This window comes from Papilio machaon, chromosome 11, assembly GCF_912999745.1.
Source record: "Papilio machaon chromosome 11, ilPapMach1.1, whole genome shotgun sequence".
NCBI lineage: Eukaryota > Metazoa > Arthropoda > Insecta > Lepidoptera > Papilionidae > Papilio > Papilio machaon.
In genome coordinates, this window is record NC_059996.1 from 1,726,942 (window position 1) to 1,871,120 (window position 144,179).

The 144,179-nt window shown below is 33.4% G+C and overlaps 5 protein-coding genes across 10 annotated transcripts; 3 read left to right on the forward strand and 2 right to left on the reverse strand.

Annotated features, from left to right (window-relative positions):
* Nucleotides 1–2,521: 2,521 nt before the first annotated feature.
* LOC106708658 lies at nucleotides 2,522–6,841 on the forward strand. 2 transcript variants are annotated; one of them, XM_014500194.2, is made up of 4 exons: nucleotides 2,522–2,655; nucleotides 3,074–3,434; nucleotides 3,999–4,093; nucleotides 4,961–6,841. In XM_014500194.2, the coding sequence occupies exons 3-4, from the start codon at nucleotides 4,004–4,006 to the stop codon at nucleotides 6,839–6,841; spliced, it is 1,971 nt and encodes a 656-aa protein (XP_014355680.2). In that variant the 5' UTR covers nucleotides 2,522–2,655; nucleotides 3,074–3,434; nucleotides 3,999–4,003. The 2 variants fall into 2 exon arrangements, with proteins under 2 accessions (XP_014355680.2, XP_045535879.1); XM_045679923.1 differs by lacking the exon at nucleotides 2,522–2,655 and adding an exon at nucleotides 2,841–2,970.
* Nucleotides 6,842–11,509: 4,668 nt separating this feature from the next.
* LOC106708926 (leucine zipper putative tumor suppressor 2 homolog) lies at nucleotides 11,510–100,371 on the forward strand. 3 transcript variants are annotated; one of them, XM_014500534.2, is made up of 7 exons: nucleotides 11,510–11,706; nucleotides 24,209–24,340; nucleotides 87,622–87,748; nucleotides 88,161–88,278; nucleotides 98,593–98,700; nucleotides 98,914–99,151; nucleotides 99,564–100,371. In XM_014500534.2, the coding sequence occupies exons 2-7, from the start codon at nucleotides 24,224–24,226 to the stop codon at nucleotides 100,257–100,259; spliced, it is 1,404 nt and encodes a 467-aa protein (XP_014356020.1). In that variant the 5' UTR covers nucleotides 11,510–11,706; nucleotides 24,209–24,223; the 3' UTR covers nucleotides 100,260–100,371. The 3 variants fall into 3 exon arrangements, with proteins under 3 accessions (XP_014356020.1, XP_014356022.1, XP_014356024.1); XM_014500536.2 differs by lacking the exon at nucleotides 11,510–11,706 and adding an exon at nucleotides 22,312–22,319; XM_014500538.2 differs by lacking the exons at nucleotides 11,510–11,706; nucleotides 24,209–24,340 and adding an exon at nucleotides 50,669–50,895.
* Nucleotides 100,372–100,777: 406 nt separating this feature from the next.
* Nucleotides 100,778–111,759, reverse strand: LOC106707561 (ionotropic receptor 25a). Of its 2 annotated transcripts, none has more exons than XM_045680044.1 (13): nucleotides 111,591–111,759; nucleotides 111,371–111,520; nucleotides 111,001–111,303; nucleotides 110,474–110,888; nucleotides 110,237–110,351; nucleotides 109,277–109,516; nucleotides 108,283–108,671; nucleotides 105,298–105,501; nucleotides 104,707–104,892; nucleotides 102,900–103,084; nucleotides 102,618–102,765; nucleotides 101,222–101,462; nucleotides 100,778–100,916 (listed from the first exon to the last, which is right to left on the reverse strand). In XM_045680044.1, exons 1-13 carry the CDS (start codon nucleotides 111,670–111,672, stop codon nucleotides 100,803–100,805), a joined length of 2,772 nt encoding a protein of 923 aa, XP_045536000.1. In that variant the 5' UTR covers nucleotides 111,673–111,759; the 3' UTR covers nucleotides 100,778–100,802. The 2 variants fall into 2 exon arrangements, with proteins under 2 accessions (XP_045536000.1, XP_045535999.1); XM_045680043.1 differs by having other exon boundaries at nucleotides 110,474–110,900.
* A 1,662-nt stretch (nucleotides 111,760–113,421) lies between these two features.
* LOC106708665 (nucleolin) lies at nucleotides 113,422–115,668 on the reverse strand. Of its 2 annotated transcripts, none has more exons than XM_045679938.1 (3): nucleotides 115,509–115,668; nucleotides 114,121–114,344; nucleotides 113,422–114,029 (listed from the first exon to the last, which is right to left on the reverse strand). In XM_045679938.1, exons 1-3 carry the CDS (start codon nucleotides 115,532–115,534, stop codon nucleotides 113,899–113,901), a joined length of 381 nt encoding a protein of 126 aa, XP_045535894.1. In that variant the 5' UTR covers nucleotides 115,535–115,668; the 3' UTR covers nucleotides 113,422–113,898. The 2 variants fall into 2 exon arrangements, with proteins under 2 accessions (XP_045535894.1, XP_014355688.2); XM_014500202.2 differs by having other exon boundaries at nucleotides 113,422–114,032; nucleotides 115,509–115,667.
* A 6,244-nt stretch (nucleotides 115,669–121,912) lies between these two features.
* LOC106708672 (cAMP-dependent protein kinase catalytic subunit 1) lies at nucleotides 121,913–123,743 on the forward strand. The gene has a single exon (XM_014500207.2). It carries the CDS (start codon nucleotides 122,220–122,222, stop codon nucleotides 123,279–123,281), a length of 1,062 nt encoding a protein of 353 aa, XP_014355693.1. The 5' UTR covers nucleotides 121,913–122,219; the 3' UTR covers nucleotides 123,282–123,743.
* The last annotated feature ends 20,436 nt before the right edge of the window (nucleotides 123,744–144,179 follow it).

Sequence of the window (144,179 nt, forward strand, 5' to 3'; positions counted from 1 at the left end):
TACATGTGAGATCACTTGGTTCTGTTTACGCTTTCCAGCTAATTTGTATTGCAAATTTAATGCACGGAAATCGATATTTATTAATACCAACTCCACATTTACGAGCAAATATAATTTCTTCTTTGGATAATATTTACTTCTAACTCTTTAAAAACTTTAAAACTTCTATTAAAAATTGAACATAAAATTATTTAATCTGCATTTTTAATTACTATTTTTTTTCTTTGGCATATTTAATTTTTTTTTTCATACTTTCTTTTTACAAGTTCAAATAAAGTTTAAACAATAACATATTTTAATAAAATAAATAAAAAATACATGAAACTATGTGTGATTTTAAATAAAATTACAGTTTTTTTTCTACTCCGTAGTGTGGAGATGGTATTTAATTATTTTTATGGTTATTAGTGCAATTTGTTTATATTCTTGACCGATTAAAGTGAATTTCCACTGCCGAAACACTTACAATTGTTTAGACAGTGGAAACGCACTGTTAATTAGACATATTTATTTGAAAACATCAATGTTTATGAATTACCTTATGACAATAAGCCTTTTGTAAACATATAACTTAAATCATTTAATAAATATGTAAATAACAATTTTCCATTCTCGTACAAATTTTGTATTATTTTATGTTATTTACCTAAGAATGATTAACGTAGAATTTCATAAATTAATAATAGTTCCATAATGCATATTATATAGTTGATATAATACGTAACTAAAGCATTTATCTTAATAAATTCAGAAATAATGTACTAAATGACGTAAAAATTTTTTATTGTATAAATAAAATAATTTTACGTAAATAATTGTTTTTTTTTTAAATTTTGAATTCAAGTCCAATTGCTATTGCTATTAAAAAAGATTTACTGTTTTTTTATTATGAATTTTTGTCCAAAAAGTACGAATGACATATTTTTCCGTTTTATAATTTCCACCTACATTATATAAACAAACAAGATTTTTTCTTCTAATTTCATTGAAACTACTATATTTACGTTAATCAGTCTTGAGGTATTGTTTGGTGTATTGTAAATGTTTTTTTTTTTGTTTATTCGGAGGTTTATATTTGTTTTTTTTTCTTGCATTTCTGTGATCACGTCAGCCGTAAGATTTATGAGTTAATCCGAAATTAAAGTATTAGTTCATTTGAAACGATTGTTTCAGTTTTTTTTAACTGGTTTATACTATGTGTAATAAGTTGATTTTTTATTGTAATTTTAAAGTTAACAGGCGATTCTTAATATTTAAAAATACTATATGTATAAGTATTTTTACATATAGCCTATGTTATGTTTAGGGTCTGTGGTGTATGCAAATAAAATTAATTTAATCAACATATAAAAGAAAAATTTTGTATTTATTTACGTCTTCGTCGTGCTTAAAGTTCACTGACCTCTATCCATGGACAGGTTTTATACCGTCGTATTTTGTGCCTATTTCAATTTTGCCATTTTGGTGCTGATAACGTCGGTTGGTAGCGGTGGTGAGGATTCGAACTAATATTAGAGATAGAAGAAACTGTCAGGAACTTTAACTGGCGCGTTTAAGTCGGAACGAAGCAAAAGCTGTCATTACCAAGCAATGACCTATCCATCTGTAGAAATCAGTGATAGTTTTTCTGGTTATATTTTAAATTTGCCAGTATATTTGAGTGATGTTCATACATTTGAGAAGCATTGTCTTAAAAGGTTTGTATGTAGTTAAATAATAATACCAATAATGGCATATAATGCTAATTATAATTTTGAATTAAATCACATGTGTTATATTTTTCTTTGGTTTATTATGAATTTTATCCACCCCAAAGTTATAGGACAGTTATCTTGTAAAAATGAAATGAATTCGATATAAAACATTTTAATGCTTCTAGATGTGCTGAGGTGTTGAAAAGTTTAAGCAAATAAAGATGTCATAAAATAGACAATTATTTTGAGTTTCATTTCTTCTTCATAAAGGACGATTGACGGAGGTTGGTGTTACAGGATTAGAAATAATGGCTGCAGTTATCTGTATAAAATACATAGCATAAAAATAGCTAAATTTTGGGATTATCTTTTCAGTAATGATTTATACTTCATTACGTCTTACTTATTAAAGTCGTTTAAAAAAGTCGACCATTCACTCTCTTTTACTATGGCACTGCTTGGGTTTAAACTGCAAATTCATATTCTCGATATCTGTATTTAAAGAGTTCATTGCAATTCGATACAAAATTATTTTGTTCATAAAACACAATTTTCGTAAGACAAACAATCATGAACGCTTAACATGTAGTGAAAATACTAATTTTGAATTTACGCGGCATTATTTGGCGCGAAATTTAGGTAAGATCCGGTTTCATAGAAGATTATGATTGGTCATATCTCTTCTATTGTAACCAATAAATGCAAAGACATACATATTGAACGAATCGCGAACAGTAAAAACCCTAATCGTGAAATCACGGCCTTCCTAACGGCCATCTTTGATAATTTTAAAATCGAAGGCGTGTGATTGGTCAATAAACAGACGTCATTTCAGTCTTTTGACGGCGTTGCGCAAATAATAATTTTTAACTCTCACTCATTGCGGCTGCCATGTTTTTTTTCATGTGGGGTGTGTGTGTATAGATTTATCATGATATTTTCCACACATAAACTATTGCGGGTGAGTTTTACTATTTTCTGTTTGTTTTTGGAAAAGCCAACACGGAAGTGCATTGAGTGCCCTTAGTGAAAGTGAATCATGTAATAGTGTCTCATTCTTGTGAAATTGCATCGTTTAGTTTTGTGTACTTAAATATATATAATATATATCAATATAACGCAATAAATGACTAATGTCTTAGATGGAATTTTCTTTGTTTATATTTTCAACAAGATCGCGAATGGTAGTTATTCGGAGGCTGTATTAATTTTTGTTTCTCCCTTGCTTGAGTGACGTTTATTTGGCGCCATCGACCCATTTAGCTTGGTGGGGCGGGTATGGATTTTCATGATTTTCTTTGTGCCCTTGCAAGTCATAGTGTATTGCGAAACAAAACAACACGTGATAACATTATAGATAAATAAACTTTTCTTTGCAGAAATAAAGGGGTGCACGAAGTGCGTCATTCGTCGTAAGCTAGTGACAATGCAATTGCATACAATCAACTAAACTTGAAGAACGCCGCCTTTTACACGACTGGAAATTAGCAAAGAATAGGCCAAAGAAATTGAGAATGTATTATTAGGAAAGACGCATCCCGAAGGATCGATAAAACACACGGCCCACGGCAAATGAAAATGGATACACGATTTACGAATAAGATGTTTGATAACGTTAGAGACTATAGCAGGCAGGATGCGTAAACATAAAAGAGGGAGCCAGGCGTACGCCTGCTGGCCTGCCACCTCAAGAGAGCCGCACCAAACTCCGCATTTCATCATCTGATACAAAAACGATAGGTAAGTTTCTATTTTATATACATCTTGCAATCTAAATGTGTGCTTTAAAGGCTAGTTCAACATATTTATCACAAGATTTTGTTTAGTTACATTTCAATTTATTCATTGTTTCCCTCTTAAAGCTAAAATTAAAATTAGTTTAGGTACCCTCACAAATAATGCTAAAACAAATCTGTTGACATTAAATAAACATTCAAGAGTGTGTGAAATTATTATGATTGTTTAAAATGTGAAATGTACCATGATTATCATTGTGACAAAACAATTCTAGGTAATGTTAATATAGATTTTTGTTTAGCCATATTATTTAATCATATTGCACTATATTGTTTCTAAACAGATACAAAAAGCATATCAACTATATTTTAACCAATTTACTAGATAAGTAATTGATATAGATAAACATCATATTTAACTTGAAGAAATTAATCACCAAACTTGTTTGTTTACTAAACAAATGATGATAAAGTCCAGTTTGTAATTAAGGAACATTAATTAATTACGAAAAATAATTAGAAAAAATTAAGTAATAGTCAGTATTAATTGAATATTTTCCCTATCAAGTGGATATGCAGTGCTCAGTTATTCTGGAAAGTGACCACAACAGTGGGAAAGTTAAAATGAAGAATATAGACAATCTTAAGAACCCTTATGTAAAGGTCTGTTTTACATTGCTTTTAAATGCACTGTGAAGTGATATTCATATGCAACATTGCAACAAAATTACAGTGCTCGTGCAAAAATTGCATTAAATAAAACGATTACAATTAAAATTAAAAATTATGAAAGAAAAAGACGAAATAATAGCATCTAAATTTGGTTTTATCTGTACATTTGAAACAAACATCGGACCTTTGTGATCATCATTAAATTAATTTGCATATTTAAATGTTGCCTGTGAAATAAAACACTTTGTTTGCTTGACACTCAGTATTTTTGTCTGTGGTTAACACCAGTATCTCTTTATTTGAGCCTGCATATGTTTTATTTTTTTATTTTTATGTATGTAGTTATTTTTTTCAATGTTACAATGGACATAGTCTAGAACAGGGGTCTGCAATCATTTTAAAGCGCTAATAATTAAGGGTATGGATATTCGGTGACATGGTCTTGGGTTCAAATCCTGAATATGACTATTGTATCATCCTTGCACAAGCCTTAAACTAAGTTAGGATACTTGTAAGAAATTAGTAAATTAAAAAAACTGCTAATATTTAAATATATTATAAAAAAAACATTTTAATTTATTTTTTATTTCTTAAGTCAAAAGACAAGTCTCAAAACAGACTAGAATGGTTTTTGTAGACCCCTGATTTAGAAGTTATTTTAAAGTTCTCATGTAGTGCTTCATTAAATAAAATAATTTTTAGTTATGTACTATGAATTCCACTGAACTTTTTATTTACATGTGTTTTAAACCTTCATTAAAATTGTATCCTTCTTGGTTGTTTGTTTTACATATTCATCTAGTTAATTTTATTTTTATTTTATGCAATGAAGCTATAATTGTTGTTAATCTTTTCCAGGAGACTAATCTAGACAACATTGTTGATCAGCTGTGCACACGACTTCAAGACATCAAGGATAAAGAGGATACGGCACTAGTCGGAATGCCCACGTGTTCTCCAGAACAAAGTGAAGCAGTACGTCGATATTACGCTGCTTTTCCAGCCCTGAAAAAAGGGCAGGAGTCCCCACTGCAATACTATTTGCCTCCCCCAGCGTGGTGTCGAAAACCTACTGCTGATACGAAAGTCAAAATGCAAAGTGAAGTCTCAATGTCTAAAGATTGGAATACAAGAAAAAAAGAACGGCGCAACTCCTACCACGGTCAGAAGAAAAATAAAAAACGTTGGAACAGCTACAGCAAGTCATTTGAGAGCAAGGAAAGTCTTCCGGAATGGGTGACACATGAAGGGGTATGGGACATGGAAACTCAGGATCCTGTTAAAGAATTTATAAGAGCTATCGCTTTGGATGAGGGCTATGGTACCTGTGAAAACACCGTCACCGACGAATTGAAAGACGTTTCAGCGATCAAACTGCGAATGAAAGAAAACATGGTGCCAGACTGGGATGACACCTTCGACTTGGAAACCGGGTGGGTTCTATCAGAAGATTTGAACCCCAGAGTCCGTTCACCAATGGATGCAGAGTTGTATGCAAAGTTTGAGGCGAAATTTGATCGGAGTATTGAAGCGCTGTGGTCAAAAGACCAGAATACACCGGACGATGAATACCAAGATCTGCCAATCGATTTCCAGGATTTACTCTCATCTCCCTCCGATCATCTCTTCGCCGACCCTTCAGCCGAGAAGTGTAGTCTGATCTCTCTGACGGAGAGTATCTGGTCGACGGATGCTACCGAAAACCCATTCGACCGCGCCAACTCGCCCACCAAGATCGCCGACGCGCTCCACGATCGCTTCAAGCCGCTGAACCTGAGCGACCCCATCGAGCCGGCGGCGCCGCCCGAGCTGGACTCCTTCACTCTGTACGAGAGCGAGGAGTTGTACGACGCGCTATCGACCGTCGCTCAAACGATGCGCTCGTTCACTGCGATCAACCATAGCCGGGAGCACAGCGGGTTCGTGGAAATACCGCCGCGGAGGCGCAGCCGAGATGCGAGAGTTCCCATTGCACCGCCGCAAGTCGAAGAGCGACCTCGATCGCCGTTCCCGGATTGCGAGGACCTCCTGACGTCGTCTCGCACGCACTTCCGGCCGATCAGGCGCGAGGCCGAGTCCGACGTGACGCGCTACGCCGACGGGGACACGTTCGACATCCGCGGCGACCTCGATACCGTCGAGGTGCGGCGCAGCGACTCCGGCGGACTCTACATCGGCGGCTCCTACGACCGCTATCTCGAGTACCGCTCCAGGAGCATCGACTACGGCCGGCTGAACCTGACGGCGGCGCAGCGGTGCCCCGACTTCGACGACGCCGGCTTCAGGTTGCGGTTTCCGATGCGGCAGAACGACGCGGCCGTGCAGACGGAGCGGCCCGACTGGGCGTGCGAGGAGTGCGGCCGCGCCGCCAAGAAGATGCGCGGCGCCATGCACAGCATCTGGAGCGAGGGCAGCGCCTGCGAGTGCGAGTACACCGTGCGCACCGCGCCCTCGGCCGCGCCCTCCGCCGCGCCGCGTCGCGACGACCTCAGCCGCGAGTGGGAGGAGCTGCTGGCCGACATCAGCGCGGCGCACGCGCAGTACGCGAGCGGCGCGGAGGCCGGGGCGGGCGGCGGGGGCGGGGGCGGCGAGCCGGGGGAGGAGGCGCTGGTGAGCGCGGACCGCAAGCGACGGCACAGTGCGGCGCTGCGCGGCCCCGGTCTCGCGGCCTGCACGCACCCGCACGCGCGCTTCCTGCACTGCTGCGCCGCCGCGCTCGACCGCCCGCTCACACGCTGACCGCACGCAGCCTTGTCTCCACCCCCCGCCCCCCGTACGCGCCCCCCACCCCCACCCGCACACGCTACAACTACACTGACATGACGCTCTCGCTTCAGTAGAATATGCCGCACTGAATTACACATATAAACATAACACATATTATGAATAGTGTATATTACATTGCAGCGAGAACGTGTCGCGCGCGAGTTCTATGTTTGAGCTTAAGTTGAAATATGAAATTCATAGTTGTAACATGTATTCTCTTCGTTACTGTAGTGTAGAGTTGATGAGCCCACCGTAGTATTAGTTTGTTGCGAAATATTTGACGTATTGCTACGTAACGTATATTTGTTATTTAATTTTCAACATAAAAACCTTTTATATATGTATCTTAAAAAGGGTTTGGCGCGTATGGGCTCGAGAACATTCGATTTAGATGCTACTAACAAAGGATCTTAATGAATTTTAAATCATTTAGCAAGAAGCCGGTGACATTACACATTTTGTGACAAATTTCGATTAGAAATGCGTGCGATTACGTATTTATTCAAAATTATATTTGTTAGTAGCATTTTAAATCAAATATAATGTAAGGTCTAATCAGAAATTGCATATATTTTGTAGCATTGGTGGTTTAAATTGTTATCCTATTTCAATAGTTGGCCGTTTTAATATTACATTCAGGAAAGTAACAGAATTATGACTGGACATTATTAAGTCTGAGCAATCTTAACTTGCTTCAATCTCCGAATATAATATCAAAATAGTTGCTTTAATACATTTCCTTAACAATCTCATACATCCTGTGTAAATAGCTCTTTATCCATCAAGACATGTGCAGTTAAAAATAAAAATCCCTCGGATTTTGTAACGCTTTCGCTAAAACAAAACCGAGGTCGCTATAAAAAAACGAAACGACAGACCTTTTATCACACCTGTAGTCATACCCTTAAACTGGGTTAGTTAGCATTGGATCTGTTTCTCAAAACTCTACCTCTATGGTATCTAAGGAAACAGTTGTCTATGGATTGTAAGTTGGGTACAAATGACCATCGACTATAGGTCTGTGTGGTTTGAATCCCTCGTAATTCAGGAGGCATTAAAGTTAGCAATAATGTTAGGATAAATTAGTAAACCTCTTTCCTCCGATTGCAAAGGTCAGGTGAATTGAAGTTAGGAATGTGCTAACATATCTTACGTCAAGTAGATATATTGGGAAGCTGTAAAAAATATGTAATTTAGTTCAATTTTCCATTTCGTAGTATATATTTAATGTTTGATGAAATGCCCTCGTTTAACGCTCTTTGTTTATTTAAAAGTTATATTTTTTTATGACAAAATATGTATTCAATGTTAATTTTGAATCAATATTATGTTTTTTTTTTTTTAATATATATAAAACATGAAAAATTTATCTATTTTATATATGATCGAGAGCATTTCAAAGCAAACACGTTGGACGATTCTAATATAATTCTTACAATGAAATCGTCCAGAGTTGTTTAATTCGTAGATGTGCAGGTAAATTTGTTTTTTTTTCTAATCTTTTATCTTCTGCTTTTGATTTTGATTCAAAATTTTTTTTTTAGTTGAAAATTGTAGTTTTTTTTTTGTTTGATATTTTTGAAATGTTGTAACGCTGTGGCTGAAGGCGTTGGTTTAAATTAAGACCCTGTAGTTTCGTAGGTTGATAGAAATTTTCCACTATTTATTATGACATTTTATGTAAACAAAATTATCAAGTTGGTGCTATTTGGTTGCAACTCGAATTATCTATGAATGTATTTTTTTTTTAATTCCCTCGCAAAAATGAACTTTTATTGATATTTCAAAATGTTCATGTAAATGTAAATGTATCATAAATATATTTGTGATATTCATAAATTAAAATGCTTTTATATTTAAAAATTACAATTTATAATGTCCCAATTGTTGTTACTGTTATTGTATTAAGTTTTGTTATTTTATAGTTATTCTGTTATGTTTTTTTTACAAGAAATTAACATGAATTTTTATTACTTAGACCAAGTAGCTTGGAGGTGCTAATTTGTTGTAAAAAAATACCACAAGAAATCTTACATAAAATGTCATAATATAGTGGATGACGCTTAAATGCGTTACTTGGTTAATTAGACCATATATGGTTAAATATATAACATATAAAAAAAATGTGGTTGAAGAGATAACGCTTCCCATGCCCGATATATGTCTAGAAGAGAGGAAGAATAGAGAACATATAAATAGAAGGCATTGAAGGGTTTGTCTTAAGTTTTATTCGCGACTATATTCTTGATTGGTCGTATAAAGGTAAAAGTAAGACCGAGGAGTGAGTAGTGATAAAGTGTAAAGTTTTTTTGTACGAAAGACAATATGGCGAGGCGATGTCTAGTGGTAACGAACGGTCATTATATATCAGCTGGCATTGTTTGAAATTTTTAATCTAATAAAACATTTTGTATGAGAATGTATGAACATTGTATTTGAGTAACGCTATTGGATTTCAAACGGTGTCAGTTTTAAATTGTAATATAATTTACAGCTCCGAATATGGACGGTTACAGTTCATATAGGTGTAACTGTTATTTGTAAATGGTAAGAAGTGTATATTTTTAATTTTTTTTTTCTTATAGGAGCTCCCCCGTTTGTTATCTCCAAACGGGTCACCATACAAAGTTGCAATGCTACGTAATTTTTTGATAGCATTGTCAATTTTGTATGGAAGCTCCGTACAATATTTATGTATTTCATTTAAAGCATTATCTTATTAAATTATCACAATTTGCAATATTTGCTATTGTAACGTATCGTCGTGTTTTATACGTATATATTTTTCCTGTAGTGTCACTTCTGTTTGTCATTTAAAATAATTAAAAAAGTAAAAAAAAAGTCATTAAATATTCATCGGAGACGCCAATATATAATTGATATATATTTAATATAATGTAAAATTAATGTGTAGGTATTTCTATATTTTTTTTAATTTATTATATTGTTATGTAATTTTCATCTTTACATGTCTGAAATACTATTGCGACCATACTGTAATTTTAATTAATAATTCAGACATTATAATTATATATATCATTTTTTTGTCGAATATGTGTAAAAGTTGCATTATATCATTTGTACGGTTGGGTATTTTTAAAATTCATTCAACTAATTACGTCATCTCATTACTTTCGTTATCTTGTAATCTATTGATTCTTATCACAGTTTTAACGTTTTTTGTGCTCTCATATAAGTTCATAATTGTACTTATACCATTAACGATATTCGCTAAAGAATACCTCGAAAAAAAAATAAAAAATCTAAAAAAAAAGTTAGTGTGTCAAGTTTGCATATAATATTATGTTCGATTAGAAAATAATCTAATGTAATGTGCCTATGCTCTTGATCGTTAGGTCCGGAACATCTGAGGACACGAGTTGTTTCTAAGACTTAATGTTAAGGAGACGAGAGGGCTCGTAATGGCATATGTAGGGGACTGTAACGATGCCATTACCGCCTTAGTTTCAAACGTTACTATATTAATAACATTCTTGATACTTTAAACTATTATTTAATGTTATTAATATAATAATTATATGCGTTATACGCTAGTTACTTGCGTGACTTCTAAATTAGTGGAATGTCGAACGATCGTAAGCAGAAGTCTATGCAAGTGATTTGCAAAGCGCGTAGTTTGTCCCCGCAAACTGAATACATTATAAGCCACGTGTACACGCGAGCGGCTGATTAGCTTTTTCATCTATAATGTATTTGTATTAAAAAGTTTTCCAACATCACATTATCCGTAGATATGTCAACGTTTAACATTGAGATGAGAGCAGTTTTCCCATTCGGATACACGTCGCTATCTAGCACATTTAGAAAAATGAAAAAAATACAAAAAAAAAGCAAGTAGTCATTTGAAAAATCTTGTAATCTTGTAATAAATGCTCTCTGCTCAAGCAACAAGTGAGCTTGTAACCGATAGCTATTGAATGGCCTTGGTTACATGCATATTTGTTACGGGTCATATCAAGTTAATATCATTTCTTTTCCTTTCTTGAAAATCCTTAAATTCATTAGGAATAAAAATTATCTTATAAGCCGGGGTAGGAGCAGAATAAAGGGATTACAAATTTGATTTCATTTTGGTGCCAAATGTATTATTTTTTTTCCTATAATTGTTGATTGAAATACGTACTATTCTAAATTTTTTACTTAAATTGCACTCCCATCCATTATTATTTTTCCGGACGTGGCACTGATATTTTCGTTATCCTAGTAACCTAGCATGTTGTAGATTTTTAAAAATACTATTACTAATTTGTAATAATTAAATAGATTTGTGTAATGTTATCCCTAAAAATAGTTACCATTTTCGTTATGTTAGGTTGTGCTCACTACTCTGGTTCTTGCCTTGTGGGAAGAAAAATAAAAAAAATTATAAACACACACCAGAATCGAGTTTTATTTTTTTATAAACACCTCCTTTATATTGATACGGTTTTCTTTAATATTATTGAAGATGACATCTAGACTTTATTAGATTAGAATAACAATAAAATAGTGGGCGAAGTGGTCGCCAGCTGTAAACTTGTGGCGCGGCCCGCCATCTTTTTCTTACCAACGAGAAGAAGCGAGAAGGCGTTATACAAAAACCTCAGTTTATACTTTCATCCGTCGAAATGCACGCGGTGCTTCGTCGGGAGCGAGACACGCCGGTTAGTTGATTTGAACGGCAGTGATTCGCCTTCTGATACAAGTTATAAATCGAAATATTATTCATTTAATTTTTTTTAATCAAATCGAAGTGTAATTGTGACAATTGAGGTACTTTGTGGAATTATTTGGTACTGTTTGTGTAGCTTTTAAAGTTTCTGTACTTTTTTGTGGAGGTAAGCTTTTGTGTATTTACTTTTCTTAGACTGTATACTTATAACATAGTACTCAAGAGAAGGTACATTCGATATTTTCAATATTTTAAGATAACGTACTTTATAATTTTGACTAATCTAAGTCAATGTTTAAGTTTATTCCTTTTTGGACTGTGTTGTGTTTTATTAGCTGGGAATAATAAATCAAAAAGTACTGAATAAAATAAAAAAATAAATAATTTGTGTGTGATATGTACAGAATGCACTATGATTTATGTCAATTATCTAATAACTGTTTTCTTCGACCGTGGGACGTAAGGGTAAACACCAACTTCCGGCACGATACGTATGTAGAAAAAAATTGTGCATTCTATAATCATGTTGCCGATGTATACGAATGAGGTTTTTTCGCGTAAAGTTTTTACAAGTTTTTTTTAAGGATAAACAATGGAATTTTAGCTGTAAAATTTTGTTAATTTTTTGTTGTCAACTATTTTGTAACAAATATTTTTTTTTACTTCCTTATCATGTACGTTCGAACATAGATAAAAAATAATGACCGCTTAAAAATAAATGAAGGTAGTTAATAATATTGGCGTTAGAAAATAGCGGTTTGTCCAATGACCAGGAAAATAACTGTACATTAAGAAATCTGTAGTGTTATTGTTAGGCTCAGAGTTCGCATGTGTTTCCTCAAATAGAGATGAAGTCGTCATATCCAGGTCAAAGATTTCACGCCTATTGACAACTTTACACTCGTTTTTATCCATACATAAAGCAAACAGTTAGTTTTAGAGGTGTCGTTCATAGTTATATTTCGTATTTCCTAATACGATTCATAATAGTCAGTTGGGGTTATTGATTTTATGATAGGTTAATTGCGTCATAATTATACAAATTTGTCAAATTTGACGCAATGCAGGACATTTGTAACTAGCTGTCGCCCGCAACTCCGTCCACGCGGAATTAAAAAAAAAACTTTATTAGTTGTCTATGAGTTCTTCCAGACTATGTTCCACATCTGTGCCTTTCGTCAAGATCCGTTGAGCCGTTCCGCAGTTACTTTCGAACAAATTTCCATTTGTCCATCTAAATTCTAAACATTTGCCTGTATAAGTTTAGTACGATAAGAAATCGGAAGGTTTAATTCGTCACTTAAATTAAGAAGGTATTTCGTGATAGAAAAAGAGGAAGAAATTTATGAACAAACTAATTTAAAATTTGTATTGTATAATTTTTTTTACTCTGTTCCTTGTACTTTCTCGTATGGTATTGCACGTGCAAATTTATTTAAGTAAATTTCATTACATTAATTGCAAAAATAATAATTGTTAAAATTATCTATGAAAATTAAATCATACATTAATCAACCGACAAAAGATCACCGATAGGTTAAAATTTTATTTTATTAACTGCCATTTTATTAATAGTCGCGTAAAACCTGTCATTTTGTAGCTTTTAAGCAAATCGTCTCAACCACCTACGCAAATGTCAACGTTATTATTTTAGCCTATAATTATATAAAAAAATCTAAAGAGGAAAAATAACTCACAATCGTAAACGCAACATTTAAGTTAATTTTAAACAAAAGTCGGTAAGGTAAAGTAATAATTAAATTTTGCAATTTTAGCAGAAATATATATAATTAGCATTTATTCTAGCAGCACCATCGACCAATACGAGGGACCAATCTCACAGAACGTCACACGTGTTAGTCAAGGCCGAACCTAGTTCGTAGCCTCGACAGGGGCGCACAACCTTTCACTTACTTTACCCATTTAAAAAAAAATTCTATAAAACATTTCATAAGCAGGCACTTGGGATATTGCTCTTGAGTTCTTATATTAAATATATCTTGTAATTTTTTTTTAATGTTAATTGTTATATTTTTATAAGATTCCATTACTAGGCAAAGTATTCCTTGGTGTAAAATTACTACTTTTCAGTTTATGTGGTCATTTGTCCTACTATACATTGAAAATCTAATTAGTTAATTTACTGTGAAATAAAAATAATCAGAAGGATTATTTTATATTATATTGATATGTATTTTTATATGTATCTTAATTTTTATGATTCAAAATCGATCGACGGTTTAATACCCCTGGTCTTTTGAAACAAGTTCTCGGCACCGTTTTGTTGAAACACAACGATCTGGGAGTCTATTATTTATAGCCCATTTCTAGCATTCGAAACCTAGTTCTCGTGCAAGATCTATTAACGATGAGTGATTCATCACTAAACGGATTGTCCAAGTCGGCTGTTAATTTGTTACTTGAAAACTCAATAGCAAGTTAAGCGAATATGCCTTTAGCTTCTAATATCACATAAACAAGATATATCTTAATGTTATCATTAACACCTTTTCGACAACGAAAACTGTACCAATGCCTTATTGCAAAAAAAAATTAAATTTGATAAACCAAAGTCAAACCTCAAGTTTTCCGATTTAATGCAAGATATTTAAAATGTTTGTAAAAAGCAACACGTCGCAAAACCTTATTAGCTGATATCGATTCATATAAATATTACAGATTATTTTTATATTTATGTATTTTATACATTATTTAAACATCACACAAACTAACATATTGCGAGACATTTCTTTGTTTACAAAACTTCAACATTTTGAAACTACGAGAACGTACGAGTAATAAATTGATCGTGAAGCTCAAATCGTCGGGTTCTTATTAGCGTGCTTAGATAGGAGATAGTGGACGCCCAGCGCCCACGCCCACGCAACATCGGCGCTGTAATTATCTCAGCCATTGTCCACGCCGGACAATAAACACAATACTGCGCCTATCCCGCCAATTTCTCGATCCTAGATAGAATAGTCCTATGATAGCGCACCACCATCCTTCGAAGTTTTATGTTTTGTTTGCCATTGCCTGGATTTTCATCACATAAATTTATAAACCAAGACCATTAAGTCTGCATCCATAGATGCAAGCTATACAATACTAATTTATCTAAAATACATACAAACTTTTAAGAAAACTATGCGTAAATCGAATTATAACACACGTTGTGTTAAAAATGACATTGTCTTGCTTTTCTCTTATTCTATTTTCAAAATAATCTGATTAAAAATTAGAAATAGAAAGGTGTACCAGAAGGTGAAACTGTCACGTGACGACTAGTATCTAAAGCTGTGTAAAACTCATCTATTGACATAGATAATAGAATTTGTTCATGCTATGGTAGAACAACCGCGTGCCACTTAAGTCGTTCTTTACGGGACAGTACTAATAAGTACATGAGCGGTTAAGCTATAACTCAACTGGGTCTGGCGCGTATTAAACTGTACTGCACCTCCTGCGGTGACTACGACCTGATTGTCAATACGTCTACTTCACACGTAAGTATTTCAGTAGTAAAGTTATAAAGTTAAAGTCTCAAGGGATCTAGGTCTTTGTATTACATAGATGTAGTTTGTGTAATTATAAAAAGTGGTAGCCGTTCTTAACAGTCAAAAAGTTGTGGATAGTCTACAAACGGACTTTCTTTAGATCATATCACTTCGGTATCTATGTATGTCGGACTGAGATTATTTACCATATCGTCCCTTAGTTAACAAGACCGCATAACTCATTTTTATCAACTTTACAGGAGACGAAAAAAACTGTTTAAAAAAACGGTAGATTTTTTCCGTTATTTCCTAGTACATACGCTATTTAGCGGTTAAGAAATTATTATTTAATTATTTTAACTTTTTAAGTATATTTATTACCTTAAAATTATAATGTGACCAATATATAGATGCGTAATGAGTAGCTCCATGTAATGGCATTAAAATGTAAAAACCGCTAATAATAGACTTGAGTGGTGTTGTTAGCTAAGAGACGATACGTGTTGTTTATTTCTACGTTCATTTATTTACACACTCAAGTAACATTATGTATACTTATACACCGGATACAAAGAACAAAAAGCTTCTTTTGTAACACGGTTCGTGTTTTAAGCATTAGTATATTTAACACCCAGGTGTTTTCGCAAGCACGGCGCTAGTGTGCTACGGAAATCCGACGTAATTTATGACATACGATTGCAGTGAAATCGCTCTAGATGTTACGGCAAAACGAACACTACTGCTCTGATGTTTATCAATGACGAAATTCGTTATTACATCATTCAGACATAATGACAGCGAAACTCAGTTTTTATGTAAGAATTATTGCAGTAAAGCAGAAATTTTAATTTGCCTTTATTCTTGTGCTTATATTAATTGTCATCTTGATATTTGAATTAGATTTCGTAACGGAATTTTTGTATTCATCTATCTATATATATAAAAGAAAGTCGTGTTAGTTACACTATTTATAACTCAAGATCGGTCGAACTGATTTACCTGAAAATTGATGGGTAGGTAGCTTAGAACTAGGAGGACATAAGGACTTTTTAATCTTGTGTGCATTTTTTTTATTCCGCGCGGACGAAGTCGAGGGTAAAAGCTAGTTTAAAATAAACATTTAATATGGTCCAATGGTTATGTAAAATATTGAGTCCTTAGATAAAATGACAGGTATCCAAGAAAACAAAATATTAATAGGATATACGAGTAGTCGTAAAATTAAAAAAAAAACATGAATATTAACCATAGACTAAATAAATATAAAATAAAAATATATTCGTCTCTTATTATTGTCGTTGAAGGACATGAGATATTCATTGTTTCCTGCGATTGTTTTTAATTGTATAAGTTGTTGAAATAAACATGTTGTTAGAATCAACGTGACTTTGTTCTGGAGGTCGCGAGATTTACGATTTATTCACCTCCGGTTTCATTACGAAACAGTTTCCCGTAAAAAGTAATGAATTCATAAATGTACGATAGAAATCTGTATCCTGAAGATTGTCTGATGGATGTTAAATATCACTGACGGAAACTTGGTATTATTTTTGATCGTTTTATTTATTATTTAGCCTTTTCATAAAGGAAATACCGTAGATAAAATTCAGTTGAGTTTGAAGTTTGCATAAAAAAGTTTTATAATCTTACTAATATTATAGATGCGAATATGTGGATGGATGGATGAATGGATGGATAAATTTTTGATTGTAGGTATCCCCAAGAAAGGCTCAACGAATCTCGATAAAATTTGGTATAGATGTAGACCATAGTCTGGAAAAACACATAGGCTACTTACCATGTCTTTTTTTTCCCGCACGGACGGAGTCGCGGGCGACAGCTAGTATTACATATTTACAATAATTGTATCCTCGAACACTATTCATATTTCGTTGTAAACACTTCGAGTTCCCGCGTGATTCTAATTTTTGTCCGCTATATTTTTCCTTAACTAAAAAGGCAAAAGTGTTAGTAGCCAGTATGCCACCTTTTTGGCAGAATGCTTAATTCTGCACTCAACAGTGCCGACAATCCGTAGAGAGCGCAACGTAGAGATCCGAGCCAGCGTAGAGATCCGCAATGACATTGATATATGTCATTTAAATGGGAGAAGAAACTGAAGAGTTTATACCTTCTGGTCTAAAAAGTAGCCATCTTAGTAGAGTGGGGTATACGAAATTCAACAGCATCTACGCACTTAGGTATTCTTTACAAACTGTGTTAAGGTACGAATAGACTACGACAGAAATTGAAACATTAATGTCTGTACTATTTACAATTGCTGATGAATCAAAACACTTCGATGTATGCGGAGTTCTACAGTTACAGTTGGCGGAGAATATTTTGAATCACGTAATTTTTTACTTTGATCGAAGCCGCCAGTTTCTGAGAATCGTCTTTTAAAGTCTCATTTCCTAAAATTATATTTATAGTATTTGCATGGGGAACTGATGAAACGTTTTTCCAAATTCAACTTTGGTCCGCGCTTTATCTCGCAAACGCTTTGTTGTTTTATTGGCGTTACTAATTGATTAATTAAATGTAATTATAAGTGTTGTATTAAGACTACAATTTTACACTTTAAAATTATTTATCAAAGTCTTTGTATACGAAGATATGTTATTTTCAGAGCTGGGCATTAACTCGTTAATCCGTTAATCGTTAATTAACGAAGTTAACATTTTGCTTAACGGATTAACTTTTAAGTTAACTTCAAAAAGTGTTAACGCTTTTGTTAACTTCCGTTAAACTCAACTTCCGTTAATATAAGTCCGTTAATCGTTAAATTAGAAACTTGGAGACGTGCTGTCATTTTGTTTAAATTACGCGCCACGCCACCCTCGTAAGTTCAGGTATGTTGGGCGACTGTCGGCGACTCGAATGGTGAACGAACGAGTTGATAATTGATATATGTGAAGTTCAAGCAAATAAGTCAGAGCGTTCGGGAAAGACGTGACCAACAGGACAAAATCAAAAGAAGGTTCGAAATAGTATATTTCATTACGAGTATATAAAAGCACGAGTATGTCGAGTATGCCCACATTCCGAACGCTCTTCGTTCCTGCAATACGCCACTTTTTAGCAACTGTATTAAAACACTTTTTTACTCATGTTTATTCTTTAGCTTTTCCAAACTCGTGCGTTCTCTTTCCCAACTGTCAAATTATTGTCTGTTAAAAAGAAAAACCAAACACGAAGTTTTTAAAAAAAAATAATTATTGAAGTTTTTATGATTCATGCAAATATTTTTAAAAAGAAGCTACTAATTTGTTACAATATGAGATTAAGTGATTTGATTCAATGAATTAGGTTAGGTTTCATTTTATTTCATCTCATTAAATTTCATTTTCATTTCATATCAATAAAAATACTTACTACTTATCTACTGAAGGCTTGGCTGTTTGGGCATAGTTTCCTTTGCCTACCCAGAATGGGTGAAGAAAACAAAAAAAAATCTCTGTTTGTATTCTTTTACGGTTGGCGCCATTTTCCAAACATTTTAGTTAGATGAGTTTATTGGGTTTTTAATTATTCTATTAAATTGTTTCATTTTTTCGCAACTGTATCAAAAACAGTTATTTAGTACACGTGTAAAACTGTCATTACAACTTGTTCCAACTGTCAACCCTCACCTTCGGCTCGGGTTGACTTTTGTCGGAACATTTGCAAAGGCAGGCTTTCCGTACTCGTAATGAATATACTATAATGCATGTATACTTGTCTCTGATACTAATGTGTTATAGAATGTATAGTCAAATTATTATTTTAAACAACTATTTCACACTTATGCGACGACATAAGTGTGAAATTAGTATGTATAATTTTGGTATGGTTAACTGTTAACGATTAACTTTAACTTGCGTTAAATCTTCGAGAATTTAACGCTTTAACGATTAACGAAGTTAATTTTTTAATTAACGAATTAACGATTAACGAAGTTAACTTTTCGATTAACTGTGCCCACCTGTGGTTATTTTTTCAAATTTATTGTTAAGGACCGTGTGATTGTTGGCTGTAACCTTTATTTCTATACGGGAAAAATTTCAAAGTATAATTTTTTATGGACTCCATGGAGTAGTGGTAAGTTAAGCGGGTATATTCAAATTTAGAATTACAGAATTAATAAACTTAAAATACAACGAAATGTATTGAGGTCTTATAGGTACTTAAATGTAATACAGTAATCAAATTGTAACAACAGAGTGACGCAACAAAGAACTCTCTCGACTTGCGATCGCATCAATGTACCTCGATTTTAAAACTCGAATAAGCCGTGTCTTATAGATAGAAATTCGAGATAATTTTACCCCATTTTAGTTTCCATTCCGATATCGTTCGACGGTTAAATAGAACGCTTTGTAGCTCACGAGTTCGTCCGCCATATTGCTTCGAGATAATCACCATGGACGGATGAGTCACGGCGAAGGTAGATACGCTAAAATTGACTCCCTTTGTCAAACCCGACGCTGTATTATTATAGTTTCACACGAGGGTAGAACATTGAGGCAGAGCAGTAAACAGTTCAGTACTGCCATTATTTAAAACACATACTGTAAAAACAGTATTGTTCTGAAGCGTCTGTCAAACGATAGCAGTACTGCTCTTTCCTACTGTCCTTACTTTGCTTTCCTCGTGACAAAAAAGTTTTACGATATAAAACCAAACTTTGAAAAACCTACAACAAAAGATTTTCAACCTTAAGTACTAAGAAGACAGTATATACAGATCGTAAAATTTGTGTTTGGTCCATATATAGCTTTTGGTCATAGATATCATCTCCTTTGTAGGCCAGCTATGCGCCGTATGCGGGGGTTGCAATTTTGGCGTAGACCGGTTTTGGCACGCAACTCTTCGAAAACCTTTATCGAAAAGGTGTTCAACAATTGACACTTTATTAGCTCCGGATATTAAATGTAATAATTAATTAATTTTATTTTACTGTTTTAATTATCATAAAATTCTTTATTTTTTTATTTAACCAGCGAGATAATTAAACTAATTAACTCCTGGAATAATTAGAGGATTCCTTTTTATTAACACATTTACTGAGAAAGTCCGTCACTGAGATGTCTGTGAAATATAAGTCGATTTAATTCCGTAGGTAACAGATACGTGTTTCATGGGAGGTGTAATCTGCCTAGGCGAACTGATACCCTCATCTGATGCGTGCGATGGTATTTATAAGAAATATTCAATAAAGAAGCATTAAATCCAAATATTTTTGATGAATTGGAGAAGAATTTTTATTTTACTATTCTTTCAATTGTCTTCCTAAGTGCAACAAAAATCAGATTAACCACGATAATGCTAAACTAACATTTCGCTTTAAATAAAACGAACTCAAATTCTATCAGCATTTAGACATCGTTATAGCTAAGCCGAAAGCAAAAGAGTTCAACGACATCCTGAACTTAACAATGCAGTATCATTTAGTAAATGTAAAAAATCTAGTAAATTTGTTTTATATATGTAATATATGTAATAACTATCAATGCTAGTTTACTATGCATTACAGTCTTGCAACAAAATTACTAGTTTTTCGTCGCCTTTCAACTTATAAACAGTTGTATTATAATGGTTACGAAATGACTTAGATAGGACATCAAGATGGCGCCAGAGCTTGCTAAACGAATGCATACTGGATTACCTTATCGAATGAGGGACAAACATTATATCCTTACGTTATAATATAACATAAGTAGATACAGAAACACCAGTTCAGACCATGTCAGCCTTTACCTAGATCTAGGTATTATTATTAAATTTAAGATTTTGTGCAAACAAGATTTAAATTTATTTACCATATAATCTTAAAATCCTAGTTCAATTGAGAATAGACTTTATCTAGAAATAGTTAAAGTGGAATTTAGATATTACGATTGGTTAACCATTGGCAAATTTCTTATTGCTTTGGGCTGTGATTTAGTGACCAACAAAAACAACTGACTCTGTAACAAATTTCTTTGATATTTCTTTAAAAAAAAATTATGGTCACGTTTTTAGTCTACAATCCTTCTAAAATTTCCGATTGAGTCGTGTCGTTAACGAATACTTCAAGACAAATTTGGCTTTATGCGACATGATTGTATTCGACCAATAGTATGTTTTTCCTCCAAAAAAAAACAAATGACAACATGGAGGAAAAAATTATATGCTTTATGATTTCCCACAGTCAATCTTTTAAGTACCCAAAAATGCGTCATAAGCCTGGTATCAAGAGTTACAATCAGCTATCCTTTTACGGTCTACTGAAGTTATCTGTCCGAACTATGTATGTCAAAACGTGCCGAAACATAGGTCAAGCAAGACGACTGCGATACTGTCACAAAGATTCTACGTCATTGTAAACTACGTGAGATGACTTCTGGTGTTACACATACTTTTATTTTACATTTTATGTTGAAGAAGATAGCCTATGTTGATATAGCTAATGTAATCTTTCAAAGGTACAAGACTAATGAGATTTTTTCTTTTGCATATGTAAAAACCGGAACTGAATTTGAATACATAAACTCCTCAATTAATTTGAGATCGACTAATTTTCTTAATTTTGATGTTATCAATTTAAACTGAGGTTCCCGCCAAAAAGGACTTTTTTTTCCTTGAAATCTGTCAATGACATGTATTTTATACGGTATAATTATGTATTAAACTGTTTTAACTATCTGTAATATTAATCGTACAAGTTGACGCAATATAATTTGACATTGACAGTTGGGTACAGAGCAATAATTGCCCTTCATGCACATGTTTTAACAGTGCAAAATGTTAAGATTTATTCACATTTAGTTCACGCTGTGTTGCCCACGTCTGCAGAATACGGCTGTCAACGCGTAGCTGGAAGCCTGGAAGATAACATGCATTTAAACTGATCGTCGAATGACTTTGCAACTATTACTGGTGGTCTGTAAAACCATTTAAAAAATGCAGTTGATAGTTTTATTATCTTTAGATTGTTACTGGCCATTAGGACATAAAATGTTCCCCTATTTTTCAATTACAAAAAAAAACCCTTGTACACTCTTTCTAATCTTGCGGAACTTTACAGTTTGAGAAGTGCTTATAAATATTTTTATTATAGACATTGTTTTTGTGCTAATATCGGTCGTAAAATACTAATAATGTAAAACCATAACCAATGTTTTATTTATTTATACAGCTATCGAATTACAATTGTAATAAAAATATCTAATACGTTTATGGTAAATAGATTGATTTATTATCTGTGCCTATCATTATCATTTTATTACCCTTAAAATATTGTCATTCATCTTTGACAGACGTTAGTAATTTAAATTTGGAAGACGTAATTGAATTTCTATAACAAAATCTTCACTTAAAAAATCTCGGTTCGCATTTCAAAATTGAAGCAGTCATTAAAAATATAACAATTTGGTTCGCTCTTGTGCTTATTATTACTATTAAACTACTATAAAAACAGAGATAATGTTTTTGTACAATACTGTGCACAAAAAGTTTTGACCAAGAAACACTTAGGCGCATTCGTGTTTCATTCCACGCGAGTTTAACGTTATTTTGGATGTGGAGTACGTTTTTTAGTGATATTTTAACAATTTTGTGAAAATTTAAACTCAAATGAAGGTTCGACTTTCAAGTGAGAACGTATCGAGTTGGTACCAATAGTAATACGTTTGACATTTTGAGGTGAACAAACGACCTCGGACACCAAACCGTTTATTCCTAATAACCATACAGCACAAAACACATCCGCAATCCAATTGATTCGTGTTTTTCTCGTTTCTACATCAAATGGAGTATTGTTAGCCTACATAAGAAAGTCGTTTAATTCAGTCTTAACCTTATCAGACGTCTAGACGAACCTCGGTATTTAGGATTTTAAAATTTAGTTTAATTAATGTTTTCTTTATGTAAATTGTTTTTAATTATTATTCCTTAAGCGTTATATAACGTTGCTTTTTGTTTTAATATTAATAAAAAGCCATATTATAAGTATTCAATTGTTAGCTTCATGTTTTTTAAATCAAATAAATACAGTATCCCTCAGTTTTGAAATTATGTACGTTGTTGTTGATGATCTAATTTTTTTTTTATATAAGATAAGAAGGCAAACGAGCAGCGGGAACACCAAGGTGTTCATCGACGCCCATGGACATCTGCAATACCAGAGGTAACGCAGATGCGTTGCCGGCCTTTGAGATGGTGATACGCTTGCTTCTTGAAGGACCCTAAGTCGTAGCGGTTATTGCAAGCGTATTTGGAGAAAATGTTATGCTTGGTTAATTTATCCCCTTACTTTAGTGAAGCATTGTTTTGAGTAAATCTCACTAGAGGTTGCTTACAATTTACGATGTCTAAGTACTACATAAAACACTACAATTATTGAATAAATAATATCGGCGATGTTTTATCGAGTCATTGTTCTCGATAAGATATTTTTATATTATATAATTTTTAATAACAAAATTAAAGATTACGTTTTATTTTTTAAATACATCTACATAAATGAGGAAGCAATTTAGTATAGCGACTATAAAACTTTATTGTAATTATTGTTTTATGTTAAAATTATGCTCAACGGGTCACGAAAAGTGCATAGGTGCAATTAGGAAGCGGATGATTTAGACTAAAGTCCATTATGTACCAAATTGAATACATAAACCTGTCGACGTGATTTACTCAGAAAACATGTTATAACCTTGATCTGGTATTGTTAATGAAGTGAATATTCATTATAATTACTATTTTTGCATCTTCAAAGTCGCTTATAGGTCGTTACTAATATCAACGTTATGTTTTCCGAATGACTATGCGATGTTTAGTGTACGTGTTCAGGTGAAATGTGGATTATAATCAACAAACAACTGTATCCTATTGTTTTGATATTGTATTTTGACATTTCCATATAGCTTTTTATGGTCTATTTTACTTCTTTTAATGTTAACTAGTTGGCGCCCGCAACTCCGTATGCGCGGAATAAAGAAAAAAACTTAAGTGACCTATGTGTTCCTTCAGATTACTGTTCTACATGTGTGCCAAATTTCATGAAGATACCTTGAGCAGTTACGGAGACACCTTCTAAAAACGTCCTTCAATCCATCTAAATCTTTCTCATTTATAATATTAGTAAGATTACCGTCTTTAGTCGAAAAGTTTTCAGTTTAGTTTTTAACTTTTTTGTGTGGTTCGCAGATATGCAGGTGTGAGATGGGGCTGACGGAGGAGCAGCGGCCGAGCCCGCGGCGCTCACCCGCGCTTCCCGCGCCTCCGGCGCTGCCCGCGTTACCCCCGCCCATACAGCCCTACAGCGGCTTTCTCGGCAATGTAAGTACTCTACTCATCTATATAAAACTTTCTGAAGAGTTTATTTTCAATAGGGTGTCCATGATTTTATTAAGAAAGATAAGATTCAAAAAAGACTTTAAAATATCATACGATGTTTTGTATTTATATACCTAAAAACTTTAAGGAATAAGTCAATATGGGCAACATTGTTTGTTATAAAAGATATTTCATCACATTTTTTTCAATTTCCTTCTTCTAGACCATACCGTCGTTAATAATTTAAAAACGACGCTATTCTGAAATTTTTCCACTTACTTTTCAACGAATGACACTCCTTGAACTGACGCTCAATTTAAACAATTCTTTTGTAAATTTATATCCAAAGATAAAATATCTTATCCCCGCAACAGTAAAAGCTTCCGTCTGTCATCACAATTACCATATAGTGGCCAAATCCGATAATGTCTGGTGTTCCATTTCACACGCGCTGTGTCGCCATTATCATAAAATGACCGGGCGCCCGGCGGTCGGCCATCTGTCTTGCTCTGTCGACTTTCCTCGACTTATCGCTGGCCAGTTCGAAACTAACGGTGTCGAGATGAAAGTGACTACTTAAAACTAGAGATTCGCTCTCAACCTGAACTAAAGCTTCCCTTGAGCTCGTTTCCTGACGTTTATTCACCTAACCGACGATGGGTCAAAATTTGAATTAAGTATGTTAAGCTTTAAGAGGTACTTGGTACAGTTTTAAATTTTTAACAGCGATAGACGCCAGTAACAACATAAGTTGCACGAAGGGCTGACTCGTCCGGTGCAATACCAAGACCACACAGAATACAGGCGTGAAGTGGAAGAAATAAAAAAAACATTAATTTATAAAGTAGATTAAACATACATTATCATAAAATAGTGAAACTATTATTATAATTTAATGTCAATAATATCTTGTCTGATGTTTTTAGTAACAAATTAAGAAATGAACAATTTGACTTTGTTTTCACAATTAGCTCTGACATTTCAAAAATTTATAATTTATTCAGACAAAAAAATAACATTATAGCATAAATTATTACTTAAGAGATAAAATATTTTTTTTAACTTACTAATATTTAATAAATTTAAGTTTTTAAATGAGGTACCTACTTTCTTTTATCTTTTTCCGGACGCTCAGTCTATTTTAAACATCTTCTATCTATATCTCGTTGGAAACCGCCTTTGCCATGTCTGAGTAAAACAGTAGGTTTAAAAAAGTAAGTTAGTTTCTTGGTTGTTTTGTTAAGATGTTTAGTTACGACATCGTTTAGGAGTAAGTAGTTATTGTTAGTAGGATCTGATTGTGTAAGGAGACGGTAAAATGCGAGCGGCGCGGTTGGCTAGGGTTGCCACATCTTCGGATATCACAACCGGAATCCAGAAATACTTGGTATATATTCGAGCTACATATTTCACATTGTGGTTTGAAAACCTATCTATCTATCGCTAAGAAGTCAAGGCTCGACAAGTGCCTTCGAGTGTCTTCGGGTTTACATTTTTATAGTTTAGCAGCCCTATGTGTGGCTAGTGAGCTAGGGTATCGCAAATCAGAGCAATTTATGCGGCTAGCGTAGCGCCGCGCCGCGGGCGGGAACTGGCTAGGGCGACCAAAAAGATAAAAGTCTCTGGATATGTTATCAACTTTATAATATATAAAAAATAGTAACTTAACGTTAATTTATCTGTACGATTTTTAAATTAACTGAAAGTCAACACTTTTATTTTTGAATAAATTAATAATGTTTAATGTCTACGACTGATTTATACGACTATCTATAGTACATAGTTATCCTGTGATAATTTTGTTACAGCTGGAATTTTTCTGCAGTCACATAAGTAAAAGAAAATCCATTTAAATTTATGCAAAAATAATAAACACTAGACTTATTTTGTTGCATAATACCAACACATTTTCAATCACATTGAAAACTAATAAATTAGTCCCAACAATTCCATTGTTTATGGTCTATTTAATAAGAGCAGATTACTGGTCGCACACACAATCTTCTTATGCTCATAAATTGCTCGATTTGTTAACTCCGACGCTGCTAAGCCACCATTAGAGACGGATCTCACCGGAGCATAAACAAAGACAACTAGACGCCTTTACCTCATAAGGTATTGTGTTGAGTTACCCTTTTGTAATTCACGCATTCAATTATTATCTACACCTATCTCTTGCTATTTATCAGCTTTTTAAGGCAGTGCGAACTATGTTTTATTGCATAATATGTAAGATGACATTATCTTACTAATATTATAAATGCGAATGTTTAGATGGATGGATGAATGAATGGATGGATGTTTGTTAGAAGGTATCTCCGAAACGGCTCAACGGATCTTGATGAAATTTGGCACAGATGTAGAACATAGTCGGGAAGAACACATAGGCTTCTTATTACGTTTTTTTATAATTCTTCAGCTCTTAACTTATAAATTCAACTTATGACAACGAAATTAAAATTGAATTGCAATAGATTGAGTGACTAGAAAAGTTATCCTTATGACTATTGTTAATATAATATATAAGCTTATATCCGCTTTTTAACCCGAGAATTGGATACATATAAATAGGTGTGCTATGTCTAAACCCCAATATGGTTCTACGGATCTAATTAAATCACAACAATGCTGAATTCATTATGTAAAATTCAAATAACCCTTCAAAGATAGCGACAGGCGCCACGAACCCGGATATTTACTATTGTCTCGCCGACTTTAATATTAAACTTGATACATTATTCAAGGCCCCAGTCAATACGAGCCAATCGACGATTTCTGCTGGGGCTGATGCTAATACGGGATCAAAGCTAACGGTCTCCATGCAGTAGTGACCGATATTCGTCAACTACCAGTTTTCCTTAAAAACTTGTTGCATTACCTTTTTTTTTTCAACATACTTACAGATTTTGACCTTTTACGCTCCACTGATTTACCTGATATTTATCGTTATAAACTTTTGTTACACCGATTTTTCAAGTGACAGGTTTTTCGCGCGGTTGTCACATTTGACATTACTTTTGGCGCGTAACGGTTCTCAGCAATTTAATATAGATTAAAATAAGTTGTTATAAAGATAATTAAACGTCCAGTTTTTTCTTTATTCTACTATCATAATTTGTTCCACGATATTAAACCACATTAATTTTGTACATAAATCTTTGGAAACTTTTTCTTCATAAATCTTGCGTACATTTTTGTACGTTATGCAAAATAAAAGTAAATCGGTTGTGGTAAAATTTTTACATAAACATCCGCAATAAAAATCAACTACATGTAACAACGAAAGTCATAAAAAAGTGTTGCCATATAAAGCTTTTTCCAACACTAAGCGACAATTTTAGTTCATAGACATTGTCTATGGGCAATTTAAAAACGGCAAAGGCTCAAGATGATGGGGCAAAGTCGCGAGTTACGACAGAAAACAATACAGGGCAGCGCACGCTTGACCTCCCTCTAAGCAAGATTATGCTTATTTGCCTTTTATATTATAATATTATAAAAGGAACAAGTCAGCCGAGCCACAGGATGTTTACGAGCAACAAGAAACACGCTGTATCTAGTCGCTTTGAACTTTTTCTGTAATAATAGCGGATGTATTAATATTCCACTCCTTATACAAGCATTTTATAACTAGCCTTACAAAAATATACAACTTGTTTGATAATAATTATATTATCAATGTTTATAGTTTTTTTTGGTAAATCATGTCAGAAAACGTAGGTTTTCACTGCCGAAACTCCTATAGGAAAGTATATTGTTATCTCTATATATTTTAATTTAATCAGAGTAATGATAAAATTGTTGAAACTTTCGTGAGACATTATAATAAATTAATTAAGGCTTAACACACGTATGATCGTCAGATAACGGCACCGACTAGTTTCGGACCCGTCGGTGGTCCATCTTCAGGGCGAATGTTTATTTTGAAAACTGCGCGGTCGTGTCGCGTCTCGCACTGAATACTCGCCCTGAAGATGTACTCCCGACGGGTCCGAAACTAGTCAGTGCCGTCACCGGATACGTGAATTAAGCCGTTCTTAATTAATTTATCAAAATAATGATGTTTTTTATATTTGTTCCAAGTGTAAACGCTCTATAGTGTCGTGTCAAATTAGTGGTCGGTTTAAGCCGGTTGTGCCACTTGAGAATAGTCTACTACGGGCCTGGTGTTGCGTGGGCTACGCCACTCCTATAACATCTTTTATGACAGATCTTCCGCCCATCAATGATACACTTATTATAAAACTATCGGCCTAAATTCCATTATTTATATTGTGGCCTACTAATTTCGCCTACGCGATGTTCAAATTAAGGGGATAATGCCGTAATTTGACGGCGTGTCTAATTAATTATCCATAAAAGAACTTAGGAAGTTTTAATTTCGGTATTGATTTAATTAATTAATTTGAACGGAATACTAATAAAAAAAAATTGCTAAGAATATATACATCTCATTTTATAAAGGTTGCCAACAAATCAGTTAGATTTATAAACAAGAGAATAAAGTTAAAATTAAGAAACTTATGAATTCGGAATTTAATTTCTGAACCGTTCATATAACAATCAAAAAGCGATATAATTGTTGAAGGCAAAGGTATCGTAAGTATAGAGCCAATTAACAATATCATAAAGTTTTTATTTTAATTTCTCACCTCACGCATTGTAAAATCCAGATCATAAATATCTATTTGATAAACACAAAACTCATCATCTATGCAAGCATTAAATTAACGCGTCACTAACGCCCACAGGTCTCGATGTTGCCCGCTATCCGCCATTTAATATCGCGCGGGAGCCGAGCTGTCATTAGGCGAGTTTATACGTCTCGCTGGAGCGTGTTATCTATGGTATCCCGCCTATCTGCTTGTCCACTCAATGAACGCCGTTAGAATGTTTACAAAGATGTTACTCTACGTATAACGTATTTGAAATTATACTTATGAAAGTGCACTATGACTTTGCTTTATAGTAAAAATGTGTCAGTTTTGTAAGTATATATTTCTTTAGTCTACCAACATTGTGTTAATTGACAATGTCCTTGATAAATATATTTGCAAGATTATATCTGACATCTAACGTTATGTGGGAACTGCGACGAATTAATCTAAAGTAAAATAAGGGTCAGGGTGGACGTCAAACATACCGGTCCCTAAGTAGTTGAACGCTAAGGTGAGGTGGATAAATTTACAGATAAATATCTAGTGGTGGTATGCCGTAAAGTTACCGGCTGTTAGTGTACTCGACCACACACGTCATGGCCCCAAGGAACGGTTACGTTTAACACAGGGTAACAAATATCAAACATAAAGATGGGAACTTTTACTAATATCCCACAACATATTATTTTCATTGTATTGTACATGCAGAAGTAACCATTAACTGGCTTCCATTGAAAAAAAAAATTACAAAAATTCTCTGTTGGCAGGTGTTTTCGTTAACCTACAGTAATAAGGGCTAAATGATTGACCATCTTTATGAATTGTTAATAGTCAGTAGTTAAATTACTTTAACTGAAATTGTTATATCTATTCAATTGCTTTTAACTTAATACAATTGTTTCTGTAAAGTTGGTAGCCCTGGTAGATATTTATGGTTCTCAGATGAGATGGCACGATATTAATTATGTTGATATGTTATAGCTAGTAGGCTTTACTAAATGACAATTAAAAGAGGAAATGCCAACCACTGTCCGTCCTCAACCTATGTTTTACCGTGTAATACAAAATTAACACACGCGTTAAACCATCTGTTAATTAATATTTAAGTTAAATATTTAATTATAATCGCATCATTAAATACAACATTAAATTACTAACCGTAGGTTTCTCAGACTAAAATCTCCGTTGCAAACATATTGTCGTCGCTGTCAAAGTTAATAACAGGGATGAAGCCCATGGTAAATACGGTATGTACGTACATAATATGTGATTTTGTCTGCCAAAAGTGTTTCTTTTTAGTGCCTAGATTTATTATTTTAATTTTGAATTTATGCTTGTCAAATTACGAACCAAAATATATAAAAATCTATTATCGTTAAATTACTTTTAACCTCTTAATTTATAATGAACAGTTATGTAAAAATAAATATTTAAACTGTATTTATTATACAAAACAGTTGGATCAATTACAAACGAGTTGTAAAACTTAAGAGGGCAGAGTGACCTACATTTTTTTTTTAATTTTGTATTAATTGTATCGAATCCATTGAGGGCGTTATGACGCGACGTAAAAATTTTAAAGCTTAATTAAACGCAAAGATTGGATTTAACTTTTTTAATCGTTTTATATTTTTATTGGGTATCAATTACGGCAGTTTTATTTTTAATTGGCCTGACACATGAGTTCAGTGACACTGATGTAAAGGGATTTAAGTAACTTACAAATTTACATTTAATTTTTAAATAATATTTTGTTGATAAAATTTAATGTGACATCTTACTAATGCGAAATGCGAAAATTTAGATAGATGGATGTTTCTTAGAAGCTACCTCCGGAATGGCTCAATGGATCTCGAAGAAATTAGGTACAGTTGAAGAACATAATCTGGAAGAACACATAGGCTATTTTTTTTAATATCGCACAGACGGAGTCGGGGTGGCAGCTAGTCTTTGATAAGCATGTTTATTATAAAAAATAAAATAAATAAATAAAATAAATAAAAAATAAAGAAAGAAACTGTCCAAAGAAGAGATATATTGTTAAATGATGTAAGAAAATTAACTATAGTAACTTTGTTACTCTTCCTTTTGCATAAGCGACATTACTTTATTATATTCATTACCTCTTATGAACACAATTATGTAACACACTATTATTACACGAGATAAAGAATGTAAAAAGTAAAGACGAGAAGTAAAACGCTAGTGAAGTACTAACTAAACACCTTCAGTTTTGATTATACAATTGGGCTATTTAGATTAATCCTACCAGTATAGGCAAGATTTGATATATGTGTTGGATTTAAAAGAAATTATTCTGCATTAACATCTTTTAATGATTAACATATAAATATATGTTTCTTTAGTTTCATACTGTCTATGTTATATGTCTATTGGATATTGATTTTCAAAGAGAGTATTTATGTACAAACGGTACGTCAATGGAAATTCATGGTTATATAAACATATATAACATAGATAATAATATAAGTAAACATAAAAGGTCACTAAAAAGGCAAAAAATATAAACATAATTTAAGTTTGTTAAGTTTGTAAATGTCGCGGAAATTTTGTGAGCGGTGTTCTCTTTATCTGATATAAAATAATCATTTACCTCATAGTAAACAAGTACATAAATTTAGTAATTAAACAGGGTGGTCCAAACTATATAAATACACCTTTCACCAAGGTTAATTTGGGTCATACATTGAATAGGGCTGTCACCTTTACAGGTATGAAATCAATTTTTCAAGTTTAATCACTGGATGTTAACTTTTTAGACATGTAAGGATCGAGCAAGCATTGTGAATGTCATTTTTCGTCGTCTTCAGATCAACATCCTTAACTTACCTTTGAATGTAAGGAAACCAAATGAATTTGTTAAGGCAAGTAGTAAACAGTTTGAAAGGCTGCGTAATTTTCGACGCTCAATTCCATGCATCGGCTAACTGTATATTTTGTATTAATATCTTAGATTAACTAACGGTATTGTATATAATACTTTTGTCAATATTCCCATGGTGCGAGGAGACTTTCTAGATTTGACGACGGACACCAGCAAATACCAATTACCGTCAATAACCGTTACTTCATACTGTGATGTACTGTCATATATAAATATTGGATTGATTAGTAATATTATCCAGCTATCTTATAAATGCGAATGTTTAGATGGATGGCTGTATGTTTGTTTGAAGGTATCTTTGAAACGTCTCAACGGATCTTAATGAAATTTGTCACATATATAGAACATCATCTGGAAGAAGACATAGACTACTTATAACGTTTGTTTTTAATTCTACGAGGACGGAATCGGACGACAGCTAGTCATATTATAATTATAATCCAATCGAGTGAATAACATCAGATTATTAAATCCAACAGTTTTTTATTTCTCTTCAATCGAATCTGGGCATTTAATTCTGACGACTTTGATTGTCATTATTATCCTTTACTTATTTTTCTCCTAAACCTGATCGTCATTGTTCTTAATACTCTTCTTTGAATACATTTAATCTGTTCCTTCTAAGCGTGGTTAAGAATGTTTAGTGATATAAAATTAAATTTAATTGAAAATTAGAAACTTAGGCTAAGGCGTTAGGGCTTTAATCTAAGGCCTAAGTCAAAGTAAGTTCATAATGTAATTATAAAATTAAATAAAATCTAATAACATACATGAAATATATATTAAAATATTTAATAACTTTACCTGAAACTACTCTATAATAACACTTAATAATAATTACATTAATAAATTGTAAATTAACATAAAATTATTTGTATCCTACATTATAGCTACTATTTACTTTGACTAAGTTAAGTATTTTATGATTTTCCTTTTTACATAAATGTAACGGAGAATGAGAGAGATGTAACGGATCCATAAAGAAAGTATGGATTATGACAGAGAGGATATGTGTAAGAAGGGAGTGTGTAACAAGGAGGTGATGAAAGTGATGATGAGAGAAATAGTAATTTGATAGTAAAAAGGACAACAGGTAAAGAAAGTAATAAGATGAAAGAAAGAATCCGTGACATAAAAGTCAGTGGACGAGTAGATAAAGAACGTTCTGATAAAATTCAAATAGATTGCACTCCAGGGTATAGAATATAGACAACGCAAAAATATAATAGTACCTAATCCATACTAGGGACCTATCTTTGCTACCAACCATTTGATATCTTTATCAGTATTGATGTAAAACACGTTTTGCACAATAGATGTGTGGGGTTGTGGGATTGTGAGACCGTTACAAGCGGACTGCTGTCAACTGGAATAACAACGTCACCCCCATTACGACGACAGCTGAGAACCAGTAGTCTACTATGCAAATGTACACGTATAGAATTCAGGAAGAATATATCGCGCACGACTTTCTTGCTGTGCGACTGGGACATGAATAAAATGTTAAACGATACACTCAAAGCTTATGGTGACCATGATATTATATATAAACGGTTTTTATGATCGTTGAATAAATTTCTATGCAATCAAAATAATAAACACTGTGTTTTATGTATGGGTATTGTACTCCTACGACTAGTTACTAAACCTCTACGTTGAATAACTATTAGTCAGAAATGAGATTTTAAGTATTTTTACGGAGAATGCACCTTAAGAAAACATCTTACTGGCAAGACAATGTTTTTAATTAGTTATTCCAATCTTGTTGTTTTAAAGAGACAGTCCTGAGTTATAATAAGTATCGAAGTTGTACTATAAAAGCTGCAGACGCGTGGCGGCGAAGCCGAAGTGTGCCAGACAGACGCACGAACCTGCTGGCATACATCGGCTCACACTTAACACACAAAACGTAAAATATCGCCTCGCTCCGAACCTTGTCCGATCACTTACAACACTTTTATACGACGCCTGATGCCTCTTTAGCGGTCCGCAGTTTTATTTTTTAATGATTTATCCGTCTCGGTGGTTCATTAGCATAATTATGATGTCAGTTTTTAAATTGACGGTCATTAACGCGAGTCCTGCGACTTCGAGTTTGTTTTGTACTGTAATTAATAACGATTAAATATTTAATGAAAGGTTTTCGAGTAGCGGTTTTATAGACTAATGTAGACGGCTCCCTAGTAAAGGGAGCGATGACCTTTTTTAATAATAGATTTCATTGTACGTATTATTTAGTATTATTATTGTGATTATGTCGTTATTAACAACCCAACAGAGTAACGTCTACTGAAAACGTTCAATGGTTCGAAAAGTAATTACAGTTAAACGAGATACTGCGAATACATTCCAATATTCATGGAGTTGACATCTGTAGGAGTAATTACCACGAAAATTTTACAAATAGATAATACTAGTGCTACTAATGCTAGTGTTGCGCAATGAAATTCTATTGACTGGTTGACCTTTGCACCAAAAAAACATCACTGGGTCGACATTTAAGTGACTAGATATTAACGAATAAACAACGAGCTTGTTGTATATCGCAAACAATACTTTCGCTGTTAAACTAGATTTAAAAAAAATGATGTTTTGAAGCAGCTGACGCGCGATTTTCAACCTTATGCCTTTGAGAATTTAAACATAATTCGGAGATGGGAGACGTCAATCGAGTGGCAGTGAAAGTTTGTATTACAAATAATAATGAACATGATGTCTGTCCGAAAGGATTGCGCCCGCAATGAAAGTGTTTAAAGTGGTATAGGGTATCACGAAAAGAACGGTTATGTAGGCTAGGTGATTCCAAAGATTGCTTTCATTATATGGTGTTCTTCGTAACTTCTTGTGATGTAATACTATTGTCTATTCTAATCGTCAACTTCTTTAATCATTAGTATAGAACTTTTTAGATAAGTGATCTATGTGTCTTTTACCCACCATAAAGTAATGGTAGTCTCCCATTGGGCCGATTCTATGAATTGGATCGGCTCAATCGGAAAAAGACCCATTGGGCCAATCAGCACAAAGAGAAATACCCAAGTTAACGCAATTTGTTGTATACTTACTATTTCTTTGTAAGGTATAGGTCGTGTCATATGTTATTCTCAACAAAATGTGAAATCTTGAAACTAAATGACAACAAAATGGTATTGTTGTTTGTAGGACCATAGGGTCCCTAAAGATGATTAAGGACAGACACTGGCTCACCACTACCACACTGGAGCGCAGGCGCACGTCCGCTTCGTACCGCGTTCGTCACTCAACTACCCAGAGACAGCTGTGCCTTCCAGTGTGGTACATGAGACAGTGAATTGTATCTATTCCATAGACACAAACACTACATCCCTTCCTTGTTAACAAGTTTTATTTTATTATTATTTTCAACTCAATCAACATCTTATATATATTTTTTACTGTAATTATAAATTAATAATTTCTAACCAGATTGTTTCATTCATTAATGTTTGATGTATCTTCATTTAAATTTCCATTAGATTTCCATTCCCCTTCCACTCTTTTTAGATGTGTAACGTTCATTCTTAGTATTTGTCCAGTTTCTTCATTCCTTACCGTGACATGTAGTTTTTCCGACTTCATGAGGCGTAGAGATAAATGTACTTGCAAGTTTGTTTGTCCTATCTAATTCTTTAACATAAATTCCGAGTCCTTTGGGGCAACCTCAATTCCAATTGAATGGAATTCTCTGTAGTCAGCAATAGAAGTGTTTCCAATTTAATGGTAACCGAAGTGTTTCCAATTTAATGGTAACCTAAGTGTTTCCAATTTAATGGTAACCGAAGTGTTTCCAATTTAATGGTAACCGAAGTGTTTCCAATTTAATGGTAACCGAAATGTTTCCAATTTAATGGTAACCTAAGTGTTTCCAATTTAATGGTAACCGAAGTGTTTCCAATTTAATGGTAACCGAAGTGTTTCCAATTTAATGGTAACCGAAGTGTTTCCAATTTAATGGTAACCGAAGTGTTTCCAATTTAATGGTAACCGAAATGTTTCCAATTTAATGGTAACCTAAGTGTTTCCAATTTAATGGTAACCGAAGTGTTTCCAATTTAATGGTAATCAAACTGTTTCCAATTAAATGGTAATCTAAGTGTTTCCAATTTAATGGTAATCTAAGTGTTTCCAATTTAATGTATTCACATCTACTGAAAATCATTACCACCAATTTAATTTTTTGATTACCGAACTCCAACTAATGAACTTTATAACAAACAAAATTACTTAATGTCACTCAAATGTTTAAATTTAAGATTTGTACTCTCATAATGAACATAACAAATAAAAACATTAAGTCTAACATTAAACTCGAAAAAGAGATAACAAACATAACATACGTAACAAACACAAATTAAAATCTATTACTCCGCGAACTAACTATGGAATAAAACTATTTCGTTCGAAGGCGTTCAAATGTTTAACAACTATCAGACGAGATAAAGAATTGTAACAGTATTAATGCTTTCAAAAATAAACTTAAATCATATATCATCGCTGAACTGTAATAATCTCTCAATATTTTCTACATATATAACTTTGTCATTTCTGTCAAGTTAGATTATCTTCTATAGTTGTGTTAAGGTTTATTTTGCTTTATATTGATCCTGTATTCTGTATCTATATTACGTATTAACCCGCAAGCCTGTATGATATACATATTTATTTTTCGGGTATATCAATAATTGTTCAGCATAGTTTAATAACATTTAAAAACTTCACAAAACATTTGTTTATAGCAAACGCTTTAAACTTACACCTTCCTTACAACGCACAGAAAAACTATAACTATTACTTTAAATAAATGCAATTACTCATAACTATTTTTTTAAAATAAAATTACGAGCACGGATTTACAGAAGTTGTTTACGCACGGCGGTACGGTTCCGAACATATCTACTCCCTTTTTTTTTTTTTTAATGAGAAATAAAGATCTTTATACCTAATGGTAGTCATAAAAATTAATTAAATTAAAAGAAATTTACATCATCTGATTAAATGATGTACTCATCGAACAACGCCATCAGAAGTCATGTCGTCATAACAAGAACAATGTTTACATTTCCGTGCATGTGACTGTGCAACCAACTTCATGGATATCTGCAATAATTAACAACTGATATAGGAGAACGGTAGGTCTTGTTGCTAACAAACATTTTACGTATAATTTAGATATATTTTGTAGAACAGAAAATACAAAACAACAAAAGTGTGAGTCATTGTCACTATCAGTGGCTGCAATGAACTCCCCCTCGAAGATATACTATGATCGCCATGAATAGTACGAAGAAAAGTATATAGATTAACCTTAAATTAAGTTGAAATCTAAATTTTTTTCATTATTTTGCATAATAATATGCATTATTATGCATAAATTTCATATAAACCAAACGGCTACGCCAATAAAGTATTTACTATTTAATCACGATAATTATGTGTTATTCAAATGCACACTTAGCTAATCCATTTCCCTTTTTTTTTTTTTTTTTTAAAATTGCAGTTGTTGCTTTACTAAGTATCAATATTATCATAAGTCATAAGATCATTGGTTTAAGTATGTATCAATTCACTAATCACTCAGCGTTCCGGCTGACGCCATGATGTATTTATCAAGCCGGTATATCAACAACACTCAAGCTTAATGTCAAAATTAAGTATTGAATTAAATAATTGAAAAATTTTGTATGTTGAAACTAACCCGAATAATAATAATAAATTAATAATAATATCATGTAGCATCGAATCTTATTCCTATTCTTTCGTTTAAAGAAAAGTTCTGAAGGGGTCTTTCCTGTTACTGAGTGAGGAGTAGAGTTATACATCATAAAATACTAATATAATGTTTCTCTTATATTCGTGTCTCTTTTTTCGCTTGCACTTATTCTAAGGCACTTTAAGATATCCCTATTTTGAAGCTCGACTTCCCCATTCATTTGCGGCCAATATGGAACAGTACTAAAAGTTTAATGTTGAAATCTTCACCAAAAGTTTTAAACTCTTCATTTACAAACTGCTGGCCATTATCTGCAGTGATTGAATGTGGATAGCCCAGTCGACTAAAGAGTTCCTTCAGGATGTTAATAATTTGTGAACCTGTTATGGTCCTGGTCACAGGTGGGCACAGTTAATCAAAAGTTAACTTCATTAATCTTTAATTCGTTAAATAAAAATGTAACTTCGTTATTCGTTAAAGCCTTTAATTAATAAAAATTTAACGCAAGTTAAAGTTAATTTTTGTTAATATTATAAGGGACAATCAGGCAAATGGCCATATGAATAATCTCCGAATCGCATGGACCGATTTTGTCGAGACTATCAATAGAACCTAGGCTATATTTTTTCCGCGCTTACGAAATCACGGACGAACGCTAAACCTATCTATAGTTTAGTTATATTTTAAATTCAAATAAAACTGTACCTGTACAATACACATGACAGCGTGCACTAGTTACACACACTTGTATACTACACTGACAATGATGGACAAATTACCTTTTCAGTCATTTTTTTTTTATCGACATTCCGGCATCACGGAATTAGAGATCTAACTAAATTTAGACAACACAAATTTTCTATTAAACTGTGAGACCTGGTAATATTCAAAAGAAAACAATCAAAACTTTTGTGCAGTATTTACAATTACATGTATCTGTTACTATTTGCACCCGTATATTCATTTGCTCATGCTCCCACAATTGAACATTTAATTTTACGTATAATTTGGTAATATATATATATTTGCTAAGGACCCACGAACAGACTTTAGTATTAACTACTTTTTTATTTATTAACATAGGTTTATCAATAAAACTTCTTAACATCAGAGGGAACTTATTGTAACATTGATAAATAAACTATATAACCAATCCAGTGATACATCTCAACGCATCAAACTATACAACTGAGATGCCGTCGATAACTTCTAGCATCTAATGATATATCGTCGGATCTAATGTTATATGTTAAATAAAGTTAAATTGCTCTCAGTGTACAGAGTGTACGTCACATGACCACGACATAACGAAAACAACCGATTGCGGGTGATGTCTTCTATCTTTCTTATCACCTATAAAATCGTTATAGTCAATTAGTAAGAATATGTTTTGACTTATTTTCAACGACATTCGATTTATTTTAAAACAATCTTTCAATATACGCAAAAATCATAATTACACTAACACAATTATTCTATCTCTTTCTTCATTTTTTCTCGTTTTAGCGTATATTTTTTTTGTAAACAAACAAATTATCTTCGCTATTGTAATAATGTACCTCTCTTTTAGTAGTCGTTGCAATATCAGCTGCTTCCTACTGAAAATGTTCGATTTAAATCTAAAATCTAAAATACCTTCAATTTAATGAAAGTTCTTTTGTTTTTACTAATACTTCTTATTTAGAAGAAGTCCGAGACACATTAAATTCAATCTAATGAATTTCATTTTGTACAATGTAATAAAATAGTTTAGAATATCTCTAATTTAATAGAAACCCAAATTATAAATGTATACTTTTCAATACTCCGAAGGTACCTTATTAGGTTTACCTATTTACGCATTCATATATCCAATTTAATGGATATCCAAAATAGACGAAGATATATCTCCAATTTAATGGAAATCCAGAGCACTACATATCTGTATTATCTATATATATAAAAGAAAGCCGTATCAGTTACACCATCTACAACTCAAGAACGGCCGAATCGATTTGACCGAAAATTGGTGGGCAGGCAGCTCAGAACCAGGAAACGGACATAGGACTACCTCTACCCCGTTTTCTATCCTTTTATTCCGCGTGGACAAAGTCGCGGGTAAAAGCTAGTTTTAGTTAAAATGATAGCCGATTTTCAAAATACGGCCTGTACCTGTCATTTTACGTGAAATACTTAGTTGCAGTTAATAGATAATAGACCCATATTTCGTATGACACTGTCTTAGATCCTAGAACGGTTCGTTGAAGAAGATTCACAAATACCTTTGCCAGAAATATAATTATTTCTGAACAAAATAAATATGTCAGTTGATACTTATTGTAGCATTTGATGTGTCTCGTTACAGAGAATATTTGATGACCTAATAGTGAGTAGATTAATATAACAGATTTAAAACATCTTTACAAATAAATCAGGCCACCCGTTGACCCCGCCTTTTATTGACGTTCCTTACACTTATGAAGATTGATATTGTAAGTACTCGAAGGTATAATAATTTACAATAATTTCAATCGCTTTTTTTACAATTAATTTTTTTTACAGTTAGCTGTAATAATTTGTAAATATTATTGACAATTAAAATTTTTGTGAACTAAACTTTAATAGACAAATATTCCTACTCATAATAAATAGATAACGACGGCGGAAGTGATATCGCATGCTTGCAATAAATCATCATTACTATTTTACACGTATACAACTTATAAAATCGGATAATACTGTAAACTAATGTTCCCCATATCATATCTTTCCATCTTTCTTCTATTATGAAATCTATAATAATTGTACACCACTTTTAGGCATAAAATGAAATATCTTGATTGCAATGTTTTAATTTACACACAAGTATTTTATTACTTAGGGCGCAAAATACGGACATAGTTACCAATTTTCTATTTTGTTTTTTTTTTTTTTCACCTCGTCGCCATTTGTAGGACCATAGGGTCCCTAAAGATGATTAAGGACAGACACTGGCTCACCACTACCACACTGGAGCGCAGGCGCACGTCCGCTTCGTACCGCGTTCGTCACTCAACTACCCAGAGACAGCTGTGCCTTCCAGTGTGGTACATGAGACAGTGAATTGTATCTATTCCATAGACACAAACACTACATCGTTGAATAGCAATAAAGAACAAATCCATCATATAGAACAAATGCACATTTTGTTGTTATCCAGTGAACAATAGCACCTTGCCGTATTATCGATCGATCAGACGAGAAAGCAGGCGCCGGCGGCTGTGGAGCACAGATGAAGGTCACTTGCATAGTGTACCCACTACGTACAGCGAAAGTACATCTATGAAAACAAGAGAACAAAATATCGACACTTTGCAATTTCTAGACCAAATTGTTGTGGCTTTTACTTGAAATTTGGACTTACATTTAGCAAATTAAAAAGTCCAATGAATCTATGAGTTTGGACTACATAAAGTAAAATTGCTAAACACATATTCGAAGCTTATTTGTTACTCATGCTGTGAGCAGATCTAAAGACAAGAAGTGAGTTGTTTTTGTGCAAAATGCTGTCACTTAATGAAAACGATGTCAAGGGAAGAATTGTTTTATAACTACAATATTGGCAGCTAACTATTATGTACCAGGATCGCATAACTTGGCATTATCCACTTTACTCGTCTCTATTGTTTTCGTTGGCTCATCATCAATTATTGCAGAGCTAACAATGGACTCCGGCTCTATATAATTGAATATCTTACTTTTACTATTTTACTATGTTGAAATAATTACTAGCTTGTTATTGCTCTTCTGTTGTTTTCAAAAGTGTTGTTACACTTGTTATTATAAAAACACAAGCTAAATAATTCATAATAATGCACCGAACTTTTGACTTTTTTAATACAATTTTAAGCATGTGGACAGGCCAATATTTTATTTCCAATTATTTTCAGCACGAATTACTTTGATAAGATTTCTGTTATGTCTACATCTTTTATATAAAATTCTCGTGTTACGGGGTTCGAACTTGAACTCTTCCGAAACGGCTTGACCGATTCTCATGAAATTTTGTGAGCATATTCAGTAGTTCTGAAAATCGGCCAACATCTATTTTTCATAACCCCCCCCATTTAGCTTTTTTTATTAACTGCGCCCGGACGGAGTCGCGGGCGACAGCTAGTTATCTATAATATTTTTCATTCTCGTATGCCATGGAAAGATTTATACAGACTTCGTCATATATAATGCATAGAGCTATACAATACTTTATTGACCAGCACACCTACTCAGAGTAATCAAATGAAAGTTGAATTTGATTTGTTAGTAACACACAAAAGAATTAGTTCAGCTACCTGAGATATTCGAATCTAGGCGGATGTTAGAAAATAATTAACTAAATATTTATTGTAGCGACTAATTTACTTTCTACCTTCAAGCCTGATATTTTCACTCTGATTAGATAACTATACGTATGTAATTTTTGATTTACGTCATACTATGTGTACGAAGTTGTAACTAATTTTGTTTTAATAATTTAATTTGAAGGAAGCTTCGTTTAAAACTTGGAAGGGAAGTTTCTTTCCATTACATTAAAAATGAGGAAGTGAATTTAAAAATAGCTAGAGCTTAATAAAAATCACCTATTTATGAATAAAGCCGTTTTCTTTGATATAATTTAAAAAATATTTTTAATCGCCGACTTCAAAATTCGTTATTTTCATTTTATTTTTTATTTCATAAAAAAGTTTAAGGTTTTAGATGTTTTAAATACAATGTTTTCAGAAGCTTACGACTAAGGCATAATTTACTTGCATTAAAGTTATTGTCTGTGATGTTAATACGCGCCTCACGTACACGTTTATTTGTTTACGTTTAACGAGAAGAAATAAATTAGTATTCGTTTCCCAGAACAAACTCGGCGGTGCGGTCCGGGATCGGTTGAACAACGATGGACAAAACGGTGCATTTCACGCTATAAAATACTTCGCCTTTTAACTATTTCTTACAAGTTCCCACAGGGTTTTTGGCAGTCGAATACTTTTATTTCTTTTGTCTCTTGTTTATGGTATTCTAATCAAATCTCCTTTCATTAACCGTGGCAAAATTTGTGTTTTTCGGATTCTATCCATCCTGTTTTTCATTTAAGAATCATTGGTAAATTGTCTTACATTTCTTCCTCTCCGTTTTTTTATTTGAATTTTAATACTAGAGATGAGAAATGAAAATGAAAAATAATTTATTACAATCCAAAAAATTACGTTTTAACAGTTAAGCTAAGAAACTTTATGGATACAAAAGAGGTTGCTTTTATAAGTACTGATCAGTATCCTCGTATTAGGCGTAGCCTGTATCGCGAGGATCCTGCTCTTATGTTTTATCAAAGATTTGTTAGACGGCAACAAACATAAAGAAAACATATTCAAGTGCCATTTGTCTTAACAATAAAGTTAAGTCATTAATAATAAAAAAAAAATAGGCAGTGCAATTACAGTTTTTCTGTTTTTTATGTTTTTTATGGAGTCGTCTGTGTTCATTTAATAAGACGCTTCCATCTCCAAAACGTTCACTTAGTAGGTACATTACCAGGAATAAATATTTGAACAAACAATTTTTGTTCTGAAAAAAGTTTCTCTTCAAAGTTGTTGAAATTTAGCTCTCAGATTTCGTGTCTATTTATTTAACCAAATATCTGTAGATGGAATGACCTTGTAAAATTTCTGGTCATTGACCCCGTTGCACGTTGCACCCTAAACATATCGTGTAGACACTATGTTACTTCGTTCCGATCCGTGTCGGATCCATTTTGTTTTTGGTATGGTAGTGGTCCGTGCTAAATCTGACGGGAATTAAATGTTGGCGTGTTATTCAAGTAATAACCTAGCAAGGTCGTTACGCGGAACAGATATCTTGTTACTTTATAGATACCTAATAGTGTTGATGTAACACTGTTTTTGTTTTAAAAGTAATATTCAAAAGTTCATTTAAGTTACTGGGATAGTTTGTTTTGTTTTATTAACTTTTTTTTGATTAACCGTAGTTAGATATTATACTATCTTTCTTGTTGTTGTTGTCTACAAAACAAAATATATTTATTGAATAGGAATGCACAAAGCAAAGCCACAGTGAAGCGGCCAAGTATTGACTTGTTAACAGAAAGAGTCCTCAGTTGTCATTTGTAGTCACGACTCTGTGTACTTACCCGGTGTGTCCCTGTCCCGGGCAGTTCGTCGGCCGAGTAACGGTCAACTGAGCCCGGGACACACCGGGAGCATGCCCTACAACTCGTACTGTTGCCCGTCCGTTACTGCGTGGGATATTAAAAACAATATCCGATGCTATGGTGACAATAATTTAAACAGTTTGGACAATCTTTTTACGAAGTTATGTGGTGTGGGATTTTAAAACAAAATATTCGTTTAAGTAAGGTTAAGGTGTCGATATAAGGAACTGACGAAATCGTATTTAATAATGTAGATAAATGTTTGCCCCCTTCTCTTATAAAAAAAAAAGATAAATGTAAACATTGATGATTGAATAAACACCCAAGGATTTCCTAAAAATGTAGTTTTTCTTTTACCATTCATTATTAACTAACTAAACGTTTGTGCGATTTATAATTTTTATAACAGTTTTCATAAAGACTTTAACTATATCCGAGATAAACAAAGACGTGTGGGTACTCTGCAGTACGCCATTTAAGGTAATTCAGAATTTATGTAACGGCTTGTCCTTACACGGCGGCGCGTGGCACACGACACGCATTTATTATAATTAACTACCCTCAAAACTTTCGAAGCTTGACTGAGAATTTATCGACGGCTGTATCTTCAATATCTCCTTAGGATTTCACACATTATAATCCCATCCCACGCATAATTCTTTAATTTACACCGTACTTTTTTATTCTGTAAATCAATGTAGGATGGAATTAAATCTGCTGGACAATTAAATTATTTATGTATGTTTTTATAAGAACACAAGTATGAACAACTAAGTCGCTTTAAATTGTTGATAATTAATTTAATACTAACTGCTGCTCGCGACTACGTCCGCGCAGATTTGAAAAAAACTTAGTAGCTTATGTGTTCTTCCAGACTGTGTTCTACATCTCTACCAAATTTCATGGAGATCCGTTAAGCCGTACTGGTGATACGTAGTAACAAACATCCATCCATCTAAACATTCGCATTTATAATATTACGAGTATTAAGATGAGTAAGATTTAAAGTACGCCTTCACAATACATTATAAATCATACTCTATGTTACAAAACCTCTTCCGAGGTCAGGTCAAGAGAAAAAAAAAATCTTCAAAACTATTACTGTGAACAATTGAAAAATTGCTCCATAGATGTCGATCTAATAAAGATCGCTGCCCATTAGCCGACTATTCAGATGCCATAGAGCTTCAAAAGAGTTTCTTTCTGTTGGCAACACTGGCGACCCGCCATTATTCCGCTCCCACAATGATGGTAACACTTTTGTGCTTCCACAATGGACCATTATTCATTTTGCGGTGGAACAAAATATTTTTGACAGACGATTTTCTTTACCTCGACATAATAATCTAATAGTAAAGAAAGTTCTTACATTGTTTCGTTCCGGTTTTAGTTCTTTTTGTTTATTGAATTCCTTTTAAAAGTTTGACGACAGATTAAATATTATGACTACGCCGTTCGAATTTTGTAATGTTTTTGAATAGCTGCGATTTTTAGAGATTTATTCTGTGCATTTCCAATCAACATTGTATTACGTTCGATTTTTTACGTTCAATTTCATGGACAAAAAATTTGAAATGACTTAATTTTTGTGTTATTGTAAACGTGTAGTAAATACTGAATTTCTAACTCGATTAAACAAAATTAAAAAGCTCTTAAAGTTTCTTCTGTTTTAAACATGTTTATTTAATTCAACGTTATCTATTCCGACATAGAAACACGTATTAGCTAATGTAAGTTACACTTTTTGATTAATCTTCTACTTAAATACCATCATGGAGACATAAATATAATGTCACCAAAGATGTCAGGTCAAGCGTGAAAATCTAGAGACCATTAAGTGGGAAGCCGGAAATACACCCACGTGTGATAAGTGTCACCTAAAACGATCTTAAGGTCGGCTTCCATGATGCGTGATTCTACGACCACAGACAGCTATACATAGACAGGTACATGAAAGAAACTGTAATTCACGACTTGTTACCACTTAGTAACAAATAGTTTGACACTCCCGTACAAGTAGCTTTTGTTTCCTTTCGTTTGGCTACTGAAGGTTATTAGAGTTTGTTTTTGTTGGGAATGTCCCGACCGACCAATAAAGACCCGAAGATACCGACACGCAGAGGGTACGACACGGATTGCTACCACTTTAGAATCACGTGCTGTGGAAGCCCTCCTTTATACGAACTGATAGCAATACAATTAAATATTTTAGGATTACGTCATCTGAGCGGTTAAATAAAGCTGTTTAGTGAAACACGTATTCCGTGGGTGGGACTTTTGATACTAATGTTAATTCTTTAGCAGATGTATAACACAAAAAATATAAACGAAAAAAACAGCGATTGACAAATATCCGGGTGACAAACTTAACAGAAAGCTTATAATTTTAATCGTCACCGGTTTACTTAAATCTGCTTTAACATGTCTGTGAACAAGATTTCTTTTTACGAATACTAACTCTATTCCTATGCCTTCCTATTACTATTGGAAAAAAATAACATGTGTTTCAAACGCAACAACAAAGGCGATGTTCTAAAGAATAATTTACAATCAGACTGTTTGTATAAGAAAGAGATTTATATGTAGAAACGTGCTATAAAATCCAAGATCTCCTAGGAATCCTACTAGAAAGATAGATGAATGGTAACGCTTAACGGATGTTGATGAAATTTGACCCAGATGTAGAACATAGTCTGGACGAACTCACAGGTTACTTAAGTTATTTTAATTCCGCACGGACCGAGTCGCGTGCGCCAGTTAGTTAAGAAATAAGTGTTTTTAAAAATAAGTTTATATTTATATTACAACACAATTATATGTAAAAGCTCTGATAAGAATAATTAATGTGTCGAAGCAAACGAGGCGATTTGTTTCTATACAAGTTTAACTTTAGAAATAAGAACACATTTCTACCGCACGGCAAAAACTTAACTTGTTCTATTTGTTTATAAAGCATTATCTAGCAATAAATGTGCTCCCCTGTATAATCTCAAGCCATTTGTTCGACGTATCGTTCGCTCGATTTGATATTAATGGCGAATGTAATAATTCTATGTTAACGGTTCAATATACATTTTTTTACAACACTAATTATGTTTTCTAGTGTTCAATACCACTTATTAAGTCAAGAATTTGTTATTATTGAGATGCTTACATATTACATTTTGACATACGAGTATACAATCTCAAATAGTCGAGGGAAAAGGTGATTTTTGTATTCTTGGTTTCTCTTCTTTTCGTTATTTAATACCACCCTTCTCTTCTTCTCAAAACTGTAATGTCCGTGCTTTCTAAAAAAATATAAAATAAACTGATGCATCTTTTGTCAATGTGGCAAGTTTAAATAAAAAAGTAAAAAAATATCTTCATTTGTTTTACTAAACATAGAAGAATAATTTAGATCTTATAATTTTCAGCACAAACACATGTTTTGAGACGTTATTAGCTTCCAATATTGCCTTCTGAAACGATCATGTCGCCATTTAGATCCCGCTCGCTGTCATGTGACGTCGTGACAAGAAGTCACGAATTTTTCACATTTCGACATCGCCGATACATGGTCCATACATCAGCGGTGACACGTCGCACTTACATCCTTACAGTCAGTATCCACTGCCGAAGAACTTCTATAAAAACATATTGCCATCCCTCTCATTCTACATTGAAAAAATTGAGATCACACTAAGTTCTAATACATGTATTTCGGCTGTAGAAACTGACGGTAACGTAAAACCCGATAGAAGTCTCAAACTTGTAATTGCTCGTAAATATCCCTGTATTTATATCGTTATAAAAGTAGATTTATTATTTATAATCCTTATGTTCTAACTTTCAACGGTGCTATAAATAAAGAAGATACGATATTATAATAAAAAAAATGTTTTCATTTTGCAAATAGAACCTTTTTCAACCAATGTGAATGTTACATTCGAGGACAGTAATTGGTCTAATTTTCACTTGGAAGCAAATTGACTGAGACAAAAACTCGCCTGCTTCTGTTAAAGATTGTTATTGTTAGTTATTAATCAAAAGAATAAGAAATAAAAATAGGTACTAAAGAAATGTTATCCAACGAATTAAACAATTGTATGTTTAACGTACATATAATAAAATCACAATAGGAATTCGCGTGCTATTCAAATCAATGGAAGACAAGCATTATCAGCTATTGACCAGCAATAAAGTCCATTAGCACATCTAAGGATGCCCAAAGGCGGGAATCTGTAGAAAGTTGTCACAAGAACCGGATTAGCGCGAATTCGGCCGTCGCGAAGCCCCGCGTTGTGCACGTGTGAAAGACAACTTTTTTTCTGCCAAAGATGTGATCCTCGAGAAAGTACTGGCCTTTTTATCCAAATATGGCGTAATGAAAAACATTATTGTTGTATCGTCTTGCAACGAGTCTTGGGTTTTTTTTTTAACATTAATGGCAAAAACACAGGTGTTTTTAATACATTAATAAAATCTATATTTTCATGTTGTGAACGCCATCAGCGGACATCTCTCCCATTTTTAGTTTGTAATTAATAAATTGAAAAATTGCAGCGGGCTTTTTACAATGGGATGTTAGTTTTTTCCTTCTCATTAAAAAAAAGTTTTAAAAAAAAAAAAATTAATGAATGTAGTTAATTTTGTTTTAATCTTTAATACTACATTCTTTGTTCACAAAGTTAAATGGTCGTGTTTTAGTTTTTGTGCTAAAGTTCGGCATCCTTAACCCAAAAAAATCAAACAAATATCAGCTCCGAACGGTTTTTTTTATAAGATTCAGATATCGATAACATTGTTTTTTTCCTAATCATGTTAGCCGCATACTTTTACTAATGAATATCTCTAGATAAAACAGTGTTTTTTCTTAGCGGGTGACTTTAGAATCGTCGCCATGGCGCCATATTGGTTTTTTATATTGTTTCACACGATGTTTTTGTTTTTTTCTTCTTAAATGATAATTTACTGTTTAGATTTATCTATGTTTTTATTTTAGACGTAATATAGAAGGTATTATAGTTATTTGAAGATTAAGCAGACCATCTGAAAAAGTAGAGTACATTATTGATAACTTTTTTAAGATAAAAACGAAAGCCATATATCAATCGAGTATTCAGCCGTAAAATCTTGAAGATTTTTTCCAACATCGAGATATTGAAATTAAACATTTTACAAATACCTTATTTAGAGATAGTTACAAATAGTTTCTAACTGTCTATCGGTCAAGATTGGAATCTCCTTTGTACGGAATAATCGTTGCGTTTCGCACGATTGTGAAACACGACTGGTACAGCGGCCCGCTTTGTACTTTATCCCACAGCTATTATCGCGCACATGCTGATGTATCGATTGTCGTGGGAATTATTATTCTAAATACAAATTTGTTATGCCTCGGAAGGGGGAATAATTCTTAGAAATTGAGCTTGTTAAGATCTTCATCTTCCTATCTAGATGTAAGTATAGTTGTTATTCCGGTACGGTAGACTCACAAATTTTTAATCTTAATCATTGGGCACGAATTTATTATTCCAGTAAAATACGTCACTGAAAAAACAAATTCTTTGAGAATAAAACTACCTACTTATATACATGGACAACATTATTATTAAAAGCTTTAGAAAGCAAATATTCCATATAAATACAAGTTCGTGCTAAAGGTATGCAAAACATTTGCCTGCTCTATATTGCTAGCGGCCAGGGAACTGAAAACAATGGCGTTGCCAACCGACGCGTAACTCAGTGTAACGTCGTTGTATGCAACTGTATAACATAACTGCTTCTTTTGCAATAACGGAACGCCTCTGCCGCGATCGGTACCTCCCCAAACCATAGATAATTATACTCTACAGTCGTCTCAGTGTTGCTGATCTTTAACAGAATGCAACTGTCAAAGTCGTTGTCTTTTGTTTTATGGTATGCGAGCTATGGTATCTTATATTCATACATATTCACACGTGCTATAAAGTACTGTTGTTTAAAATCTGTACAAATCAAAAAATATAAATCTCAACCTTTTATATTTTTTGCAATTTGATTAAATCAATTGTCTCAATTCGATACCGCAAGAAAGACAAAATTACTTCGCGTATTGTACGTATACCTGACCGGTTCTATGACAAATATGTTGAATGGATACTGTCGACGAACTCCGTCTGTGATAAAAAAAACATTTCAGACCATAGATAAAATGCTGGCCGTTGATACCCAGAAGAATGCTTTTTATTTAATCAAATTCTACGAAACGGTAATTTAATCATGTTGCTTATTTTGATTTCAGATAATAATATTATTTTTATCAATATAATGGTGCTTCAATCTATCTTTTTACAATACCTACACTTTTAAAATGAAAATTTTCTGTGATCAGAAGGCGAAACGAATTACAGAGTTCAATTTATTTCGACAATTTCAATAATATAGATTAAATATCTACTTTATATTAAACACCTATGGCCCAAAGAAATATTTTTTATTTTAAAATAAAATAATATTAATTATAGCTAGAAATTTTGTAATTACAGTTTATCTATTATTTTTAAACTTAATAAACAGGTATAAAAATAAAATATGTCATGTGAATATCTCAAAACTGGATTTTGTAGACATTGTAGGTTTATAGGGTAATAGAGAAACGTATATCGGAACCGATGGGGTCAGGATGTTCGGCGACCTCCGAACTCGAATGCTTCATTGAGCATGCCAGCTGAGTCGCCCATTGAGGCGCTCGCGTCGCGGCTCAGTGCCGGTTCTGAGCACGGTGCGCGACACACGCGCCAGCCCTGGCTGTCCGAAACAAACACCTCTGCCTTTTAATTTTTTTAAAACGTACGACGCTTGGCGGGAAGTTTGACATTACTTTTTAATTGATGTTTTTTATTTACGTTTCGTTTCTGTTAATGAAGTGAAAACAATTTGATAACTTATATTCATTTTGTAGTTTTAATATATTTTTTAAAATAACGGACTAAATGACCTCTTAGGAAGTGATTTTTTTACCGCAGTATCATAAACTGGTATATTGTGACCAAAGGAAATGTGCAGTTTGTGAACAGTCTGTCTAAAAACAAAACAATCTTAAAGTTCGCGATGACGTCTCTTTACGAGGTGAGTGCTCGACATTTAAACGTTGGTTAGGCATTGTTTTTGTTGTGTAATTTCCGCCGCAAAGCGAATAACTTCGTTTTTTTTATAATTTAAGTAATTGTAGTCATTGTGTGTAATGAAGACCTTCAAGTTAGACGTTGCAACTACAAAATTATGGACAACTTTTTGTAATTATAAACAAAGAATAAAAAAGGTATTAATACGTATTTTGTTTTTTAATTGTTTAGTAATTTAATGAGGAATAGTGCAGAATCCAGATTGATATTACAATACCACATATCAATTACGTGACAAAAAAAGAAGTTTTTACAATTAACGATTACGAGGTAAAACGTTTGTTTTTTGTTTTGATACAACTTTAAATCTTACTTAATATTATAAATGCGAATGTTTGTTTGAAGATATCTCCAGAACGGCTCAACGTATCTTGATGAAATTTGGCATAGATGTAGATCATAGTCTGGAAAAACACATAGGCTACTTATTATGTTTTTAATTCCGCACGGATGGAGTCGCGGGCGACAGCTAGTTCAATATAAAATAATTCAAACAAACGTTAAAAATAGTCTTGCAATCGATTTATGTTGTCAAAGATATTTATAGCGCGTGAGTTATAAAGTTTAAAAGTGTTGTAACATCGAGCAATAGATATTACAAGCGTCACGAATCGACAATACATTATCGATATACAACAAATGTCACACTTGTCTATGACACGCTGTTAGTAATGCTCTCCAATAATAACGAACACTTGGAACAAACCACTTGAACTACACTTGCTAACTTAAAATGTGTCAAGTGTTCTTTTTATCAAAAGTATAAGCTCGCAAAGAAGGCTTTTATCCATATCATTATGTTACAACACCCTTTTAGATCAAGGGATTTAATGTAAAATTGTCTTTGGTGAGAACCTCTTCCCCTTGGGGGGGATGTTTGTTAGAAAATATCTCCAGAAGTCTGCATAGATCTCGATGATATTTCCTAAAGAGGTAAAACACATTGTGGAACAATAAAAATGCTGCCTATGATCCCGAAAATGTATACGGTTCCCGTGAGATAAAATTGATTTAAATATTTTCTCAATAACTCCGCAACGGTTCAACACATCTTATTGGAATTTGGCACAAATATAGAACATACTCTGGAATAAAACATGAGATAATTATCACCTTTTTAATTAAATTTTACTCATACGACGTCACGGGAAAAAGTTAGTTTGTTAAAATGTACGATGTCCGTGATACAATCCTCATCATTCTGAATCCTTCTCCAAGAATTGCGTTTTCTACTGTTTCAAGTTCCAGATATAAGTATGAATTTAAAAAATAACTCATTAATACAAATTGTGAGAAATAAATAAAAAAAAAGATTGTTTTAAATGAGAACAAAGGTGACTATGAATCTGGTTAAATATTCTAGCGCTGACTAAGATGAAAGGCTTCTTTGTTAAAGATCGATTAAGTTTCTCACAGAATAAACGATAACGCTTGTTAACATCAGTATGCGATGAGTATGAGAACTGTGATGAGAATTGAAATATCAACCTTTCTATACTGTTTTTATTAGATTATTTATATTATAATATTAGATTGATATTATCAGTCAGACCTTAAGTAATACAGTGATCTGTCTTAAATTACAGTAATACTACTCGAAAATCCTAATTCATGTTAATTAATTTTCTACGCAAGTATACTTAAACTATTTATTAAGCGATGGTGCGAAGCTTATTTCATAATAACTTTTGTTGTCACGTGTACTTTCCAATTGTTGAGTTTGAATATTGACTCGACTTATTATACAGTAGGTATGTCCATACGTATTTATACTGTGACGTCTCCATTGCCTTGTTAGTTGTTTGTACGGGCTATTTGCTTAATGCAACGTACACCTGCATCGCGTTCCCGGTTTCTAAGGGCTTCATATTTTAAAGTCACGATAACCGTGAGATTGTACAATTTAAAATCTGAAGATCACGGATAGAAACTTTGGGTTTTCTTGCGTTTCAGGTAAGACCGTTTGAATCAAAATGCTCTAGAAATAAAATATATGCATCTGCTATTTTCATACTCTTTACGTATACGAAATTAAAAAAAATAGAGCAGCGATAAAAAGAACAGAACACCGAACTGTTTTTTTAGTATGCGCTTAGGTGTTCGTTTCCATTTTGGACTGTCCTTATTTTCTTTGAAACGTTAACACCCATTGGTGCACGGAGAACATCAAAATAGCAGATGTCTAAATACAGAACAGATCACGTTTCGTTCGGTTTCCAGTTTCCTGGAATTAATTCCAATTCTAATACAAGAGAAATACACATAAATTTAGAAGTTTTAAATTCAAACAATTACATCATACGCAAACATCAAATAAAAACGTTCTATTTGGACCTTTCGTATAATCTACATTACATACAGTTGATAACTCCCAACGGTCGGTTTTAAAAACACGTGATAAATATAACAAGGAACGTTGTTTGGATCCAAATATTTGTTGTTTGCAAATCGAATATATTAACCGCCTTATCAATGCAGAGTCCGTTATGTTTGATATCGAAGACCGTTGGTACAAATATTGGCTTTAGATACGTGGGTTTGGGTATTGGTGATCAAACAGTATTATATTCCTGTCGATGGTTGAATTGAATGACACATCTGCCGCTTTATTACTTACTTTGATTAAATGAAATGTATTAAGTTTGTTCAATTATAGCTTGTTCAAATGTGTCTTTTCTGTATCATGATTTGTCAGTTTTCACTCGGATTTTCACTTTGGTTTTAGTTTATAACAAATCTTTTGCATTATTATAAAATTTGTGGTAAAATAGGCACAACAAGCTTTTTTTGTCAACCACATCTGGCTAGTTCATGATTTCTTGCTGATGTTGTTGGTATAGTTTTTAAAGATTACAAAAACATCATTACAGTGGGTAAGCTCGATTCACCTTGTACTTTCTCTCGACAAAATTGTGATAACATGTGCCGTACCCCTCATTATTCGCAATACGAAAGCTCATTGGCGACTTTCACTCTCGTTTTATGGTTACCATTACTTGATCATTATACACCTATTTACCAACAAAACGTTCATTAAATTGATAACGTTAGTTTGCAAGAAGGAAAGTTAACGACTGACTTCCGATAGAAGTATTGAACTTACTATTACATGTTATATGTTTATAATGTAATATAATTATTAAATAATAGTCTTTAGATAATATTAGTGTGTAACTAGGTATGTTTTCAAATGTATGATAAAGATTCTTTGTTCTGTAATTGTAAGTCTTACTCATCGACCTTATTAGGTATGTTACTCGATTTGTAGAACGTCCTTTCTGTTGCGCATAGGTATAATATGCTAAGAGCAATAGAGACAGTTCGGTTATAACACTTACGATTGGATCATTATTTTATGTATCTTAATAGATTCTTCTTTATGATTATAGGTTAAATGTTTATTCTACTTTCCCGCGACTCCTTTAAATGATGTCTCCATACATTATGAACATAAAAATCATTAATCTTATCAACCTTAAAAGCTTCGAGTGTTGCGTCATTCATGTTACTGTCGTACTATACAAGTACCATCCGAGAAATATGAGTAAATTGTAAGTGCATTTTATTATTACTTTTGAATATTTATGTATACGGATGTTGGAGACTTAACGACTTGATTGCTTGTAATTTCAACTTAAAGTTATTAGTTTCATATCAAACTTTTATCATTATTTCGAGTCACAAACAAACTTAAAGTTTAGAAGATTCAAATATGGAACTCTATATGTTCAATGTAAATGACTAGCTTTCGCCCGCGACTCCATCAGCGCAGAAATTAAAGAAAAACGTAATAAGTAGCCTATGTGTTCTTCCAGACTATATTCTACATTTGTGTCAAATTTCATCAAGATCCGTTGAGCAGTTCCCGAAATACCTTCAAACAAACATCCATCCATCAAAACATTCGTATTTATAATATTAGTAAGATAATAATCAAATAATAAATAAGAATAGTAGTAAAAATTTGCATTGACACTAACTTGAAAATTTTTATTACAGTCGTAATACTTGTTGTGTTTATAATAAAAGCAAGGAAATAAATGTACATTTGTCGACTACCGTTTACGTTAATTGCGTGTCCAATGCATTTATTAAGTGGCTGCTGCATAGTTATGTAAGATTCCGCATCAACGCACATATAAAGCTATAATATAGTTAAAATACGAGCAATATATGTATCAATAGTCAACGAAGTGGTCACATAAGATGTTATAAAATGCCTATAATGTGTGATAATTTTATTAAGATTAGCAAATCTAAAAATTACATTTCATTATATTACAAACTAGCTTTTACCCGCGACTCCGTCCGCGCGGAATAAAAAAAAATAGAAAACGGGGTAAAAATTATCCTATGTCCGTTTCCTGGTTCTAAGCTACCTGCCCACCAATTTTCAGTCAAATCGATTCAGCCGTTCTTGAGTTATAAATGGTGTCACTAACACGACTTTCTTTTATATATATAGATAATCAGATTTTAGACAGCCAGGATTACAAGAGACAAGGTAGTAAACTCTGATTTTACCCCTTTGTTTTTCATTTGTATAAGCAATTCAATTTGACGGTGACATAAACAAATAGAATCCGATAGTTTCTGAAACTAAAAATCTTTGTATCAATCATATCATCATTATCTCTGACAAAACAGAGATAACAATGTCTCAGAAACCCACGGTATATCAGTTAAGTTGTATCTTCAGATGTGGTTTGTTTGTTACGTATGTCTTCTGCGTGGTTATAATGTTATCTGATGACGGAATGCTACCCGTTTGTGAATGACTCCAGTGTTGCCCTGCGAATGACTCACAGTATGACGTCATAGCTTTTGGAATTTAAAATGTTGGTTACATATTTATCAGGACTTTATATTCTTTGTATAGTATCTTAATTTCTAACTATACAATTTTATTTTAACCTTAAAATAATTCAAAAACGCTATAGTTTCGTTGATATAGATTGTGCAAGCCTATATGATTTACTAATACTCGCTAAAACTATTTTTAAAAAGTTTGCAGATTATTAATTGGAAAATTTTGAAAAAAATCAAAAAGTGAATTTAAAAAAAAAATCGTAAAAGTGATACAAATTTAGAGAAACAAATATTCAGAGCAATAAAATCCATAACTTTATGAAATATTTTTTTTTTTGATGGGATTTTCTTGTAGACCAGTGTTATCGGTCTATGAACGTTCAACACAGTGACCTCTATACCTAAAACAACGTCTACTTCCAACCAGTTTTATAGCCATTATTTATGCAATTTAATGCTTTCAGGTCAGTGGGAATTAATTATAAAACGGAATTAGCTTATTAATGGAACAAAACGTTTGAACATTATGTTTTAAATAGGGATGTGCGAATGAATGTCTAACGGTTATGTTGTATGATAAATTATTATTTAAAGTATTATACGAAGTGAAATCGTGTTATAGGAATTCCAATCTGTTAACTGTAGGTGTTTTTTTAATTATATCAGTAGTTTTTACAGATACAGATTTCTTTAAAAAATTCGATATATATTTTTTGTTACTTATCGTATTTTCATTTTTTGTTCTTAATGTTTTAAACTTTTTAAAATTTAATACAGTTTTAATGTTTTTTTTTTTTTTCAAATAATGTCCATCGTAATAACGTCCGTGTGGATTGTATTTAAAATTAACAAAATTTAAAAGCATAACTTGTTACTCTGATCATAAAGTTGATAATCGATTTCAGTTGACAAATGATTGCGCGATAATTATCTTCTAAAACTTTCTTCATACCATTTAACTATATTTAAATTAATAAAAAGGTTTTAATTTAAAAAAAATATTTTAATCTGAGATAAATAACTATGAAAAAAACAAAAAAACCAGTCCATATAGTGATTAAAAATTAGAGCATACACTCCGAGCTTTGTGACTCACCTGACAAAAAACAGCCTTCGCTGAGCAATGAACCTGCTCACAATGGTTCGCATTAAGTAGGCAGATAGGAATTCCGTATATTGCCTATCAAGGCAAATTTAGACATCCTATTTATTATGTATACAAAAATATATTCGATGCGAAACTAGATTAAAAAAATATACATACTGTATAAGCTTTATGATGTTAACGCCTTTTGAACATCCTGTTTGTGAACGTGGGAGCTAGCCTACACGTGACGCTTGACTGATGTTACAGATTACATTTATTGTCTGGTAGATACAAGGATCAATAAATCTAATACTAATTATTAAGGTACAGAAGTTTCATTACCCACTGACAATCGATGATCAACAAAGACAATCAAGTTCAAGTTCTTACGTCCATACAACAACAATGTAATTCACGCCTGTAATCAAAAGGGGTAGACAGACACCACAGACTTTCATTTGGCGCGATCCAAACACACCTCTTTCGCTTCTTCTATCATTATACATCTACGCATAGATGCTCATCGGTTTTAAGTGCTCTTAATACCCTTCATAAGTATTTTTTCATTAATTTAAATGGTATATCTTTACAAATACTAAGAATTCTTATTTTGGAACATCCTTACACTCCTCGCTTCTTTTTTTTTTGGAATTTACTCCTTTTAGCATGTGAATAAACACATCTTGAACATTGTACAAACTATAAGCGGAATGTCTTATTCAGCCATAACTTACTACTTCAGTAGTACAAAAATTACTAATGTAGTTTATTTTATATTTACATATTTAAGATACATAAGATATTAATCTGTCTAGATAACAATCTATCATCGTGACTATATCATTTTAAGTATTAAAAAGATCTGTAACAATGATAGTTAAAATGTTTCTCCTTTAGCCATATAATCAATCTGTCTCATTAATAAAACGGAATCTCTAAATCATTAATCATTTCTCGCAGTATTTTATGTTACCGATCGAAGATTCTTAACGACCAACCGCACAAAAATTGTTTAAATTAAATTAAAAAAATAATAATACAAAAGCGAACAGAGATAAAAATCACATAAAATCATCAGCTGGTTTATATCGGTGTTGTCGAATATCAATGTGTTTGCGCCCACATCGCCTACGGGCCTAAATCGATCACAGAACCTGACATGCGAGAAATTTTATGGCAATGAAAATCGATTGACCTCGCCACCGCCTAGGCTAGGCTTAGAATAGGGCTGTCACCTCTTCGGATTTAACACAATTTCACCGGTCTTACATGGTACACACATACATACTTATGCTTCTAATTTAATAATATTAAAGAAGATGGTAAAAGTTCCATCAAGGATTTTAGCATGACATGTCACTTATAGTCATTTTTTGTTTTGTTTTCTTGATAGTTGCCAGCCCTAGCATAGACTGAGGCTTCACACGTACTTACGCTTCATTAGATGCTTTTTGCATTGACTCATACGTGGGAAAGAGTATTCTGAGCGAAAACAAGTAATATCTTAGAAGCAGGTCTGAGATATATTAAATATTTGTTATTTTTTGATTCGTATCTAGATTTTATGGTAAAATTATTTAATAATTACGTTACGTATATTCTCAAAACAAAAAAAAAATAGTATTGAATAAAAAAAACTTAGGTTGACTTATAATTGCTTAGATTCTTAACATAAAAGTAGATGTGGTTCTCTACATTTGTATGTGGTTTAATTGTTGTATTTCAATTAAGTATTATTCGTGGCCATAATTTCCTTCTTCATAATTACTTCTAATAACTAACATAACACGATCAATGCAATGTATTTTAACAAATCATTTATAATATAATATATAACATTTTTAAATTGGCAAGGACATAAATATATGCAAAATTAGCTCATTTTACGATCAACGCTCTTCCGGTGCTGACGGCCACAAATCACAAATTTAGTTATATCGTTAAAGATTATTCTATTTTAAATTCTAGAATTACGAATTATTATCACAAATTAGACCGGTCTTATAGAATAATAATCATTTATTTATTATTTACATCTATTAAATTCAAATACTCACTAAAACTCATATTTTTTAAATCTTATAAGTATTTATAATTGTCTCTACTTAGTTATTTATTTATTTTATCGCTTTGTCCGGCGATGTTTATTTTAAATCGGATTATTTCTTAAGTTTCTTTGACATATGTTAATAACAAATGGGGTATACGCATTAGTAATTAACCTATCAAATGCGAGAAGTTTCATTAAAATTCGATTTAATTAGTATAGATTTATTTGACAAACAATTTGTATTAAATATATTAAGATAATGAAACCTTGGTACAGATTGTTACCTTATACTCCGTTATGACGCCTCTTGTCTAACGCTTTGAACTGTGACTTCAAGCATGGCTGCCCACACTCGATACAGGTGAGATAGACTCACCAACCGAGACAAAAGTTATGCTAACTATTTCAAACTTTGCGAAAAAAAAAACAAAAAAAAAGTCAATATGGCTTCTTAGCATAGTTTCATTAAACATAATTCTCGTATTTTTTTCGTCACATGTATGACTTGTTAATAAATAAATTAGGAATTTATTTGTACTCATAACCTGGCTATAATAATCTGTAAACACTATGGCCTATAAAAAAGAAATTATCAAAGTTACTGGCCAGTAAACCGTAACGTGCTTAATCAATTTTAAAATCCGAACTTGACCTTCTTGTTACGTCATTGTTTTGTTTAAGCCGCTTGGAGGTGTTCCCGCCTTTTTCAATTTGTAATAAAGTCACGTATGATTACAATAATGTCGTTACACTGATTTAGTCTTATTAAATTTGTAATAAAAACATTAAAGCATTGAAATTAAACTATATTTTATTAATTATATTTTACATAATGCGACCCTCTTAGCACATAAAATTATTTAACGACCCCATTATTGGAAAGATGACGAAATAAAAAGAATCGGTCTAGTTACTATTCTTCAACGTAACTTTATTCTTCAAGGTTTCGGGATCCCTGAAAGTACTGGTCTAGATAATCATGTCCGAGTACTTTCTAATTGACCTTTACTTAACTCCATACGAGTTGAATAGAAATAGCTCATGGCCGGCCACTGCTGGCGGATTTCAGATCCGGCGGTCACGACAAAGCTTACTTAAGTGCTTAATAATTGTTACCTACAATGCTGTAGAGACAAGCTGATAAGAGTTACCTGGCGCCATTGATGGCTAGCTAGTGAGAGGTTCTTGTTTCTATTCTAATAGTCACCCGACAATCTATCCGGTATTTTTAAATAACCTTTTAGAAACTATTATTTGTTTCTAACTTATCAATTATATCATTTGTTTCGGTAATGGAAACTTTACTTAAACAAGATCGAGCAACGTTGCGAGTTTGCATCAATAAAATGTTACAATTTATTTTTAGGGATAACTACGTTTTACGCATGTTCCCAAGACTACTAGGAACCTGTAAATCCTGTACTGATGCCACATTAACCAAAAAAGGAAACTCCTAATTAACAACGGAACAAATAAACCACGCTAAGGATTTATGTACAATAATAATATTTCAGAAGTAAAAAGTTCCCATAAAAACTAGTCTTCAATGAGCACAAACTTGTTTAGTCTGTGAATTTCAACTCGAAAATTTTCTTAGGATTTAACGATAACATTGACTTTTAATTATCTATGCCGCCTAAAATTTTGATAAAACTATAAATTTCTTATTGACGGAAGCTTAATTTATTATATAAGTCGACTATAAAATGTTTTATAGCCGAAAAAAATATATTAGTTATTCTGTCAACGTATGTTCTAAAGTAGAATATTTTTTATTATTGAGTAGGAAGAATAAAAAGTAAAAAAAAAAATATCCAAAAAAGCGTCCAAATAAAACAAAAGCGTGTTCATGTAGGTATCTGTTCAAATGACGGCATTTTTACGCGACAAGAACGGAACAAAGCGTTCGTCGCACGAGAGCCACCGATGCCTGCGAATGAAGGCTTAGTGGTTAAAATTAATGTTTTATCTATAGCTCATTCTGACAACATAAACTGCAACGATACGTATCTTCACAACGAAATGACACGCCGTCACAGAGTTGTCTTCATAAATCTCTCATCGCCATATCTCCCCAAACAAAAGCGACAACTTGAACTCAACTGTACGTCCAAAAGAGAAAACGAACAATAAACATGTATTTATTCGACGCATCATAATTGTAGGAAGCGAGCTATAGAAACATGGAGATGGACTGGAATTCATGTGTTTGTGAGAATTTATTGCGCCTAGAGCGTTGAAGCTTTTGAACATCGAGTTATTTGACGAGTTGTTGGCTATACAGGTGTAAACGATCTGAAAGCTGACCGTGTGACCCACAAACCGTTACACTGAAAGCGCACGCGTCGTTCGCCTTAAGGCTTTGTTCACACGCCTACAAAATCTGGTTGAAGTGTCACTTGTATTTTTTTTTAATAGTTATTTACTTTATTACCGCATTATTTATTGTAAAATATCTAAAAATGATTAATATTTAAGAAAGGTGTAATTTTTCTACCACTGCCATCTTTTTAATCTTACTAATATTATAAATGCAAATGTTTTCATGGATGGGTAGATGGATGTTTGTTTGTTGATCTCGATGAAATTTGGCATGGATGTAGATCATAGTCTGTAAGAACAGCTACACATTAAGTTTTTATTTTAATTCCGCGCGGACGGAGTTGCGGTCGACAACTAGTCATATGTGTCTTCAAAACAACAAGACATTTTTTCCAAAAAAATATCTAGTATTCTGTTCTTTGGAATGTACAATATTATTTGTTCAGTGTGTAAAAGCCTTAAGACAAACACATCGGATCGCATGCGAGATAAGCGCGGTATCTCGATATGTTTTATTAATCAACCTCCTTACGTGGTTCCGCAACAGTACGGCCTTATAAAAAATTATTGACATCACCTCATTTAGGGGGTTATAACTTATCGTCAATTAATTTGGCAGCATACGGAAGTGAATGACCACTTACAATATTCACAAAAATGAGTAAGCAGAGATTATTAATATCTACAATAATCTTACCACTCTTAAATCTCCTAAGATTTATTAGTAGGGGAGCCAAAGCGGGGATTTTTGGATTTACTCGAGTCTGGCAGCATAAAATAAAGAGGAAAGCTGGATCTCTATGGCCCATATTTAGATAGAATAAATCGATTGATAAAATACCTTCAACGCCACAGATCAAGACAGGCCAAAAGTCTTTTACAAATAGTCTACACTAAATGTATCTACAATAGAGCAAATTCCATGTAACATTGCATTTCGGAAGAATGTCACGAAATGAAATTGCATTTGAATATATATTAGAATTTATATGCAAAATACCCGGCAGGAAAACAATTTTTGTTATGTATTTTCGAATTAAACTAGTAAATAAATACAACTCTCTGCCTGTCTCGGAACATAAATCAAGATAATTCTATGCCCGTGATAGTTCACAATAAAAACTTCACTGAAGATTAATCAACGGGCAACACCAAGGATTACATGTTAATACACTTATCTCCACGTATCTGTAGAGATATCACAATAAGACAAAGCCGCATTGGACCACCGAGCGAGTACATTTGCATCGGCCAGTGCTTTGACTATGGAGAAGCGGACTAAGCAAAGAGCCGCCATTTTACTAAATGAATGAATTAAATGGCAATCACACATGTCCATATCACGCTGACATTTAAAATTAAAAACCTCTTTAAGTACGTATATTCATTCAAAATTTTAAACTCTTACACAGAACCAGCACATAATTAAGCAAGTGTAGAACTTAATTTTCGTTTTGATTGGACAGAGGGGAATGCGCGCGCTTGACAGGTCCTGTCTCTTAAAAGTCAATAGCCCAGTATTGCGGACCTGTTGCGTAAGTCCTAGACTCTATGGTAATTAACTAGGCAGTACTTTTACTGGCTCAATACTGTATTTTGTAGACAACTTTATAAAATTTATGAGGAGCAAACAAATTGTTTTAAGGCTTGTGAATGGTAAAATCCATAAATTGATACCTAAATGATGCGAGGCCAAGTTAAATTATATTCCAATGAACCTTCCAAGACAAAACATAATATATTACAACGTAAATGTATTTAAGCATTTATAGATGTAAAAAAAACTGATAGTACTATAGTAACTTTTTTCTTACGTAAACCTATAGCAGAATTCTTTGCGTATAGATTCGTAAGCATATTAATATTTAAGCCAATAAAATGTACGGTTGCTTAGTATCCAGTTTCAATGGTAATAGTATTAAAGTGTTTCGCAGACACGGGATACATGATGTTAATATTACGCGATTAGGAAATTAATCCAGTATAGCGGCTTCTCGTCGCGCAATACATTCGTATTTAACGCCCTGAGCACACTAACGCGAATCCGAAGCGACAATGACACGAAACAGTCGCCTTCGTGTCGTCATTTATGTTAAATTTTGTATAAGTTTTTTGGTGTACTTTACGCTCATTAGAGCCGCTGCAGATATTCGTGCTCTCTGTAGGCTAGTATGAAAGTGGTTGATAACGTTCACACAACAAAAGCAAATCGAAAACGGATCCGCTTTTGTTTCGCGACAAGTTCGGCTTTGACGAAATTCTAAACGCTATTGTGTTGACCTTGCTTATATCGTTATAAAACGTATCCAACGAGTTATTTCACATGAAACTGTCATTAGATTGTTTCAGTGCGCCAACGCATACAGACTACATCATGTCAGAGCGAAATTTATGCTTCGATTCCGCTTCGCGTTCGTACGTTAGTGTGATAGGTGCGTAAGGGCTTTGATTATTCACACTTGTCGACCACCGCATCTGTTCATGTCCAGGCGAGATTACATCGCCTACGCTTTTTAGATTAAGTATCCGCTGACATGTCTATTTGTGCATCTTAGATATGTTTTAGATTAACTGTCGACGGTCGACGGTCTTACACAAACTGGAATGTTATCTGTGTTTTGAAAGTTTTTTTGTACAGTAATACGAATGTATGGCTTTAGTGGTAATTCAAAGTTAGTTTCCAGTATTTAAATGTCAAGAAGTTGAGAAACCGCGTGCGTCCAGACCTATTTAACGCGCTGCTTCCTTATTAGCCAGATCCGGACGCACCTTAGATAATGTTTTTTTTTTCATCGCAATAGTTAGAAGACTAACGCTGAAACGATTTAGTCACACATTATTCACCACTTGTTCCGTTCGTACCGCGTAAAGTACAGATCAAATAGATAGTTTCTACCATTGATATAACTAAGGATGATTGGAAGACCAGAGTCTACAGTGTTTGAGAGGATCATAAGACTGTATGTATTTTATTAATTTTATTATCTTGTATAAATTGATTTAAATAATCTACACTAAATAAATAAATGTTCCACAGCTAAGAAATAAATCTCTACAGCTAATTTTTTTTATTAAAACAATGTATATGTAATTAGCTTTGCTTTATACTTTTATTTATACATGTTTCTAATAACTTAAAATTAAAACGTTATTAATTAGAGATAATAAATTCAGTATAAAAATGGTATACAACAATTAATTAAATATTACAATACTCAATTATTAAATGAATTCACTTTCTACAAGTCCATTGTAAAGGCGTTATTAAAATTATCCATATCGAACGCAACAATAGCAACTTGATGGAAAGATTTCGTCCAGATAAAATAGGCACACTAAGTGAATACAAATTATTCCATTTCGTTTTATTCAAAGTATGCTAGTCCATTAACACTGATGTTTTATACAACCACTCTTACTTTCACCAGCGTACTGACAATGTCATTGTCGAATGACCCGTGATCGGAATTCAATAAGGCTATACTCTTTATCATGTCTATTTTATAGTAGTAGATATTTGATGCAAAAGTATTTTAAAAGAAAGAAACTAACAGCGAAATAATGAATTTAACTCTACTTCTAAATAATCCACGCAATAGTATAACCTCAAACCGAACGTAAATAAACAAAAATGTCAGACGTTCCACAATGACGGATGAAAAGAGACTGCTCCGAGCAGCAGCGCATGCTTCCTTATAAAACCTTTTGTGAGACTACCCTCAACAGTCCTAACACTAGTGCATTTCCACCGATGAAAAAACAGGTACAATTTTGTTTTTTGCAAATAGTATTAGAAGTGAATTTTCTGTCTACCTATTTGGATTACGCTACTTGGGTTCCGAGCGTATTAGAACAGCGTCTATGGTTACCTCTAGTTAAAACACCTACGAGTACTTCTAGTAAACAATAATTTGCGTGAAATCGAAAGTGGTAATTGTCTATTGTTTGTCCTCAATAGATAGGTGTAAAGATTTGATAACCGTTTAATTAACACCCACGCCAACATTTAAACAATGAACGGTTATAAGGTTGTCACTAAAGCGATTAAAATAATTATATTTGTCGAATCATGAACTACGAAATCAACAACTAGGTTCCGTAGCAGTCTACGAAATCGGATTTATCGGATTACTACAAGTAAAAATTATCTATACATATTTTTCTATTTTAAAGTAAGTAGAGCTTATCTCTACGTTATATGCAATCTGTATAACCTCTTCTTCTTATTTTTTTGGCAACCCTGTCTATAAAAACTTCTGTAAAGATTACCGCCCATACAGATTGTGAGTTCTAACTGCAATTAATTTCTGTTAACTATTTATAGACAGTCAATTCTTAACAGACAAGGATTTTGTAATCGTTTTATTGTTTTAAATACCATCCTTAGACGATCGTTGTTTTGTGCCGTCTCTATGATTGATGGCTAAGATTAGAAACGATTTTATAAATTACCGTAGTTATAGAAGATAATGTTCCTAAATACAATATTACATGTTATTGTACTTATTAGCTGATTAGGCCTCTTGTTTGAATGCATGCATATTAAATTAAAAAAAAAAACAACTATAGCTAAATTTAGCTTCTTGATTTCATTGTTGTGATATTTCTGATGTAACTTTTTTCACCAGTGTGGACAATACTCAATAGAAATTGCAAAAGCTATATATACTGTATATAGTCTAGTATATAAAAAGTCTTGCCTTAAACTAGAGGCCGCATAGGCGGAGTTAATAGTCAACCTTTAAGCGTATAAAGTACGGTAATTATTAACAAATCAAATTGACGTTAATCCGTACTCCGGTTACGCCTCAATAGTTTAATCAAAGTACAAAGAACTCGTAGCGGACGTTATTAAGTCTATACGATTGACTTGAGTCGATGTTATTACGAAGGCCGACGCGTATGTAACAAAAGATCATTTGCTATTATATGCCTGAAGTCTAACGCTTTGGCCACGAAACAAGCGTCCGCTATAAAGCATACTTGTGCACTCGACTTTTTTCGCGGTGTTCCAGGTAAAGAAAAAGCGCCCGTTCTTGCAAATTAAACAAAGTACAGATGTTTTGATTAATTTAAAAATAATATTTAAAACCTGAACTGTTACTCTAAATATAGCATAATGTAAAATACGCTATTGCTACAATATTTATCGGTTCAAGCCCAATAGAATATACGAAAGATTGTCGCTTTTAAGATGAAAAGTGGAGACGATTGTACTTACAGCCATAGATAACAACATTAAAATGTTTCCAACAACATAACATTTAAATGTTTCCTGGCCCACATTGGAAGCTTTCGTTCCTTTCAATCGCTTGCGTTGGCTAGTAGTTTCATGGCCCACGCGTTACTGTTGCCGAAACGGTTTACATCTCGAGCGACTCCAATCGTTGTTGCTTGTGTTCACGTCACGACATCTCGTATCGGATCCGTGCCAAGGTCCGCGTTTCGCTAATATGGACTATTCAGACCCGCCACTGTATCACTTAAATAGCACACGACTACATTTTGTTCTATTAGGTCTGCTTAATCTGACTTACAATTCTGGACACTACTATACGTATACTAGATAGAGATACACTTGAATTTATCTTAGAAGAGTACTAAAAGATGTTGAAAGTATGTTGATTGTTTATCTTATATATAAAATTCTCGTGTCACAGTTTTCGTCACCGTACTCCTCCGAAACGGCTTGACCGATTCTCATGAAATTTTGTGAGCATATTCAGTAGGTCTGAGAATCGGCCAACATCTATTTTTCATTTTTTTTTTTAACTGCGCCCGGACGGAGTCGCGGGCGACAGCTATTTAGATATAGAGTTCATCGTCTCACTGAAAAAAAAATACTCAAGGGCAGTATTAAGAGCACACGAAATCGACGTGCATGAACGCGTGGATATATTAATGTAGAAGAAGCGAGAGATTGTGTCAGAGTGGTCTCTGCCTACCCCTCTGAGTAACGGTCGTGAGTTATGTTGTTATTTGTTTCATTAAAATATCAAATAAGTAATGTTTAACTTTCTCAGTTTCTTTCTGAACTTCCATTAAAATTTATCAACATTCTAGAAGTTTCTCAATATAGTAAACTGATTAAAATCCCTTAACTAGTGGTTCTCTATTTAACTTTGATTGGTTAATATTTTAACACACTAACGTTATTAATAAGAGTAAGGTTTTTTCTTCCTTATTGAAGGTATATTTTAAAATTTGATTCAATTCCGCGTGTGTAATTTATAATTACGTAAATTTTATTATTTAAATGGTTACATATTTGAGTGATTTGTATCACGAATACTTCAAATGTTTTATTACGTGGTGTTGTAAAAATGCATTTTATAACTCATATTCAATCAATGTAAATGTCACTCGTTATGGTTCGTTGGATAATTAATTTGATTAAGTTATATTAATTATATTACCTGCATCTGCCATTAAAAATATGTTGCACCATTTCTGAAAAGGTTCTTTACGATTATTTTTTTGTTTTCCCAAGACTTTATAGAGTACGGAGTTTTCTATTCTAAAAAGAGTTGTGTTGGCAATATATAAGGAGAAAAATTAATTAAATTACACGGGAGTAATCAATTTTTCAACGTGTTTAATTTATAATTGCATATTTAATTTGTATTATGTTAATTTGAATTAATTAATTACACTGGTCTGCAAAAAAAATTTTTTTTTCTCTCCTTCAAATGTTATGCAGTTATCTTGTCTGATACAACAATACTGAACATAAATATATCATTCAAAGTTTTCTAGCACATCTATATTCTTTGGGATGGAATTTTTAAGAAAAACAATTTTTTAATATGAAATTTTTATCATTCATTTAATTACTTAAATAACTTAATACATCCAACATGGATGTACACTATTACACAACCTTTAAAACGCATATGACAATATCATTACTAGTTGTTAATCCCATTTTACTTAGTCGTTTTTTTTCCTTTTCATATTTTATAATGGAGTCTCCTGATAAATCGACCAACAAAAATCTGCAAGTATTGCTTCGGACCATTTCCCGTTGTGTCCTCTCTATGTGCAAAATATCGTGATGAAACCTCTCACAGTCTTCATTAGATACTGTTCTGAGATTTGGTGCGAAAAATTTTAAGTGAGAGTGCAAAAAATGAATTTTAAGAAACATGTTACTTTTTTGAGCCTTGCAGGAAATGAGAAGTTCTTGTTTGATTTCCTGATAGTTCTGATTTTTTTCCAAGAAAATTTTGGCACAAATTTTCTACAAAAGCAGTTTGAGCCCTTTTTTCGAATTGATTTAAATTTATTTTAAAACTTGAGTCCTTCATAAGCTCGAGTATTTGAGGACCTACAAAAATTCCTTCTTCTAATTTCGCCTCATCCGGGGAAACTTTGTTTTCTAGTACTGAAAGTACTGGGCTTTCACAAAGTTTTACATAAGACCCAGCTTTATATGAAGTGGTGGAATTTTTTTTTCACTAGGAACGAAAGGATATTCCTTTACATTTTTAGATACAGGAGACAAACTCAGAGAGGTTTTGATTTTGAAAAAAAAAACGTTCTTTGTGGTCAGCTTTTTACTATGTTGTGTTTGTCTTTTGCGCGACTGTCCCACTCACATAAAAAACCACAAAATTTGGTATTTACCATTTGGTGATTTTAACTGGACTGCAATGAGGACATCCTCCTTGCAGGCCAGTTAAAATTGCTACAACTTTTAGATCAACACAAATGTTCTATGCGTATTGTGAATTTTTGATTTCTTGCAGTAATAACATCATATTCCCATATAATTTTCTTTCATATTCGCTTAAAAAAGCGTCAGATAATATATTTTTCTCTCTTTCTATCACTGCACACCGTTTATTTATGTGCAAATACAATCTCAACCAATTAAAGTTGCTTTAACGCGAGAATAACATAGTATAGTAATATTAGTATAGCAAAAAATCCCATAATTTCTAAAAATCTAAAATCAACATTAAAAAAAAATTAGACGTGATAGCATAAAACGAAAAGCAGATATAGATTGAGGATGGTAAACTCTTTAAACGGATCATACTTTTATTCAAAGGAGGATTTCGTTGCAGACCAGTGTTATTATAGAATAAATAAATAAACATTCTAAACAAAACTGATCGATTATAAAACCATCAGAAACAACTGTAACTACATAGACTGTTTAAGAGTAATTCAGTTTCAATAGATGGCGCCACTAATGATAATGCATAGAACTGGCACATATTGGCGCCGCGACTTATTTAAGAAAAAATGTATCGAATAGAGTTGTCTTTTGTTTATTTTTCATTCCTTCGTGTGTGTGTTTTTTCTTCACGTTGTAACGAGTTTGTTTTGTATAAAGTTTATTTTACGTTTCGTAGTGTATTGCTATATATTATAAAGTTGTGTATCAAGAATAAACAGTCTCTTTTATCAAAAGTAAAGTGTCGTGTTTCATTGAACAAACATTTTGGTGCCGAAACCAGGGAAAACACGAATCGAACTAAAGTGAAAATATAAATGTTGTGATTGTTTTACGTGAACGTTGAACATTAAAAATGTCTGAAATATTAAAAGTGTGTCTACGGCGACAAGAGGAGTTATTTGAGCGGGTTAGTAAAGCGCAGATTAATTATAAAAAGACATCTAAAGATCGGCTTACAGTGACATATATTGAAACAAAAAAAGAGGCGTTAGATAAATTGTGGGAGTCATTCTTAAGTAATCATAACGAGATTGTTGCCTCTATAGACAAGTCTGATAAATCTAAACTTAGTTATTTTGCCGAAGATATGTATTCAGAGTTTGAGAATATTTACGAAACTTATACAATAAAATTAAAAGATGATCTGCAGATATACCAGCCGACTTCATTTGTGAGAGCGTCTAATAATCAACCTAGTACTGTTGCGACCTCTAGCGATGTGAAATTACCGACAATTCATTTGCCAAGATTTTCTTCCGGATACGAAAATTGGCAAACTTTCTATGATATGTTTGTGTCGTTAATTCATAACAATTCTACACTAACCGCTGCTCAAAAACTGCATTATTTGAAGAGTTGCTTAACTGGCGAAGCGGAAATTCTGCTTAAAAATCTTTCTACAACAGATGTGAATTATAATGAGGCGTGGAGCCAGTTAGTTCGACGATACAATAATAAACGCTTCAATACCAATGAAGTTATGAAACGTTTGTTTTCCCAAAAGAATTTAACGAGTGAGTCGCCCGCTGCTTTAAAACAACTTTTAGATACGACATCTTCCTGTTTAAAATCATTACAAAATTTGGAGATAAATACAAGTGCATGGGACGCTATTATAATTTACTTGGTAGTAACAAGAGTAGATGCAGAGACAAGAAAGTTATGGGAGTTAGAAGTGAGCCGAGTACATTCAGATAGTGAAGCAGATACTTTACCTACCTGGGAGGAGCTGAAGAGATTTATCGAGACTAGATTCAGAACGTTAGAGATGTTGGAGTCATCAAATCATTATAACAGCAGACCAGCTAAAACAACACAACATAACAACACTACGAGACAAATTACAAAGCAGAGATCATTTCATTCATCAGTGGAAGAGGAGAAGAGAGATTACATTTGTGTCATGTGTTCCGGACGACACTTATTGTATCAGTGTAAGCAATTTGCAGCACAAACCCCAGAGAAGAGAACTGAGTATGTGCAATCAAATCATTTGTGCTTCAATTGCTTATCACCTAATCACAGCGTGAAGAATTGCTACTCAACTACGAGCTGTCGTCGATGTACCCGACGACATCATACATTACTGCACTATGAGAGAACATCTAACCGAGAAATGAGATCAACTACAGAGGAATCATCAAGTAATGATAACACTTCGACCGAAGTTAGAGAGAGGAGTAAACAACCTGAGAGGAATGTTGTAGCCCATTTTACCAATGAGAGTCACCTGAGCAGAGTGTTACTGGCTACAGCTATGGTCAAAATCAAATCAACTACAGGTTATTCACAAATAGTTAGAGCTTTGATTGACCAAGGATCTGAAGCGTCATTTATTACTGAAGCCACAGCACAATTCCTGAAGTTAAAGCGAGATTCAGTGAACTGTGTTATATCAGGAGTCGGAGAAGGTCAAACACAAGCGAAGAGTATGACTTCTTTTGAGATCGTATCTTTACGTAACCCAGAGTTTTCTATTCAAGTCAATGCGTTTGTGTTGAAGAGGTTGACTTCATTAATACCGTCAAGAGACTCATCTATACATGATTGGCAAGAGATTACAAACTTACCTTTGGCTGACCCTACCTACAGTACACCTGGACGAATAGACATTATTCTGGGTGCTGAAATCTACGGAGAAATTCTACTGGATGGTTTTCTGAAACATTCTGAGTCATCTGGACCAGTTGCACAAAACACGCAATTGGGCTGGATATTATCTGGAAAAATAAAAAATGAATTAGTGCAAGAAAATCGCAATATTATCAGCATGCATATACAACCAAAGGAAGATGAGTTTTTAAAACAATTCTGGGAGATAGAAAGAGAACCTGAAAGTATCAAAAAGAGAAAGACAAAAGAGGAATTAAGATGTGAAGAAATTTACGAAGAAACAACATATAGAAACAGTGAAGGGCGTTACGTCGTCAGATTACCTTTTAAAAGTCCTAATCCAGAATGTTTACATGGTCAATCAAAAGAGATAGCGCTACGAAGGTTCAAATTATTAGAGAAGAAATTACTTAAAAATACAAAGCTACAAGAAGAGTACAAAAACGTGATCGAGGATTATTTACAGCAAAATCACATGAGAAAAATAACTGATGAGAGAGAGTTACGTGATAATCACGTCATTTATCTACCACACCATGCAGTCATTAGAGATGATAAACAGACTACCCGAGTAAGAGTGGTGTTCGACGCTTCGAGCAAAGGAGTGAACAATGTGTCATTAAATGACAATCTTCTCGTCGGACCCAAATTACAAAGTGATCTACGTCATATTCTAATAAGGTGGAGATGCCATAAAATTTGTATAGTTGCAGACTTAGTTAAAATGTATCGTCAAGTGGTTGTCAACGAGCAAGATACAGATTTCCAAAGAATACTATGGAGATCAAATCCACACGAACCTATTCAACATTACAAACTACTGAGACTTACCTTTGGAACATCTTGTGCGCCATACTTAGCTGTAAAGTCTTTGCAACAACTAGCAAAAGATGAGCAAACAAAATATCCACTTGCGGCATTAATCACACTGCAAGACTATTATATGGACGATTTACTTACCGGATGTGAAACAACAGAGCAAGCTATGGAGATATATGAGCAAATGAATAATTTAATGAGAGCAGGTGGTTTTGAACTCCAAAAATGGTGCAGCAACAGCGAAGACTTACTGGAACACATCTGTAAAGAGAATCAAAGAGACAATCAGTTAATACAATTTAAATCTAATGATAGCATAAAAGTATTAGGTCTTACCTGGAACAAAACAAATGATAATTTTCAATATCATTTTCAACTACCTAAAAGTAATGAGAATGGAGAAGACGTAACTAAAAGAAAAGTACTGTCTGAGATAGCGCGTCTTTACGATCCTATGGGCTGGATAGCATCAATCGTCGTTAGAGCGAAGATTTTTATACAGAAACTGTGGATAGCAAAATTATCATGGGATGAGAGACTCACCCCACAATTATTACACGAGTGGCAACAATTCAAAGAGGACCTACCAAAATTAGAGAAGATCGTCATTCCGAGGTGGTTTCACGTCAGTATCGGAGATAATGTAGAACTACATACATTCGCTGATGCATCTCAGTCAGCTTATGCAGCAGCGGTGTATTTAAAATCGACCAGCAAAGATGGTAGCATCGCCGTCAACCTTGTCACCGCCAAAACGAAGGTAGCGCCAGTGGAGAAGAAGATATCAATCCCACGCCTGGAACTGTGTGCAGCGCTACTAGCTGCAAAATTAGTATACGAAGTGTCCCAAGTCATGAACATTCCTAAGAGTAAAATATACGCGTGGTCTGATAGCACGATAATTTTGGCATGGATAGCAGGAGAGCCGAGTCGATGGACGACTTTCGTGAGCAATAGAACATCTGAGATCCTTACCATGCTGGAACCAGAGCAGTGGAGACACGTAGCTACAGATCAAAATCCAGCTGATAGCGCGTCTAGAGGACTGAAAGTAACAGAATTAATAGGTAACAAATTGTGGTGGCATGGTCCAAATTGGCTACATCAAGAAACTTATGAACAGAACACAAGCAATAAGTTTGAGACTACAGAAGAGGCAAAACCAATTAAAGCACTAACTACTACTACTACTACTAAAGATCAGGAAGAATTTATTTGGACGAGATTTTCAACATTACCTAAAATGCTAAAGGTGTTGTCTTATTGCAAAAAGTTTTTATATTTGAGACTACCAAAGGAACAACGAAATATTTCATTCAAAATTGTGAGTCGAGAGGAAACAGAGGCTATATTAAAATATCGTATAAAAGAGACACAGAAGATGTATTTCGAAGATGACATTAATCGATTAAGAGCGGGGCAAAGTGTATCACAGAAGAGTCAACTACTTACCTTTCATCCAGTTATCGATGAAACTGGACTTTTGAGAGTAGGAGGCAGAATTCAAGAGGCTCAAGTTGTTTATACAAGACGTCATCCAGTTATTTTACCCAGTGGAAGTCACATCACCAAATTAATAATTGAAGACGCACATATAAAAACACTTCATGGAGGACCACAACTAATGTTAAACTATTTGAGATTGAAGTACTGGATACTTAAAGCTTCCGGAAGTGAGACTTAACGAGACTTCGAGACGAGGCCGTTCAAAATTGCTGGTGTCGATGTCACAGGATTTATTAACATTAGATTTTCACCAAAGAAGGAGCCTGAAATCGATATATTGTTTTAATAAGAGACAACAACATACCCCCAGCCAAATGGTGGTTGGGCAGAATCATTGAGAAGCATACCGGAAAAGATAACGTTACGCGAGTCGTATCCATTAAAACAAAAAATGGAATTTGTAAGAGACCATGTAATATGCTATGTTTTTTGCCAAAAGACACAGAGTAGAGTCAATTGTTAATTTCATTGTGTGTTTATTTATTTTCTTTAATTTTTTTCTTCTTATATCGAGTCGAGTTTTATTTTATCATTCATATATCTTATTGTATAGAGTCTAGTGTTATTTTATCATTTATATTTCTTGTTATATAGAGACTAGTGTTGCGATTAATATTCTTTGCATATTTTTGTTACTTAAGCATAGATTGCCATGGTGGGTGGTGATTATTTTGTTTTGTGTATTAGAGATTTTGAGTTTAAATAGAGATGTAAAGGACTGTTCGTCCTTTGGTGGGCGGGATGTTTAAGAGTAATTCAGTTTCAATAGATGGCGCCACTAATGATAATGCATAGAACTGGCACATATTGGCGCCGCGACTTATTTAAGAAAAAATGTATCGAATAGAGTTGTCTTTTGTTTATTTTTCATTCCTTCGTGTGTGTGTTTTTTCTTCACGTTGTAACGAGTTTGTTTTGTATAAAGTTTATTTTACGTTTCGTAGTGTATTGTTATATATTATAAAGTTGTGTATCAAGAATAAACAGTCTCTTTTATCAAAAGTAAAGTGTCGTGTTTCATTGAAGATTATTGGAGAACTATTACACACAGATATTGCTTGCATTGATATTTGATTTTTTCAAGGAGTGAGTTTGAGAAAAATAGAAGAAGAAGACAAGATATGTTACCTCCTTACTGGTTTACCGAAAATATATGACACTGTTATAACTGCCATAGAAACTGTAAGCACAATTAACTTAGAATTTGTAAAAACAAGATTGTTAGACGAAGAAGTAAAAATAAACAGTTATACGCCATGTGATACACCAACAGCCTTTCTTATAAAATGCTATAAATGTCAGAAAATTGGTCATAAGGCTTATGAATGTAAGAACTTACCATTTAACAATAACAGAGGCCGCAGCATGTCTCGAGGCAGAAATTACAGTAGATTCCGACCAAGCAGAAGCCGTGGCAGAGTGGGATTATTAGTGGAAGACCAGCAAAGTGATTATACATTTATTGCATTAAATACAAATGTAGACAGTTTATCCCCACAAAAGTTCATTTTAGACTCGGGTGCTACTGATCACTTAGTTAGAAAAGATTTGGAACCATTCATGACAAATATTCAAATATTGGAAAAACCTATACATATTGTTGTGGCAAATAATAAAACTATGATGGCACATAAGAAAGGAAAATTGAACTGCATGACTAAAAATGGAGATAAAATTAATTTTGAAGCCTTAATTGTTGAAGATTTAAGATTTAATTTACTGTCGTTGAATAAAATTGCATCAAATGGATACACAGTAATAATGAATAAATATGATATGAAAATAAAGAATAAAAATAGTGTCATCCATGCAGAAAAAGAATATAAACTGTACACATTAAACTTGGAGATAAATTGTACTACTGGATTGAATACAGGTATGTTATGGCATCAGAGATTGGGTCATATAAATAGAAAGTGTATGTTAAAGATGAATTTACCTGTTTGTTCTGAAAAATGTAATGAATGCATGAAATGTAAATCAACAAGGCTACCGTTCAGACCAAGTATGAGAAAAAGTAAGTTTATTGGAGAACTATTACACACAGATATTGCAGGACCCATAAATCCACCTACTAAAGATGGACATAGATATTTCCAAACTATTATGGATGATTATTCAAGATTTGTAAAGGTTTATCAATTAAAACAAAAAAGTGAAGCTGCAAATAATCTAAAAACCTACATAAGAGAAATAAATACACAGAAAGGAGTTAAAGTACAAGGAATAAGATGTGACAATGGTGGCGAGTTTTCATCTGCAGATTTCAAAAATTTCTGTAATAAAAAAGGAATAAGAATTGAGTACACAATTGCCTACTCCCCTCAACAAAATGGTGCAGCGGAGAGACTAAACCGTACATTGTACAGTAAGGCAAGAACAATGTTATCTGAGTCACAAATACCAAAACAACTATGGTCAGAAGCAATAATGTGTGCTGCTTATCAACTAAATAGAACACTATCTTCAGTCACAGGTAAAATACCCGCAGTGCTGTTTCAAGAGAAAAATGATTTGAAAATTTTAAAAGTCCAACATTAAAAGTCTTTGGCTCAAAAGCTTGGGCTGTAAAATTGCCTAGAAGTTCAAAATTAAATGAAAGAGCAATTGAAGCAAGAATGGTTGGATATGCACAAAATGGTTACAGATTATGGATTCCAGAGACAAATGAAATACTATGTTCAAGAGATGTGAGGTTTGATGAAACGGATATCAAACATGTGGAGAAAAATGAAAACAAAGATAAAGAAGAAGGAATAATAATAAATAATGAAATAAATGAAGAAGAAAATACAGAGAAAAATAAAGAAAAAGGAGATAATGAAGTGATACAAAATGAATATGAGGAAGATATAAATAAAAATGATGAACAAAGAGAAGAAGATAATGATGAAGCTATAACTAAACGAAATGAAGTTACCACACAGACAAGATCAGGGAGAATTATAAAACGTCCTAATTATTTGAGTGAATTTGAAACTAATATATCTTATTGCATGATTGCAGAATCTGAACCCATTACATACAATGAAGCGATAAAAAACAAGGAATGGAAAGAAGCAATAGAAAAAGAGCTAGATGCACATGAAAAATTTGGAACATGGAAAATTTCAGACTTACCGGATGGACAAAAAGCTATAGACACAAAATGGATATTCAAAAGTAAATTGGATGGAACAAAGAAAGCAAGGCTTGTAGCAAAAGGATTTCAAGAAAAAGATACATATGATGTTTATGCACCAGTTGCAAGAATGGCTACTGTAAGATTGTTACTCAGTATCTCTTTACAAGAAGACAAACCGGTAAGACAAATGGATATTCCCACAGCATTCCTAAATGGAGATCTTGAAAAGGATGTATACATAAAATATCCTGAAGGAGTTAAAAAAGTAGAAGGAAAAGTGTTACAATTAAAGAAAGCACTTTATGGACTAAAAGAAGCTCCAAGATGTTGGAACAAACGACTACACAATTTCTTTATAGAAAACAACTTTGAACAATCAAAATATGATTTTTGTCTATATTATAAAACTGGAACTTGGGCATTAATATTTGTTGATGATATATTACTTATGGGAACCTACAAAGATATAAAAGAAAGACTACAAAAGGAGTTTAAGGCAAAAGATCTAGGACAAGTGAAAGAATATCTAGGAATGGAAATAGAAAGAAAGAATGATTCCATGTGTATAAAGCAAGAGAAACTAATAAGGAAAATGCTAAAAAAGTTTGGAATGGAAGAATGCAAAAAAATTAAAACACCTATGGAGAAAGAACCTATCATTACAGAAGGGGAAGAGATAGTAAATGTGCCATACAGAGAACTAATTGGAAGTCTTACTTATCTCTCAGTTACTAGCAGACCGGACATTACTTATGCAACATCTTTCTTGAGCAGATTTTTAGATAGACCAACTTCTAAACTTTGGACAGCAGCCAAGAGAATTTTAAGATATCTAAAATACACTATTAATAAAGGATTGACTTACTACAGAAGTGATGAACCAAAAGAAATTATCGGATATTCTGATGCAGACTGGGCGAGTGACTACATTGATCGTAAAAGTGTAAGTGGCAGTGCTATTTACTTTAGTAATAACTTAATATCATGGTTATCTAAGAAGCAAAGTACCGTCTCATTATCCTCTGCTGAAGCGGAGTACATAGCAGCAACCTCAACTACTACTGAGATCATTTTCTTAAAAGGTATTTTAAGTAACTTCTATTCTTCTAAATTTAATATTTCATTGAAAGTTGATAATCAAAGTGCTATTAAGATTATATCCAATAGAGAAAATGGTAAAAGAACCAAACACATAGATATTAAATTTCATTTCATTAAAGAGGCAGTTAATATTCATAATATCAATGTTATCTAAAATAAAATGTTTAAAATTAATAAATAACTTAATAAATTTCGTTAATTAAGCTATTAATACGCGGCAATTAATTACATAAACAATTAATTAAACCAGTTCGATCGAATAAGTTGCAACTATAAATTACGCCGTCGAATCGCTGCCTTATTATCTTAAAAAGGAAATGTATTTAGTTGAGCTTAATTTAGCAAATAAATTTGAATAGGACTCTAGCGCACAATAGCTGTATGATTAGTGCTTTATTACAAATATGTCAAGGCTTTGCTTGGTGCCTTATCAGGGTTCGAAGCCGTGATATACCTCTTAAAGAGCTGACAACTCAATTGTGTTGTAATAAGCATTTGAACTTTGTTCATGTTGCCTTTGGTTGCGGGGTAGACACAAAGGTCTAAAACCAATTAATAACAATGTAATCTTACACTAATATTATAAATGGGAATGTTTAGATGGATGGATGAATGTTTATTTGAAGGTATCTCCGGAACGGCTGAACGGATCTTGATGAAATTTGGCACAGATGTAGAACATAGTCTGGAAGAACACATAGGCTGCTTATTCAGCTTTTTTTAATTCCGCGCGGATAGAGTCGCGGGCGACAACAAGTAGCATTATAAAACCAAATACTCTTCTTGTCTTAAAGTTATCTCAGGTTGTGTTAATGTCCCAGGTGATGTGAACAAGACGGAAAAATCCTTTATTCGTAGCAATATAATATAGTACTTAATATCTAAGTCGCTTTTTCTTTGAAAAAGTATACGCACTATTTTAACATAAAAAATACTATTCCAATTTAAAAAGTTTAAATGATCCTATGTGGAAATTTAAAAGTTATAAAAAATGCAAATGTTTGTTTAAAATGCCATCAATTTTTTTTCTAATCAATTCCACCTGAATATATCTTGTATTTCTAATAAGAGATTGACTCGATTGGTCCAGTTCGGTGCATTATCACAAAGTATTCATGTCAATCGGTTGTTTATCAATAGTTTTAAACATCGATGTTCCGATATGCCGACCCGTTTCTTCGAAAACTTTCTCCGGCTGACAAAAAAAGTTGATACACCGGCTGCGCCAATCAATATTGTAAATACGTCATTTTGTACGACTTATAATTTGTATTAAACTATATTTTTAATATCATTACATGTCATGTTCATGCTCTTTAAGGTTTTGTTTATGAATTTCATACTTTCAAAAGAATCTAATTGTAAAAACAAAAGAGTAACGACAACATTTTTTCTTTAGTCAAAAATGCTCGTATCTATAAAAAGATTTACTACAATTGTAAGTAGTAAAGCCAAATATCATAATGTATTTTTTAATAAGTTACAGTAAGCACTTACCTTTCCTATACATATATTGTTCTTGTATATGTACATAAGCATCGGAATTGACCTTGAACCTCATTACTGCACAGTTTCTTTTGTTAGCTTTCGCATTAGTCGATACAAAAACATCCCCAACATGGACGTGGGGTGGTGCGTATAATTAATTACAGGGTTGTTTCAAAAGCGCGCTTGTTTGAACAGGGGCAGATGGATGGAACTTATGTGGCAGCTGCCTCGCACGTGTTCGTGACCCTAACATTATGGGGCGATTTTATATAAACTATGTTCAGCTTAAATAGCCCGCAACTTTGTCTGATGCTTTTTCTTTTATCTTTAACTATTTAAAGATATTCTAGAAAATGTACTGAGTTGACATATATGCAGTATATTGACAGCATTAATAGCTACATGCTGTTTTATTAAATTAAGTACGACGTACCTATTCCATAAAATTAATCATACTTTAAATGCAAATGTTAAGATAGATGGATGGATTTTTGTTTGAAGTTATCTCCATAACGGCTGCATGAATCTCGATGAAATTTGGCACAGATGTAGTACATAGTCTGGAAGAACACATAGGCTACTAATTAAGTTTTATTTTAAATGCGCGCGGACGGTGTCGCGGCCGACAACTAGTTAAAAATACGTCGATATTTCTATTCTATGATTCTAATAGGTGATACTGGGTAATAATCAAAAGGATGCCGATATCTTTTTAGTATACCGTTAAACCAGTTATTTGCATCGCATACGTTTAGCGTTATATTTTCAAAAACTATCACGTAGCAGAATTAGCTAAATTTATGTGAGCAATAAAGCCTTCCCGACAAGCCTGAATCACCAGCCTATTAGCGATTCCATTCACGATTTTATTTGTAGCATGATTTCATTCATCTGTCTTCGCTAAACGGCCTCCATTTGTTTATAATATATTGGAGAAGGGGACGCATAGGAAGTGAAAATATTCTCTCTCTGTACGTCGATTAAAGTTAGGCAACGCATCTGCAATTGCGGATGTCTATGGACAGCGGTTGTTTCGCCATTTCGGCGAATTCCGGTGGCCGCTTGTTTGTTTGCCACTATGCTCGTATATTGTATCTATAAACGTGTACATTTTACATACGAGTACGTTTAGGCATTTCAAAAACCTGAATACTAAGTTATCGTTTAATCCTAACGTGTAGAACGGCAGAATTGCATTCCATCTCCGCATTGATACTGTCACTACACATACATCACTGTCAATCCGCGCAATGTATCGGCGACGATGGAAATTCCCTCACCAATACATCGGCAACATTGTTGCTACAAACGGACCATACGTCTTGATGCGTCTGCTCTTACAAGCAGGCTTATACCGATTGTAATCGTCTAATTTACGACCGTGTTATTGATTCACAATCAAATGCACTGTCTATACCAGTGCTTCCCAAACTTCAGCTCCGAACCACCTAAACTGAGGAATTCGTAACCCAACCACATCTTAGCCGTATTAAAACGGTGTATTTACTAAAAAAGCTTAAATTCCCTAGACTTTATGGCCAGATGTAAAAAACATATGCCGTTGTAAGTGATAGTTTCCTATTTTTTCTTAATATTGAATGGAATGTGATTCAATATTAACTAGTAGGTGGCACTGGTGGAATGTGAACCATACTTTGGGAACTCCTGGTCTATACCATCGTTGTACTTGCGGCGTTCATATATGCAGCTAACGTTTGCTTTGAATCGATGTTATAATGAATATTAAAACGTACTTCTTAAAGTAGACAAACATATAAGCTCAGTATTGTTTGCTTTGTTCGAATGTATTCACTTGTATGTATCTTCACAAATTAACATAAATTGATTCTTAAATTAAAACTCCCACATACTACTATTGTTATTGTGTTAGATAAATGTAATCTTTATTTTAACTTGTCTATAGCTGCCTATGTCAAGTACTAGCTGTCACCTGCGACTCGCCTAAAACGAATTTAAAAAAAAACGTAATAAGTAGCCTATGTGTTCTTCTCGACTATGCTCGACTCCGTTGAGCTGTTCCGGAGATACATTGAAACAAACATCCGTTCATATATATTTTAGCTTTTATAATATTAGTAAGACAGTAAGATTTATGTTTCAATGGAAATAAAAGTTGGTATTTGATATAAATGACAAACAATTTATAACAACTTTTTTTCAATACGAAAACTCGCATGCAATCTAGAGCAGGAATCGAACTCGTGTTGAATTTAAATCAATTTTGTAATCGATCTCGATAACTTAACGTGCATAATTAAGCTGAAATTACTCATAATTCAGTATTGAATACTGCAAACTGCTGGGAGAGAGCTCGAGGCTGTTTCAAAACATTTGCTGTCCCTTGCATTATTTAGGGAGTTGTTCAAAACGTGTCGTATAACGTGCGTGGTCGTGGGAGACCGCCCCCGGCTGTTGCAAATCTAAATCGTTTTTAATGATTTGTTATGAAACTTGTTATACTGATGTTATTTTCTTTAAATTTATACAATTCCATGTAACATAATGTGTAATATTATGATGAAGACGTTGTTAAAGAAATGACTTGATGTTTAACTGTCAATAATCCATTTGTTAATATTTTTTTAAGTAGTCATGTTTATATTTGATCTTTTAATACAACGAACATATCTATAAATATTTTAGGAGTTAAGCAAGAATTATGTATGAATCACTTGCAAAAGATACTGAATTTGCGAAATTAAATCACGTATTTTCAGGTACTTTTTCTTTGTATTTTCGACTGTATTTTAAAAGAACATATTCAAAGTTTAAATACATTTTTTTACTGTTATATACATATTATTTATGTTTGTATGTAAGTATTACAAGGGTATATAGTTATATATAGTGGATCTATCTGCATAGCATCTCGACCCACATCTCGCTGGGTGGTGGCCTCATGATTTATTATACGGAACCACGTCGGTTGTTATTACACGCTATTACCTGTTTGAGCTTTGCTATTGAGAGATCCATTCATTGCTTTGTATCGTGTTCCGCTAGCTACGTTATTTGTAATGAAATGATTATTATTGTATAACTAACTATCGCACATCTCCGTCCGCGCGGATTTAAAAAAAAAACTTAAAAAGTAGCTTATGTGTTCTTCCAGACTATGTTTTACATCTGTGCCAAATTTAATCAAGATCCGTTGAGCCGTTCCGGAGATACCTACAAACAAACATCCATCCTTCCATCCATCTAAACTTTCGCATTTACAATGTTAATAAGATTATTATTAAATATTAGTTTAAACTAATCATATTGTTCGGATCAATTAAGTCACGTGTTTTTATTTTCTGATTGATGTCGTGTTAATGAATAAATTAATGATAATTTGGAAATTCCGATATAATTGTGTTTAATTCACGTGATTTTAGTTGTAGGGGTAAGTAGTCTAAAACCTCACCACATGTCAACAGAGGTCGTGGGGGTCAAAAACGTGCTAAAAACCTCACGTGATTAATGGAGGACACCTAACTATTGAAGAATCTAAAAAGCTCAACTAGAATTGATATGATTTTTCTCCCATAAATAATAACCACGTTTGCGAAAGAATCAACATTTTTTAGAGAAAACTATTTATTATCTATTTTTAATATTAAAATTTAAGAAAACAAAAACCTAAACACAGTTATCTTCGGAAACGAAAGATAAATCTTACCCATTCAGTCTTTAAACAAGTAGTGTAGTTAAAATGTTTTAAAACGGTTCAACGGTTGTTCTCTACGTTCACTTAATAAGGCGTATCCTTGGAATGTCCGGGGCGTTTCCGCTGCGTATGTAACATGCATTATACATTCCTGTGTACATACAAAAATACACATATAATTGCTTAAGGTTAACAAAGTTTAAAAAACAATCGTCAAATTATTCAAAGCACATCCGTGTGGGTGAGGTTTTTATATTTTGCATAATACAAGAATCACTGCTTTCACTATTGTATATTTATACACTAGTAATGACCCGCAACTTCGTCAGCGTGGTCTTAAAAAAAATTACCCCTGTTACTTCCCGCATACATAAGTTAATTTCCATTATAAGTCCCTTCAAAATCGGTCCCGCCGTTTCGGAGATTAACCCGGTATAAACGCGCACTTGCAGACAGACAGACAGACAAAAATGTTAATAAAAATATTTTTATTAATTATATGTACCGTAAACCCTGTGTACAAAATATGAAAATTTTATTTTTATATTACATACATACATACACATTCCATTTTTAATACTTATTGTAAACTATGAATCGACAGCCCTTATGACCATAACATTGCATACATATTCTGTACAAACTTCTATTGAATTTCCTGCTGAGGGAATTAGACGCATCTCGTACAATGGCTCTATGGCTCCCTGAAGATAAACAAACACGTATCTATTGGTTCCGCGTGGCAATGATACAAACAGTTACATCGTGGTCTAAGTCACAAGACTTTTGTTGTTTCATTATCTTTTTACTATTATTTCATCTATCCATTTTATTTGTATACTTATATAAATTATAATTAGTTTAACAGGTAGTTTTAGCTGAAAGAGAAGAAACCGGACATTTTTTTTTTCAATTTAGATAATTTTTAGATAATAAAATATAATTATTTGTTTAATTATCACGCACATCAATAATGTCCTTTAAGATTTAAATATAATACGAGTATATAACTAAAGTTAATATTTCTCGCTACCGCTTATAACTTGTAGCTTCTAGTTGCCGGCAACTGAGCTCTTGTCATGGCCTGCCTATAAATCCGCCTGCACCTTGTTATACACCGAGAGCCCAGTGGACGCCTTAATACACCTGAAATGATTATTGCTAATTCAATAAGAAACTTCTGTTGTTTTTGAACTAGGTTTTGTGTGCCTTTTAAACAATATTATATTGATATAAGTGTCACTGCAGTTCGGACATTTGTGAAGCAACGTTAACAGTGTCAGGCATCGGAGCGCGTCAGGTATTCTGTGACGTCACTTATCGCGTCAATCCACTTGATCGTTCAATCGTTAATAACAGTTATTTGTTACTTAATTAATCCAAATCTAAAAAAACAAACAATTGTTTTTTTTTATATCATAAGGTGGCAAACAAGCAAGCGACCACCTGATACGCTGAAATAGCGAAGTGACCGCTACCCGTAGACATCGGCAATTGTAGATGCGTTGCCTACTTTTAATCAACGGAGAAGGGGACGCACAGAAAGAGAATATTTCCCCTTCTTTCCTATTTAAGAAAGGGGTGGAAGGGGGAAAGAGGACTAAAATTAGACCTACACACACATTAGACGAAACGGGGAATTGCTTCCACTTCACGCCTGTCTTTATGTACGATATGTTGCCTAAATACGATGTGTTGTCTTAGATATTAGGCTGGTTTTTTATTAATTTTGCGTTAATAGACGACCAAGAAACTGGCTTACTTTAATATTACGCAAAATTTAAGGTAAAAAAAATTATAAATGTAAACGATTTAGATCAGATATTTAAGTTTTAGGGATAATAATATTAGTTACACTTTATTTTACATAGCTTTTAACTGAGAAATTCTAAATAGAGACTATGTATTGTAGTTCCGTTATTTATTTATTCAGTTACTATCAAAGTAGGTGAGGTAACTTTGATTTAAAACAATAAATTCCAAAATAAAAGACCGCCTGTGGCTTAGTTCTGGCGGATATGTGATACGGATTCCCGCTGCCAGTTATTTACTGCCCAACCTTCTTGATAAATTATCTAGAGACGTATTGATGTACGTGTCACCGACCGATCGGGAATGCCGCCTCTTTATAATTTGCCCAGGCATTTGTAAAGATTCGACCCATTGCAATTTTATTGCAATACAAGACGCCACTTCGTGAACGAATTTTTTATTCATGTCTTAGAGATAAATGATTTCAAATAATTCAACTCTAATCGAGAAATGTTAATCGAAATTTTAGCAATAAAATATTGCGAAATAGTCTTACATTAATACACAATGAATATGAATAACGCCCACAGGGTGTTCAAATTTTAATAGCAGCCATAAATTCGTTTGAATTCGATTCTAAAATAAACAAGATTTGTTAAAATTCTAAAATAAAGCGATGCGGCAAAAACGAAATTCGCAAAGCGCGTGACGGATCTTCTTAGACGAATATGGATAATTATATAATAATTTTAATGAAGTTAAAAGCAACATTCATACGCCAATTATGTAGTTTCTGGCAGGTTTCAAACAAGGCGTGTATAACGATTTTCACACAAGCTGTGTTGGAATTCACGCAGAATAACAATTCCTGCTTACCTTCAACGTAATTTTACGGTTATTTTTTTTGTGGGTGATATACAAGTTTAATATTTTACATCTTATTAACAATAAGTTATTCTTTGCTCATTATATACAAAACAATTAATTGCCGCATACAGATTATTAACCGTAGGTTTCTGAGACCGAAATCTCCGTATAAAACAGATGACAAAACAGAAATAACAGTATGTTTTAAACGGGTATTTTAGTCTCGGAAACCCACGGTTAGTGGTTATTTAAGTAGTCAATAAACGACCCCATGTATATCCCATCATAAGTAAGAAAAAAGGCCATACATCATACCCTAGCTTCAATCAAGTCTAACAACTTATTATTGTTAACGTTGTTATTGTTAATTGAAGTACCGTAGCTACTAACCACCTTTAGGGATTCAAGTCAAGTAAATGTATAGTTGAGTTAAACAGACAGACAGGGTAAAACATCTATGTAAACAAATAAAGTACGGAGATACGATTTCCTATTGCAACAATTTAATAGGATTGTAGAGTTATTATAGGATGTTGTATTTTACTGCACACAGCGGATATGCTCGTAGCGGAACTGCTAATTTACTTGTACTGTCAGGATCACAAGTGATACGGTCATTGACTCTCACAATAAGAATAATTCAAGACCGTAACCAATCATAAGAAAACAATAGTAATTCCAAGTTCAATTTGGGGACCACGTATAAAATTATAAAATTAAAGGAAGATAAAAATCAGTAGACAAAAAAGTATTGTATGGATCCTCACGGAATGCAAAAACATTTAACGGCAGGCAATAAAAATAATTTTCCAGTTGAATAAAGTAAGCGTATAAGGCAACACTTTTAAATTAAACACTTTTCGTAGTTTTAAATATTCTTTTTAACCGTAAATTGGTAATGGAAACCGATTACCATTCAGTTGGTAGTTTTAAATCTTATAAACGTAATGCGATGCTACTGTATGCGTTACCGTACGACGGTTTTTTAATGCGCATCCAGCTTTAAATATGCGGTGTTGCTAGTGTTGTGAATTTTCCCAATATTTTAGTTAATGCAAAATCTAAAAATTAAATAGATTTTAATATTTAATTTTTAAAGTTTTTCTACTTTATGTATGAAAAATCTGAAAACGTTTAAGCAAATAAAACCTTAATTATTTTATGCTATTTTAACAACTCTCTCATACCATAAGGTAACAAATAAAGCATTTATTAAATATGATTTTTTTAAACTTTAATTACCTATATCTTTAGTCAAATTTTTATACCTCTTCGTATACCAATTTTGAAATTGAAGTATTCAATTGCAACAAAAACACCATTTATTACCATTTACAGACGCATATCCTTATCGGAGATCTAAATTTAAATTTGGACAGTCGTCAGGCTAATTATCGGATTCTTCAGTCCTCGGTATCTGTGCGTCATGCATAACAGTAATGACCTTTGTTTACTGACATTTTGCATCTCAATGCGTACCAAATGCCGAATCCGTGACGCCTCGGACGAGATAATCAGAACGAGATGACTATTAGCTTAAATTCACCGAAGCAAATGAGATTTAAATATCAATCGACCGAAATTACGTAAGCAATCATCAATTTAATATGTAGATCGGTTAAAATGTATTTGCAAAGAAGCTTTCACCGTTTTATCAAGTCCATGAAATAATTATAAATGTTGTTTTCACGTTATTTGGCCAGTTTCTGATTGGACAAGTCACTCTGAGTTCATGTTATCCTATCTATTGATACATATTTATTGTTTGGTTGCAGGGAAAGTCTGTGATCCGTCCGATAGCATTCAAGCCGCTTGGCGGACGGCTGTCAGCGGGCGGCGAGCGTTATGGATCCACTCCAGTACTCGCCAGTAGACCGCCCTCGCTTATGACTCTATATGGCAGTGAGTACTTTAAACACATCAATTTATTACTTTCTATCATTTCACGCCTTTTTATGCCAGAAGCTGCGGTAAGTTGGTAGCACTGAATTTGTAATGCTGCCCATAGTAATTAGTTGCAATAAGATGAAAGATTGCAGATACGTTGCCTTCCTTTCCTGACAGAAAAGATGTACAGAAAAGGGACGTTTCCCCTTAAATCCGAGCCCCTTCCAAATCAATTACCTGTCCATTTCTCCATCCATCCATCCGTCCTTACGTCCTGGCTTCAAAGAGGTCTTATTTTTTTTAATCTAAACTGGCATATTTAATAAGTATAGCCGTGGAGCATACATTTTTATACAGCAAATATTAACCTTTTTTAAAATTGTTGTCTATAAGTTATTATCACGACCATATACTTCCATTCCCTCAGGTTCGTCGGACGTGCGCGAGGCTCGTTGGTGTGGGTCCCCACAGCCGGCGTCTTTATCCGCTCTACCACCCGCCACGCTCTCCGCACCGCTACATCAGAGACATCATTCCGCTATTGTGTAAGTAGAAATGACCTATCTTACGGCGAAGGCTGAAGGAAAATATTGTAAGGAACAGGAAATTATAAATTGTGGTTGAAATCTACCAATCAGCTATAGGCCAGCTTAGTTGACTAACGGCTTGTCACTCTCCGATTAATCATCGTAATTAAATAAATAAAATTATTGTATAAAAAATTTAAAAGTTCTATAATATAATCAATTAGCTGTCGCCCGCGGCTCCGTCCGCGCTGGATTATAAAAACGTAATAAATAGCCTATGTGTTCTTCCAGATTATGTTCTATATCAGTGCTAAATTTCATCAAGTTCAGCCGGAGATACCTTTAAACATCCGTTCATGTAAACATTCGCATTTATAATATTAGTATGTTTAATACAATGATGAAATAGTTAAAATAGTTAAAAAGTTGTAATTCAAAATCTTTCTCCGTTTGATATTTTTCTAAATAAGACTTGAGCAAGGCATTATTATTACATTTTAATATGGATGTACCATACATACGAAGTATACATAGGGGTGCGTTTAGAACAAATACCCACATGAATTAATTACACATGGCGATTTAGAAATTTATATGAACATAGCGTGTGAAATCAACACATGATGCGGGTGATAATTAAATGATAGTGACGTAGAAATATGCTTTTTCTTTGTTAAGTAAATATTTTTATAGTATCATGCTATAAAAAAGCACGATATAATATATGTATTTAAATTGTTAGCAAATAACTTTAACTGTCGAAAAATTTTAGTTTTTGGAAAGCTACACTATCCCCGAGTGACATATTTTTTACTTTCGCATGGACGAAGTCGCTGGCAACTGCTAGTTAGATATTATAACTAACTAGCAGTTGTTTTTTCCATTTGACTACGTTTTATGATTATTTAAAAACATTAGATTTTCAAAATTATTTTCAACATCAAAAAAGTTTTTAATATTCTTGTCGTACATGGAAATAAAAAAAAAACTTTATTAGTAGCCTAGATGTCCCTATCTATACCCAATTTCTGGTTCCAGATTCTGATTGACGAAAAAGTTGTAATCTCTAAAAAAAAATTGTTAACCCAGAGCACAACACATACACAGTACGAAGTATGTTCCGTTAGGCAATATTATGGTAATTGAATCCCGAATGGTTATCATTGACGTTATACTCGTATATGTTCTGAATCGTTGAGCCGGCCTACTAAACAGTTCGAAATTTAAAATTGTTGCCTTGGACCATCAGAGTAATATAGAAATTTTTACACATACGGCACTAGTCATTTGCCCGAAGTAATGCCTAAACAATACAATATCATACTGATTACTGACATTTAAAGGAATAAAAGTTAACAAGTTTGCTTTTAACTGAAGCTATATCATAACAAAACGATGTTGAGAACGGACAAATAACATTTGATTTCTCCAACATATTATCTCGTGCTTTATTAAGCCATAAAACATTGAACATTGCCTAGCTTGTGCACTATCTTTCATTAAAGTGTGTAATTAAAATTATTAACGAGACGTACACGAGTTGCCCTCGCCGCCTTAGCAATTTGTGAATGAATGTAAGACGACTGTAGCGATAAAATGCCGTTTTACAATTCAAGTTAAAAATAAATAAATGTTCTGGTCATAGATTTTTTTACGTAAGGTTGAATCAACTATTTTAATGTAACATAAATTATTTTGTCACTCAATAATAAAAAACAAGCAAAATTGTACCTAAATACTGCCTAGAGTTTAAATGCATTAAATCAATGTATATTTTCAAATTAAATTAAATTGATGGATGATTTATGAAGCAGTAAAATTCTTCTAAAGTGACTAGTTTCTAGACATTATAAGTGATTTTAATTGTAATTGAGTTATAGGAAAATGAATATTACATTAAAGTAAACACCATAAATATTACATATTCGTATAGTCACCCCATATTCTGTTTCGATCTATTAGAGATATGGCAATTATGAAAAGCTTCATTTTAGCGCCGGCACGAGCCCATACATTCACACCCGGGACGGACGCCGTGCGGGCCGCGCGTACTCTTGCTATATTATTGTTGTGTTGAAAATTACTACAATAGTTATTTACATATAGTAAATACTAGTGTGTTTTAGTGTTTGTGATCGTTCAATTATGACGTAATTTTCAAGATTCATATGTTCTCCGTTCACATGTATAAGTGAGTGAATATTTTCGCGGCATATTTTAACATGCTGCATTTTTTTTTTAAAAAGAAATCTTATGTGTATCACTAGAAAGCGAACGTTCATTTTTTATTATTAATATGTAAAGTAAGCTATGTAAGAAGCGTATCTGTTAATTTCGTCTTCTTAATTTTTATGATGACTTACGATATTGCCCTCATCAATGTCACTCATCTTTACGAAGTAAACTTTATCATTTTATGAAAGTTGTATTTGTCGTAGCAATAAATATTTTAATATAGACTTAATAGTCATGTAAACTTTTCTAATAAGACATAATCAGCCCCTTGACTAAGCAATTACTCCCACGGGATTGTTCACTGAGGAAGTATTTCATTATCTTCGGTCGCAGTGGAATTAAACAATTAAACGAGACTACGAGTAAAGTTACGAGATATCTTAGAATGAGTTGTTTAAAAAAATTTAGTACTTATCAAGATTAAACAAATATGCAATTGACTTCTCAAAACTTTCGTCAATTAAATCGATCTCTATTGCCCATTTATATATAACACTAGCTGTCTCCCGCGACTCCGTCTGCGCAGAATTAAAAAAAAACTTAATCGCCTATATATTCTAGTGATGCAACGGATGTCTGTTTCCGTTTCCGCAAGTGCGGAAGTTCCGCGTGCTTTTCAACATCCGTTTCTGCTTCTGTTTCCGCAACTTTTATAACGGAGATAAAACGGAACTTTACGACGGCTGAGAGATCCAAATGCGCGGCGCGAGACGCGCAGTCCGTGCGCGGCCTTTCGGCACTTGTCGCATTTGTTTGTTTACGTACTATTTTGTAAATTTAAGCGCGTAATATTTTCTGCTGCTGTTTGAAACAATCAGTTTCTCTTGCTGGAGTAAACTTTCCAGTTGTTGTCCATATAACATTTGACAACTGGCAAAATGTGACTATTTCATACTTACGAGTTATTAAATGTACTTTTGAATAAGTGATAACCATGTAATATATCATCATCATTATTATCATCAGCTCACTATGCATCCCCACTGAGGGGCTCGGAGCCTACCCCAAATTAGGGGTGACTAGGCCATAGTCAACCACGCTGGCCCAGAGCGGGTTGACTTCACACATATCATTGAATTTTTTCTCAGATATGTGCAGGCAGCATCACTACGTTTTCCTTCACCGTAAGAACGTCGGATAAATGTACATATGTAAATCGAAAATCGAAAAACACATTGCGGGACATGGCGGGATTCGAACCCAGGCCCTGCAGATTGCAAGTCAAGTGTCACGAGCCACCGACGCCTATTTGATACTTAACATATAAACAGTGAATGTGTAACAAAATAAAAAAAGGTAACAGCTGAGAGCCAAAACTTTTTATGATGAATTTTTATTTAGTATCTGGGAATGTTGAACATATAGATAAATTAATAATGTTATTATAATTATTTCAATAAAAAAAACACATTTTTTGCGTTTGAGCGCTAGGGATCATCATCACACATATACACACACACACACACGCATACACACACATACAGGACATACATATATTTAAAAATATACATACATAACATAAAGTTCAGCCTTAGCTTCATGTGATACAAGATATTTTTATGTTTGCCTCCGTACGAACGTGATACTAATCACTACAACACTGTAAGAATGAAACTAATACTCTTTTTCGTTAGTTGACAATATTGCCAGAGTGGCCACTCAAAGCAACAAGGACTTGCTTCAAACGCCGGCGGCTTACTGGCTACTACAAAGTGAATGGGCTCCTCGCTCGGATCCGTGGGGAGGCGCTGCTACTAATAGCTCTGCCCACTCGGATCCGAGTGGTCAGCAGTGAATGTACGAGTATTAATAAAGAAATATATTTGTTGTTTATCAACACAAGTGGTTTGGCGAACATTAATTTGTAAATAGTGTAATTTTGTTTCCTGAAAATAAATATAAAAAACGCGTATTTTAACTTATTGCAGCGCAGTAAAAATACATACATTGAAGGCTAAAGGACACCGATATCCAATGCCTTAATAAATTAAAAAACGAATACAAACTGTTTTTACCAAAAAAAATATTTTTGTAAATAAGTTTTTTATTATTATTTACACTTCTGTTTCCGCATCCGTTTCCGTTTCCGTTTCTGCTAAAATTTATTTTTGACATCTGTTTCCGTTTCTGGTTCCGGTAAGACACTTCCGTTGCATCACTAATATATTCTTCCAGACTATGTTCTACATCTATGACAAATTTCAGCGAGGTCTATGCAACCGTTCTTGAGATACCTTCAAACAAACATCCATCCATCTAAACATTCGCATTTATAATATTAGTAAGATTGTATTAAATCTTTTAAATTAAACATTATTGGATTTTGTATGAACCACGGCATTACTTCTCAGGGTACAAAAATACTGCGGTGAATCAATACAGATAACTTATCATACAGACTGCGATTTTTCCGTGATATACCGTGAAACATTATAAAATTAACTACGAGTATATGTCAAAGACAAAATTACGGTACAAGAGTACGGATCTAACATATCCTTGTTAATTATTTTCAAATGGTTCACTGACTTGTAATTCAATAACCTCATAGAAACATCTCTGGCTGAATGTTACACAGACTTTTGCCTTTACATATTGACTAAGAACACTGTTCATCCGCTTTGTGAAAATGAGTCGTTATGTTAGTTCATAGAATTTCTAACTATTAACTATTATGCACCAATTGTTGTCACCTGTGTTTTCTTGTTAACAATTTTATGTGCATAATCTTGATTTTTTAACTTGATGATAAATAACGTTCATTTTATTCCTCGGTTAGCGAAAGTCCGGATGATGATGATGTTCATTTGTTAAATAAAATAACAAAATAAGATTTAATTAATCTGAATATTGTTTTAAATTGTGTACTGTGTTTGCGTAAAATAATAAATCAAACGAGCAAAAATTCGTAAAATATTTATCATATTAGAATTAAAATTCCACACAAATTATAGAATCCTAAATCACTTCAAGTGCTGACAATTTAGTCACTAGCTAACCTATACGTAATTTACTTTAGCTACTTTGTGGGCAATTTAGATTTCTCAATAGTAGAATGAATTTAACATTGCGTACATTTAAATGTGTTTTTGTACATAAAACTATTTATTCTATAATTAAAAATGTACATAAAATTAAATGTAATTAAACGTTTTGTCACGGAGTTTAAGATTGCTTTTGTTACTTTGAAAATAGATTTTTAAATATTATTTATTATTTTTAAATATATGTACAGATGTATCAAAAATTTCTAAACTCTCCCTTTAAACGTTTCAGTTACAATTTAAAAATAAGCACAGTTATGGGGAATGCAGTTTCTTTTATGAATATCCAAAAATAAACTGCTCCTTTGCCAGCATGTGGTCGATGTCAGATCTTTGTAATATATGTTGTTAACATTAAACGTAATTTATCTCTACTTTCCCTTTAGTTTCCAAATTCATTTGTATGATATATTACGAGTTTCTTATAAGATATATGTTCAGTCAAATAATTCGCTTCCCAATTAAAAACGAATATTGCACAGCAAACTGTCACCAGCGATTAACAATGACACAGAGGGTAGGAAATAAACTTTCTCAACTATATTTTATTATATTCTAAATATATGTTCTAGACAGACTTTATAAACAAACTAGTCTGTACTTTGTATGTATATCTGTCACTGATATTATTATAACTAAGTATATGTACAACTAGCAGTCGCCTGTGACTCCGTCCTCGAGGAGTTAAAAAAAATTTAATTAGTAGAGCATGTGTTCTTCCCAACTAAATTCTACAAAAATCAGGGAGATCTTTTTAACAGTTCTGGAGATACTTTCTAACAAATATCCATCCATCCATCTAAACATTCACATTTATAATATTAATAAAATGTAAATGTTTGTATAGCATTTAGGGGTAAACCATTATCAATTATCAATGTTCAAACAATACTTCGTATAAACAAATGTATAAATGCTTCATTGACTACAAAACTTCGATAGAAAGTGCATAGTTTGATTGTCATTAATTACATACAGATTGAAATAAGTACTGTCGAGGTAAAGACATGACAAAAAAATAATTAATTCAATGTCTACTACATATTCGTGCACTCAATTGACACGATATAGGTGGACACGCACGTAAGTTCGCCTCGTTAATTATACTTACAGACAAAAAGAATAGGCCGTATTTCAAGTTAGTGTTAGTAACTCTATTGACCAGTAGACCTGGATCAAAATTCCTAAATCAATCACATAGTCAGATTGATTGAATACTTTTCAAGTCGTCAGATTACTTAATCAACTATTTGTGTGACCCGAGTTTCAGACCAAAACAATCCAAGGCAGATACTTTTTCCGATTCAATTGTTTTCGAAACTACAAGTACACTAATAAGAATCCTAGGGAATCCTAAATTATTAGGAAATGGTAGGCCTTTTGACCTATATTACTGCTGTAATTAACTGACAGTAAATTTCATTTAGGACTCAAGGAAGCCAAAACATAGTTCAAAGTAAAATATGTATTTCTGATATTAATATTGGGGCAAAATTGACTTTATGAATGGCTTGATGTATTGTGGCTTATCACATCGCTTGTTCTAACTCTCACGGCTCATCCCCGCCATAGCAACAATAGGATGTTTGCGAGATGTCAGGAAATATGCTCTGATGCACACACGCAACTAATTTGCATTCGCCTACATATAGAATAATTAAATCTGCGAACTGTGTTACAACACAGATGCTCCAACATTTGGACCAATCATATGTCAAACATTTGGAATTGGACCAAACATTTGATATTTATATTTTACGAGCATTGTAAATTTTGAACTTTATGGATTTAATTTAAAATATATTATAAAATGTTTATTATCACACATTTTAATGTTTTTTTATTTGTCATCATTATATTTATAAATTAGTTGTCAGTATATAAACATAAATTCTAAGTTATTATTTATCGTAAAATGACAACTTGTTAATAAAAAGATTTATTAAAAATATTCCTTTTTCGTTCTAGGTTATTATGAAAAATTGTTAAATTACGACTTATTAAATAAGATTATATCTATCAAAATATTTTGGAAAAGCACACCTGGTCTTAAAGTGACGTATACATTTAATAGGAGATTAGTCTGGTTGATAGCAAAATTCCATTCGTTTATTTTTAATCTGTGTTTTAAAAATTATATACTACACTAACTTGCTAACAAATATAATTTATTATCATTAACGTCTACACCATTTCACTCTTTCTTTCATTCTTTTTTATACTGTAGCCTAGCACGAATGTTAGCGCCTTCGTATCGTCATCGTCAATTATGTCAAAATTAGTATTAGATTTATGGTATATTTTACAGCCTGTGGGACCGCTGCACAAATTACGATACGATGGCAATTGTCAACCAACACTGAACTGAAATAAGGTTCAGACAATGCACATGCCTTTACACATATAAGTTAATTAAGGTCAGTTCTGTAATGATGGCATGTGGCCTATATTTTTAATTGTTTCATTGAAACACGATTTAGTTTCGTTAAAATATGGCATTTGATCGGACACGCGAAAGATTTAGCAAATTGATTCAGTCAAGGTGAACTTTAACAATGACTTAATTTAGTTCTGTCATTGTCGCGGATTCATGGCTCATTGAATGATAACTGTTTTTCTTTTATAAATTTATGGATCTGTTGTTTCTTAAATGTTTTCCTCATAATTGTCACTCTGGATGCTATGTTCTAAGATTTAACCGAAAGAAATATTTCTTTTTATTTCTTATAAGGTATCCTTTCAAAGTAAGACATATAGACTTAGGTTCCATAGCCTTGTAAAAAGAGCTAAAATTTGAATCAAAGTATCTTTCACAGTAATTGTATTTCCTTTTTCGATTAAACGAACCATGCAGTGATTGGGCCGTGAAGAAAAACACAACGCATTTAAAAAATATAAATAAACAAAATTTAAAATAATACTAAACATATTTAATAACTAGAGCGTAACTGTAATAATTTCTAGATACTGTAAATACCGGAAACACATTAACAATGACCCATTAAAGGCTTACCTTGTATTTTATTAACAAACCAATTATTTTTTAAATGAAATATCAGCAGATTTTTGGTAATTCAGTCCAACTGAACTCTAGGTTTGTCCTAAGATGTATGGTATACGACAGTAGTCGAATGGCGGGTTTTGAAACCAAAACCACATGATCGGATATCCATTATTCCCTATGCTTAACCATTAAGCTATTGGCGAAGTATAATGCGCCTACGATATATTAACGCATTAACGTGGCTACTATTTTATATCACCTTCAATATAACTTAAGAAAACAGAGTCATTCAAAGTCCGGAGTCATTCATTCACGGTTGGTCGACGATGCAAGACGTTCTCCGCTCTGTGGCTCTCCATGCAGCGTCATTACACTCGCGTAATCATAGCTCATACCTTGAAAGCCTGCTAGTTTCACACGAGGACAGAAATAGTGAAACAATGCAGTAGAGAGTTCTGCTATGAACGCATATTTATAAAACAGCACTACTGTTCTGCAGCGTTGAACGTTAACACAATAGCAATATTGCACTGTTCACTGCTCTGTCTTACTGTTATGCCCTCATGTGAAACTAGCGTTAGGGACTTTCACGGTAAAACACAGAACAATACAAATAACGGTATTTGAAATTTTGATAATTTTTAGACCTCAAATAATACGATGTTTTTTGTTAAATGTGTCGTTTAAGTTAACGGAAAAAGTGCAATTCTTACTGGAATCTATTAAATGCGACAAATGTTTCTATATCTTCTTACAGAAAATAATTAGAATTTCCTCGATTTTTAGTAATAAAGATAACTTCATATCTAAACTTATTTATTTTGGCGTCTGATCTTTCTTGTATTACCTGTAGATATATGGTTTGTTTCACACTAGTTTGATATCAATTTGTATTGTAAATGACAACCTTATGGAAACTATCCCAACAAAAAGGTCTCCGGATACCTTTTTCGCCTTATTTTTATACTCCGAATAGGTTTTATAATATTCAGTCATCGCGTGCAAAGACAACGGCTGATTTCAAGGAAACTTGCAAAAACAACTTAGTAAAATACTAAAAGCGCCTGATACCGTTCGAATGCAATTGCGCTTTTAAACAAATTCACCGCGTGTTGTCATTTAGTTCACCATAACAGGTCAATGGATAGCATTACACTAATGCAAATAGGGTTGTCAGTTTATTATAATTTATGTGAATTATTAATTTAAATGTTCATTTAATATATAGTATTTTTATTTGCTTTTAATTATTCTACAGTTTATTAATGTAAAACTAGCACTAGTATTAAGAACTACTAATGAAATGTTACATTTAATTCGGCTCAAGGAAGATTTAATAGGTTGGAAATAAAAAATTTCGGCGGAAAGGATAATTTTAAAAGAAATAAATATTTGAATAATAAATTAATAACAATTAACTAATAAAATACATGATTAAGTTTGTGACAGCCCTGTGTCAAGGCTACATTTAGTACGTTACCGTTACTATAGTACAGACGGCCGAGATTCAGATTTTAAGAGACTTTACCTAATTAGCCCATATAAATTCGCCATCGGTCGCAGATTTCTAAATTTATTATACGTCTGACTTCCGCTTACCGTATCGAGTTACCTTTCACCATGACATATAATTACCAATTAATATCTAGATCAGATCATTCACTGATTGGGTCTGTTAGTCTTAAATTGAAAATATATTCAAATATTTGATAAGATAAAGTTAATAAATGATTTATTTTATAATAATCAGTTAGATTATAATAATCAATATATCAGTAACCTTAAGTTTCCGCCCTCAATAAATAATTAAGTACTTGAGTTTTATTTATAATGTCTAAAATAATTGATAAACATACTTAAATGTAACTAATTAAAAACGGCTACACTCGCGTATAGTTCAGTTAGTAAGTCGCCGTCTAGTATCAGACCCAATGGGGTCTGAAATTAGTCTGCGACCGCACTGGAATTACCAAGATTGTAACTGTTTTCAAAGTAGTTTAGGTATAACAGGGTTTCACAAAAGTTTAAATTATTATAATATATTTCCAGAACGAAGACAAGTTGCTTGGCGAGCGGGGACAGCAAGGAGCCAGTGCCTGCGCCCTCGCCCGCAGACTCCGGCGTCTCCGAGTTGGAGCGCGACCACCATGACTACAGGTGAGCACGTTACTTACCTACTTTACGTTACGTCATAAAATATGTTGATTTAAGCTCAACTAACTCAGACTTAATGAAACTTCGGAAATAGAAATTCGGTGATCTTCATGCTGTGTTTATATTCCTTCTACGTAAAAATATCTATAACTTTACTTGGAAACTTTGTATGTAAAGGATGTTTTAACTTAATGTTTTAAATAACTATGTGTGCAGTACGTGCGAGCGCGTGCGGGGCCACGTGCACGGGCACGAGGCTCGCGTGCGTGTGGCGCGCGGTCTGGCGGCGGGCGTGGGCGCGGCGTGCGCGAGACGAGACGAGCGCGAGGCGGAGCTGGGCCGAGTGCGACGCGAGCGCGCGTTGCTGCGCCAGCGGCTGGAGGACGCCGAGTGGAGTCTCTGCCAGCGCGCAGGGGAGATCGCACTGCTCAAGACGCAGCTCAAGGAGGCACAGGTACATACAGACAGGATAGAACATCTGAGTAATGACTGCATGTAGATATGTGGTGCCTAGAGTATATAATGTAGGTTATACGGCGACAGAAACCCCAGAAAACGTTTATCTTATATACTTAATGGTTTAGCTGCTGACATTAGGGATAAAAAGAACGCATGTAAATTAAAAAAAACACTTAATATTGTACTAATTAGTTTAATTTAAATTCCTTTATTCCATAGTCAAACTGTTTTCAGTTTTATGGGACCAATGTTTTAATCTAAATTCTAAATTATTATCATATAACTTTTAATAAATAAGAAATAAATAAATATACAAGAAATTATCTATCGACAAACCTATTGTACAAGATTTTAATATCTTCAATCAAAAGAATAATCTAAAATAATTGTATTTTTTCATTTTCCAGAACGAACAAACAGCCAAAGGCCACGAATACCTGACAATGAAAGCCGACTGCCGCCAGCTGAGAGAGGCGCTCGACAAAAAGGAGAAAGACATAATGAGGTTGCGCTCCGAATTAGAAGAAAAAGAGAAGTCAGTGAGCAGACTGCAGTCAGAAGTGGACCGACTGACGGGAGATCTAGTTCAGAGCGTGGCCGACATGAACAAGGCGAAGGAGAACAGCAAAAACGAAATCGAAAGACTAAAAACGGAACTGAAGGAACTGAGGCAGGAACTATCCGATGTATCTCTGAGCGGATACGAGGGTATAGAGTGCGGGAGGACGATGCGAGGTCTCTACGACTGCAAGACTAACGAGTACCATTGGAACTCCAGTGATAGTGCATTAGAAGATGCTGAAGTTCAGAGATTGAACGGAGAACTGCCGGATGCTTGTGGAGAACCTTGTCCAGCAAATGCTATAGTAGACAGACTCAAATGTGAATTAGAAGCGAAAGAAGCACAGTTTAATAATGAAAGAAGAAAGTGGTCCGAAGAGAAGGATAAAGTGCTTCGTTATCAGAAGCAATTGCAGCTGAATTATGTGCAGATGTTCAAGAGATCTCGGAGTCTGGAGGCTGAGGTGGACGGTCTACGTCTGGAGCTGGAGCTCTGCAACAAGAACAATATGAACCAACATGGTAAGACAATACATTTGTAACTACCAAATTTACTAGTTAACTAATATTTATTTAGATTTCTTTCAACTTTTGTATATAATAATGCCTCTTGCCGCGGTCTTTTAGCCAATACGTTTATACAATGATACTCAACGGCGATGGACTTTGATAATAAATTATTGTACATTCATTTTTTCCTTAGATTTTAAGTTTTTATATAAAAATTTATCGTGTTATTGTAGATAATAAAACATTATTAAGATTTATAGCATTTTTATTGATTATTTCCAAACATGAACAGTGCACAAAATACACACACCAGTGTAACTAAGCTTTACTAATGTAATAACACTTTCATCTAAGAATTTTATAATTTTTTGTCTTTAAACATTTTTTTTTAATTCAAAAACATGACCAAAAAACATATTGCGTTTATTTTTAAAGAGAGAACAGTGGAACTCTCCAATTTAATTCAAGTCTAAAATATTTTTTTTTAATTGATATATGAATTTAAAAAAAATTAACACTAGCTATATTGAGATCAAATAGACGAATAAATTTAATAAGTTCTGAGTAAAGTGCAGTTAAAATTTTCTCTTAAAATTAGCTAAACCTAAATTTCTAGATCGAAAAGAGAATCCCTCTGGTTTAGGAGCTGTAGCATCCGCGTTGTTCCTTATTATCTTAGCCGGTTCAACCTGAAAATAATATTTATATTCAAATTTCTTTATTTTAGCTTTTACCCGACTCTGTCCGCGCGGAATAAAAAATAGAAAACGGGGTAAAAATTATCCTATGTCCGTTTCCTGGTTCTAAGCTACCTGCCCACCAATTTTCAGTCAAATCGATTCAGCCGTTTTTGAGTTATAAATAGCGTACCTAACACGACTTTCTTTTATATATATAGATATGAAAAGGGTTATTAAAAAGTTTACTATAGAAGCTTAAATTTGGACAAAGTTGAGATACTAATGTAACAGAGTATAAATAAAGACATAGTTACCCTTGTGACGTCAGAGAAGGTTGGCCGACGTCGCCACTTGTACCACCAGTACTCGGCAGCGAGCGTGGCGCAGGCGAGCGCAATACCAAGGAATATCACAATGAACACTCCGCCTATGTTCTGTATGGAGATACCATCAGACTGGTCGTCCTGTTTGTCGCACGCGCGCGCCATCGGGTTGTTGTTCCACCAATTCTCCTTTAACTTCTCCAGCTTACGCTTGTTTAGTAACTGCAGGATACTGTAACAATATGGTTCTAGTAAGTTTTAATATTATGTAAGTACGCTCATATTTAAATAGCAAAATTGTCATTGCTGCTGTTTATATAGCGCCTGCAAGAAAAAATCAGGCAAATCCTTCGTATGTAGGAAATTTAGTAATTTAAATAAGAATAAATTAAATTAATATTTTATCGATGTTCTTCAAAACATAAATTACATATAAAATGTCTTTATATAAAGTAAAAATAAAGTTATTATTTCATGTAATTTTTTTTTGCCACTCCATTAATATATGGTGAAAAATAAACGTATGAAAAATATGATGATAATTCTAGAGGCTGGCCGTACGTCATAAGAGGCGCGACGTCCGGACATCGACCGCGCCGACCACACTCAGAGGTCATCCAAACAATATGCTTACAAATTTACAAAGATTACACTGACTTCTGTATAAATTAACATTATAAAAGGATATTTTGTCTGCAATTTCAAACCATTTACAGTTCGGACTGTTAATAGCACAAAGTTTTAACTAATAATAACGGTAATTTTTTTTTTATTCAATAAACAAGTAAATTTGAAATCATAAACATGATCTATTGACCATATTTATGATTTCATTATTATTTATTACCACCAAGTTGAATTTCTAGACAAAACATTTAAGTCACTCACAAAACTTGCAATTAGATTAAATCAACAGACAATGACCGTATTCCTTCAATTTTAAGTATAAAAAAAACGAATAAACAAACGGTAATATATTTAAATGTAGAATGTCATTCCGGTCGCGTCACGGCGCGGTCTTTTGCATAAACACTGTCTCATTTTTAAGCAGGCACTGAAATACACTAAGACTATACCTAATTGTAGCGAAATTTTCGGAGTATTTTCCTCACCGAACACTTCTCTAAGAATCTCGAATGTGTTAAATCGTTTAAAATTCTAATACGTAACATTGCGGACACGGAAAATTGTTTTATATCTATTTATCTCGGTGTCTTTAAAAATAGAGATATAGCAACAACTTTGTACAGGTATTTCTCACGGTAATAATTTATCGAACTAAAATGGTTCATTCCTGTACTCCGTCAACCGCAAAGATGGCGGAATAGGGTAAACACCCCAGATATTGACCACATAAATAACTATGACCATGTAACTTAGTACTTACGCATTATTAAACTGATCCTTCAAAGGCGAGCCTTGTTGTACTGCGATTGCGTAAGGTTTTCTTGAGAATTCATCGCCGACCATCTGCAGGTCGCAGTTGGTAAGTACGTGGTACCTCACGTCCGTAGCATCACCGAGCCATGCGAAACCTTGATAGAAAATAGCACTTAAACAATTAACACAATTGATGCAAGCATAAGGAATAACATAGTCTAAATGCTGTAATCAGAATCTTAAATGTCTTACACTAAGGGAGACATATCTGGATTCGGGAGTAAGTTACCTTCGCTGGAGCTCTTCGACTGGCGCACTCTCTCAATGGCCTCCTCTATAGTGTTGGGTAGACCGGCCTCCTTCATCGCCTGCCACATCTTGCTGTATTTGTCACTCACCGGGTAGTCCCACACTGCCAGTTTGGCGCGCTCAACATCGCTCAGACTATCGTTCAGGCTCATGTCTTTCCAGATTCTAGAGGAAAAATATACTTTTTTTGTTTTGGCTTTCACACATTAGTGTTTAACCCCTTACGCTATGGCTATGAAGGTCCAGAAGTTTTTTGTTTTTAAATAAATTGGATGTGAAAAGTCTGATTTCAAAACTCATTTTGATTCCGATAATTATTTAGAATATGTGCATAAAAATGCATTAATTATTTTTAGAATAATCTTATGTCTGTATTTTGTATACTTTCAATATCTGGCTGATATATAAATGATAAAAAAAGATAAGGTAAAGCACGAGTTCCTAAAGTCAAATGGGTCTATTTGCGCAAGCTCTGCTTTATCACAATAGCAAAGGTTTTTGACCGATAGAGCCAAGATATTTCGAATGTACTATTACTTATAACTTATTTATATTCATTCAATTTCAACCTTATTTTTTGGTCACCGCTCGTTATATTAAACATGAAAAAAAAATTGGAAAACAGAATGTTAAAAGAAAATTATGTATCTTCGAAATAAAATCGTTTTAAATAATATAAGAAATAAATAAAATAAAATAAAAAAACAGTGGTAGATCCCGCAACAACAATTTTTGTTGGGTGCACGAATTTCGTCTGATGAGTTTGGTGCCGGAGGCCTAATTTTAGTCCACGCACCCTTTTCTTCTAAGGAAAGGATGGGAAGGTGGAGTGGCTATGACAGAGCCGCCTAAACAGCGACCGCTTCGCTGTTTAGGCGGACTCAGGTGACCGCTTGCTCGTTTGCCACCCACCTTATGATATATAAAAAAAATTCACGTCGAAGAAAATCTATAACCGAATTCCAAGATAATAAGATCACATATTGATGTTTTTGAATGGATCAGAATGTGCATTAGCATAATAAAATATTATTATATAAAAAAAAACATAAATACAGATTATCTTTATGTATGCGTGTTTGTTATAATGGTGTAAAGCTATTTTTTATTTCCATATAATACTTACTTAAATTAAGCAAATATTATACACTCTTTTTGTCATTTTTTACAAATTGTGGTATTAAGTGAAATGATGTTAGTTGTTAGAAATATTGAGGAATTTACGAGGTTTTAACAAAGAATTCGGGTTTGTATTTAAATTGGAAAGGTATATAGTAAAAAGGAGAAACCGTGTCTATGGATAGATATTACAAAATATATTTTATTCACCGCACAGGTAACATAACTTCCTACGTTTTCCTTTTTACGTCATCGATCCGGAAGAAGTCGTACAATCTAAAACAGCGAACACTTTCTATTGCAATTAGCACTTCGAAGCAGCGTGGTGTTGTACGGGGAAAACTAATTTATCGATGTTATTATATTAAAGAATTAAAAAAAAAAATAACTTAGTAGTCTATGTGTTCTTCTGTTCTGTTCCTGACTATGTTCTTCCTGACATGTTCTATGTTAAATTTCAACAAAATCTATAATATAGGTTCTGAAAATACCTTCTAACAAACATCCATCTAAACTTTCGCATTTATAAACTTAGTAAGATACTATAAGTAAAATTACCTTATGTTTTGTTATTGTTTCTTGTTATCCTTAGGGTAAATTAAACTTGATAAATACACTAAGCGAAGATTTGAACAATCATTCGATTTCAGAGAAGCAGTTATACTCACTCATAAAACCTAACTTCTATGTTCGCCATTCTTTCGAAGTACGTCATCGCGGAGGAACCATTTACCGGTGCGTATTGTATTTTGTATTGTTTAGAGAGGTCGTCGAGAGACTCGATGGGCGTGTCGAGTCGCGACACTGTCAGGAAAGCGGCCAAGTTCGCGGTGTACGATGCTATTATGATGAACCTGAAATTGTATCAACTTAGACTACTTTTCCACTAAACGAAGAGTCGCTCGTAACTGCTATTTTACGATCGCCAGTGGAAATGTTATGTTAATTTCTAATATGGTAGCACCGCGGTATAGTGAAAAAGATTCGTTTCTTTTCTGCAAAAGTTTAAAGTCGGATTCTGTAAAAAAAGCAAACAGATGCAGTCAGTGTTAAAATAATACGCGATGTAGAAAAGCTTGGCAACATTTAATATGTCAAAAATGTCTTGAATCAATCTTAAGTTTCCCAATAATTTACAAAACGCGTAGTTTTAATGTCATAAGTAATTAAAAGAGATATAACTATATTCTATATAGTTATACAAGCGACTACTTTTTTTTTAGACTTTCTGGTATAAAAAAAAGTTAACGGTGTTATACCCGAACAACCACCAGGTGGCAGCGAGCAGTCGTCCGGACAGGTTCTTGGGCGCTTCACCCCCGCCCTGCGGCGTCAGTGACGTCATGCAGAACCAGAGACACTCCTTTAGCGTGAACTCCCGCTTCTCGTCGTCGTCCTTATACTTCTCTCTGTTGTTCTGGTAGCTGTACGGACTCCATTTGTCAAACGCCCACATCAAGAAACTGATAAAAAAAAACAAATTCTGGACTTTTTCCTCTTTCATTCTATGTAGGATCTATTTTTTAGGAAATATTTATTTTCTGTACTTCTTGTTCTTTGTAAAAAGCAAGTTACGCATTTGCAAGCTTTTAAATGATTAAAGATGTCTATGGGCAGCGGTCACTAGGTGTGTTATAAAAAAAGTTTTTTTTTTTTTTTTTTTTTTTTTATGGGCGGCGCTATGCCGCCCTCTCGTTCCCCTAACATAGTTTAGGTCAGGGACTTGGGGTGCGAATTAATCTTTATTAACTTTATTAATAATTTAAAAACCAATTACATAAATCTTAAATTAATATCACATTCGTTAAAACTTAAATAACTATAAAATACAATAAAACTATAAAAAAAAAAAAAAAGTTATAAACTGTAAGTATCTTAGAATCACGAAAGTAATTATCTAATTCTAAACTCTACGATTCAACATTTCTGTATTCATCTGGCAGACAACAATAGTAAAAAGTTCCAGGGAACGTATCAAAAGGCAGGCTTTTATCTCGCATCATAGACTGTTGTTTTATTTTGGCGGGCTTTTACCTTGATAAAAATTGGGATGCTCTTCGGGATGGCGGGAAAATTTACATGGCCAAGACACATTAACAGACGCTAAAATTATCCTAAAATTTTCCATGCCCATGCCTTAATGATTATTTGTGATTTGTAGTTTTCTTGATGAATATTCTAAACGAGCAGTATAAAGAAATGCGTTTGACATTGTTTGAAAAAAATAGTTGTATTGTAATACGTGTAGATTATAGGTTAAACAGTTTTAAATAATACATAACGCAAATATAATTATGCGGAATCGCATAACGCCTATAATTAAGTACATACACATCAAAATCACACTTACAGCTATGAACATAAGATTGATTATTGCATTAATGCATCATTCCAAGTGGTATAAAATGGCAACCACAACATTTTTCATACTTTCCTAACAGATGGCGTCGTGTACCAACAGACCAGAAAATATCTCACATAAAATTCGGTAGATATTTATAAATTTAGGTACATTTTATGGGAAATACATGGCAATGTTTAAAAATCTATGGCTATTTTTCATTTAGTAACCGAATGATTAAACCAATTTCAACCTTACGTTTTACCGTTAAGACTCAAATTTGTAAGACTTTAAGAAGCCATTTAGTTTAAAACGCTTTTATTTAAATTTACTTGGCAACAGTCTTTATAAGTACATTAATGTTTATTACACAAGTAGTGACGTAAACTATAGTTACAATTCAAGTTACACGGTGCTATGAGGACGACCTTGACCGCGATAAAGCGCAACGTTGCAATCTGCAATACTCTGCCACGTAAAGACGAAACATTACCGCGAATCGTTCAACCAATGAGGTCATCGGACAGAAGCGAAGCAAATTTTGTTATTTTTGATATAAGCTCACACGTATATCTTTAGATTTATTTATTTTTAACAGTTTAATTTATGTAAAATAAAGATAATTTTAAAATAAAGTAATATAAAGTTTTAATGATGCTAAAAATTAGTGAAGTTCTTATCAAAGATTTACACCTAAAATATTTTTTTCGTGTAATAGCAGTATTATATAAAACAGCTGTCTATCGCGTTGGAATTATTAATCCAAAGACACATTTATATTCTATTTAATCCAGGGAACTCAACATTGCCAGTTCTAAAAACCTAAATATCAATGAAACGTAGTAAAAAGTTTTAAGTACGAAGGGACTAAAACCTTGTTGCATTTTGATAGGGTTCTTTTTCGAACGAACTTAGTATAAAATCAGAGCTACATTAGTTACATTTTGCTATTTATAGGTCACAAAACACGAAAGATGGCGTTATATCATGGCTTATGAGACAGAATTTTTTAACGAATCCGTTGAACACTTGGCAAATGACTGTTCCGTTTAATACGCCTTATGTATATTATCAAATTTTATAAATATTTGTATTGTTCAATGTTTTTATATCCGTAAAAATTAGGAGCGAAGTTACGAAGGAATAAAAATAAAAATAAAATAAACATACAGACGAATTGAGAACTTCCTCATATTTTTAATCGGTTAACAAAGCAGGTGTATTGACTTTTTGATTCATGGTATTGACTAAAACAGGGAAAAATTTAATTTTCTAGATTGTTCTGTATACGCTAATTGTAAGAATATACAACGGATTTTTTACTGACGAAACATAGGTCCAAAAATATATTGCTATTTCTGTTTTTTTTTTTTTCAAAGAGAACAATATGAATGGCAATATGTTTTTGTATCGTGGTTTCGGTAGTGGAAACGGTTGAATGATATTTACGTCAAACAAGAATATAAAACCTGGCCTCTATCTATATGGGAGTCATTCAATGACAAATTTGTTGATTTACGCGTGTCACTAAATAAAAAGGCGACAAAGAATATTCTGTTCCATTATGCCAAAATGTCGTATTTGTTTTGTTATACAAACACTGAATTATAAATGTAACCATTTTCTTTTTTTTTCATACCAAACGTTCTATACAAATGATTCCAGTTAATATTATCAACTTATAAATGCATAGAATATGAAGAACAGACGATATTATGATGATTGACTCATTGCGTAATAAGTCAAAAAGTTAAAGGTTATTATATCATAATATTATTGTTATTCCAACAGTTATATTTACACTCTTATACAGTTAGGTTCCGAGTTACAATAATTACGAACACATTATATTAATTTATAAAAAAAATAAAATATTTAGATAAAATAATAATAATTATCATACCTGGTAAAGAAATACGCGGCAAGAATTGACAGCCATACGTCATTTTCCAAGACGGTCAAAAATTTGAACAACGAAGTGGGAGTTCTTGGTAATTTCATCATGATGGTAATCCCAACCAGATCGTAGTAAGGCACGGTAAAATCGACTACATTCTCCCTTTCCGCCATAACCGATAATGACGTTAATCCTATATCAGCTCGTTTTTCGATTAATTCCTTTATAATTCCGTTCCAATTCCCGTTCTCGTCCATAGTGCCGTAGTTACCGTCCGGTGATAGAGTGATTTCATAATCGAACTTCACAATCTGACGGATTTCTTCAATAAGATCGATGCAGTAACCTTTAAATCCCTTTGGTGCTTCCTCGTCTCTTATTATAAATGGTTGTTGCTAGAAATTTAAACTGTTCTTTAAAAGTATTCTTTTAGACCAGTGTTTCCCAAAGTGGGCGATAACGCCCCCTTGGTGGCGTTTGAAACCTAGGAGTAGGCGATAAGGGGCCCAAAAAATGGGGGGCATTGAAATTAATTTAAGTAATGAAATTGTGGTTTTTAAGTTTTAGGGCTGAATAAAAATTAGGGGGCTCTGAAATATAATTGATTTTCAAAGGGGGCGGTGAAAGAAATAAGTTTGACAATCACTGTATTAGACAATACAACTTCTTGACACGAAATATGAGTCTTTTATGTGACACTCAAATTAAAATTGTGGAAATTGTCGGTATCTTGAAAAGCCATTTCTTAATATTTATTAATGTTGCCATTTCAAAATATCTCTCAATTTGAAATAATACAACAGCTTAATAAATAATTAAAATTGGGCAAAACGGGTTTTCTGTTTGTTGTAATTAACCGGAAACATAATGATAACCAATGGTATCGGTTAACAAGACGTAACATTAAGAATGTCACATTTGTTTACGCAAGTGTTAAACAAACGTTGTACTGAATTTTATCAAGTTTTTATTTCAAACAATAGCCGAGTTCATTACCCACCTCCATGGTAACAATTCTGTACACGAGTTGCGCTGAGTAATCGCTCATGTTATCAGCGTCGTTTAAAGTGAGGGGATTAGAGAGACCTGCCTTCCAAGACCCGAGGTTTCTGCTGCCGATCGAAGCGCCATCTTTGATAGTGACAGCAGACAAGTCCGTACTAAATTCCATAAAACTTCTACCATTCATTGGGTCATCTTCTGGTACATAGAACGGCGCGTACGTTGGTGTTTCTTTCACCTGAAATTTTGAGCTGGTAACTTGAAGCTTTAGACTTTGGACAGTCAAGATTTCAGCATTTGCTTGTTTATCGCCTAGATGTATAAAATATAATTCAAGTTGAGTGACAAAAAAGTTAACGCTTAATGTATCTGTGTTAATGTTGTTTTAGTCCATTAGAAGAATAAAAACTATTATTATTAAAAACTCTTTTAATTTCCTTCCCCATATCGAGGTCTTAAGAAACTAAGTTGTTAGCCGACTTCAAAAAGAAGGAGGTTATCAATTCGACTGATTTTTTTTTATGTGTGTTATTATAATGTTTTTTTAGGAACTTAAACCTTCTGTAAATTAAAGACTTCAACCTTTTTGTTTTGCTTATCAAGTACACTTCAATGTCAAACTGGTTTTCTAATCTTCCTGCTAAGCTATTTGAATGAATATCTAATTATATTTTATTGACACCATGATATAAATTAAAGCGACCCTGAAATAACAATTGTACGATATTTTACGGTGGTAACACTTTGTGACAATCGGTTAACAATAAAATTAACTTTGTTTTAATTTTTGCATGTAATTTAATTGAGCCGTTATTTGCCTCGCTATTTAATACCCACATAATGATAATTACATTTTTGGGACGTCTTTCTTATAGCATTTTAAGGTCCTTGGTCCGTATCGTCATCTGAAGGTTTTTATTTAACATATATTCATATTATGGTAAACTAAACAACACACCTCTCGAAATGCAGTTTTGAGATCCAAGGTCCTGTTAGGAGTATTCTTACCGTCGTACTCGTCACAAGTTATATATTTCATGTCGTTTGGCCAATTGCCAGAGTCCAGCAGTGATCTGGAAATTCATAAGTGAAGTCATGGAATAAGCCAGGGATATAATTAAACACTCCGCGTGCGCATTGAACTAAATACAGATTAATGCGAGTACGCGAGCGTTAAAATAGCTAAGGTCATTACTTGACTGCTAAAAACGTCCGGAGAGACAGGTCGAAGTAAAAAGCGGCCGTTATCTCCGGCTCGCCGTTCATGCTGTATGTCGTCTTTATTTTTCCCAGACGATCTCTGCTGTTGGCATCTGGTGTCGGTCTCATGTAAACGATCGTGGCGTCTTTACAGCCGCAGCTTATGTCACCCTTGTCTAGCGAGAGCGCGAACCACGCCGTCTTCCTACCGAAATATTGATTTTCATCGGCGGCGTCTAGAACGTTCTTTATGGTTCTCAAACTGCCGACGATGAAGAAATTGACCACATCCAATTCGCGTAGGCTACGCAGCTGAGTTTTAATGTCTTCTTTGCTGAAGCTTTTGACGGGTGTTATCACGTGACGAGTTGGAATGTTTTGAAGAAGGGATTTATATTTGTGATCCATAACTGTAAACATACCTTATTTTTAAATTACTATTGTAACGTATACTAGATATTATTAATTGTGAATCATCATCGTATATCATTCATCGTCCAGTAAACCCGTTTTTAAACTTACCAAAATTCTCATCAAAGATGATTGCAGCATTCGTTATATCTTGCTTTGTGACAACGGCTCTTATACTTTCCGGTAGAATATCGGCAGGGGGCATGACTTGCAAAAGGTATTTTGTTTGGTTGACGTTCAAAGAACGCCACTGTCTCAAATCACCGGTTTGTCCAAACGATCCAGAAATAGTCGGCAGCGCCAGGGCCGCAGTGAACGACTTTATGGTTTCAGAACCGACTCCCGTCATTGTAAAATCGAGAACCACATGGGGAGTTTTTTGTGCGGATAACATATCGTTATATTTTCTACAAACTATAAAAGAAAGTATGTAATAGGTAGAAAAGTGTTTGGTTTACTCAGCATGTTTGGTATGTCTTACCATTTTCAAGAAAAGCCTTTGCGTCAGTACGATTCCCAACAACGATTACCGGATCTATGGCCAAGCCCAACATTGGATTGCGTCGTACATACTCCTTCGCCACTTCAAAAGATTTTTCAGCCAATGCGTTATTTTCTTCATTAATTAACACTATAAAATTAACATTATTTTATATTTTGTAATTATTTTCGAACACATAAGTTGTTCTTTGGATACTTACGTATGTTAATATTTTGTGTAGTCTGTGAAAGCGAGAAGTAAAAGAGCGGGAAAATTGCAAATAACAGTAGAAGCGCCCGCATATTCAAGTTTTATGCTTCTTTGATCAATTCTTTTTCATGCATAATTTTTATTATTACATCGTAACGTCTCTGTTCAGACACTGGAAACTTACTGAAGCGATATGTAGTCAACTTAAAAAAACCACGCGTTGTGTACTGTCTAGTATCCAAGGCGATGACCGTCCTTGTTTCACCCTATAGTAAATTGACATATTCCATTCTCATCACTAAAACATTATATTTGTACGCGCCATTTACATAATAATTTAAACAGTCGTGTTGGTTTAACATTACTAGTATATATAGACATATTTATGTTTTTTAAAACATAAATTTAAAACCTTACTTATGTTTCAGCACCAATACACCAAGATCTACTCAAAATTAATTGAGTATTAGGAAAACTGAATCATTTGGAGTGACAATATTGAATGTCATTAGATTATTATCAACTAGCTTTTACCCGCGACTCCGTCCGCGCGGAATAATAAATAGAAAACGGGGTAAAAATTATCCTATGTCCGTTTCCTGGTTCTAAGCTACCTGCCCACCAATTTTCAGTCAAATCGATTCAGCCGTTCTTGAGTTATAAATGGTGTAACTAACACGACTTTCTTTTATATAGATGTGTAATAAAGGATTGATGGAAAATCAATGCTTTGATAAGCATCGATTATGACAATAATCATTGGTATTTGTAACGAATGTTTATATAATTATAAAGAAAAAAAAAAGAAAACAACATTCATTGGACTATTTTATTTCCAGAAAATGTTTATAAATACAAACTCCATAGAGCCGTGTTCAAAATGTACACTCTACTATAAATTCTAGTACTAGATTACTTTGAATCAAATTTTTAGCGTGAACAATACAATGTCAAATATGAATTTTTTTTTTAAATCTTATATCCCTTTACGTAGTACAAATTGTTAATATGTCAGAATACAAAGTAGGAATCCAATATTTATAAAAGTCGTCTGAAAATCCTTAAGTTTATTTTTATTAACTATTGAAAAATTAACTCAGAGAAGAAGCGAAATAAATAAAAAAAAAAAAATTAGAAACATATATAGAACCATAGAATAAAAAAAATAGCACACAGTATTAAACATCAGTATGAAACTATCACCTTATATGTCAACTTTGAACTATTAAATTTCAAATCTTATAATTAGCGTTGCAAAATGAACATTTTAAAATGAACTCCAATAATTCAGGAAGTAAAAGTACTTCAGGCCGATGTAATCTCTCAACCGGCACAATGGAGTTACTTTTTACTCGTTCACATTGCAATCCGTAACCAAGTCAAGGAATGTTAAGTTAAGTAATAATGCCTATGTAATATGTGCGAAATTTTACTGCTAAACTTAAAATAACACTGAATTATCTAGAACTTGTTAAATCTTATTTCAACTAAAAAAAATAAGCTGTATCAAACGCATCGTTCACAGAACGGACTTTGTGAGTTGTTTTCACTTTTGGATGAACTTTGGCAGTATTGTACTGGTGTTAATACGTTTACCAACTTGTTGCGTTTCTATAATACTTCAAATTAACTCCTACGTTTGTAGAAATAAGACAATGTTATACGGAAACAGTAAAACACTGAATCAAATTAGTTTCATCGGTTCACTGCGATGCACATTTAAAATGTGACTAACATGTATAATTAAATTTATACACTTTACAGGTACTTTGCAGGTATGATAAATACAAGAAATGTATTAGACGCGGGGGAAAAAGTATCCAAAAAATATTTGTTCTCAGGAGTAAACAAAGTAAAAACTTGACACATTTCTCTGGATTTATCAAACTTAGAAAAGTGTATTCTACTTGAACAAGTCACCAGTCTGTTACCCCTGAAAATGAACATTACAAAAATTTTTTACTTCAACAATCTTCACTAACCATATTAAATAACAGCAAAATAGCTGTTTAAATGAATAGTGAGCAGAATGAATCGTTAACATTAAAAAACTTCCAAAATTGTACAAGTCCTCCTTTCTCAAACATTCTGAGATTACTAATCATCGGATACTTTAATATCTTATATATAAATAACCTAATGTTAGTGCGGTCACAATAGAGCTCAACTCCATTATACGTAAATCAGATCAACTAGTAAAATCTATAAGAAACTATTTCTTTACATCTGTAAATAATTCAAGTTATAAGATATGCATGTTATAAGTTGAGCTCTAAAGGACAGATGCATTGCAGTAAACCAAATTCCTAACGTTGACTTTAAGCCTTTGCTTCCTCTGCCTCTTGCGCCTTTTCCTCGGAAACTTTAGCTTTCTTCTCTGGTGTGCTCTTTTCAACTGCATCACCATTATCCGCTGCAGTTGATTTCCTCTTTACACCAGCTTCCTTAACTTCTGAAATTAATATATTTATTATAAATTTGGAGAAAATTAAATATTAGATTTATCTGAACATTGAAAATGTTGATTATTTTTTCTATACCTGTGACATCACCATTTTCTGTGGCATCATTGCTTTCTTCCGCGTCCCCGTTGCTTTCTTCAGCGTCGCCGTTTTCTGCGGGAGTATCTTCAGCGGCCTTATCTGCACCATTTTCCCCTTTGCCGTTGCTTTCCGCGGCTTCCGCAACCTTCTTTGCTGGCGATTTCTTCACAGGCGATTCTTTCGCTGCTTCGGTAGAAGTTACCTCTTCGGGCGCAACTTCCCTGAAAGCATAAATTCAAAATTTAAAATCGTTTAAAAAAATTCGCGAATTAATCGACTCCGATTTTTTTTAGAATTCACACATTTGCAAGGTAAAAAGTACCTTGTGATATAGTTTTGTATAATAATGAGTCCGATTAGAAGATGCATTAAAAACTTAAACTTGACAAAAAACTTTAGCTGTCGATGAAATTGCTAATAAAATTATAGAACAAACAAAATCACCATTAACCGTCAACCAAGTGAGTTAAAAATTAGAGAAACGTTTTATTATTTTTAATACTTTAATTAAAAGTTGAATAATTTCTTATTCAAATCGAAATTTATTTACATTTATTCAATTCTAATAAGATAAATTAAAAAAATACACATTTTGCAGTTTAGCAATCCTATTTTAAAAAAAAAAACTTCTTACGATTTCTACAAGTTACCATTAAGTGCGACAACACAAAACAAACGAATCTTGCATAAGGTCTACGATACGAGAAAGTTGCAAGGCACGCACAAAGTTTTATTGAATGAATATGTTACACTCGCTTCACGGGTATGGTACGAGCTCAAAAGGGTTAAAAATAACTAATGACAACACAAACACGTCCTTAGCGATTGTCGATAACGTAACCGCTATACCTCCGTTGAGTTGCAAAACATGCGATGGCAAAATTTGAATCGAGCGCGCCAATGACGCCGCCGCGTCGCGCCGGCACGCCGCGCATACAGCGCCATCTTTAACCATACGGTCCCGCGCTCGCAAGCGTGCTTTCCATTTCCCCGCTCAATGTAATGCAATAAATTTCCACACGGCCATGAAAATTCAATGGGAATTATTGATATAATAACTCTGCATTAAATATGGTGTTACAAAATTTTAAAATTAGCGCCAGATACAGCCCAAGGACTTTTCCCGCGTGTATTCATAGTCGGCGTCTAACTCAATAAACATCCGTAAACTGCAAATATTCAATATAAACACTATTGTATAGATGGTTCACAATAAACACGTGGCGACTAGGCGATTCGAAATTTATTGTGATTTGAAAAACGAATGAAACATGGAGTAAAACACTATAATATTGGAAGCCATTTTGATCACGTTTCCGTAGCCGCCAAAAATATATTGGCAAAAAAAATACTTTTAATAACACAAAGAGGTAAAAATAACTTACTTCTTTTCGACGGCTGCGTCTGCCATGTTTATTTTCAGTATGAGGAAAACTGTGTATTGCAAATAATTATTTTTATTATTTTATAAGCACGTGCCACGACAACGCAAAACAATGTTCACTACACAAACACCGCCGACCAAATGAGGGAGGAAGAAAATATCGTGCACTCCGTTTCACAGCGTCTCCCGTTTGGTGTGAAATACGTGCACGAAGATCACTTTATGAGATAAATATATAGCACAGTTGTGTGTAGGAGAGAGATGACTATAGAATTTCGTTCTGCTTTAGACAACCTTGAACACCTTGAGCACCGTTCGCAAGCAATAATCTACCTTGCTCTGTCCTGTTTCAAAAACATAATCGTTAAATGTACCATAACGCAGGAAATGCCAAGAAAAAGTAAATATCTTGCTGATTTTTAATAATAATACGTATTTTTAAAACCAATACCTACGAACCTACGATAAATTAAATCCTGTAGTATACTTATGTATCCACTGTCTACTATACTTACATACACACAATGCACATTGAAAAAACTGCAAAAAGTAGTTAAATGTAATTTTGTCACATCTAACATTGAATTTAAATATTTTCGACATAAAAGTATATAATATTTATCTAATACAATTACCTTTTGAACTTAAGTGTATTTTTAATCTCTAATAATGTAAAATACTTATAATTCCAAGTCAGCCTCTGAATTGTAAGTTTCGTGTAATATTGTTAGTTCGTTGACCTATTTATGTATTGTAATAAAAACGACGAAAGGCATTTTAAAACGTTAAGATCAATAAAATCTAATTCGAAAAGTATTTATTTTTTGTTTTACAAAATATTTCTGATTTAAAATGTCCGTGTGATTGTACACTTTTGACTTTAAAAAATTTTAGATGCCCCTGATTTTTCAACCGTATAGCTATAACCTACCGGCATGTTTCCAACAACGCACATTGAACTTTATTTCGTTGTGACAAGGAAAGATTTAACAAATACAAAATAGTTGGTAAGATCGTTTAGGTCGTTGGCTTTGAAAGAATATCTTGGCACAAGCCGAACATTTCGTCAAATTTGAATTCGTTAACAAGAACAGTTCATCACACCGTTGGGCCTTTGAAATAAAATGCAATGGCTTCATGAAATGCTTCGTCATCCTCGAATAAAAAAGTATACGTTCTATAATTTGATTTTTTTTTCCAAAAGAAATGAAGGGAACTTTCATAGATTCAAAATTGTTTTTGTTGACACTGATTTAATTTGTCTTTATTCGTGTGAAAAAAGTTGAAAGGTAATTGACAGATAAAGTTAACATACTGCTTCAATGTTATCTTTTGTTTTTTTATTCAACCATTTAGTTTTTCTTTACGTATATCGAACAAATGTTTTTAACACGTTTGGTGCCACCGACTTGCTCTGAGTTTTTTACGTAAAAATCGTAATAGCATTGAAAGTGTTAGTAAATACTGTTAGCACATTGACAGTGTTTTTCTTAGCTAATGTAAAAAAAAGAGTGCTGGGTCTTTCACTGGGCTTCATAACGGTCAACTATAGGTCACAACTCACAACTGTGGACGTGATAAAAATCGGCACGTATTTAAGAGTTGCTCTCTCCAGTCTGTCAGATACAAAGCAGTAGTAAGGTTAATATAAAGTATTAAATAAATTTTCCATATATTTAGCTGCCGTCACTGCTATGTAAGAAATAGGTACAATTTTTGAATATGTAAATAATAGCAACGTTGTAATGCGTTGCAAAGCGTGGATTTAACCAATAAACCACACGGAATACCCTTTTTTCTACTATTCTCGAACTTTCCAATTACGGACAAATGTTTATATTGAACGGCATTTAATTATTATTTATTTTAACAAGGTACATGCCCGTTGCTCACCATTTTGCATTTTACAAGCGCGCGCAAAATTGTAAAGTTCTATATATGTTGTATACTGGGTATATACACACATCAAAAAAGTCTAAGCAACACATACTATTTCGAGTTATTAATCAATTATTATATCATTTTTTACCAAGTAGGTAATACTTATGTAAACTTTTTTGATCTATAGGACATACTGGCTGGTTGTGAAAAAAAATCGAGTATCATTTGTTTTTTTTTCACAAATTCAAAAGCGAATGCATTTGTTCGAATTTTACAGCGTTTTCTTTGCTTTTTAAAATTTAGTATTCGGTATCAATTTTAAGATTCAAACAATAACTAAAAAAAGTTTTGAACAAATTTGAATTTTGAGACATTTTTTACGTTATTGAGCGACGTCATTTGAACGTAGATGAAATGCAGAGAGCTGTAGGGATGTTGCAAGCGGGAAGAACTCAATCTCATGTATCTCGGTATTTTGGTATCAACAGAAGCGTTATTTGCCCTGTTCAGCAGCGTTAAACTAACACGGGAGATCCTGCTGAGCAGCACCCAGGTCGAGGAAGGGGTACAACAACACGGCAACATCGATACATACAACTGACTGAAAGACGCCAGCCGATGTTAACCGCCCGAGAGATAGGTTTGAGGCTACAAAATTCAAGTAGTGTTGTTGTTAGCTGCCAAACTGTGTGAAATCGATTGCATGAGTATGGCCTACGAGCACGACGGCCAATTAGGTGCCCACCGATACGTCACGGGAATCGCGCTCGTCGAAATGAATGGTTTAGGGAACACATTACATGGACCCGGAAACAATGGGATAAAATTTTATTTTGCGATGAGTCTCGATTTGAATTCTAGCCTGATACTAGAAGGGTAAGAGTGTACCGTTGTCCTGGAAATACTGAAAGACTGAGTTGGCTTCAGGAAGTGCATCCATACAACGACTTAACAGTTATGGTATGGGTGGGTATTATGAAGAACAGGCGAACAGAGCTCGTTTTTGTAAATGGTAACATGAACGCTGTAAATTACGTTGAGGATGTTCTAAGACCTTATGTCCATCCATTCGCACAAGCGCTTGGCTTCGATTTCACCTTGATGCATGACAATGCGCGTTCGCATACAGCTTTGCACACACGGGAGTACTTGGCAAGGGAAAACTTCCTGGTATTGCCTTGGCCTGCACAATCGCCAGACCTCAACCCAATCGAGCATGCACGGGGCATGCTCCAGAGACGTGTTTTAAATGACTTGGATGGAGTGACAACAACCCAACAACTGATGGACTTACTAAAATTTCATTGGGAGCAATTACCGTAGGATCACATTAACAGTCTCATCGATTCTATGAATAATCGGTGCCAGCAAGTTCTCCATAACAGAGGAGACCACACTTTGTATTAATTTATGCAATTTTTGTACAACCATTTAATTTTACTTTTAAGTTTAGTTGATTAGGCACCTTACTTTGTACTACGTACAAACTTTCCTTACTCGTAATTATTGGTAATAAAGATTATTAAAAAGTAAATAAAAAAAACAATTGTTGTATAATATCAAAAAAGCATTAATAAATAATAAAAGTAAGAAAATACTAAGGATTTAATGCGAAAACACATTGTAAAATTGAAATTTATATGTGTTGCTTAGACTTTTTTGATGTGTATATATACTATACTATACTCACATAACGCATTTTACTCTACTCTAGTGTGCGTTTGTGACGAAGCGGTCAGACGTAAGGTTGTAGCGAGGTTACGCATTCCAACATAAAACTTTGCAGACGTAAATAAATGATTATCTATCATATCTTTATTAGAACTACAGTCTTTCAACAAAAACTTAGACTCGGACATAGCGAAATTCAATGCAACCCCGTAGACTCCGGTATAATACGAACCCAAACAGGTGGCAACCCTATTCTTTACAGAGAAGTAGTATTAGGTATAAATATAGGTATATTTATACGCGCTTGTGAATAGCTAGAACAATGCATGTGTGTACGCAAAGTTATAATAACCATAGCATAGAAAATTCTCTGTGTAACAGTTGGAGGTCAAGCAAGAAATAGCACAAAATATATTTATCATTTACCTAACATAGTAAACAACATAATGAGCATAAGCATATGTACACTTACTACATAAAAAGTTACAAGTTAATAGCAGAAAATAAAGATTCAATATTTTTTTTAGCCCGTGTGAATAAATACTGTGTATAAAATGAGTAATTTAAATAATTTTGCGTTCTTCCTTGCATAATTTTGTAGGCTAAACATACCCATAAACCCACGTTTTCAAAGCGTCTAGTCTTGTAAGGTTTTTGATTCAAGTCATTACGAAATATATGGTTATTTAACTAGATGTCGCTGTAACAATTAATTTTGTTTTTGTGAGTTGTAAAATTCAATGCATAGGTGGCGTGTTACATATATATTAGCTGTGTATGACGTGATAAAAATAAAAATATAATAAAAAGTCAGCATTTTAAGTAAAATAATATATTACGATTTGATATTTGTAAATAATAAAAAATATGATTATGTAATCACGTTCCAACAACCCAAGACTCTGATTTTGTACAATGAAACATAATTAAGTAATTAATAGGGTCCCTAATGCTCCTTAAACTGTAGTCAGTAGGCACAACGAGAGAATACTGGGTTGTAATTTTTAATTAATTAGGACGAGAATAATCTTCATACTCCGAAATTTAATAAACCTGCCTTTAATCTTTTCACTTAATTACACTTCTAGACTCAGTATAATTATTACTGTTGTTCATAAGTTTTATTTAGTAATGAAATTCAGAATTGGTCTATGTTCGTTAATCACTACAATTATGTAGCATTGAACCCGCAGTGTATACCATATTCCAACGCCGTAACTAATAGCGGCTGTTGCTATGTCTACTTTGTCAAGGTTATCAGTACGAAGTCTATTAGCAACGTGTGAAAGAACGCCCAACATTTCATTTACATTAACATTGTATTAGTACACAATACGCACATAGTACACAAGCATAACATACCTAAATAGAATATTATAATAGTGATTAGTGATGTGGTAAGCATAAGGTGGTGATTTGATTTTCTTTAACACATCATTAAAAATCTTAGATTCTCGTTCACTGATTAACGTTCCATTATTCTCGTTAAAAGATTTTTTTAAAAGAAACCTTAGCATTCTGTTACAAATTTTGAACAATAGTTAATATAAAGTTCTTCGATTAGTAATAACAATATTTGGTATTGCTGATCGAAGAATAAGTTGTTTTAATATAACGTAAGATAAAAATTGTTATAGGAGGAGGTTTCTACGATACGATATGACATATTTGGTAATATTTGTGCCAATCGCCATCGTATCATCATAGACAAAATTTTCATTAAAATTTGTGCAGCGGGTGTGAAGTACACCAAAAACCTTATACAAATTTTGACATAATTGACGATTACGTTACGAAGGTGATTGTCATAAATATTCGTACTAGGCCCACAGGCATCAGGCAGGCAGGTTACAATAAAGGCAAAGGCAAACCAACTAGCTATAGCTACGCTGCGCAACAAATTAACGATTCTCCTGCCATCTGCTTCTAAAACATGAAACTGACACCTAATGTTGCTCGCTCAAAATAAAAAGCGTTTTTAGTAGAAAATTTTAACAATAGATTTTGCAAGTAATAATCTAAAACGACAGCTTCTAATTTCTAGTTTACGCACAGCGCACTGTAGTTAATTGTAATTGTTTTTTTACTTCGATAGATCAAGCTTACTTTAACAACATGGAATTTAGTATAGCTTTTTAGAGCTGTCAGATTTAATACTTTTTCTAGAAGAATAAATTGTTCTATAACATAGAATTTAAATAGTTCCTTATATTTTTTCATCATATCCATGAAGATACATAATGTCTGGAGATTCATAATAAGGTTTCGTTCCCACTTTTATGTATTGCTATGAGAGTTGGGTTTAGCAGGATAATTTTACAAGTTAAATTAATGCACTGGAAATGCGAAATTTGAGAAGTAATATAGCAGTGACTGTAAATAATAAGTGAATTAGAAATAGTGCTGTAAGGAAAGAATGTGGTTTAAATGATATCGTGAGTAGAGTTGAGTGAAAGACACGCTTAGTAAAAATCACGAAAGGTTAAAAATACTTTGTCATTTGAATAGTTAGTTACAACTTTCTCTACTTTGTCAAAAGCAAATATAAAACCGATAAGATGTGTATAATAAAATCCTATTTACCTATTATTTTTATTTATCCTATTTTATGTCTATACATTAAAATGTATAACATTTTAAAAACATGATTAGCTTAGCTTCACGAGCCCTTCTAGCAACACGTTTTGCAAGAAAATAATTTTGGAATGAATAAAATTCGATTTAACGAAACAAGTATCCTAAAAACTGCAAATTAATACGAGCAAACATTTTTGAGTAACTACTGGTAGGTTTGAAACTCAGTTTGTAGCTTTTTGTATTAAAACGCAGCAACATTGTCAGAAGTGCCGTCTCCTGTGAGCAAATCGTTCGCTCGATCTCGCTCTGTCGATCGGGTCAGGTAGTGGAGGCCATTTTCTTCTTGTGAATGTAACAAAGTATTTTTGATTTTTTTGTTCAAAAGCAATAGTGTAAATGTGTGTCTGCATTAAGTGGCTTTTGTGACGTGTGTTTGTGCTTAAAAATAGAGGATGTACGTGTTTCAAACGAAATTGTGTTGACCTGCCCATTTTTACACGGTCGCACAAGCAGGCATCGATTAGTGCAAGGCAGCCTCTAGTATCGAGGAATCGAGGCGTTGTAATAGTTTTTTAAGTCCGCCATGGGCAACAATGCTGCCACCGCCAACAAGAAGGTGGACGCCGCCGAAAGCGTCAAAGAGTTCCTTGACCAGGCTAAGGAAGACTTCGAAGAAAAATGGAAAAAGAACCCTACCAACACCGCCGGACTGAATGATTTCGAGCGAATCAAAACGCTCGGTACGGGTTCCTTCGGCCGCGTCATGATAGTTCAACATAAGCCCACGAAAGAATATTATGCTATGAAAATTTTAGACAAACAGAAAGTAGTCAAATTGAAACAGGTCGAGCATACGTTAAACGAGAAGCGAATCTTGCAGGCGATCAATTTCCCTTTCCTCGTAAGCCTTAAGTTCCATTTCAAGGATAACTCCAACCTATATATGGTTTTAGAGTATGTTCCAGGCGGAGAGATGTTCTCCCATTTGAGGAAAGTAGGTCGCTTTTCAGAGCCCCATTCGAGATTCTATGCTGCACAAATAGTGTTAGCATTCGAATATCTACATTACCTCGATCTTATATACCGTGATCTCAAGCCTGAGAATTTGTTAATCGACTCCCAGGGCTACCTGAAAGTGACCGACTTTGGTTTTGCTAAGAGAGTGAAGGGCCGCACATGGACTCTGTGCGGCACCCCGGAGTACCTCGCGCCGGAAATCATTTTGTCCAAAGGCTACAACAAGGCCGTGGACTGGTGGGCGCTGGGTGTCCTCGTCTACGAGATGGCGGCTGGTTACCCGCCGTTCTTCGCCGATCAACCCATACAAATTTACGAGAAAATTGTATCAGGTAAGGTCCGCTTCCCGTCACACTTTGGTTCTGATCTGAAAGATCTCTTACGCAACCTTCTACAAGTAGATTTGACAAAACGATATGGCAATCTCAAAGCGGGTGTTAATGACATAAAAGGGCATAAATGGTTTGCTAGCACCGATTGGATAGCCGTTTTTCAGAAGAAGATTGAAGCACCGTTCATACCTCGCTGCAAAGGACCCGGCGACACTAGCAATTTTGACGATTACGAGGAGGAGGCATTGCGTATCTCATCAACAGAGAAATGTGCAAAAGAATTTGCTGAATTCTGAGCGATTAATTGGTGCCTGTATGTGGACAGGCCCGAAAGAGAGCATTCGGTATTTATGAATGGTCCGTGAATGTAGTCACAGCAGTGAAGTGTGCATTCTATTGATGATGGTCTTGGGTTGTTATAGACGTTAAATCGCCCCCAAGCTGTCACATTCACATATAACTCGGAGTGCAAGCAACATGATAGGTGTACTGATTTCTGATATTTTGGTGGAGTTTATTTGCTTAGTGTCCTTTTAAGTCGATAGAAGAGTAGATAAGGAATGGTATTCCTTGTCTATGTGATCCCCACGATGTTTGTACCATGGTGTAAAATGTGATTTTGTGCACACAGTTCAAAATAGTTTTTCATTCAATTGCTTACCATAGTACTGATAACTGATAACATACATGTTTGTATTTTTTGTAAATTGTTCAAAATTATGCTATGTTTGCTGATGAGGTTTTTCTTCTTACTTTTAAGATCAATATGTTTGTCAGTTAATTGTTTAGTATGGATTGCACTGTTGAATTGGTAAGCTATTTCAGTCACTTTAAAAGCTTTAGCGTTAAAAACAATTAATTATATGTAACTAAGTCCTTATGGAATGTTCTAGTGTAGGTTTTAACTTTTTTTTTTGACTTTTTGTTAATATTTTTAATTTATGAAATGTTTTGTTGACACAATTGATATTTTAACTGCAAGATGAGAGATTAACTTATTTTTGTGTAGTCATGTTCAGTTGTGCAAACATGTTTGTGATCTGATGTGAGAATTTGTTTGGTATTTAAGTGTAATTTGTATAGTTCCTTAATTATTAGGATGCAAGTTCATTCTGTAAATGAATTAAATGGCAGCAAAGTTTTATAATCTGCCGTAACACTTATTGATAACAACAGTTATCAAAAAGCAATAACTTTAGTAATTTTTATTCTGTTAAAAATCAGTGTTCAATATACAATTGTATTAAGCACAAAATTAAAGAGAGAAATTTTTACATTTAATACATTCTAACAATTTATAGATATTGTCCCATATTTTATAGGAAATGTTGTCATTTTGGCAATGTTGCCAGATTTTAAATAATTCCCTTTTTGTAATTATGGGGCTGGTGTTACCAATAGGTGTGAAATTAGTCCATAACTTTTGGCACAGCTCATCTAGAATGTTCTTGGAATGGTAAAGGTATTGCTGGTTCATCATATTGTTTTTTTTTTAGCTATTAGATGTAGGACTTTGAATCCAGGCTGTACAAATAATTATCTAGTTATTTGTAGTGAAATTTACATTATGAAAGCATTGTGTGTTTGTGGATTAGAATCATTAGAAAGAATTTCCTCATGTTACTTAACAATTTGATATGTATTCAGGTCATATCGCTAAATAAAAGTACATAGCTAAATTTAGAATGTTCATATTTCATTTAAATTGTCTTAATAAATAATTTTAATATTAGTCATATCAGAGTTACTACTTAAATATTTATTCTAAAGATGTCCATCATAATATGTAGGTTTAGCATTTGACCAAACGCTTTGTCTATGTCTATATTTGTAACACATTTAGATTTTAATAAATATTCTACACACTATGTTTTTGCTTATTTTAAAATTGATGTCTTGAATTGTGGAAAATATTAAGAGTTAATTTTAATATATAAAATGTTATTTTGCGACTTAATATATTGTTATACTGGTGCCATAGATTTTTTAGATGTCATTGTGTAAATATAATCTTTAAGGTATTTTTTTTTTTTGTTAATTTTATTACATTAATTCAATATTTCTGCATCACACCAGTTTAATGGCCGCTATTGCTTCAACATTTAACTGCACAGTTTGTAATTAGCTCTACGCAAACAAGTCAAATGGTTAGAAAAAAATGATTTAATTAAAAGTATATGGAATCTAAAATCTAATAATATTATACAAGAAATATATATGGTAAAGATTAAAATTGACAGAAAAAATAGAAATATATTGTAGTTGATTTAACTACTAGATAATTGTGAAATCTTTAATAGTATGTAGGAGTTCAAAGCTGTTTGTTTTCTCAGTAATTTTTTAAATATATTTTTTTTTCACTTTTTGTGCTAAAGCTCTTGATATTTGGTCACCATCTGGCAAGAAATTTTAAAGCATTGTTTCACATAAAAATAAGTCTATTTTTAATAACATTAAAGAAAACTGATGTCAACCCATCCAATGAAAAGAGTTTTGTCATGGAATCCCTTAGATGTAACTCTTTTCATTATATGTCTTTTCTTCTGTTTATTGTTATCATTGTATATAAATAAATCTAGAGTGAATGTGTTCCCATTAGGAGTTTCAATATCAGCTTTTCGGTATGTGCAATTCTTCATTCCATTATTGACATTACTCATTTTCATAAATCTGACACTATTAATGTGAACTTACCCATTTTAAATTTAAAAATACATGTGACCCTTTGTGTAATTGAGATTGTTCTTTTATAATCTGTGTAACTTATAATGTTAAAATGTTCACATTTAGATCTTATTGTATTGAGTGCCTATAGCATTGATTCAAATGTAAAAAGTCAGTCGATTTCAATAATTATTTGTCACCATGTATTGATCTTCCATAAAATTACGATGAAATTAAAAATATCGATGTAACAGTATTAATGTTTGATTAATTTTTAAACAACCTTTACTTTGTTATATTTTACAGTTTTAGGTAATTAGAGGTGAGATGTCTCCTTTGTTTAGAAACTATAGATATTAGTTGAAAAAGCTATAGATAAATGTGCTCCTCCTTATAATCGTAGTTAGTATAGAGAAGTGACCATTGCCCTAAGACATCCATTTGCAGATGCGTTGCCTACCATTCCCACCATTCCCATCTCTTCCTTATAAGAAAGGGATAGGAAGGAGAAGAGGAGTAAAATTAGGCCTTCAGCATACACACTCGCCAGACGAAATGCGGATTTGCTTCCACTTTACGCCTGTGTTCTATATCGGGGCATTACACCGATTGAGCCGGCCCATTTAGTTTTCTATTCAATCATAACTACACTACGTATACTTCTGGTGTTATATTTATGTGGAAGTTGTCAAGATGAAGAAAATATTATATTGGCAACGGAAAATTTCGCAACACATTTGGCAGTTACGTTGGAAGGGGCGACCGGGGAGAGTTAATATGCGGCTTCCTCATAAAATGAGTTGGCCAATGTCGGAATAGTCCCCTTGGCGGTGAAACAATGGTTTGCATTAATTCTTTTGTCCATCCATATAAAGTTTTTAGTCTAAAGGATTTTTATTTAAAATGCATATCAAAACAAAGTTATAGGAAATCTTAGATATTTATTTAATGTAAATCTTTGAAGAGTGAAGCTTTAAATACATTTTTATAGTTCAAGAAAACGTGCATTTTTCTGTGTGAACTTCAAAACGTGTTGAAATTGTATAAAATTGACTGCATTCCAATAAGTAAATACTTAAAATATGCAGCGTAGTAATAGCATTTTTAGGTCAAATATTTCAATAATATAGATAGAAACATTTGATAGTTATGTCTATAAGTAGAAATTAGTTTAATGACTGTTTTTTTTTGTTATTTTAATTAGTAAATATATTTATAGTGACTGATTGCTCCGTTCAAGCGGCGAATGTAACAAAATATCGACGAGTCAAGGTTGGATTTGAGGTCGAATAAGTTGGCGCTCACAGTCTCTTCGTTTTAATTAAGTATACTTTATAATATGATCTAAAAAAAAAAAATGTGGAATGTTAATTTAAAACATGTCTTTTTTCAAGTCGGTACTTCATATGAAATGGACGTGTGACTCAATATTCCACAGGTTTTGAGGGAAATCTTGTTAGTAATTATTTAGATCAAGAAAACTGGTCGCTTAACCTTATTTAGAAATAACAGGAAAATAAACATTTTTGGTTTATAAATAACAGGATACTCTGACATAATACTTGAGCGTTTTAATCTATAGGTAAGAGGCAGTTACAGTGTTTACTTACTTTGAATGCTAGAAAATAAATTGAAAATCCTTAGTGTGTTCCTGAAGTGAATACCGCGCTAAGAATTACGGTCCTTACACAAATAAAACGCGACCCGACCTTTTTGTAAAAGGCATTTCAAGGTTATAAAGAGGCCATTACTTTTTCGTTTATATTTGGCGAATCCCTAAATTCCGAGTGTATTACACAATCCGCATAAGGCGAGCCAAAACCAGTCTATTCAAATGTATACGTGTGTAATTTAAACTAATGTAACGTCGGCTAGAACGCCTACACTGGGATTGTTTCGGCATATCATGTAGTCTAAACAAACTCACTAAAAATTACGATTGAAATACCAAAGTATTGGTGTAATGTGGTCCCACTTCCAAAGAATTCGTAAAAAAATCGTCATCCCCTTTCACTGTCGTGAAAAAACTGAGATAACTACGTTTTCGTGACATTGTTTTGGTCGTGGAAATTCAGGGAAAATATCTTTGAATAAAAATTTGTCGATAAGTCGATCGGGGAAGCGGATACTTTTATAACGTCTGATGTTACAGGTGGAATACCTTCTACTGACCAAAGTCCAACTTCTGGTTCCCCGAAATAAACTTCGGCAAAGGTTCACATTCTTATTCCGCGAGGTCCAGTTCGGTAAAGTCCACCTTTTCTTCGTCTTAACTTCTCTATCTTTTAACCACCGGGTAACTATAATTAATCTGGATGTTTTTATTTTCAGGTAATAATTTTAGGAAATACGTTTGTTTAAAAAAAATTACCTTATTATTGTCCTATTTTTTATCTTTACTACATATTTATTTAACCGTATCATTTTGTGTTGTTAACAACGCCTTATTACAATATTTCTTTAGTGTGAATTCACAATATAAAAATGAACTCTAATAATGGCTATGAGATATTCATTAAGTTTCAATAAAAATCCGAAAGATATATTGTTCATGGACAATGAAAATAATACTCATGTAAGTTGGGCAATTACGAATACTTGAATGTTTTTTTTTTCTTTCACAAATGCAACAAAGGAGGGATATAAGCTATCATCATATTTAAAGTAATAAATTCTTATCGTGATAAATATAGCATTAAGCTAGCTGTCGCCCCGACTCCACTCGGGCGGAATTAAAAAACAAAGCGTTTTAAGTAGTCGATGTGTTCTTCCAGATTATGTTCTATATTTTTGCCAAATTTCATCGAGATCCGTTGTGCCGTTCTGAAGATACCTTCTAAAAAACATCCATAAATCAATTCATTCATCCATCCATCAAAACATTCGCATTTATAATATAAGTAAGATTAAATCTTTATATTTATTGAGATTGTCGCGATCTGCCTTCATGCAATTATTGAAACAAGGAGATTGGTTGTTTTAAATCACGCGCTCGCTCGCGCGGCTCAGTGCCGCCGTGGCGTGGCATAGAGACTACACAATGTTTGTCTTGTAAAATGTTCTAATAAATCACCACTCTGTGTAAATGTGCAAAGTAAATAAGATATATATTACGTGCCCATTTGTCTTATATTTATATAGATACGTTGCATGTGATGTTGACGTACTGCAATATCTCAATGAATTTCCATTTTCTTTGTGTGTTTGCTATTATCTGTGATTTGACATCTGTTAACGTCAGTTTACACTGCCCAAATATTTATAAAAATACCTATGTTTTTTCAAAGAACTTATGGGGATGACGAAATGTATTTGTTCAAGTATTTTTAGTGTGAAATCCCATGGTTAGTAAAATAAATTACACATACATATAAAATACCCAACTCACTAGTTGGGTATTTCCAAATTATCTACCTACAGCTGTGGGGTAATGCCCGGTTTATATTAAGCCAGAACAGAGACAGTAGCGCTGGCCTGGCATGGACTGTTTTTTCTCAGTGGCGTCAGTTCGCGCTTGCTTTACTTTACAATAGCAAGATCTATATAAAATTAATTCTTTAGCCATAATGATGGTATAAAAATTCTCTCTACTGATGTCTACTTTCGTTAAAATGGTCCAGCTGATTATAAAGCACTATGTAATCACATTGAATTTCTATATAGCGAAATAAATTTCTATAGCCGCTTTGCAAATAAATTGATCACACTAGTTATAATTCAGTGACACCAGATAATTGAATGTATCCATTAGTTTATCCATTGATAGTGAAACGTGAGTCCTTGCGTGTTTCGTGTTGGTGTATGGATCGATTTCATTCTTAAAAGTCGCCTGTTGCTTGGTAGTGGTAAATTGAATCTTTTTTAACAACTTGACAACAATATTTAAGAATAAGAATGCATTAAAAGCATTAGATTTAATATAGATATAATTTTTTGAGTTTTACAGTGTATCTGCCATTATAACGTCGGTGATAAAAGTCAAGGAGTTTGCTGATATTGTAGGACACCTCTCATTAGGAAGTTGCAGGTTAATTTTACGTTTTCGTCAATCTCTTTTGGAAAAGCCGCAAGGTTAACGACCTATAAAAACGCTTACATGCAATTCTCGTATGTACATGAATAAATGAGAAAATTTTCCATATGTAATAAAGCTTTGAAAAAATAATTACATTCTATGTACATTATCAATGTCACGCCTCGTGTGTCATAACTGTGTTAGATTAAAAAAAAAAACTGTTTGTAATATGTAAAAATATACCAACTTCACACTTGCGAACTAAGGTTGCGCCTATAACATATTTTAATATCGCAATGTACGGCGTCGGGTGTACCAATATGGCGGACGGTCTCGCAAGCCGCGGCCTTGAGCCGAGAAAGCTAGTTACACAGTCAAAGGCAATGTGTGTGCCCGCCGAAATATTTCGTTCATATCTTCTATATAAAAAAGAATCAAAACCTGCATATTGGTCTTATTCTTCACTATCAGATTGGGCAGATTTTTTATAAAATTTTTACAGAACACCTTATGTTCTGACGACTCCAAAATGCCATAAGAAATCTAAAAAATCTTGCTTCAAGCCAGGGCAGGGCAGTTTAAAGAATAATAGAATCCATAGAAGCATTAGCTGCTACATACACAAAAGGCCTGCTCGACCTGTTCAAGATGATTGTTAAGTGGAAGGAATTCCGCTTTTCAGGATCTTGATGTTGTCGGCAACAAAGTGCCATGAATGCCGCGTATAGTAACATGATTGCCAACCAATTACAGCCGAGTCGAGAGACAATTGCTTTCAATTGCAATGCGGTTCTAAATGCAATTAGTATCAAACAATTACATGAATTGTTAATATCGCTGACAGGGGAATTATGCTTAATGGTATGCTACTAAGAATTATAGATGCTTCTAAAAAAGTCACTGCTAATTTAAATAAACGGGAATACCCATATGTGTGCTCAAATATGGACTACTCCATATGTAATAGGGTTGTAAAAGCTTTGAACAAAATTCCAAATGACTGTAATAACCAGGCCAGGGACCAACCCTCTGCTTCCCACACTAGTCGTGGGTGGAATAAAAGATCGATTGCACATGTTAGATTGTGTAGGCGATGTCTTTACCTGTCTATTTGAGTAAAAGAAAGCGTTTTTTTGTTAAAATTACGATACTCCGATACAAAAAATATTTCGAAAATGACATTAATGCGAAGAAACACCAAGATTAATAACTCAAGGTATTTATTTCTACAAAATTATTTATTTGATGGACGTATGAACTTATCTAGAAGGTTCGATTTATTATTAATATTCGTAAATATCGATTTTCTTATATTTAACTCGTAACTGCCCGTTTAAGGACAGGCGGCATGTGTTCTATTTTAGAAACAACTTCGGCTTTCCTAACGATATTTTATTTAAGCCGATAAAGGCAACATCTATAATCAAAATCGACGTTATACTCGTAGTAAATTACTATATACAATCGTAACGACTTCTACACAGTTATTTGTATTGAATAATGCTTTGAATCAAATAAATGATTCAATTAATAACCTCTTTCTTTTTGAAGTCGGCTAAAAACAAAAATCGAATAGTTTCATTTAACTCAAGAAAAAAAAGCACACTGACGAGAGTGTTGTTATTAAAATTTTATTAATTAAAAAAATATATGTTGCTTTTAACGATCAAATTAATTCTGTACTGTATAATTTTAAGCTATTTTTTCATTGAATTAAACACGGAAGTCAATATATGTCGTGACAGTTAACAGTTAAAAATACGCGCGAGTTCATTGACAGACGGCCCGCCTAAACTGCCAAATATCTTTCATACATTCCCGCAATTGTCAAAGCAAATTCATATATTTTCAAGGTCTCTTACCTAATAAAATGTGTTCAGCCAAATATTCATTTTTTGTTGAGTGAATGATGGAAAGCTTTCCCGATTGTCAATTTTATTAATAAAAAAGATATTCTTACATTTTGTCCTTGAAAATCCGCCTCATTGTTATAAAAATTGAGTTATTCTCCGCATACCCGTGAAGATCGAAATACGAAAAGGTTATTATTTACTAAAGAATTACATAATTTCTCTACGTAGCATTACAGGCATTGCTTCGTATCCAATGTTAATTTAAACATTAAAAATAATTTTAAGATATGATATTATTTATCTGTGGTACCACAGTTTGTATAGTGTGTTTATAATCTGTGGGCATGCAAATCGTGGCGGGTGCCGCTGTCGGGTTTTGTTCGTAAGCCACACGATCGTTTATTAATACCACGGATCGTTTTGAATACGTCGGCTCTGAAATGTGCGGCTTCCGCTATAGAACCGCACTCTGCTACAGTCAAAAACAACAAAATTTAACCCTTCTACATTGAAAACTAAAATTGAATCAGATAGATTAATTCACATGTATTGTGTGCAAAAAAAATGAATTCAACGTCTAAATATTTATAAGAAACCACTTTTCTAACAATTAACCTCTGTGAACTTATTAACGTGTCAGTGATGTTATGGCTTACAATATGATATAATGTATCCAACATTTCAAAGTAAAACCCAAAAATGTAGTTCGAATACCATATTATTTAAGGTTGAAAACTTAATTTTTTACTCCTAAGAATAGTGTAAAATAAGTAATCCTGCTCGAAGGACTAAAGTAACTCCTGAGGATTGAATGCTTTGTAAATGAATCCTTGGTATACGATTGTTTGCTACGATAACGGTACGAATAAGTCTAACATCATTAACAGTGGGTTTCTGAAACCAAAATTCCCCTTTAAAAATATTGTTATCTCTGTTTTGTCAAAGATAATTTCAGGGATGACGATACGTTTTATATAGAGACACCTGACAGATGTTACTTTCGTTTTTTAGGATTGCGGATGTAAAACTATCGATACAAGAATACCCCAAAATAAATGCTTCGTCCCGAAACGATGCGCCCTCGTAAAACTAGCGAACGATCGACAATTACGTAACCTGTAAAAATATAATATTACTAGCTTTTGCCCGCGATTCCGTCCGCGTGGAATTAAAAAAAAAACTATAAGTAGCCTATACGTTCTTCCAGACTATGTTCTACATCTGTGCCAAATTTCATCAAGATCCGTTGAGCCGTTCTGGAGATACCTTCAAACAAACCTCTAGACTTTCGCATTTATAATATCAGTAAGAGTAAGATTATGACAACCATTTAAAAAATAGAGAGAGCAGATAAGCAGAAATAATAAGGGGTTTTTATACTAAAATAGTCTTTTCGGATCGATTTAGTGTGAAAATCTACTTATCCAGCCCTCTCTCTAAGAACAGCGAGCGAGATGCTACTATACCCATTTATTATATCCAACATTAATTATCTTTCAATAAGAGCATTAAATTTATTGTAAAAGTTACTATAAAATTCATAAGTTCCAAGAAAACTATAAAATTTGATATTCAGTCGATTGTTATTTATTGATCGAGAATTCTAGCAACGTCATAAATTCTTATTAGACTTAATATCGAACAGATGGTACAAGTCATCTGTTTGTCCGTGCGTTTTCCACACCATAATTACGTCACAGTATAGTACAACATTACACGCGTTCAACAACAACGGTATAGTGCTATTGAAACTTTATGGCGGCTCGGAATTTCGTGTGAGACGATAAACAAAACACAATTTTTAGTATAGTAGGACGTTAAAGTTTGCACTGTCTCCACCCTGCACACGCTGTGATATGGGTATGTTTTAATGGTTTTATTTATTTACTTACTAGCTGTCGTCGCACGCGACTCCGTCATTGAAAAATCTTAATCTTAAAAATTGAATTGAAAAATCCTTAAAAAGTAGTCTATGTGTTCTTCCAGACTATGTTGTACATCTGTGTTAAATTTTATCAAGATCCTTTAGCCCTTTCGGAGATACCTTCTAACAAACATCCATCCATCTATCCATCCATCCATCTAAACTTCCGCATTTATAATATTAGTAAGATTATATTGTCTCCACAGCAGTGAACCCACATATCATCGACATGATCTGCACAGCTAACCACGAGCTTCCATAAAGTTTGAATCTTGTTATAATAAACCAAGGTAAAGTATAGAAACATGGACATTCGATGTACACTTCTATTAAATATTTAGACACATCGATTTATAACATCTCTGTGACGAAAATAAATTGGTTTTGTGTAAACCACTCTCTGAGTCAGTGTTTATTGTGGATTGTTAATATATTACTATGCCGGTAGTCAATCTATGTTTATCTTATCGTTATAGTACTACGATTTAATTTTTTTTAACGATAGATTTTAGTTTACTGAAAATTTTAAAGAAAAATCAATTTTCCTGTTGTTTAGTGTTCCTTTAATATACTTAAATTCATAACTAAATAGTACACTTTAAAAATTCTATTTTCTACGTTATAATCTTAAGATTTATCAGCTTTCTTTAAAGCTATGGCTAGACAATGTAAATCAGTTCCTGTTAGTGTAACTTTTTAATAGTAACAGAGTTAAACACACAGAATTACAAAATGCTTCAGTTTTTTCAAAGTTCATCAGTTAAAAATAAACAATAAATAAAATCTCTCCTTGTGTCATGTAATACATTTTATACAATGATTACTAAAGGAGAAAAATTTATTTTAGAGTACAATATAAAGAAGGCATGCCAGCACAATATTTCCTTGGCTGGGGCGCTATTTTTCTTGCGAGCGAGGTGCTATAAATAGGAGCGTGCAAATCTCAGACAATGGCCGCGCCCGCAGCGCCGCGACAATGTCGCTCGAGTGTCGCTAATGTGCCTTACGGTCGATTCACACGAGGATAGCACAGTGAAATAGAGCAGTCTGTAGCTAAAATGCCGTTCGATTAATGATGTCGCTAGTAGAATTAACAAATGTGTCAAAATGTATATGAATAAATATTTGACAACCAGGAGACATATTAACACACTTGACCCTTGTTGTCAGTTTAATATATTTTTTATTCTTCTCTTAGCTACCTTTTTTAGTTTCGGGAGATATCTTAACGAACGTTTTTGCTATTGCTTCTGGGGGAAAACAGGGTAAAGTGAGATTTTACCTACAACCACGCGGTGAGTACTTGTGCGACGGGCTGTCGGACCTAAAAGAAAGCACCGTAACCTACTTGGCTAAACTTAGACCCGACCTAGGATAGCATATGCTACATGCTTTTATAATGTGACGGCAACACAGGACCAACGCCATGTTGCCGTTTTCCCGGGTCCTCTTTGTAAGACAATAAGGGTCCCTATCCTAACCGCTTGCGAGGCCAACACACGTACTGTTAAAAAGTTCTGTCATATTGTTCAACTCTCTGTGCTGCCCTCGTGTGACACCTTAATGTGTGTTACGTAACAACGCTTTTAAGCTACGCCGGCAACACGTGCAGAAAATGAATCCTTTATTTCAATACAAACATATTACTGTGAGTTCGCACTGACAAAATACCTTTACAAAAACATATTGTTGTCTCAGTTTTTCTTTCAAAGGGAGTGAGGGAAATAAGATTACTTTTTTGTATTTCACAGGTTGAACATCCTGTGAAATTTCTCTCTCGGTGTACTCAAGTATGCATTTTGTTGCATCAAAAATTTCGTTCCTTTCTTTTTCTATAATTCTCAAGAAGCACCTCTAATTCAAAAGGTATAATCGTAATTGATTTATTTCAGTCAATAGCAAGAAAATGTATACAGAAAACCTATTTGGAGCAATATTTTTGATAAATAATCAGACGAGATATGCCCAGATATACCATTAGCTCAAAAAACCTTTGTTATAATATGCTTGTAATTAATAATGCTTGCCTATTAATAGTTTGAAACATTGACGTAATTTAATTATAATCATGATAATTTCCAATGCGTGTAATCATAATAAAATTTAAGGTGATTCGACGGCCGCGAACGAGACACGCTGGCCTTAGCTTAGCCTTTATTCACAGTGTTTTCCCTCAAAAATAATAGCAATTAAAAAGAAATACATATTTTTTTTTAAGAACGAAATAATTTACAACATTTTTAATTTGGAAGAGACGAAAGACAAAAGTAAAGTCGAAGGACAAAATTCGTAGTCGTAGGTTTGAAGCATTTTGTTCTTTTTAGCTGTTTTCGCTTCTTCCCGAAACCAAATGACACTTGACTCTAAATATCCTTATTTTTGGCTAACATTTAAATATTGCTTTTTTCCGTTGCATCCGTTGCGTCCGTTGCCCGTTTCTGTACACCGCCCTGGGCGGTCGCCCAACCCCGCCCTGTCTAATTTTTACATCCGCACTGACTAATTTTTAAACGAAAAAGTATGGCTGCTTCCAGTGTGAACGAGTCTTCATACACAACGCACGAATATGTTCTGTAATAGAACACACACTAACACATTAAACACCTGTACATGCTATAATCACCTTTATCTATTTGTAATATCGTCTATAATAGATTGCACGATGCTATCTGTTAGACGCCACGCTTTTAACATTGTCCTTGCCATCACAATCTATGTAAATTTTCAATGTTTCGAGTTGAATGTACGTATTGGTGAGATAATGGGGCATAACTTGCAACTTATCTTTCGACTCCTTGTCTAAAGACTCGATCATATTTTCGGCCTTATCTTGTATTTTGTGCGCCCATTTTAGTTTCTGTGAAGTCACGTGTAACAAACATTTTCTTGTAATATATCGTTCTTGCCAACTTGAACGTTTGGAGAACGTCTGTTAGGTGTAGTTAATGGAATAGTTGAAGTATTTATTACTCTTGTTTGCGAATTTTGTTAGATAGCCTACATATGAAGTGGCGATGGGCTGTATATATAAAGCAAATTTGTTACCAAGGAACATGTTAATAACATGCGAATATTAAATAAAACACGGATATCTTACTAATATTATAAATGCTAACGATTAGGTGGATGGATGTTTCTTTGGATGATTGATGTATGAAATTTTTCATAGAGGTTGAGCATATTCTATAAGAACACGTAGGCTATTAATCAAGTTTTATTAAATCCGCGCGGATGAAGTCGCGGGAAAAAGCTAGTAAGTAACATTTCCTCTTTTTAGAATTTTCAGAAAATAACTATTTTAGGGCAATAAATCGTAATTCCTTTTATTATAGTTTTGTTGATAAAATGTAATATAATGTTTAAACGCATTTAGAAAAACCACTATTTGCAAAAGTTGACCCTTTTTTAATAATAATAATATTCAATCCAATAAACAATTGAAAATATTGGACGTATAGAAAAAACTATTTTCCAGTTAAATAACTACTGATTTGCCCTACAAGTGGGATCATAATAATAGTCCAATGGAGGCATCGATCCGGCAACCTCCATTTGCGGAGAACAGCGGACAGAGACGATCCATTTAACAATGTGGGGATGGATTCCACTAGGTATATTTCAAACATACTTTTTTAATTTTAAATATTGCTCTTCGGATTTTCTTTACATACATTATAATTCAATTCTTCAGTTCAGTTAAATTACGTGCATCAAAGTATATAAATGTATAAAAGCTGTTGAATAGTAAGGCGTTATCTGGCTGTAGTCGGACAAACTGTTTGGTCATTCAACGGACGTAAGCGAGATACGCCACCAAAATATTTGCATGCCAAATTTCTAGTCAACGCAAACAGAATAAGATAAAAATTAGAGATAAAAGTACGCCTCTTTCAAGTTAAATGTTCAGGTTATTGTAATTTTGAACATTAAATTAGTCAGGCTTTCTAGTCATATCTTTGGGGGCACGTTAATTTCCAGAAATTAAAGTTCATAAGATCAAAAATTTATTTTATCAATTCATTCATTGTTTCGTTTGGTTTATAAGGAACAAACGGATGCTCGTGCAAAGGAAAGAAATTATAACAAACCTATCTTACCAATTTTACATCTTTAGACTGTACAATCATAGATTTCTTGAAAACAGACATGTTTGTATCATTAATTCAAACACTAAAACGTTCCAAAATAAATCCATAGACTAAAAATGACATGGTCAGCCAGTGAAATGTGTAAATATAAAATCTTATTTCCATAGCATTCAACCATATTTTTCCTGAAAAAATATATTAGAAAATATCTAATACTAGCTTTTTCCCGCGACTCCGTCCGCGCGGAATAAAAAAATAAATAAAAAGAAAACGGGGTAAAAATTATCCTATGTCCTATTCCTGGTTCTAAGCTACCTGCCCCCCAATTTTCAGTGAAATCGATTCAGCCGTTCTTGAGTTATAAATGGTGTAACTAACACAACTTTCTTTTATATATATAGATATAAAATTCTCGTGTCACAGTTTTCGTTGCCATACTCCTCCGAAACGGCTTGACCGATTTTGATGAAATTTTTTGTGCTTATCCGGTATCTATGAGAATCGGCCAACATCTATTTTTCATAACCCCCCCCCCCATTTAGTTTTTTTTTTAACTGCGCGCGGACGGAGTCGCGGGCGACAGCTAGTAGATTATAAACGTTATGAAACGGTAAAAAGTGGGTTAAAAAGTGTAGTTTACAAGTTTTGTATAATTGTTTTGGCACTTTAAACGTTAATAACGTCAGTGTCTGACGTAATTTTCATATAACATTAGTAATGGTATTTGTTCAAGTATCGGTGTTGCGAATCCATAGTAATCGTTTGTTGGTTGCTACGTTAGATAATTTCTGTTTATGTTCTGACAAGGTTCTTTGTGTTTGAAAATAAAACGCCAAATGACTACAAAGCAGAGGTTCTCTTATCCCCTTTATCATCTTTATTAGAGGTTTTCATTTTTATATATTTCTTCAATTGTATTTTTTCAACAAATAAATAAACTAAAATAATATAGTATTAGACTAGTGTTAGAAACCTTGAATGAAGTAGGTTAAAATCGTTTTGAATTTAATTATATTTAGTTAGATCCTTTAGCTCGTATGCTGAAGTTATAAAGACATATTTATGACGTCATTACGAGGGTTTATAACATAAAATCGGAATGAGTCCACCGACTAAAGTGTCAGGTAACTTTTTAAGTACCACATCGAGAGGGTTAAGTGAGCCTACATTTTTACATTAATGTTTGTGGAAATTCTGTAACAAGATATTCTGTCCTTGAATTTATTACACAGATTTCCATCTTGGTTGTAAAATTCGGATTAAACTAAATGGAACAATCAAAACCTCGTGATTTCTTGGTCAATATTTGTTACTTTGTATACTAATAGCGTATATTAGCAAACTTTAGTTTATATGATATATAGAATTGTAACTATAAATATCATCATCATCATTATCAGCCTGAGTTTGTCCACTGCTGGACGTAGGCCTCCCCCATCGATTGCCACAATGCCCGGTCCTGTGCCGCCCGCATCCAGTGCACTCCCGAAGAATTGCAAACCTTAAGTGGCGATGGGCTGGCCACATTGCCCGCAGAACGGACGGCCGATGGGGCAGAAGAGTCCTAGAGTGGCGGCCACGGACAGGTCGACGCAGCTTGGGTAGGCCTCCTGCAAGGTGGACCGATGACCTGGTTAAGGTTGCGGGAGTGCACTATAAATATATCATACTAATATTATAAATGCTAATGTTTAGATAAATGGATGGATGTTTGTTTGAAGGCATCTCCGGAACGGCTGAACGGATCTTGATGAAATACAGCACAGATTTAGAACATAGTCTGGGAGAACACATAGGCTACTTATTTCGTTTTTTAACGTCGCGCGGACGGACTCGCGGGCGACAGCTATTAAATTATATTTCATAGAAAGATCTAGTTAATCGTTTATGGATTAATTCGAAACTATAATAAAAGTACAATACAGTTAAGTGAATGAAATGGCACCCAAATAAAACGTATCTCACTGAACCAATCGAGTCCCAATCATCGTTTTTATTAACTGTCAAAGTGAATGGATCCCGGTCTAGGGGTTTGGGTATCAGTTATTGGAGCCGCTGCTATATTCATTTCATGCCAATAAATTCCGCAGATCCATTTGGTATTGTTGGATAAATTGTCTATGTACCCGGACAGAGGGTACTGTTAGGGTGACCAAGATTATTTAGGAAAATAGATCGCTACATTATATATAATCATATCAGTTTGAATGTTTAGAAAACGCCAATAAGGTTAGTCAAATCAGTTTTCTTAGGGAGAAAAGCTTAAAAATAGATTATTAGATTTAAATAGAAAGGAACGAGGCCATGAAGTTGTATTTTTACATTAAAATAACACGACTACGAAACTACGACACGAAAGGAGAAACTAATTTTTAGAGACGGTGTTCTTAAAACCGGCGTTGCTTTTAAAATAGTTTTTTAGTCCATTGTCTTTTTTAGTTATTAGTCTAAAATGGATTGTCTTGTATGTAAATAATTGTGGTTACAATAGTGAAACCTTATGCAGAGTTTTATTTAGTCTAGACAAGCGTGTTAGACGTTTCAAATCACTTTAACAATAAGTAGAGGTTCACCAAAACAACATAAATGTAATATTTACCTTAGAGTAAAAACATTTTCCCTGTTCTTTTTCTTATGATACAGATATTTATACTGTTAAATATTTGGTATTATACAGATATTTATATAAACAAATATAATAATAATTATTATATTATAATATTATTATACTTGATTTTTTTTTTATTTAATATTTTGTGTATATATTGTAATTAAGGTTATCCAAAATTTAGAAAATCACATTCCGAAATATTCAGGCGATATAATATATGTTATTTAAATAAATTAAATAATTTTTCATTTTCAAATAATTTTTCAAAAAATAATTTTTCATACATACATAGTTTGAATATGTGGCTAAGCTATTGTATTGATTGGTGAAGAAAACGTATTTAATTCCTTTGTCAGATTTCACAACATTTTCCAAGCCTTTTGCCATTTCGAATGTAATTCTTAGGCGATAATACTTTTAAATGTTATCGCACCAAAATAAAAAGATTATTTCTGTCAGAGTTATACAAAGCAAATACAATGTACATATTTGCTTCAATGTACAAGATACGTGGAAACAAATATTCATATTTGCAAACTTTCGTATTAATAATATTAGTAAGATTATTTATCTTAAAAATATTATAAATGCGAAAGTTTAGATGGATGTTTGTTTGAAAGTATCTCCGGAACGGCTCAACAGATTTTTGATGAAATTTGGCACAGATGTAGAACATAGTTTGGAAGAACACATGGGCTACTTATTATTTTTTTAATTCGACGCGGACGGAGTTATCATGAAAAAAAAAACGTAAAAATATTAAAGTGAAATTAAAGAATAATCAGTGCATTTAATTAAATTGATATTATTAATATAGTAATATAGTTATAACATATCTTTGCTCCATTTAATGTTATGATTAAGTGAATATTAATAGACTAGATGTCATATTGTATAGCGGAATGCTATTTCTAATCGTTAAGGTTAAAGTTTGCTTATCAATTGTTTACTAACGGAAAAATTGTGAAGAAATTTGTTATTTCTTGTAGTCGTTTGAAATAACGTTCTGAAATTATACTTAGTAATAATTTTTATTTGTTTTGTATGATGTTACAAATGCATTTAAAAGTTGTAGTAATTTATACATACATTTTGCGTGTAACCGTGTTCCAATATTAATTCGACCCAATTGTTACTCTCCCAAGTTGTGTATCAAAGGAGCCATACTTCGAACTTTTACTAAACAATGTCTTCTAAAATAAAACGCGTTTACGTTATCTTTATTATTCTTATCTCATATAATATTTCTATTTTAGACTCATTGCTGTAAGCTGTTTATAAATTACTGCGCAACATTTTATGTTAAACATACACGAGTTAATTATATCTTTAAAAGCAGTGACGCCTTCTTAGATAGAATAAGATCTGAACTAATATATATACTGCTAAAAAAACCCACGTTTATTTGTCCGGTGTCTGCACCGACTTACTTCACTTATACTCTTACCTATAAAACACCCTCTAGATTACTTTTCACAGAGGATTATATAATTGTAAATCATACGCTTTTCAACTATGATCATTTATTCAACATTAACTGGGTTTTATTTACTCATCTACACAAAAAAAAATATTAATATCATTAACAATAAAATTATAACCTATAGTACAAAACGATTTATCCCTTTTTTACAACATTTTTTCACATTTAAATTAATCAACTGTTTTTACTACGAGTATTTCTTCTATTATCACCCACGGTTTCTCGTTACCGGCCAGTACAACCTCCTTGGCAGCGTACAACCTCTGCCATGTTACCAAGGAGGTTCGATGGGCATCAATATGCGTTATACACTTACCTTTTTTCATTATTTTGTTTCTAGATTCTTGTCTGTTTTATTAAGTATTTCAATTATAATTGGCCATCTAAAAAAAATTCTAACCATGTTCTAATTGTGAAAAGAAAAATAATAACATTTTTATGTTAAAAAGAACCAATTGTTCCATTTATAATAAACTTTACCACAACGTGGACAATGGCGGCGCTTCGGGTAATATTTTTTTTATATCTTTTCAATGTAATGTTTAAAGCTATATTTTAAAAGGTTGTGTTCACCTTTTAGAATCCTTATCTATCAGTCGAGCTATAAAAATATTCTTTGAAATTGTCCTTCAGCAGGTCAGAGACCGTTTTAAATATTCCTATCGATAGAAGAATTTCCACACTTGGGCCGGATTCGTTATTCGTAGAATGCAGTTAGGTCTACGACATTCTACAATAGCTACGTTTAAACTCAAAATGGTTAATTGCAGATGACAGTGGCGTTAGCATGTTTTGGAACCAGGGACAGACGACTAACAAATACAAATCGAAGTTGTTCATCTTCTTTTGACAAAAGACATCAGCAAATTTTCATACCTTAATACTGGGATTTTCTTATCTTACATGGGTTCTGAGGTAGAGTAGCTCCGATTGTAGACGATATGGCGATCCTTATGACAGATATTGAAGCAGCTCGACAGCCACTTAGTACCAAAGATCAGTTAATAAGCAGGTTATATGATTTCCTTTAAATATCCGTTTTATAAAAGGTACAATTGTGATTCATTTATCATAATACATTTTAAAAACAAAACATTTCGTTTTACATACATAAAGTGTGTTGTACAAGTGCGATATGTTATCGTTTGAGATCATGTAGATATTTGAGACACGTCAAACGGAATAATTTTTGCACGCTCTACTCTGTAGTTGCAAAGAATAAAATGGAAAATTGAATTTAGATATACATGTCAGTCTGATTTGCGATTGTTTATATTATTTTCAATTACAACAGTTCAATGTATTACTTATTAAGTATTAATAACGAAACCATAGCTGTTTACATTTTAATTCTTGGTTCTTTAGCAGCTATTCAGGTGTATCGGCTTTTTGACTGTGTTAGAGGTTAAAAGGAGTTTATTTCTGTCGGACGTACTTATTTTAGTTCGTTATAATTCCAAAAGATAAAGATATTCTAGAAAAGATAGGGTGATGACTTTATACTACGAGTGTTGTAAATCAATCTTCTCGTCGACTATTTTAAACTGCGTAGTAAAAAGTGTTTTCAAAGGAACAGAACAGAACTCTTCTGATGTCTTCAGCGCAACATAATGAACATCTTGTCTCTTAGGTCGTAGGTAGATTTGAGAAGTCACAAAAGTTCCTCCTTTCATTCCTAAGGTAATCCAAAAGTCATAGTATCAAAAATGAGAATGTATGATAATTCTTTCCAATATCATAAAGTAAAAAGAACACGAATACACTGCGTTTCTTTGTGCGAGGGTGGGCTAATGGAGTCGTTTGATTAATGGCGTGTTTTGGAACGAGACGCCGGCAACGTACACCGCTCTCAGTGAAACTGACGCAAATGGAATATTAATATACATTTACTTACTACGAGTATATCCGCGTACATCAAGATGGATGGCCACGTGAATATGGTTTAAGAAACAATCTTAAATTATATTTATAAGTCAACAAATAAAGACATTTCTCGTACATCAATGTCATCATCAGCTCACAATACGTCTCCACTAAGGGGCTCGGAGCCAACCCCAAGTTAGGGGTGACTGGGCCATAGTCAACGACGCTGGTCCAGTGCGGGTTGGTTGACTTCACACTTCACACATATCAGTGCACGTTGCATCACGATGTTTTCCTTCACCGTAAAAACATCGGATAAATGTACATATGAAAATCGAAAATCGAAAAACACATTTCTAGTACGGATGAGATGAATTCCATGGATATATTGTCGCGTCTTTACGTTGTACAGTTCTTTAGCGCATTATATATTTTATAAGTACAGATATGATCAATTAAATATATAAGTTTTATCAATTATATATAAGTTTATAAAAAATAAATTACGACAAAATGTTACTGGAATATGCTATTAACACCGTAAATGAAACTGTCGTTTGCAATTTCTGTAACACAGAGCGGGCAAATTTTATTGAATTTTAAGTTGTGTTTTAAATTCATTAAAAAATATGCAAGGGTAATTTAAATCCGTTGAAAAACATCTCTATTAGACTTTGACAGTATTAAGGACGG

Coding starts and splice junctions, on each gene's coding strand:
- LOC106707561 (XM_045680043.1), bottom strand. CDS start 111,672: ATGCGGGCGCTTCTACTGTTATTTGCAATTTTCCCGCTCTTTTACTTC. Junction 105,502..108,282: donor GCCGCGTATTTCTTTACCAG/GTATGATAATTA, acceptor TTTTTTTATCAG/TTTCTTGATGTGGGCGTTTG. Junction 104,893..105,297: donor GCCACCTGGTGGTTGTTCGG/GTATAACACCGT, acceptor ATACAATTTCAG/GTTCATCATAATAGCATCGT.
- LOC106708658 (XM_014500194.2), top strand. CDS start 4,004: ATGCAGTGCTCAGTTATTCTGGAAAGTGACCACAACAGTGGGAAAGTT. Junction 4,094..4,960: donor TTAAGAACCCTTATGTAAAG/GTCTGTTTTACA, acceptor AATCTTTTCCAG/GAGACTAATCTAGACAACAT.
- LOC106708672 (XM_014500207.2), top strand. CDS start 122,220: ATGGGCAACAATGCTGCCACCGCCAACAAGAAGGTGGACGCCGCCGAA.
- LOC106708665 (XM_014500202.2), bottom strand. CDS start 115,534: ATGGCAGACGCAGCCGTCGAAAAGAA. Junction 114,345..115,508: donor GACGCAGCCGTCGAAAAGAA/GTAAGTTATTTT, acceptor TTATGCTTTCAG/GGAAGTTGCGCCCGAAGAGG. Junction 114,033..114,120: donor AGAAAATGGTGATGTCACAG/GTATAGAAAAAA, acceptor TATTAATTTCAG/AAGTTAAGGAAGCTGGTGTA.
- LOC106708926 (XM_014500534.2), top strand. CDS start 24,224: ATGGGGCTGACGGAGGAGCAGCGGCCGAGCCCGCGGCGCTCACCCGCG. Junction 98,701..98,913: donor CGCGACCACCATGACTACAG/GTGAGCACGTTA, acceptor CTATGTGTGCAG/TACGTGCGAGCGCGTGCGGG. Junction 99,152..99,563: donor CGCAGCTCAAGGAGGCACAG/GTACATACAGAC, acceptor TTCATTTTCCAG/AACGAACAAACAGCCAAAGG.